This window comes from Salvia hispanica, chromosome 5 (genome assembly GCF_029641045.1).
Source record: "Salvia hispanica isolate PSC_SH4W2 chromosome 5, Shi_PSC_v1, whole genome shotgun sequence".
NCBI classification, from domain to species: Eukaryota; Viridiplantae; Streptophyta; class Magnoliopsida; order Lamiales; family Lamiaceae; genus Salvia; species Salvia hispanica.
The window spans coordinates 42,717,705-42,858,911 of NC_142696.1; the positions used below are offsets into that span (position 1 = coordinate 42,717,705).

The window sequence follows — 141,207 nt, forward strand, 5'->3', positions numbered from 1 at the left end:
TGCCCACTTCCTACCAATTCCAATCACTTATGGATCTGAAAAGCTGTCTCAACTTTATGTGCGAGAAATCGTACGCTTACATGGTATCCCAGCCTCAATCACATCAGATCGAGATGCAAAATTCACTTCAAATTTCTGGAGGAGCCTGCAAGAAGAACTGGGTACGAAGTTAAATTTCAGTACCGCGTTCCACCCACAGTCTGATGGGCAATCGGAAAGAACGATCCAAACGCTGGAAGATATGCTCCGAGCCGTCATACTTGACAGGGGAGGAAGTTGGGAGACAATTCTGCCCATGATAGAATTTGCCTACAACAACAGCTATCAGGCAACCATTAATATGGCACCTTACGAGGCGCTATATGGGAGGAAGTGCAGATCGCCCCTATACTGGGATGAGGTCGGTGAAAGAAAGATGTTGGGCCCCGAAGTAGTCAACGAAATGGTTGAAATCGTGCGGCAGATCAAAGGAAGAATCAAGGAAGCACAAGACAGACAAAAGTCCTATGCAGATGCTCGATGGACCGACCTGCAGTTCAAGGTAGGAGACAAGGTCTTCTTGAAGGTGTCCCCTTCTAAAGGGATAATACGTTTTGGGGTAAAGGGGAAGCTTAGGCCTCGTTTCATTGGCCCCTACGAAATCCTGGAGGAAATTGGACCCGTTGCATATCGTTTGGCGCTGCCACCAAGTTTCGGAAACGTGCACAACGTCTTCCATGTTTCGCAGCTGCGGAAATATGTGTACGACCCGAAACATGTGATCCACCATGAAGAAATGATGTTAAACCCGGACTTGAGTTACGAAGAGAAGCCAGAAGCAATCTTAGACCGGAAGGTGCAACAACTAAGGACAAAATCCATCACTTAGGTGAAGGTCTTGTGGAAGCATCATGGATACAAAGAAGCTACATGGGAGCTAGAAGACGAGATGAAAGAAAAATACCCGGAACTGTTTGAATAGACCCTTACAAATTTCGGGACGAAATTTTTGTAAGGGGGAAAGAATGTAACATCCCGACTTTTTACCCTAAGGCTTAGAACATCGATCTATATATATATATATATATAAGTTTCGCGTCTAAAATTTTCTTATTATTACTTCTTGTTATGATTAATCGTTGTGAAGTATATTTTGAGTAGTGAACAAAAATAGTAATAGTCAAAATAGATGTTTGCTCTAATAAAAGTCCGTACACGAGTTCAACGTTAAGTAAATATTAATTAAAAATAAAGTACTCTCCATGCCCTCCGGATCTTGCGCAATAGCCACGTCTTGAACCCCGATACCTACATGAACGGATAAGAAGCACGTTAAATCAAGACGAGACAATCGACGAAATCAAATCACATCAAACACGCAAACCAAACGGCGGCTCACGTTTTCCAATTGACGGCTCACGCCTTTTTAAGTGCCGAGACATAATATTCTTGCCATTTTTGGCATGACAAATGATTGAAGAGACAACTTGCCTCATTTGGCAAAAAGTCCCTACCCATTGGACATTTCACCTCCACATGAGAATCAAGCTTTAAACCATTTAAACTCATGCATCTTTCTTCCTTATAAATATCCCACCATATCATCCTCTACCTTTTGGCTCCTCCACAAATCTTTCCCTAAGCAAATTCTATCAAAATGTCAATGCACATAAGTGTTTGAAGAAGAGGGGTCAAATTCCTACACACTACCATTCTTCTTCTTCTCCTTTTCTCAAGGTAAATTCTCCTAACAATTATTCTTCTTACTACATTGTCAATTTCATATTACAATTAGTAAAGCATGAATTTTTGAAGCCTCCCATGTCAAATACCACTTCTTACACCCTCTTTAACATTCTAGAACTTAAAACCACAACTAGAGCTTGATCATTGAGGAATAAAGTGCTTAACACTCAAACCATATTATTATGCCTCTTCCCTAATTGATTTCTTATCAAATATGCATATGACTTTCTAGAATGGATTTTTGCCTTAACCATAGAAAGCTTAGACAAAGAAAACAATTAAGCAATGCCTAAACTACTAGAAATCTTCATCGTACAATAATGACGATCTTGGAAAAGCTTACCTCGTGAGCGAAGGGACTGCCAGACCGGCGGCGGCGGCAGACCAGCGGTGGCAGCGGCAGTTTTCCGGCGATTCGTGACGAAATTAACCTCTTTCGACCCCATTTTTCACGATCTATCCAAATCTTCACATTTCAAGACTTAATTGTTAGTCCTAGGCCTTCAAGTTGAGAAAATAAAGAAGAAGAGAAAGAAGGGGAAGTGGGGGAAGACCCTACCTCTCGGTCAACGGCGGTGAAACCGCCGTGTAACCACCGGCGACGGCAGCAGCGGCCCGGCAGCGGCGGCAGAGGCGGTGGTTCGTCGTGGCGGAGAGAGAGGCCGAGAGAGAGAGAGAGAGGCCGAGAGAGAGAGAGGGGCCGAGAAAGAGAGAGAGGGGAGAGGAGAGAGATGACCGGCGGCCGGCGTCGCTCGCCGGTGACGCCAAGACCGCCGGCGGAGGGAGTGGCGAGAGAGTGAGAAGTTGGGAGAGGGGAGAAATGTTTTTTTTTTTGAAATGGAGGAGAACATGGGAGGCTAATTTCTTTTAGTGAAATTAGGGCAACACTCTTGGCCCCCCCCCCCTTTGGGCCAAGTAATTTATTTATTTAGTAAGATGGTCTCTTATTATTTCTTTTGGGGCGAGAATTTAAAGGAAATGAGAATTTTGGGCTTTGAAGCATAAGAAATGAAATGAACCTTACCTCTTAGTTTTGGATTAATATTTCTTAAAAGTTTTGAAGCTTTCAAAAAATTAATCTTATGATAAATTAATGTCTTGCCCTCCTTAATTAATTAGTTAATTAAATTTCTTGAAGATAAGAATGTATGGATTTAATGAACCCTCTCCCAAATACTTATTTAATTACTTTAAGGTGTCTTATAAAATAGAGATCCACTTTTCTTGAGTGGAATGAAGTGATCTTGATCGCACCACGATCATATGACGCATACTCCATGTAGGAGCATTTCATGTCATGCACCTTATGAATGTTCATAAAACTAATTTAAATCATTATACTCTTTCAAGAAGGGCGTGTTCGCGGAGTTTGATTACCCAAGGTTGAGCTTTTGTAGAGTTTTACTTGGAAGCTTTGAGGTGGGCTTTATATACAACACATTAAGTGTGGATAAAATTATTAAATATATGAAATGATTTTTGTTTGATAAAATCGCACTTACTTTTTTTAAAATGTTATCGTGCCATAAATTATTTGTTTTATGATGCCTATCTGCTTGGCGATGCCAAATGAATGAATGAATGAAACGAATTCGGCTCCAATAGGACCAAGATCCTATTCGAGTTAGTGTGCACAAAGGAATGGACCGTGAGTCATCGTAAGGGTTGGCCGGTCAATGTGATCGTGGAAGGTGGCCACCTTCCCGACATAGAATGAACCATTAGATATGGCGGATTGCTGGAATGAACTTAGCCTGATCAGGCGAATTTTATGAAAATGAACTTAGTAAGCTCGGGCCTTTAAGAAAAACCCCCGTGTGTTACTGTGATGGCATGATAATAACTTTTTCTTATATGTGTATCTTTCGGCAATGTGTTCACTGAGTACCCCGTACTCAGCCCTGCATGTATTTCTAAATGTGCAGGTTGAGCAAGTGATGAAATGGTGGCTGAGTGGAGTTGGAGGCCGTCTCATCTCTTTTGTAGAATTTTCGTGGCTTGTGTCTTCATACACATGACCATGTGGTTACAACTCCTTCCGCTGTGCTTTTGTCGTAGTATTTTGTAGTAGATGGGTCATAGGAAAAACGATCAGTAACGAGTGATCTGTGATAAACACTCTTCCAAATTCTCATGATCTTTGTTGTTTTGTGAACACCTCTCATCTTATGAAGAAATATTTGTCTTATCATTAATTCTTTCATCCCCTTTCTACCCCCTCTTCTTAATTCCCTCCCCTGGTCATGATTTACCGAGCAATGCTATACTTAGCAAAGCGCGGTCGTGACATAATAAATGCGGCGATCGTTAACTAAGCGGACTTAACTGTATCAAGATCATAGGCTAGGGTTCCATTTAAAAAGGGATTTAACCAAGGCATTTAATGAACCATTAAATAGGAAAAGAATAATGCCTTAGCAAAGAAATCCAACAAATGGCTATCCCAATAAAACACATGCAGGGCTGAGTACTTATAATCATACTCAGTGGGCTCATTGCCGAAAACAGTTTTATCAACAGTAGTAATTATCATGCCATTTTCAAGTGTCCATCGGGGTTTTAACTTTAGAAAGATCCGAGGCACCAAAATATATTCTTTCTCAAATATCACGGTCGCGCAACCATTTTTCTCATCGACGTTTACCATATCCTCATTCTACATGACAAGGAATGCGGCCGCAATCCAGGTCACTAGACCGGCCGACCCGTACGCCAGCACTCGGTCTAACATTGGTAACCCAAGTAGGGTTTGCGGCTCTACAAGGATCCGAATTCGATTAAATCAATAGTGCCATAGCCACAAGGGATAGGCACGACAAAACAAATCAAGGCATGATAACACATATCTCATTCTCATCAATATCAGTTTAGGACAAAGTCCTTATTTTAAAAGAAAGCCCACCTCGTCGGCTTAGCTCGAAAGTATTCTCTTCTCCTCGTTTATCACGCTGAGAGCGCGAAGTATCACCTTTAAATTAGGCGTATCACAAATCAGTTTCAATCATTGATTTCAAAATCATGCATGTTCCCATGTTTCCCTTTTTTTCCCATCGATAAATCTTTAATATCATCATCCAAAATCAAGGTATGATTAGCATATCGTTTTTATTCAAATAACAACTCCAAATTCACCATTAAATCGTGCCACGCGTGAGTGTTCCACACACACAACACACGCACACACCGCACACATGCACGCACGCCGAGGCGTGCACGCACACGCATACACGGCCACACACACACACACATCCATGCATCCCAAAATTCATCAATTTATTTCCCCTTCACTCAATCTAAGTGCATGTGGACTCAAGAACACCGATTAATCGGTAGAAGAAGAGGAGATCAAAATTAAAGTACCTTTTCCAAAAGAACAATCGGTAGAAACAAATTATAGCTTTGGTTCTTCAATAAAATCTTGAACTTCAACTTGGATTCTTCTCAATTGATGAAGAATTCTTGAAGAAAAGTAGAAGAAATCTTGGAGAAAAGATGAAGAAAATTTGGAGAGAGTGGGGAGAGAGTGAGAGACGGTTTTTGATAGTGGGAGGACGCGTGATTTATGATCTAGGGTTTTGGTCTTCTCTCTTATTTATAGAGTGCCAAAATAATATCCAATAATTAAATAAATCAAGATTTGGAAGATTTGTTGGTTGGATGTTGGCGTGAAGTAGAGAGAAATAAGGGGGATTCGAAAATTATAGGCTATTTAATTAGCCTATAATTAAATTCAAATATTTCACGGAGTAGAATATTATATCACAGAGCAAGAATATATAATTAAATCTCCCCAAATAATAGGAAAAGTGGCGTGACTTTTGATTCCTTAGAAGGAATTTAATATAAATCCTAATTAAATTAGGATATGGCAATATCTTCTTAGATATGGCAAGATATGGTAGGATATTCTAGCATATTTATATTTATTCATGGAATAGAATAAATAAGAGATCAAATAATATAATAAATAATTTCTCCCTCCCTTCTAGATGAGATTTTCGAAAATCTCATGGATATCAAAGGTGGTGTTTTCGAAAATCCCATGATGGAATTAACGTATAATTGGACTTTGGATTTAATTTGGATAATCATCCCAAACAAATAATTAAATCCAAGAAAAATAGGATTTCTTCTCCAAATAAAAAATAGGAGAGACCGAAAATTCCACATGCTTAAATAATGCTCCTATTTAATTCTCACTCATCCCTTAATAAAATAATCCACCACAATTATATTACTCCGCATCAAATATTCACACCAAATCAATCATTTCTTTACTTCCTCTTCTTTTTCTCAACGCATTGACCTTTCAACGGCCACGTCATATTTTCCACATCTTTGACTATTCAATAGCCACGTCATAATTTCAACATGTTGACTATTCAACTCAATCTCAATTCTCATACGCAATTAGGTCACAAAGACACCATGTAATTAATCACTCATCAATTAATTCGCATATCCTAGCATTTAAGGCATTTAATGCAAAAATTTTATAACCCGAAAATTAGGGTTTGAAAAAGCGGGGCGTTACAATATTACTTCATTCCGGTAGGTTTTTACTTCATTCTAATAGGATTATTACTTCATTCTAGTACGTAAATGCAGTTTCGTCGTCGCGTGCCGTTCTTTCTCTCTACAATATCTATCACCACCGCTACGACACTGATATGATGTAATAAACACATGGAATAATATAATAAATTATATGAATGAAGTATGTATAGAAGCATTTGAAGTCCTACTGGAATAAAGTAAAAAACTTATCCAATGAAGTAATAACGTTTCAGAATGAAGTAATAAATTCACTTGAATAAATTGCATTTTTTAATGTGAATAAAGTAAAAACTCATGTCAATGAATTCGAACGAAGCATATGTTGAATCATTTCAAAACCTACTTGAAGCAAGTAAAAACATGTTGTAGTTTCAATGTATTACGTACAGAATGAAGTAATAAACCTATACAATGAAGTAAAATTGGCTTGTAATGAAGAGCGAAAAAAATTTACACAGCAACATATCTCATAAAAAACTAGATCTTATGGCCCAGATTTGTTCTCTAGTTCGGTCTTTAAGAAAGGGTTCGACATTGATTACAACTCTACCTTCACATCCTCATAATTCTCAATTTCTCTAACATCCTACAAAGTTTAAATAGAGAATAATTAGTAACGGTCAATGTAAAATCATTTTCGTGTTTTTAAATCAGTTTTAATTTCTTGATAATATTATGTGAAATTTGTGAGAGAGATACCTGAACGTGAAACTTGTCGAGTAACACTTGATTCTTATCTGGATTAGGGAGTCCTGTTGGACAAAACAGTCGATATTTAACTGATCATAAAAACTATACTAAATTTTAATACTATTTATTTCAGATTAACATTACTATCAAATAAAGTCAAAGATAAGATAGCCGAAAACTCTTACTTGACACTGGAACTGCAGTGGAAAACACCATCAAGAAGTAAAGAAGGAGAAGCAATGCCACCTGCCTCCGTCCAAACGCCATGAGCCACCGCCGGCCGTTTCTATATTTCTTGTCAAACAGGTGGGGGTTTTGATCAAAATTATGGTTGCTATTTAAAGTAGAGAAAGAGTTGAACCAAATAAAATACTTATTAAAACAAACATAATATTAGTATTATGTTTATATTGTACTTGCATTGGAACTACACAGCTATGCATTATTCCTTTCAAACATTATACACATTAAAATATTTTGATACCACCTTTTCAAAATAGTCTAACTAATTTTTAAGAATTAGGAAAAATATTCCCACTTGCGTAAAGTTTATTATTGTTGTCATGTTACTTTGAAAGAGAAACTAATTTCTTTCATGTGAATAGTAATTTGATAAATATATAGTGTTAAAATTACATGATTAGACAAAGAAGGTATTGGGTAGTGTTGCTGGTGAGTTGGCGGGATTAGTGATGGTGATCGTCATGCCACGACTTACCCACCTGCAACACGTACCCAGTATCATCCATATCCGTGTTCTTAGTTAAAAGCACGGAAGTGGGCCTGGATCCACTTTTATAACTCCTTGTCCTTAGACAAGAGCACAACACCCACATCCGTACTCTTCCGCAAGGACAAGCTCAAGGGTCCCACCATTCTATTATTCAATTTAAATACTTTAATTACTAAAAATATTTCTACATTATAAAAATACATTAAAAATAAAAATTACATAATTGAAATCGTAAAAAAAAAAATTACATAATTAAAATCCTAAAAAATAAAAATACACAATTAGAATCCTAGAAAATAAAAAATACATAATTAAAATCCTACAAATTAAAAATTACATAATTAAAGACTAAAAAATACCCCCGTGGAAGACTAGTCCTCTATCCCCAATGTTCTCTTGAGACCCCGTATCATTCCCACATGTGTTGCAAGTTGGTCGGGAGTCATGTTAGACGTATCGGTCGTATTGAGTTGGCCCAAGAGGGCCCACAACGAGTTGGTCGTGGGTTGAGGTGGCACAAAGGGAGCGGGAGCGGGAGCGGGGGCGGATGGAGTCGGGGTGCGACGGCGGTTGGCCGTCGCCTTCTTCATTCCTTGCGGCCGGCGGGAACTGCTCGGGCCAGCGTCGGGGATACCCAAGTTAGTCTGCTCAGACCTCGACCGTTTGCTGGAGGAGCTGGAGGAGGATGCTACTACGCCACCCCTATACTTCGGATGTTGGTGCCCCTCCTGCCAACAACTGAGGTACTTGAACGGTTTCAACTCCAAGCTTTGGTAGGTCGCCAAGGCGGCACTGATGATGTCGAGCTCGCTCTTGCCGCTCCCCGCCACCCGCTCTTCCTGTTGGTAATACCCCTAGAACTTACCGATTGCCTCGTTGGCTCTGAAAATGCAATTGCGCACCATACTATCATTGCGATAGATGGTTCCCCCAGGCCAGGTTTCATTGTAAAGACGAGTGATGCGCCACCAATATGTTTCCCCGATTTGGTTCGTGCCAACATCCGGGTCTTCGGAGACTGCCAAGTAGGCTTTGAACATCTGCATCATCTCATCTGGAGTGTACGGGGTGCGGGTACCACGAGTAGGAGGAGTAGGAGTAGGAGTAGGAGTAGAAGTACGAGCAGAGCTGCCGCTCCCTCCCGATTCGAGTTCGGGTGCCCACCCGAACCCGGGGGCATCTTGGTCGTCCACCGGATAAGGCCGGTAGCCACCCGGAACTTGAGAACCTTGGGTTTGAGGAGGGGCCGAAAATTGTGTTTCCGGACTAGAGAATGGCTCGGAGCCGAACCATTCGTGGTTCCAACCGCGGGAGCCGGAGGGTGATCGCCGGAGCTGAACATTGTGTAGTGTGGTGGGAATTTAGATGAGAGAATATGAGAAAAAAGATGAAAGAATAGATAAGAATTGATGAGAAATAGATGAGAGAATTTAGATGATAGAAGATGAGAATTGTGTAGTGTTATGAGATTTTTTTGTGTTGAAGTGAGGGTATTTATAGATGAAAATGTGAATTTTGGGGAAAAGAAAATTGAAAAATAAATTAAAAATGTGTATAAAACGGTTATAATTTATTGGGAAGTGGGAAAATATTTTTTTTTATTTAAAACGTTTTTTTAATTAATTTTGATTTTTTGTTATAAAAAATATCAAAAATCAAATTGCCAACGGCTATGCCGTTGGCCAATCAGGAGCTGCCACGTATGGTTGCTCGGCGGCACGGACGAACGGCATGCATCGGCGGACGAGCGGTGTCCCCGCCGCTGGCACGGACGGACGGGGCACCGCTGTGGATGCTCTTACTCCAATGACGTGTGCATGACCAAGCATATTTGCTCATTTTCATTTTTTTTTTCAAATTTAATTTAGTTAGTTTCTTAAAAATAAGTTAATACTAAAATTTTAAAGTTAGATTCGTGAATCGGTAACGAGTAAATACAGTGTTATATTTTTAAGTAAATCTATATGCTAGAGAAGTTTCTGTAAACTATTTTTTCCCATTATTACTTGTATATTTGATGAAGTACATGATATAGTTAAGTAAATACTACACATTTTTTAAAAACTCTTTTGTTACCTGATTTGCCATAATGATTAATTTTTATATAACGAAAATGTAACCCTTGGATTTAAATAAGGCCCAATTCAGTTGTTAACTTTTATCACATGCAATGTTATGAAAAAGGTTTATGAATTTATCACTATAAATTTATAATATTATTCAACAGTTGATTATATCCAAAACAATAATACTCCAATTGTTGCATTAATCACATATCCAAAAGAAAATAGCTATCTTATTAACAAAAATACATTGCTACTTATGCCTAATAAACGTTAGACTGGACCAGTGGAACTTGTGCCTAAGGCCCATAACGAGTAATGGGCTTAATTTTAGCCCAAGTTATATCATAACTTGAATATGTTGTCATGTCGAAATAGGTGTAATTTTTAAAACTGTTAACTAAACAAAGGACCTGATTTTGATAATTTTGAGTATCTGTTTTGTAAATTGGGAAATAGTTCGATTCTTTAGGTTTCGTGCCTCTTGATTCAAAAGCAAAAATTTTCTTAGTTTTCTTGGAAGCAAACTTTAACTAATTTTATGCAATTCTGATAATTTGTTATCAATAGGGAAAGATTGATATTTATAAAGGAATATTATCAAGATCTTACACTACCATATATACACACACGAATATTGACAAACTCAAATACGCAATTCCAAAAATCCAAAAACCATATAATAGCTTCACAATTACAGAGGCGAAGTTAAAACATGGTTTAAGACTAGGCAGCGGATATGAATAAGTAAAATCAATAAACTAGACAAGATGAGAGTGTCTCAACATTTGTGCTCGAAATATTAGTACTAGTACTAATTTTTATAGATTGTTCAATAATCAGAGATACATGTTAATTATGTATAGGAGGACTTTTTGGTCTTTTTGGAAGAGCATAATCATTAAGTTTAATGTTTAATCTTCTCTCCAACAATTTCACCTTTACCCTCTTATCATTCTTGATTTCTCTAAAATCCTGCAAAGTTTAAATATATATAAAAAAAGAATGAGTTAAGATCGATGTAGAATCATTTTTTTTTCCAAATCGGTTTTGTTTAGTGAAATCAGTTTTTAATATCATATGAAATTGTGTGTTAGTGAAAGAGATACCTGACCTGAGCATGAAACTTGCCGAGCAACACTTGATTTTTGACTGTATTAAGAAGTCCTGTTGGACAAAATAGTCGATATATACATACAAAAACGATCATGAAAACTATACTAGATCAATTTGATCAATATATATTTCAGATAGCATGCCTATTAAATAAACTTGGTTTCAAATTGAAATTGGAGTAGTATATATAACTCCTCACGCATTCGTTTGCTAATGGTCCCATCCCATAAAAATAGATTATTCGGAGACAGGCATAATTTTTTTAAAATGTAGTAGTTGATAAAATAGGTGATTAGAAAGAATGAAAGAAAAGTGATTGAAGTATTATTATTGAAAATAGGACCTACATTAATAGATTTTTTTTTATAAATGGTTGTGGACTATTTTTATGAGAGGGCGAAAATAGAAATAGTGTCAATTTCTTGGACAGAAGGAATACGTGAGCTGAAAACCCTTACTTGAAACGGAACCGCAGTGGAAGACACTACTAAGAGGTAAAGAAGGAGAAGCACCGCTACTTGCCGTCGTCCAAACGCCATGAGCCACCGCCGGCCGTTTCTATATTTTTGGCAAGGAGTGTGGGGGTTGTTTCAGAATTCACTGAAATTATGATCCTTAGTTCCAAAATAAGTTGCAAATTCCAGATTAAATTGTTATTTAAGGGGCAGAGAGAGATGAACCAAACAAAATATTAGTCAAACAAATATATTTATATGTATGTATTGTGAACTAAACAGCTAGGTATTATTCCTTTCAATCATTATACGCATTTAAATAACTTCATAATTAATAGTCAACTTCTTTGGGTGAGTTGATATCACAATGATTTAATTTGATATAAATTTGTTTTTTTTTTGTTTTATTATATGTAATTCAAACTGGTAGTAATTTTTAAGAATTAGGAAAAGTATTCCTACTTGCATACAGTTTTATAACTATTTATGTCATGTTACTCAGAAAGATACGGTGTCCTCTAGATGCACTCACGGTTTCAATTCCATAAACTATTGCAAAAAATCTGACTAAGTCTAACATACAAGTCTCTCTCATAAGTTGGAATGTGGAGTATACTATAAACTTCTAGAGGAAAAATAGTTTAAGGTCAACTCATTCATTATAAATCATCTAAAACTAATCGTTACCTCTCATCAAGTTACTCAAATACTAGTAGTAATAAATAGATATGTGAATATATATATATTTTTAAATTAAAGAAACTAAAGTTCCAACTTTCCTAATACACCCATTACTACATTAATATAAAATCACAATATATCACACATGAGGACACTCTTCAAAGAAAAGAAGAAAAAAGATTAAAAATTATTCCGTCTATCACTTGCCATTTCATTTGTCATTTTCATATGGTTTTTTCATCAAAGATCTCTAGAATCAAATTAACAAGAGACCATTCCATGAACTCTTAAGAAGATAATTTTGAAAGACAGATGCAAAAATATACTTCCTCCGTTTCATAGTAGATGTCACACTTTCTTTTTTAATTTGTCCTACAAAAGATGTCACATTTCCTCTTTTGTAAAAAGTTCCTTCTCACATTAATTATAAAATTATATTTTCTTTCACCACTTAACACACAAAATAACATCTACCATCTCCCAAGTGTGACATCTACTATGGAACAGGGGAGTACTACTAGTTGTCTTTTGCTAAGGTTACGGTTTTCTAAAAGCATCTCTAACTCCAAGGAAAGAGTTAGATTGAAAAAGTATATTTTTTATATATTTTTACAAACTATAAATACATTTTCTTAAAAATAGTGAATTCTTATTTACCTTAAGGTAAACATTAATGAATTTCAATGAAAAAACGGTAAATTAGAAAAAAAGTATACAAAAATAACTACCGTGTTTATCTTTTCTAGGAAAAAGATCTTAAGATACCTTTTTAAAATTCTAAAAAGAAGAATGTATGTTTGAAAATATGCTTGGTCATTGACTTTTGTATATTACTAGTATTAAGTAAATTCAACACTTTTTTTTTTATAAATTGTTTTGTTATCAGAGATGTTAATGTAGTCCGACTAGGGGTGGTTCGGTACGGTATACCATACCGGGAGTGCCATACCGTATACCGTACCGAAAGTTACGGTATGACAAAAATCATACCGATACCGTACCGTAAGTTTCGGTATACCGGAGTTCGGTATACCGGAAATTCGGTATGGCAGTTTTCCATACCGTTACCATACCATGTTATCGGTATACCGTACCGCATTTCGGTATACCGTACTTTTGCGGTATACCGAACTGCGATATGGCATTCCGATATACCGTTGTACCGTGTTTTGCGGTACGGCATACCGTTATACCATTATACCGTGAAAAAATCTATTATATCCAAAATATTAAAATAAAATCTAGTTTTCAACTACTTCAAAAAATAGGGTTCCCAATTTTGATTCTTTTATTTTTTGTATAATAAAAATTCTTATTTTTTAAAATTTAGTTTAAATATAACATATATAAATATATATTTATATTATATATATATCAATCGGTATACCGGTATACCACGGTATACCGAAGCATCGGTATATACCGAATCTTCGGTATACCGGTATATACCGGCATACCGAATCTTCGGTATACCGCGGTATGAGAAATCTTATACCGTTACCGTACCGATCTCTATCGGTAAGGTATCATACCGTACCGAAAACTACGGTATTCCGAAAAAACGGTATTTTTTCGGTACGATAAGTCCGGTATTCCGGTATAATTCCCCAGCCCTAAGTCCAACTGCCTGAAATAGTTTGTTAATTTTAGAGGCTTAGGTTTGAAATTTTTAGCCCAATAAGATTCCATCGCAATTAGAATTAGTTACATGCACCCGATTAACCCTTGGATTAAAAAAGGACCAAATCAATCTGTCGTCTCTCATCTAACCTTGAATATACAAAATTGGTTAATTAATGTAGACTTTTTTCACAATGTTAGGAAAAATATTCATGCATGTATTATAAATTTATCATTGAAGACACAAAACTGCATGTACAAGAAAAATAATGCATGATGGGTTCTACCTAAATTAGTTTTTTAATTCGAATTATGCCAGATGAGCAACATTCCACTATTTTGCATGTGGATGCAATCCAACAAATTTAACCCAAAAAAAAAAAACAAGTAGTGGTTAAGATAATATGTCTCGTTTAGCCCATAACAAACAACCGGAGATACAATTGACCCCTATATTCTATCAAAATCAATAATAATGGTTACATTTACTACATGTCCTAATTTACTAAACTCTTAAAAGAAATTTAATTACAGCTAATGTCTAATTAAATTTATACTGGCCCGATGAAACTAGTGCCTGCAGAAGCCCATTACTCAGGCTAACAATCTGGACCAGTTATGGGCTGATTCAAAGATTTTTTTTTTTTTTAACTTGAAAATAATAATGTCCCCACCTCTGTTTTCCATGTCGAAATATATATATTTTCAAAATTGTCTATTAAACAAAGAACCTGAATTTGTTAATGGTATTGAATATCAGTTTTGTAATTTCGGAAACAATTGGAATCTATAGGTTCACTTAGTGAACCCTTTTGATTCAAAAGCGTAGATTTTTCTAGTCTTTTTATAATAAAACTTTAATAATCTTATTAATAGGTAATCTTATCGTCATAAAAAAAGAGATTAAGTTAACAATGAAATAACGAGTACCGATATTTCAATCACTTTATACTTTTATCTCTCTTTTCTAATTTTGCCAATGTGTATTAAAATTCGTATTATTCCAAGATGTGAACTTTTTACAGGGCGCAGGCAATATTAATGAAATTTGACAAACTCAAATCCATAGATCCAAAAATCATGATAAAACTCACAATTACAGTCTTTTCAAAGACAAAATTGAAATTGAGTTGAAACTAGGAAGCAAATGAGACCAAGCCAAAGACAAACCATACAAGATGATGATATACTCATCATGTACGCTTGAAATATTATAATTTAATTGATTATTCAATAATTATCACAAACTGATAAGTGGTCATTAGCTAAGATCTTCTCGGAGGTCGAGGCCTTGGAGGAAGATAATCTGTGAATACAGTGTTCATTCTTCTCTCCAACAAGCTCACCATCACCCCCTCGTCATTCTCAATTTCTCTAACATCCTGCAAAATTTAAATAGAAAAAGATTTATTCTAGGTTGAGTAGAATTATTTTCATGTTTTTTATAGGTATAATGATGTCATATTATTCACATAGCTTCTCCAAGGCTTTGGTAATCATTTAAGAAGTTTCACTTGAATATCACAAAAATTGCATTCATGACAGTAAAACTTATGATGCCCCAAAACTATGTCAAAAATTTTGCAATTATGGCATGTGAAAAAAGAAATTCAACTCAATTAATAAAATTATAGTTAGAAAAAATTGAAAAAAAATAAATACAAGTAGAGAGAGACCTGAGCATGAAACTGGTTGAGTGAAACTTGATTCTTGACTGTCTTAGGGAGTCCTATAGAACAAAACAATATATATTCAAATAATCATGAATAGTATTTAACATAATAGGTGAATTAAAATACTGACTTGACAGTGGAACCGCCGTGGAAGACACCAAGAAGTAAAGAAGGAGAAGCACCGCTAGCTGCTGCCGTCCAAACGCCATGAGCTACCTCCGGCCGTTTCTACGTTTGAGGGGGTTTCCAGAATTCACTCGATCTATTTAAAGGGAAGAGAGAGATGAACCAAACAAAAATATTATAATTGTAACATTGTAAGTTGGAATTGTATATAGAGCTTTCAATCTTGATCAATATATTAAATTCCTGACTCAACATATCAAATTAATTATATAGTCAACTCTTTTGGGCGAGTTGATATCACAATTTTAAAATTTTGTGTTTTATTATACTTATAACTCTAACTAACTTAATTAGGAAAATATTCCCACTTGGATGATTTATAGAGTAGTTAGTTTGAAAAACACGGTATTATGATATTATCCAATCCACCCCAGCTGGCTTCTTCCATGTGAATGTGAATAGCAATTTGTATTTGCGGATGGGTTGGCCGTTGGCGGGACTAGCGGCACGTGACAGAGGGGAAGAGGGAGGGTCATCAGTTACGGTCTCATATTTTGGGATGAGTTCTCATATTTGGTCTGTATCAATTGGTACTTTCATTTAAAGCCCAAACCACTCGGAGTGGTGCCCGGGCAATGAACTCGCCGTGACCAACGAGTACGTTTGGGGGCGACTCGGAGTGATGGCTGGGCAAAGATTCCGCCGTGACCAACGCGTGTGTTCTCAACAAGAGCACCAATTGATACAGTTATTTTCACAACCGATGTGAGAATTGATTGTTGGGAAAAGAAGAAATATTGATGAAGAGTTAAGTCCCAAGATTAGATAATTAATCATGCCTTGTTCCAATAATTGTCTTGTTCCAAGAATACATTTATTGTAGTATCTCAAGAGTCCCCAACATCCCTATAAATACATGGATGTTGGGTACTATTTCATCATCAAATACAATACATACAATACAATCAATAGCTTTCCAATACTCTCTTCTTCTCAAATATGCCGACTGATCCATTTAACATGGTATCAGAGCGGGTTAGGACTCAGATAAGGTATCATCATCGTCCTTGATACCTTTCTCGGCCCTTCCCGTTTCTTTCCTGTTCTTTTATTACCTTTGTTTTGAACCCACCGTAAACCTGCGCAAGTTGCCAGGATGTCAGAAAACAACCAAATCTTAAATAACACCAACCCATCTATGCCGGAAGATTTTTTCCGGCAGTTTGCTGAATTTATGCGCATGGTTTTGCTCATAATAACCCTCCAGAACCACCACAAAAACCTTACCGGATTGATAACCAACCCCTCCAGATCTCCACCAAACTGAATGGAGAAAATTACCCCTTATGGGCTGTTCTCATCAAGAAAGAAATCGTAGGTCGGGGGATGGCCTCTCACATTACCGGAGTTCCACCCCCTCCACCACAAACTGATCCAACATACCCACAATGGCAGCAGGCAGACCATTGTGTGTTCACATGGCTGGTGAACAGCCTTGAGCATCGGCTAGTTAGCCGAGTTTCCCAACAACCGACAGCCAAACATGTGTGGGATGCACTAGCCGTCACCTACACCAGTGGGGGCGACAAGATCCAGATGTACGACCTCCACCTGAAAGCGAGTAACCTGAGGCAGGGAAACAATTCATTAGAGGATATTTGGAGCACCCTTCAAGAAATCTGGATAGCAATAGACTAGAGGAGAACAAATCCGATGAAGTATCCCGAGGATGTCGAAATCCACGATCAATTAATACAAGAACAGAGAGTATTTCAACTCTTGACTGCAATCGACAACAAGTACGAAACGACAAAGAGGGAAATACTCAAATTGGATCCACTTCCCTCCGTTGAACAAGCCTACGGGATGATTCGACGAGATGAAACTCAGATACAAGTGCTACAACCAGGAAGCATCAGTGGAACCGCCGCTGACGGAATAGGAGCAGGCCTCATCGCACGAGGCCGACAGAACCCCACCGGTGGACAGTCCGGCGGCTCGCGAGGCGGCAATCGGAGTGGAGGAAACTGGAATAGGAGGTCCGACGATGAGGACAAATCAAAATTGGTGTGTTCACATTGCAAACGAAAGAGACACACCAAAGATTCTTGCTTTGAGTTAATCGGATACCCCGACTGGTGGGAGGAGAAACACGGCAAACCACCTTCTCGCGCACCTTGGAACCGCGCCGGACATGCTGCTATGATCGTCGGAGATCCAACACCAGGCGGCCAGAACCTCGCCACCACCGGGGGCAACCAGCCGGTCGCACAAGCCCGGGGCGGCGATAAAGAGACGAAACCAGGGGCTGTTCCGTCAGCAACACCAGCGGTCAGAACCGGGGCGGCTAATTTTGTCGCCGGAGGAAGTGGGAGTGTAATTGGAGATTGGAGTGATGAGTTAGGAAATGAGGCAGAAGCGGCGCCCAATTTGGGTTCAGGTATTCTAGGTTTTGGGGGCTCTTTTATTAGAGACCCCCAAACCTTTCAAAAATTACAAAAATTACCCCACCCATCTCCAATTTCTCAAAATAACCCCCACCAACATCACCAACCTCATTTCAGCCCCACAAATTTCGAAAATCCCACAAATACCCCAATTTTGTGTCATAATCAATTTCAGCCTCTTGAAAAACACGGATTTGCGTGCATAGTGTCTAGTGATCAAGAAAAAAATGACCGATGGATATTTGACTGTGGGGCAACCGATACAATAACATATGATGCCGCAGATCTCATCGAACTTCATAAACCTCATAAATCCCATATTCAGACTGCGAATGGGGAATTTACTGTTGTTGAGGGGGCCGGGACTGTAAACATATCACCTACCCTGCAATTGTCAAATTGTCTCTATATTCCTTCGATGTCTCATAAGTTATTGTCCATTAGTCACGTCACAAAGGAGTTAAATTGTACGTTACTAATGCAGCCACAATTTTGTCTGTTGCAGGATATCCGAACCGGGGAGATAATTGGGCGTGGCACTGAACGTGATGGACTTTACTATGTGGATGAGATAGCTCAAAAAGGAACTGCCATGCTAACTCACGGGTCGGCAGATCGGAAAGCTTGGCTTTGGCATCGACGCTTGGGTCATCCCTCTATCGGTTACTTAAAACTGTTATTTCCTAGTATTATTCCCAAGCATGATATGTACTGTGAAACTTGTTTTCTATCCAAAAGTCACCGAAACTCTTATCCTTTAAACAGTACTCGTGTTGAAACCTTATTCTCTTTAGTACATTCTGATGTTTGGGGTCCCGCACCAGTAATTGGGGGACAAGGTTTTCGATACTGTTTAGTTTTTGTTGATGATTGTACTCGCATGACCTGGGTATATTTTATGAAGCATAAATCTGAAGTTTTCTCACACTTTACTCATTTTTACCACCTTATCCAAACTCAGTTCCAAAAAACTATTCAGATACTTCGGTCAGATAACGGGGGGGAATTCGTTAATTCTAGTATGAAGCAATTCTTTCAAGAAAAAGGTCTTATACACCAAACCACTTGTGCTCATACTCCTGAACAAAACGGCGTTGCCGAAAGGAAAAACCGATCTCTCCTCGAAATGACCCGTTCGATGCTCATAGAATCCCAAGCCCCAAACCATTTCTGGCCAGAAGCCATTGCCACCTCAGCCTACCTTTTGAACCGACTACCTACAAGTATTCTCAAACACAAAACCCCACTGCAAATCTTTTCCACCCTCACAAAAATTCCCCCACCCTTGACACTTGAACCTCGCGTCTTCGGGTGCTCTGTTTTTGTCCATATCCCTAAACACGAAAGAACTAAGTTATCTCCATGTGCTATTAAATGCGTTTTTGTAGGATATGGGGTAAATCAAAAGGGATATAGGTGTTTTGATCCAAAGTCGAACCGTATGTTTGTTACTATGAACTGCAACTTCCTTGAAACAGAGTATTTTTTCACCCACCTTAGCGGTCAGGGGGAGAGTAATATTAGAAATAACAATGTTATAGACCCGCTAAGTTGGATGACAATGCCAATGCCAACGCCAAGCAATCCTGAGCCAGACCTAACAGAGAAAGCAGCAAGCAATTCCGCTGAGCAAGTCACTGATGTGGTAGAGTCTATCGCAGAAGGTGACATCGTTCCAACTATCTCTCCATTGAGGTTATCCAATGTAAGTACTCTTGTGGATACAGATAATTGTTTGGCTAACACTGTGAATACAGAAGAGATTGAAAATTCAACCGAGTCAACAGATGGTGGAAATGAGGGAAACGAGGTCGAAGGAATTGATCATGACAATGGGAGATACATACTCCCACCAAGGCCTAACAGAGGAGTTCCGCCCAAAAGATACACACCAGAAAAAGTTGACAGGAAAAAGCGCTACTCTATTGTTAACCTAGCGAAAGGCCATCTATCAGAAATGGCTCGGGCTTTCGAGAATGCACTATATGAGGAAGAAGAAATACCACAGACATGGGAAGAAGCTATGAAACACAAAAATTGGAGGGAAGCAATGAAGAAAGAAATTGATGCACTGATTCGAAACTGTACTTGGGAAAAATGTGTTTTGCCAGGAGGAAAACGACCAGTAGGCTGTCGATGGGTTTTCACTATCAAGAGAAGACCTGATGGCTCAATAGAAAGGTACAAGGCACGGCTGGTTGCGAAAGGCTACACTCAGACGTATGGAGTGGACTACTCGGAGACCTTCTCTCCAGTTGCCAAGATGGACACTGTTCGGGTATTACTCTCCATTGCTGCTAATAAGGATTGGCCATTGCATCAGTTCGATGTAACGAATGCATTCCTTCATGGTGAATTGAAGAAGGAAGAGGAAGTTTATATGGAGGCACCTCCAGGCTTTGCAGCAAATTTCAAGGTTGGAGAAGGGTGTCGATTGAGAAAGACCTTGTATGGATTGAAGCAATCCCCAAGGGTGTGGTTTGGAAAGTTTGCCGGGGCAATGATGAAATATGGATATACACAGAGTAATTCAGACCATACTCTATTTTTCAAGAAGCGAGGTGACAAGATCACGTGTCTAATCATATACGTTGATGATATGATTATTTCAGGAGACGATCTAGAAGAGATTGAGAACTTAAAGAAAAATCTATTTCATGAATTTGAGATGAAGAACTTGGGTGATCTCAAGTATTTTCTTGGAATTGAAGTGCTGAGGTCAACTAAAGGAATTTTTCTGCGACAAAGAAAGTACATTTTGGATATTCTAGCAGAAACTGGCCTACTGGAATGTAAACCAGCAAGCACTCCTATGGCAGTCAACCATGGATTGCAAATCAAAGAAAAAGCGGAGTTAACCGATCGTAGTCGGTATCAGCGACTAGTCGGAAAACTTATATATCTTTCGCACACTAGGCCAGATATTGCCTATGCCGTGGGAATTGTCAGTCAATTCATGCATAAGCCGCAGACGGACCACATGGAGGCAGCACTTAGGATCTGTCGGTATTTGAAAGGAACTTTGGGGCATGGAGTGTTGTTCTCGAAGAATGGACATCTTGAAATTCATGGATACACAGATGCTGACTGGGCAGGAAATCCAAATGATAGAAAATCCACAGCAGGCTACTTTACCTTTGTTGGAGGTAACCTGGTAACATGGAAGAGCAAGAAACAAAAGGTGGTGGCTCTTTCGAGTGCTGAAGCAGAATTTTGTGGGATCAAGAGTGGGTTGACCGAGATATTATGGCTAAGAAGGTTGATGACAGAAATCAATTTCTCACCGAGCAAATGCCAGTTGTATTGCGATAACAAAGCAGCTATAAGCATCTCACAAAACCCAGTTCAATATGATCGAACTAAGCATGTGGAGGTGGACAGACACTTCATCAAAGAAAATATTGAGAATGGTATTGTTGAGCTTCCCTATGTTCGTTCAGAAGATCAGCTTGCCGACATTTTGACTAAGGCAGTTGACTCAAGAAGTTTTGAAGAAGTTCTTTCCAAATTGAGCATTGGAGATCCCACTACTCAATTTGAGGGGGAGTGTTGGGAAAAGAAGAAATATTGATGAAGAGTTAAGTCCCAAGATTAGATAATTAATCATGCCTTGTTCCAATAATTGTCTTGTTCCAAGAATACATTTATTGTAGTATCTCAAGAGTCCCCAACATCCCTATAAATACATGGATGTTGGGTACTATTTCATCATCAAATACAATACATACAATACAATCAATAGCTTTCCAATACTCTCTTCTTCTCAAATATGCCGACTGATCCATTTAACATTGATAACATCCTCCAATGACGAGCAACGGTGATGGTCAAAAATTCCATAATTACTCATATTTAAAGCCTGAATTTATAAATTGATATAAAAAGCAACAAAGCATATTGATTTGAAGCATGGGCAATTAAACCTATCTTTAAATTCGAAAGCTTATTTAGATTGTTCCAACTTGAATATGAGAAAACAAAATATTTGAACCTCGGTTCTGTATCGAAGGTTAACGTACCGATGGTCACTAAATCGAGCCCCACTAATCCTACAAGATATTTGATACGTACTACTATATTTAATATGTTAGGGTACGTATATTTTACTTTGATATCATGTTATGCATATAACATGATAAAGGTACGTACGTATATATGATGAGATATACTCCTATCATGCATAGTTTAGATAAGAATAAATAGTAGTAGTAGAGTATTGGAAAATAAATATTATGTACAGATAATTTCTTCCAGAAAATAAGATTTAATTTATGAGAATATTACGTACAGATATGTTCTTCAGTTAAATAAGATTTGTTTTATGAGAATATTACGTACGGATAATTATTCCCAGAAATTAAATAAGATTTGCTTTTATCCTCATAAATTACTTTTTGTGTAGCGGATGATATAAAATATTTGGTACCGAATCATTTTTACAAATATACAAAAAATAAGCCTCTCAAATTGACTATATATGTAGAATATAGGTGTTGAAAAATGAATAAGAATGGCGACAGTGCAACGGAGGCGACTCGAAGTTGACGATGACTGATAAGGCTAATTTCATGCATCGGTATGTGCAAAGTAATGTTATAATTTGCTGGGTCTAACACGTTTCCTAAGCCAGGTGTGTGAAGAAAATGGCTAGATCGAGGAAGTTATGGAGGAGATGGTCTAGCAGGAGAATGGAATGAAATGAGCAGGAATTACGAGGAAATTGGCGTGATAAAGGGAGTCTACAGCTGAGGGCAACAAAGTCATTATCAATACCTCGCTGGACCCACTAAAACGCCTATAAATAGAGAGGAGCATGCAGCGCAAATGGATATAGTTTTTACTCTTCTTAGCTCATACATTTACACACACACTTGGGAAAAATTCTGGGGATAATCGTGATAGGGGGGTACTTTCTAAAGATCTCGAGTTTGGTAACACCGTCCTAGTGAGGGCGATGATACAATTGTTTTAATTTCAGCTGTTTTTGCTAGTTTCCACCGTCGAACTTCACTTTTGGGAGTCGACTTTGATGTTGATGATGTTTAACTGCTTATCGCTCATGGATCTGAGTTTAGCTGTTTAATTTCAAGTTATTTTGCTTAGATCTCTCTGCTGTTAGCGTAATTCTTAAATTGCTATGTCGATCTCTGCTTATTTCGTTATTGAGGTGTTTGATGTGGAATTTGGTGACAGATCTGTGGTTGATTGAGTGTTCGGAGCTTAAATTTGTAAATCTGACGTGATGGAGAATTTCTTCTGTTTGGAGTCCGTGTCGGACGCTTGGATCCGGAGTGGATTTAGCGTCTGAAGTTGGTTTTGGCGTGTGAAAGAAACAGTAGTTGATAGACTTGTTTTATTTCCTTTGTTTTCTATATCACTTCGTCTAGGTATGCAGATCTGTTAAGTTCTTCATTATTTATGCATAGATTTGATTTCAAGTTAGTAGCCCTGTTTTTGATTTGCTTATGTGTTTTCTCAAGAAGTTTTATGCGAATTTGGTTGTAGAAGACGATGTCACTGTCAGTTAGTACGAGAGTTAGTTATTCTGCCACTTTCCAGTCGTACTCTGCTTTTTCTTAGATGTGGTCCCACCGTAGAATTATCTCCTAGGTCTAGCTGTTAGGTTAAGTTTCTTTCTAATATTCCCAAGTCAAGTTAATTTTAATTTTCCTCAACCCAAGAAAATGCGTGGCAGCAGCCAACACCAAAAATACTCCCAAATCCTTGATTACGAGTCTTACGCATCCTTCTCTGTGGGATCGATCCCTACTTCCCTATACTAGGTTTAGTAAAGTGGTTGAGGGTTTTTGAAGCGGGGAAGTACTTGTGTCGTCGTTACGACCGGGATTCCGCACAACCTACGAGTTCCTAGACCAAGTGATCTAGTGGACTTGCTGGATCTGGGGAACCTGCCTTATTTGAATATCGCAACACTGCACACACACTACACTTGTACTGTCACATCCCAAGTAGCTTCAATGACTTCACGGTTATATTCTTTCTTTCATATTAATATATTGATTGCATTCTGTTATGTTTCTTAAATTTATATATTGATTATTGTTTATATTAGGGAGATCGAATTAGTATACTTCCAGATGAAATATTAGGCTTAATATTGTCTTTGTTGAGCTTGAAAGAAGCTATGTCAACTAGCATACTTTGTTCTCGATGGAGATACTTGTGGACCTTCAGACCCAAACTAGATCTACATGTCGATTGGTTGGAAACTTTACACAAACACAGAAATGTTAATCGCAACAAGTTAATGGGCATGTATGTTAGATGGGTTGATCGCCTGCTAAACACATTGAATTCCTCTAACAATCTTGTCAAATTCAGAGTGGCTTTCTCTTTATCATCTGCTTTCACATTATGGATTGATGATCCTTTTGTAAATTTTACTTCCATCATAAGCATTTTAGACATGTTTGATTATGTGATTCCACAACTACACATGCTCAAGATATACGCTACGCTCAGACTTCAAGACGAGGTACACTAGTAATTGATTTTCAATAACCTAGTTACTTTTATGGTTTTATTAAAATATACATGCATTGTATAGGACATTTTGAAGAAGTTGATGCCTAAGCTCAAGGAATTAGTGGTGGTATTCGATAGTAATTACTGTGACAAGTGGTCTCTTATGCCAGTAATAAGTTGGTTTAGAATGGCACCTTGCTTGCAGAGATTTGTGGTAGAGGTAACTATCTGTTTATTTTTTATTTTTTTATGAATTACTCTAACTTTGTCAATTAATAGGCACCACACCAAGAGAATAACACAAAATGTCTTAATAGTTTAAAGTGCTTTGATTGTTGGAATGGGTGGATTAAACGAGAGTACAATTACAATTTCTGGAAGGTTAATTCTCTGATCAAGGAAATAGAGTTCGTTGGTTATCGTGGTGTGTTTAATCATCTTCAAATGATTACAGAATTTGTGAAACTCAATGCGGCTGTAGACAAGATAATTGTCGATCCACGACCTTTCAAGTTTCGTAATTATATGCCATGGGACCGCATTTCTCAAAATGATACGAAGGATGAAATATTTGCTAGAAATTGTGCGAAGTACCAACTTAAACATTATCCGCCTGTCAACATTCTTTAGAGTGAACATACATCAAATTTATTTCTGTATTTAGACACTTTATTATTATTAAATTATTAGAAAGGTTGCATTTCAATTGCTTTTAAAGTTAATTTACTTTATTATAGACAATGGACTTTTTAATGCCCAAGAGGCGACATCCACAAAGGTATTGGTATTCATGGTCTCCATTATAATCAATCTATCTACTCTCTTTTCTACTACCATCAATTTAGGATAGTTAAATTAAAATAAGAGTAACGAAATCATCTCTCGTCATCTCTTACTTCTCAGATTTCAAAAGGTTGAAACTTGAAAGTGCAAACGATGATGTTTTAGTCTGTCACCACTCATACACACACCAGAAAGCAGCTAGCCTGGGTCTTGAGCTTGGGCCTTGGAGTGGCCGCTGGAACAATCACACGAAGCCCCCATTTAAAGCGGACAATAACCAAAAAACGGACAAAAATGGCCAACAAAAATAGGGGAGGAGGGAGTAGGTAAAAGAGAAGAAACCAATATTTTAAAAACCGGACCGGTGAGTGAACCGGTGAAAACTGGTTCATGGTTCATGATTTCAACCGATCCAACCGGGTGAACTACTGATCGAACCCTTTTATTGTTACAAATTATATACTATATAATATGGATGTAATCAATTGCTAACTAATTATCAATCCCAAATTGAGACCAATTTTCAACCATTAGATTAGAAGATCTTGTGGTTAATATGATGCCAAGTGTAATATATTTTAAATTTAAATAATTATTAATTAAATTAAAAGGGTATTAATGTCAAATCCTATATTTAGTAATTATAACTAACTACTTTCTCTCTCCTTAAAATCATCTCAAATCTTTAAATTTACGTAACTCTCTCAATTTAAATTATTTTTTCGAAAAAATATATCAAATTAAAGATAATTTAATAAGGATTCCAACGAGATCTCAATTACATATGTTCCGACGATGTTCGGGTGATGAAATTTGATAAATTATATTTCATTTTTCGTACATGTTGATAAGCAGCTTTTATCAACAAATGCAACAAAAGATCTCAATATATTGCAGGCAAAATCTCAATATTATGCATGTTCAATCTCAATAAAAATGTGTTGATATTTTCTTGTCCTTGTATTGATATTCTAATGTCATATTGTTGATATTTGTAATACACAATGTTGATATAAAAAAACACCCACGAAAATTATCATATGATAACATAATGATGATATTACCCTTTTGTTGATATTTTGTCTACTATTTATTGAGATTTGTGAGCTTTAATCTCATCCACTCATTTTAAAATCCAAGGGTGGAGATTTAATCTTGATTTTAGATTAGGGTGCTATAAGTATTAGAATAGGACCCCTATATAATATATAAAATGTGGGGAATGATCAATTGCTAACTAATTAGCAATCCCAAATTAAGACTAAATCTTAGCCATTAGATTAAAAGATCTAGTGATTGAAATAATACCATATGAATTATATTTTTAATTAAGAAAATTAATAAATAAAATTAGAGGGTATTAATGTCAATTCTCTCTCATTAAAATCATATTAAAACTTTAAATTTATGTAACTCTCTCGATTTAAATTATTTTTTCGCAAAAAATATATCAAATTAAAGATAATTTTATAAGGATTCCAACGAGATCTCAATTGCATATGTTCCGACGACGTTCGGATGATGAAATTTGATATTTTTTATTTTAGTTTTCGTAAATGTTGATAACCAGATTTTTATCAACAAATACATCAAAAAATCTCAATAAAACCATGTAAAAATCTCAATAAATATGCGTTGATATTTTCTTGTACTAGTGTTGATATATTTATTTCATATTGTTGATATTTGTATTACACTATGCTGATATAAAAAAACATTCACGAAAATTATCATATGATAACATAATGACGATATTACCCTTTTGTTAATATTTTGTCTACTATTTATTGAGATTCGTAAGATTTAATCTCATCCACTCATTTTAAAATCTAAGGGTGGAGATTTAGTCTTGATTTTGGATTAGGGTGCTATAAGCATTAGAATATGATATATTATTTTAATGAATGATAAAATAAACTCAACCGGGTGTATTACTTTTTATATATAAATATAGGGGAGCACTAGGGTGCCCTCTTATTTAGAGTCACAACGTACATCCAATCTGGTGCTGCCATGTGGCACAAAACATGCAATATTTTAAACACAAAAATGCAATCTAGTTAAACATGCATTTTCACAGATTAAATTTTAATTATAGGAAAATTACATTTTATATTGTTAAGTTTTGCATTTTCACATAAATTGCATTTTATAATGTTAAGTTTTGCATTTTCACATATATAAATGCAATCCGTCTAGATATAAAATGCAAAGTAAACAGTCAATATCTAAAATGCAAAACTCAACAATAAAAAATGCAATCTGCATATAACAAAAATGCAATCTGCCGAAATTCATTTATAGCTTCTACAAATATATATTGCATTTTAGTGTTTACAATATTGCATTTTTTGTGCCACATGGCAGCACCAGATTGAATGTACGTTGTAACTTTAAAATTAGTTGTTGTATTAGTACATCCCTATAAATATATAAAGTATTCAAAATTAGTAAACCTAATATACATAGCATATATTCACTTAGTAATTGACATAATAACGTCTCTATAATTATGTAACAGGAGTAAGCATTGTTAAAAAAAAGTACGTGAAAGAAAATTTGTGGAATAATAAGTCTCATTTGTATATATTCCTATTAGTTTTAAATGATATGTGAACGGATTGAGTTAGTGGAATGTTTGACCTCTTTACAATATATAGGAACAATGAACCGGGACGTAACATGAGTAAGCATTGTTAAAAAAGTGTATGTGAAAGAAAATTTGTGGAATAATACGTCTCACTTGTATATAATCCTATTAGTTTTAAATGATATGTGAACGGAGTGAGTTAGTGGAATTTGAGACCTCTATATAATTTATAGGAATAATGAACCGGGACTCCTATTCGTTGACGGACCAAAATGAAAAAACAAGACTCCTATTCACAGACCGTAGGAGTAACTTTTACTCTCTCCGTCCCAAAATAAGTCACATTTTGCCATTTCGGTCTCACAATAAGAATCACATTTCACTTTTACTATCTTACATTCCTTTAACTCAATTCACTCATATTCTATTAAAATTCAATATAAAAAAATGGACCTTGATAAACTCATGTTTTAGTCGGTTTAATTGGTCTGTTGAGGTGCTTAATGTCAAGTTTGGTGCTTGAATTGTCTATTTCCCGCCAATTATTCTATATTTTCGAGTTTTATGTGCTTGTTGAGTGTTTTAGGAAAAATTGACGGAAAAGGAGTAAAATTGCGACAGAAGTGTAGAAAACAGCTTCACCCGGCCGGGTGAGTTTCATGCACATAAACTACACCCGGCCAGGTATGAGGAAAGCAGCGTGAGAGAGTCAGAAAGTGGCTGAAAAAGGTCACCCGGCCGGGTGGATTTACAGCACTAAAATCCCACCCGGCCGGGTTCTTCAACCTGACGCGCCTTTCATCTGAAAACGCGATTTTGACGAGGAAATCAGCAGAAAAAGGCTAGGGTTGCAAGATACGAGATTCATTCTACACCTACCGCCTCCATCACTCACACACACCTCCAAGAACACTTAGAGAGAGAGAATTGAAGATTGAAGACTCAAGATCGGAAGATTGAAAACTTCATTCCTAGATTCGTGCCACAGGAGTTCTTAGTATCCATCTCTTATGTCTTTCATTGAATTCTTTGTTTCAAACATGGTTTTTGTGAAGAACATGAGTAGCTAAACATTTCTTTTAGAATTCTTGGTGATGATGCACTAATTTCATAGTTTTTATCTGATTAATTTTGTTATTACCTTGCTCTTGTAGTTATTTGATTATTCTTGGGTTTATTCCTTTCAATTGCTTGATCACCATTTGATTGTGTAGGATTAATTAGATTAATCGGGAGATGAAATAATTAATCAGAAAATAAGAATAGTTCACACCTTAATGCAATAAAACTCGGGAGAGTTGAGGTTTTGAGTGAGGTCTTTGACCTAATCGAGCTTTTAGTAGTGTTAGAAAAAAAACCAAACATTTCCCGATTCTCTAGATAGTAGTCAACGTTTTTTCGTGGTAGTTAAGTTGATACAAATTTGTCTCTATGAGATACGATACTCTTGCTTAATAATTGATACACTAGCCTCGTACACTTGCGGGTATTTCTCGTGTTAAAATAAGTCGAGTCATACCTCATATTCTACTAATTTTTTCAATCCACTATTTTTACATTTCTTAAATTTCGTGTCCACATTAAATGTAGCTCTTATTATGGGAAGAATGGAGTGATAAATCACTTTACAGTCTAATCGTGTCTGTACATATATGAGTTATAGTATTGAAAATCAATATTGAAAGCCGAATAAATACATGTAATGTCTGGCTCTCTTAAGTAATTTTGAATTTATTCGGTTCTAATCTTATAGGCTGTGTTTGGGATATGGAATTGGAGGTGTAGAATTAGAATTGGAGCCTTCAATTCCAAATCTAGTGTTTGGTATCATAAATTTTTTTGGATTTGGAATTGATTACAATTCCAAATCCTCCAATTCCACAATTTGAATTCCATATCAAAAATAGTGGAATACCAAATATTTATCAAATTACACACACAATGCGTACTTCTTACACATATTGTACACACACAACACACACATTCACACACACACACACACACACACCCATACACACAGCAAACACACACACACACACACAACAACACGTAGCAAACACACACACACAACACGATTCAAACACACACAGTACACATTCACACGCAGACACACTGCACACGCACACATACACAGCACACAAATTCACACACACTCACAACACGCACTCTCTCTCTCTCTCTCTCTCACACACACACTGAACACGCACACAACACACACATTCACTGATGCATTTTTTTATTAGCACTAAAAATACTTTTAAGTATACAAGGTAGATCTAGTATAGCTAAAGGTCAGTAACAAAATATCGAACACAAGGAATAAGATTGCAACTGTCTATTATATACTAAGCGTCATATACTATTTAGAGACACAAGATTTTTGGATTGATTTTATAACTAGGCAGAAATAACTAAACAAATAACAAAAAAACATAAAAACAAATAATATACAAAACAAGCTAAAGAATGTAGAGTTTTAGGAACCACAATCAAAAGCTAATATCCAAAAGACTTTCTTGAATTACGGTCTCTAGAGTTACTAAGCTATCACATATGTAAAACTATATCTTCTCTCGAAGCATACAATTTGTAGATTGCTACCTAGAACCAAAGTCTTCTTCCTAGAACTAAGGCAACAACGCCTAAAAGCTCCTAAGATAAATTTTTGCTTCATTCAAAGGCTCAAATCTCTCGATTTTATTGGCAAAGGCGTCAACTTCTCCTCTTTCAAATTAGACTACTCACTTCTCAGTTCTTGTAGTAAAATCCACATGCATTTATAAGATGGTCAATCAAACAAATGTATAAGCACAAGAGAAATTGAAATAACTACAAGAGCTAACAAGTAAAAACAATTGAATAAATAACTTATAATCATAGCATGTTACCAAAAATTCTACAAAATATGTTAATACTCATAGACAAGTAAAAACAACAAAAAAGTACTAGACATGAAGAAAACAAAACAAAACCCAAGGTTGAATGATGTAATCTTCTGTCTTCTCTTGTCTGGATCTACAAAGCTCCGCTCCAATGGAAGATGAAAGAATAATATATGGAATATGGGATGGAAGAAGTATAGGAATGGAGAGGATTGGAGGCTCTGAGATGAATATTATGAATTAGGTTATGTGGTATATAGGCTAGAAAAGGATTTATAATTGGTAAAAAGTACCCTCCAAGTAATGGAAAAGATGGGCTCGAACAGAGGCTGCTGAACCTCGACACTTTTGCACATTTTTTCTATCTTTTTCTATCATTTATCAACAAACACGTCAAAATATCAAATATATAATATATGCAATTTAAGAACATAATTTGCAAGATTGACATTTAAAACGACCAAATCTATGCATTAAAAACATGCAAATCCCGTGTTTATCATTCACACACACACAACTCACAAACATTCAAATTTTTAAATTTAATTCCATATCAATTATTTCATTTTTTCAAACAAAGGATTTGGAATTGAATTAGAATTCAATTCCTTCCAATTCAATTCCATAGAATTCTAATTCCAATTCAATTCTAATTCCAATTCCAATTCCAATTCCGTGTTCCAAACGGACCCATAATGATTTGTTGTGAAAATATTACCATAATTAACAATAATAATTTGGTAGTGGATTGAATTTGTTGCTAACTTTTTTTGCGGCGATAAAATTAATAACCGCATCGAATTAATTCACAACTAATTTATACTACATGACATAATTTAGGGTTGTAGATGAAAGTCGTACATTAATGAATTATACTGAATATCAAATATTGAAAGTCCAATAATTATATAGGTTGTTTGACTCTCTTGAACGAAGTAATTTTGAATTTATTTGGTATGAATCCTATTATTTGCTCTGTATATATTACCATAAATAACAATAACAATTTTAGTAGATAACTATTTTAGTAGTGGATGTAATTCGCAACGAACCATTTTTACCAACAAAATTATGACATTTGGCGGTTGAATTATAGGCTAATAAAGAGCGATTTTTTTAGTGAACTACAAACATTTACATATGATTGAATTCACATTTTAATATGAAAGGAATAGTTAATCATTCTCAAACTTGATTGTAAATGAATATATGATGATTGATGACATAGCAAAATTCTTGTAGATTGTAATCATAAAAGCCCTTCATATTGAGTGATAAATATGGATAAGTTGTTTGGGTACAAGAAAATAGCCATGACGATTAAGCAAATGATAACTAAGTTTCCAAACATCTGCTGCTTCAAGCAACGATAACTAAGACTCTTAACGATCAAAAAATACACAAACACACACTATAAAACACAGAAATAACTGAGGAAACAGTTATAACAGAAATGATATTTCATTTTTGATACAGTTTCTACTCCATAAACAGAACCCACAAATCAAGATTTAATTTTTCTGAATGATCAGGTAATTTGGAGTGATCACATTTTATGAAGCAAAAAAATCTGATGTTTTTCTTATCATGGGCCTTTTCTGCTCAGATTCTTGATTCTTGATTTCCTCTCTGTTGTTACACATTTTTCACACAGAAAAAGTCAACGCTCATTTGCCTACCACTATAAAAAACACGTTAATTACCAACGGCAAAATTCGTGGGTAAAATCAAATTATCCGTTGAAAAACTGTGATACTAATGGATTACCAAGGGACACCAGACGTGAGGAAAAGGCACGTCGCAAATTTTTTTTACCAAGGGATATTTGCCGTTGGAAAAATTCCCAACGGCAAATCCCTTGGTAAATCTTGGGTTATGGTTTAGGGAATTTCCAACGGCAGTTGTCCATTGGTAATTGATGATTATGGTTTAGAGAATTACCAACGACAATTGACCGTTGGTAATAATGCAGAAATTTTATGTAGCACCATTTCACTTTTCATCATGCCTGTACACAATAACATGTTTCTAGATATATAATTAAATCTATAATTAACAAATAATGACCAACAAAATAAGAATCACAATATATAAACTTCAGAATTCTTCACCAAAACATAACCAATATTGTACGAATCTAAAAGAAGCAAAGAGTATCAAGTTTAGAAGTTAGTTTGTGAGACATCAATTCTAATAACTAATAGCAACAACAACATCATCATCAATTCTAGCTAGTATCATCATCGTCATCATCAACAACAGGAGTGTGACTTGATTGTTGGGGTAGCTTGGACACAAACCGCTTCATCATCTCTTCCATCTCCAGTTTTCGCTCGCGTCTTTCCTTAAGCAATTCTAGCTCCATTTTAGCAATAATTTCCTGTTGCACACGCTGTGACTTTTATATTCAAACCTCCATCCCTCTCTCACTCTCTCACACTCTTATGTGACTTTTATATGTGTAACTCCCGTCCTTGTAAGTGTGTAGTGCATGGAACGAGTCATAAGTAAAAAAAAAGTAAGTCCAAAGGGAAATAGTAAACATATGCTAGCAGGTAGAAACACATGCTGCCATGTAATATTGAAAAATATAGGACATATTTTCATTGAAGTTCCAGAAAAAATAAATGAGCTTCCACGAGCAGTAGGAAGCAGAAAATTGGTCCTTCTAGCTAAAAGTTTTGGTTACTCAGTTACTCTGCTCAAATTGCAAAGAAGTAAACAACACAGTGGATGATTGAGAAAGTTTTCCAAATACTCAAACATCTGGTCCTCTGTAATTGTGATTTCTATCCACCTTATATATGTATCTGACAGTGGATTGGATCAACCCTGAAGCTTACCAACTGTTAACAAAATATTATCATAAGAAAATTACTATTCAGATGGAGCACACAAGTTGTGTACTAGCTTTTGCATTTGACTTGGCAATTTCAAATGTCAAAATTTGTTAACTTTGGGATGCCAATAGCAATCTTACTGACACATTATTGAAATATTTTTTCTATCGATGCATCATAGTTCTGCTAACAGTTTCAAAAGTTTGAAGGCAGATTCAAGACCTCATCCTTCTTTCACTTTCTCACACACTGTGACTTTGTCAATAAATCAATTTTTTTCACTGTTTTCCTAAGTCCAATGGCAATTAATTCTTGATTTCTCACAACAACAATGTCAATCTGCCACATATCTCAACTATGACCTACTATATTTCTCTTTCAAAATAAGCCAACCAATGAATTTTAAATCAATATAAATGTAACTAAATAATTAAGTATCTACTACGCAACCATCAATTCTATTCATAACTTACATCTATATCAGCAACCCTTTTATATGTGTAACTCATGTCCTTGTAAGTGTGTAGTGCGTGGAACAAGTCATACATACAATCCCTCGTAAGTGTGTAGTCACTTAATGCCCATGTAAAACCAGTAATGTTAGGAATGAGATGGAATGAACTAGTGATCACCCTTGCTATCTTGCTGAATACGATGATCTTCCTATAAAAGCACGAAAGATGAATGAAAATACGGAATCAACTGTAAAATAGAAGATAGAAATGAAGAATTTTTACCCGGTATAGGGGTTCCTTTGAAGTGGAATCCTGCAGCAAAGCAAAGCAAAACCGATGATAAAATACGAAATACAGGATTTGCAATAAAATGATTGGATCCTTCATTCATCCAATAAGCAATAAAAAAATCATACCTTATCCAGAAAATCAGGCAGGAATCCGGTAAGCACTCAGTGATCAAATAAATACTAAGTAGGATTTATCGGATCCTTGGTTCATCAATAAGATTCAATATCAGCAAACCTGAGGTAAACCAGAACAACAGAAAATCATCAATGTCAGTTAATTCCTCACCATTGAAAGAAGAAGAAAAGGATTGGAAATCAGAGGTAAACCAAGATCTAATGAGAGGAATACACATAAATGAAAACAGAAGGTATGCTCATCCTCTCACTTTCCTTCTCTCTCTCAAAGGTCCTTCTCTTCCTTTCTTTTTCCTTGGTTATCCCACTGCTTTTAAACAAAATTCAGAAGAAATGGAATTTCTTTGCTTTGTTGTGATGAGAAGAAATGGAAGCAGATTAGTGGCATGGCTATTCTACCTTATTATATATAATGGTGTTATAAGTTGCATGTCAAAAGACAAATGCAGCTGGAAATAAAAAAGAAGCGGCCTGAAATATTCTGATGATTGTTGCTTTAACTACAAGAATTATACTAGTACTTCGTATGAGTATCATAAATCTCTCTTTCAAGGGAAATGGAATGTCATCTCAAATATTAGTTAACAATCGCTAGAACGTAATAAAAGTCAGTATTTTGCAATAGTGTTCCTCACCGTGGAAGTTGCATAAGTAGGCCCCGATCCTTCTGTCAGAATTAAGCCTTGCTCTGAAGCCTGGTCCATTGCCTATAGAGCATAAGCAAGTAGCAGATGAGCACAAAATAAAATGGTACTACATCTGTTCTTCATTGTCCATTTATTTTGACATGTAACTTATAACACCAAAACCAAAAGAAATCATAGAATGAACCATCTATATTTGATCAAGCAGCTGGCATTTTCTCCTCATTCATTCTTCGCTGCATCAAAGAGTTCAAATAAAAGCAAGCAAAAGCAAGAATATCTGCCAACATAATTACAGTTAATGATTAGCAGCAACAAATAATCAATAGTACAAAAAGAGTTTATTTATCAAAGCATGAAACTAGAAAACACCAACTCGGCTATCAAGTTTATTTAGTATACACGGAAATGATGGTCTGTTAAACCCATATTTCTGCGTGATATCTTTGTGAATACTACATTTGTCTTTTGAAATGAATTTGGGAGAAGCAAATGTTTTTCTTCCGTGAAATATGTATATTCCATATTTCATCTAATAGACTGTACTAATGCATTTTGCAGCTATTAGTCCATAACTTCTTATCATTACCGATGTCCTTTCCTCCTCAGTGGCAGCCTTCCGAATGTATTTGGACAGAAAAAGGGTTACACATGAGAAGTATAAAGAAGCTCTACTAAACAATGAGTATAACTTATACAGTAGTATAAAGAAGCTCTTAGCAGTAATAACTCTCAATAAGAATGAATGCAAACACCACTATCTTTAACTCCCGGCCAAAGCAATGCTACATACAGAGATCGCTAGAACATGAAGGTCATACAAATATGCTCTTTTACTTCCCACTGAGAAGTTTCTCCGCTATCCACAAATCAAAGTATCAAACGCAGAGATATAGCATATGAGAGTCACATCAATGTGAAATCATTTCCATAGCCTTGATGGATTCTACTAGTTTGAGAGTTTTTCATAAACTAACGCAATGAAAAAAGGGCATTCTACTGTCAACTGAGAAATATGTTTGTGAACACCACAACCTTCTAATGCAATGTATACTAGTAGTTCATAGTTTAACCCAAAATCAACTCTGAACTAAAAATCAAATGCATCAAACTATAGTTGAATGACAGAGTTGAATATAGAGAATGAGAAAATGCACACCAACACTCATGGACGAAAATTGACAGAGTTGGAGAGATAGAAAGAAATGCACAAATAAAGCAAAAAAATGTGGAGATTTTCTAAAGTAAACCACAGAAAAGAAGAGAGAAATCACCGAATCAGTGTGGGAAAAAACGACAGCTCTCTCTCTTCTTCTCTCTCTTTCCTCGCAGTTAAAATGCACAAGCTTCAGAGCAAATTTCACAGATTGGAGATAGAGAACCGAGCAATATTCACAGATTGGAGGTAGAGAACCGAGCAATTTTCACAGATTGGAGATATCAATCTTCGCAGATTGGAGGAGAACCGAGCAATTTTTGATTTCACGGAGCCGAGGAAGTAGAACGGTCGAAACGGTAGAAAGAGCTAGGGTTAAAGTAAAAAAGCGGAATACTGCATTTTAATTTCCCACGGATAATGGCCCTCGGAAATTAAATTCATTAATTAATGATTAAAAATGAAATATAGCATTTTAATTTTCCCACGGATGTTTCCCCTCGGAAATTAATTCCTAAATTAATGATTATTAAAATAATAGCTTTACCAACAGAAATCGTTTGTTGGTAAAATAAACTGACAAAGTCCGTGACAAAGACGTTGGAAATAACGTCGGGAAAGTTACCAGTGGCAAATCCCTTGGTAATCCTGGGTAAATTCCGATGGATATTTTGTTGTCAGTAAATCCCTTGGTAATTAGCGTTTTTTTTGTAGTGTACGTTCTTGTTATGAACATGCATGATCTCTTTACAAGATAATATGGTTATTGAAATGATAGTTTTTCTATTGAAATCAATTACTCCCTCCCTCCGTCCCAGATAATTTGGGACACTTTGACCCAGCACAAGTTTTAAGAAATCTAATGGAAAGTGAGTTGAAAAATTTGGTGGGATGTGGGTCATACTTTTAAAATATTAGTTTTATAATAAAATGTGAGTAAGAATGAGTTAGTGGAATATGAGGTCCACTACTAAAAATGGTAAAAGTGAAGTAGGACATATTATGTGGGAAGGCCCGAAATGGAATATTGGGTCGAATTATCTGGGACGGAGGGAGTATTACTATAACCGTTTTAGACTCTATAGTCTCAGTGTGAATATGGAATGCTGCCTTAGATTTTTTTGTTTTTTGTTGATAAATGTCTCAAGTTTTGCTTTCCGTCTATTCACGATTAAGTGATTTATTTACTTTTTACTATATTTGGTAATACTACTTAATACTACATTTTAGATTCAAGTAACTAACTTAAACTTCCTTCGTTCCATAGTAATAGAGTCATTTTGCCATTTTCGTACGTTCCATAGTAATAGAGTCATTCCCTTTTTAGTAAAAGTCAACACATTTTTCCATACCTACTTTACCCTCTTTTACTTTTTTCTCTCTTCATCTCTCTACCTTTTTCATTTTTCACTTATTCTCCCTTTACTTAACTCATCTAACACAATTTTTCTTAGTGCCGAAAAGAAACGCCTCCATTACTATGGAACGAAGGGAGTATTACTCAGTATTTTATTAGAAAACCAATACTCTACTTTTTTATAATAACTAGTGTTAGCACCCGCGCTACGCACTGACTACAGAATTTTCAGCTAATGAATACAAATTGTACATAAGCCGGAAAAATAATTATCATTATATATACTTTATAAAAAGAAGAAGAATGATTCTCTAGTCCTAATCCAAAAAAATATCATATTCGAAACAAAATTTAAGTACATTTGTAATTTGTGAGAAGAATAAAAAATTACTCACAACATAGATATAAATTTAAGACCACAATATGGAAAACTTCGTTTATTAAAAAGCCGAAAAGATACAATACGCAATATTAAAAAAATACAATTTCAATGGTTACATGACAAAATTTCTTCGATAGGAAGTGAGTTGGGGAAAGAGATTGGAAGGCGTGAGAAATGAAGATAAAAATATGGTGTATTTATAGAATGGAAAACATGGATAAAAACAAAAAAAATAGAAAAATAGAAAACCATAGGCCATGCAGTACTATATTTTTAGTAATTTAAGTGTAAATATATTTATAAATTGTATCTCTGGACTATAAATATATACTACTCTTTATAAGTAATGTCAACATATTTACTTAAATTAATATATTTAAATATAAATATATACTTACTATATTATTATGCCTTGCAACGATCAAATGAAATTATGTACAGTAGTATATTAATAAAAGACCATATATTAGTATAATTAAAAGCCCAAAATAAAAGTCCAAAATTAAAATTATGTATCAAAATAAAAGCCCATATAAAACAAATTAACCTAATACACTAAACCACGCCTCCACATCTCCTCTCCCACTTGCCGTCACCCGCTCACCGCCACTGCACCCACCAACTTGCCGGCGACACCGCGCTGCTGCGCTCACCAAATCATCTTCTCCCCCTTACCATCGTGCTGAACACCAGCTTCATCATTTCCCGACGTCGGCGCTTTTCTCTTTTCCCTCACTTGTCCTCTCTCGCCGCCTCGCCATCTCATGTCGAGCATCACCGGCGTCAACTTCTCTCTTTCTCTTTCCTTTCCTTTTTCTTGAGTAGCTAAAAATCGGATCTTTGAATTAATCTGAAGAAGAAAATGGAGGGTATATGTGAATTTTATTGTGATATGTACTCTATGAAGAAGCGGATATATTTTTGATTCTCTCACTGTAATAGGCCTGCAGCTGAGGTGTGTTTTATCGGAAAGTGGTGTTAAAAATATTAAAGTATAGGCTGTTGCACTTCCCCGCATTTCTCATCATGATGATGAATATTTTACTCCTAATTAATAGACTTTGTTTTCCCGCCCAAACTACTTTCAGTGGCATTTTTGTTAATATCTCCACAACTGCCACTTTAGATAGTTATAGATACATCTCGCACAAATGACCTTTTTCACACACTTTTCATTATATAGTATTTCTTCAACCAGCTGAGTAAAATAGGCTTATAATAGCTCGGGTCCTTCAGCATATTGACAAAAACAAATAATCTGAGGAGTACTACGATATAAGGTGTGTTTGGTTGGTCATTTAGGCACCTTAACTAGGCCTTATCTTTATCTATAACATGTTTGGTTCATCTCTTTTCATTTCTATAAGGCCCAAGTATTGGGCCAAGGCCGGCGAATTGAGGCCATTTCTTTAGTTTAGCAATCTCTCCATATTGTACAGTTTACGTATCTTAAGGGCTCGTTTGGTAGCTATGTCATGTTTCGACTAGACATGATACCATTATGATAGTAATCATAATTTCAATTAGTTAATTGACATATATTGGGTGTTTAATAGATTAAGATATATATGAGTTATCTTATTGTAGTGTTTGGTAAAAAAAGTCACAATCAAGGATTAAATGATGATTGCCAAAGTTATCCTAAATAATTTAAGTTAATTACTAAACTATCCTCATTTTGCCCAAATATGGATTGAGAAGTGGAAATTTTATCTCTGTAAATGGCGTGCAGATTTCACATGAAAATAAGAATGATTAGAAGTCCCTAAATTAATGCCTATTTTAAAGATCCATGTCTTACTAAAAATTTGGTCAAAATTATTTAATTACTCGTCTATTTTACTATGATTGAGGTAGTGGACAACATTTTAGGTAACTACATTCATACAAATATTCCTGCCGTCGGGAGCTTGTAGTCGCCGGAAGCTTTGGAGGGGGTTTCCAAGGTATTTCAGCCGTTTCAATCAAGAAGAATAATTGCCAAAAATCCGAACCTTAATTCAGAAATTCCTGCCATCGAGAGCTTGTAGTCGCCGGAAGCTTTCGAGTCGCCGGAAGCTTTCGGGTCGCCGGAAGAAATGGAGGGGAGACAGATTGAGAGAATTTAGGAAGAGCTCTCTATCGCTATTTTTGTGAAGAAGAGAATGGTGTCTGCATTCTTTTTTATTTAGGGGTTATACATTTTGACGGGTATAATTGTATTTTGCTAAATTAACTAGGCTTCCATGATAAATAACATGGAATTTTGGGTAGTTACAAATATGACTAAAACATAGGATTTTGGTTGGGTTTTGTGCGAGCCGGATACAAAACACGGGCTACAATGTTTGGTAACAAAACTACCAAACACACAAATAAACCAGGATTAATCTCTTTTCTAGGCGAAACATAGCTACCAAACGTAGCCTAAATGGTGAGGTAAGAAATTCACTCCTACAAAATTACCCAAATAACCTCATTGTTGTCTAATTTCCAATCAATTCAAAAAAGTAAATGGGTTAAAAAGCATTTGACTCTCTCATTTAGTTTGGAGTAACCATACAATACCGATCCATACACCAACCAAGAGGTTGATGGGCTACGAAATACAAAACGATACCAAAATGAAACACAACATAACTGAAGGCAAGCACAAAAAGCAAATGTCCGATACGAAGACTATAGTCGATTACAAACAAAACAACATGAAGGTACTCATCTCTCTTCCTCCAGTACAACAAGGAGATAGCCCAGCCGGTCAGGCCCAGTCATCCCCATAAAAACCTCAAGACGTTGCGTCTTATCACCCAAGATATTGCAAAATCGGTATTTTGGGCGAGTTGTGAGTCCTTCAACTTCATTCAACTTCTGAAAGACAATTTGTCGAGCCTGGTCTAGATCGAAGTCGTAACCAATTTTGGATGACAGAACTTCCAACCTTGAGTTAGTCTCAGCATGTAAATTTGACAAGAAGTCCATAAGAAGTTCGTACGAATGAGGTACCTTTCTTTTTTCACCCCCTGTTTTGGGAACCCCGGTTTGCTTGTCACTGGCACCGGAACTAACGTGATCGCCAATAAGTTCATCCGGCGGTGGGTCATGTTCAACAAAGGGGGCTGACACGTTGGGGGTCTGGGAGTTACTCTCGTCACACTGACTATCACCCCCGTCAGAATCGCGCAGGCGCACTGCTGCAACAAATATATTCTCTGCCCCTCCGCCAGTGGCACGGTCTTTCCCAAAAATTACCTTCCAAGTTTCCCACAGAGGCCATGACTTATGGCGCATGAATTTCGCTTTCGAATCTAACTGTTAAAGTTCGCATGAAACTATAATAAGACATAAGCTCTGTATTAAACATAAAGCACACACATATATGCAATGTTTCTACCTTAACGACGTGCTCCCACTGCTCGTTGTCGATGTCTATTTTGTAATCACCGTTTGAACGGAACCCTACTCCGGTCCTTTCAAGGATATTGCGCAGGCTTGTGTAGCTTGCTTTCCATGCTGTGGACACAACATGCGGTGAACCTTTGATGTCGGAGGTAGGAAATTCTTGCCTGATACTATCCTCACATCTTTGAAGGTATCCAGTTCGAAAGCCGTTGTCTGATTTCCACCCCAGCGCAACAAGCTCGACCAAAGTAGCTGCTAAAATTTCTTCTTCGCGATGAGACCACAGACGGCGTGTGTTATCCCCTTTTTTATACTTCCGAGTTCGTTTTTGTGGAACCACGCCTGCATAACACACCCGTAATCAAAATATGGACAACAATATCTGATTAGCCGACAAATTATTTCAACTAAAATAGATATACCAGAAGGATCACTTCCACCGGCCGTCGTGACGCCGAAGCTCCCACTGCAGACGACATAGCACACTGAGAACACAACCAGAAAGCAAGAATGAAAATCATAAGAAGTGAATACATATGATACGAATTTCATCTCGCGGGATACATACCAAAACCAAGACCGTCAAAGCATGAATCTGTTGGCAAGGACGAACAGTATTTATAGACACCCATTTGCCGCCATACTGAAAATTTCATTTTTGAGGGCATTTCAATATTTTCGTTTTGATTTTGCCGCTTATGGGATGAGGGTATATTAGGTACACCGCTACGTTATGGAGGACAAAGTAGTCAAAGTCATCGCATGTCTTCCAAAACTGGGAGCTCAATTGTGTATAACCGAACGCCTACAATTATTTCGCAGGTGGTGGGGCCATGAAGATTTAATTACAGCCGGATTTGTTTCATGCATTTCGAAATATGAGCAAGCGAACGGGCCCTAAACCTAATTTACTCTCTCTCTCTCTCTCCCAGCGCCGTATCTTCTTCTTCCTCTTCTCTCCCCTTCTCTGATTTTTCGTTCTCTTTTATGCATCTCAAATTCCCCCCACAACCTACAACTCTCCAAAATCGCTGCTTCCATTCAAAGATTCAAAGGATGAGGGGGCCAATTGCAATTTCCAGGAACTTCAAAAAGTGAAATGCAGTAGCTACAGTGCTACTGCATCTTTGTCGTAGTACAGTTCCAAAAACGCAAAAAAGGACAATTTGGGATGCGTTTTTGAGAACGATTGGAGGTGTTTTCTACTGCAAATTTCCGTTTTTCAGCATCATTAGGCCATCTCCAACCCATTTACACCAAACCCAAACCCATTTTGTCAGTTCTGTCACATCAAACAGTAATTCTACTCCAACCCATTTACACCAAACCCAAAAGAATATTCCATATTCACCTATTTTTTTTACTTTTTCAATCTTACCTATTTATTTAAATTACACATTAACCCCATAACACTTGATCAATAATTTCCCAAATATAATTAAATAATTTATTACTAAATATTGTTTTATTATTAAATTTATTGTATTATAATATTAAATATTATATTAAATATAATACCACAAATCATACAAAATAAATAATTAGTACTACTAATACTCAATAAATTATGTTAAATATAATTTCACAAATCACACAAAATAAATAATTAATACTAATAATTTATATAAAATAAACTAAATATCAATTAAATTTTTAAACTAATTATTTGATAAAACTATGCATCATTACATTTATACATATAATAATTAATTATACCATAAATTTTTATTTAGTTTACTTAGCCCATCCCATTAATTAGTCCATGCCATTAAATATATTTTAAACCTAATTTACTCTCTCTCTCCGAACGCCGTATCTTCTTCTTCCCCTTCTATTTTTCGTTCTCTGCTCTGCATCTCAAATTTCCTACACAACTTCTTCAACCATCTACAGCTCTCCAAAATCGCTGCTTCCATTCCAAAATACAAAGGATGAGGGGGCCAATTGAAATTTCCAGGAACTTAAAAAAGTGAAATGCAGTAGCTCTTTGCCGTAACAATGTTCCAAAAACGCAAAAAAGGACAATTTGCATGCGTCTTGGTGCTTGGTTGGAGGTGATTCTTCCCTCAAATTTTCGTTTTGCAGTATGGGCTGGAGATGCCCTTAAAACCCTTGCCTTTCCCTCTCCTCTCTCCCTCCTCTGAAGCTCACACAGATTCCATCGCAATCGGCGTCGCTGCCTCTGGTCGCTGCTAGTCGGCGATCCTAGTCTTCCACTGGGAATTGCACAATCATATGTCTTGTTCTTTTTTTCAATCTTTAGCAATATTGTTGCAACTTGTTCTTGACATCTTCTGTTTATACAATGCAATAATGTTTTATGTTCAAATGTTTAGCATCTTTGCTAATATCTTTTGGATATATAGGGAGCTCATATATTGTTGAGTTTCAGCTCGATGTGCATTACCCTTTAATTCTAGTATTGGCTTGAACCCGAGTCCTCAACTGGAGGTTTCTGCAGCAATAGGTTCCAAAGATATTGCTATTGGTGGTGAAGTTGGATTTGATACCTCTTCGTCATCTTTTACCAAATACAATGCTGGAATAAGCTTCAACAAACAAGACTTTTCTGCTGCTGTTTTACTGTATGCAACAGTTCTACGAAAGTCTACAATTCATATTTTGAATCCCTTTGTATTTATTCTACAAAAATATTACTAGTTGTTACTGATTTCTCTATGTACCTTTTCTTGTTTACAAGGATTGACAAGGGACAAACTGTGAAGGCTTCTTATGGACACGTGGTTAACCCTTTGATGGGAACAGAAGTTACTGCTGAGATGACACACAGATTATCCAATTTTCAGAATAGCTTCAGCCTGGGAAGCGTCCATAAGATTGATAGTCTCACATCAATGAAGACAAGATTCTCCGATGATGGTAAGATTGCTATATCTAGCCAACGGGAATGGAGGCCTAAGTCACTTGTAACGTTTTCAGCAGAGTATGATACCAAGGCCATCAACACAGCTCTGCTCTCAAGCCCTGATTTTTAACATTATGAGGTTTGATTTTTGAACAAATAGTCATTGAGCTTGAGGCGCTTAACGATTTTTATTGACCGGGAAACAATACCCGTTTTTTACAAACATTGAAATGATGGTGATAATTTTGGATGAATTCGTTTCCAGAAATTGGATATTTGTTGTATAATGGTACTCATTTTCCCAACTGGGATTTTAAGTGTTGTTTCTTTCCATTGGTACTCATTTTTTTTTTTTCTCAACTGAAGGAATTGCTTGAAGGAAAGATAATCATGGCGTTGGACCATCCAGCAGATTTGTATGATTAAAAAGTCAATCACTGTAATGAAAACCTTTATACATAATCTGATCCTTTTTTTGAGACACACACAATGTGAGAGTGATTTCACAAGTAATTCAAAATGATATAAAAATCAAGAGACATGACTTTCGAATCAGATTTTTATATAAGAAGCCCACGAAAGCTGAACCAGTAGCAACTGAAAAAACCCAGAGACATAGTATTCAACAAGAATGTAATCATTGGTTGCGAGGTGCTGCTTGGTTGACAGGTACTATTACAGCAATATCAGCAGCTTCTTCGACAAGCGTTCTGCTGGTAAGGCCCTTTTCTGTCGCGTATACCTTCAGAGCTTCCGAGTTGCAGACGACAGTGCATCCCATGCCATGGTCTCTAATACTTATGAAGACCTCATCAACCTCCTCCCGACTGGTAACCGCCACCCTACCTACTTCAGTGATTTGCCTCCTCTTTTTAGCGAGGTTTCTAATTGCAACCTTCTGAGCCGTTGCTGATAACTGTTGATTAATTTTCGCCTCAGCTAGCCGCTTTTCACAGTCAGCGACAATTGTGTTATAGTTATTTACTTGTTCTTCGGCTTGTCTACACTTGCGAGCCAGTTGAAGAAGGTCATGGTTTCAACCTATTCAAGAAAAAAAAGATAAAATCATGATCTAAACATGTAAATAACAATGCGAAGTACAGAAAACTGAAAATGAAGATCCCAACAGTAAATAACAATGCTAAGTTGTAAACTCCATTGTAAACTCCGGTAACACAGAAAAAAAGAAAATGAAAAAATCCCAAACATGAAAAGATAAAATTAATGAAAAGCATGTAAATCCAATTTATGAAGGCAAAAATCATGTCAAGGATTGTTGAAAACTGTTGGAATAAATAATTAAACTTGATTTTGTAGTAGAATTATTTAGATATTAATAGGTATTAAAATATCTAGATATTTTAAGAGAATTCTTTAGATTATAGATATTTTGTAGAATTCTCTAGAATTAGGATGTATTGAAATATTTAGATATTTTAGTAGAATTTCCTAGAATGTTAGGAAAATATCTAGATTTTTATGGAGAAAAATCTAGATATAAAAATATTATAGAGAATTCTAGAATGTGAAGTGAATCCCTATAAATAAGGGAGAGTTGTAACATTTTGTAGAAGTTGAGAAGTTGAGAAAGTTTGAAGAAATTGAGTGTTCCTTTCTTCCCCACATCCAAACATCTCCTAAACCATTTCTACATATTCCATTCATTCTCCTCTCAAATATTTCCTCCAAACTTAATTACTTCTCCAACATAGATCCTATATATTTCCAACAAAGTGGTATCAGAGCCATAAGTTCCTACCTGTAGTATGGCTAACTTGCCGTCGTTCCAAGTCCCCATGCTCAATAAGAGAAGTTCGATAATTGGAGTATCAAGATGAAAGCGTTATTGGGAGCCCACGACCTTTGGGAGATCGTGGAGAATGGCTACGAGGAGCCACAAGACGAGACCGATCTATCCCAACAACAAAGGGATAGATTGCGAGATGCGAGAAAGAGAGACAAGAAGGCTCTCTATCTCATCTACCAAGCTTTAGGGGACGACGATTTCGAGAAGATCTCGAGTGCAAGCACCGCCAAAGAAGCGTGGAAGAAACTCCAAATCTCATGTGTTGGTGCGGAGCGAGTAAAGAAGGTACGCCTCCAAACTTTAAGAGGGGAATTTGAATCTTTACATATGAAAGAGTCCGAATCAATTTCAGATTATTTTTCAAGAGTCTTGGCGGTGTCAAATCAAATGAAAAGAAATGGTGAAAAATTGGAGGATGTTAGAATCATGGAGAAAATATTGCGCTCTCTAACCCCTAATTTTGAGCACATAGTAGTTACAATAGAAGAAACAAAAGATTTGGAGGAAATGACCATCGATCACTTATTGGGTTCGCTACAAGCATATGAGGAGAAACAAAAGAAGAAACAAGAAAATGTGGAGCAACTTTTGAAGCTGCAAGTAAGCCCAAAGGAGAAAGAAGAAAGCTCGAGCAATGGTGGTGGCCCACAAGGAAGAGGTCACAGACAACGACAAGATCGTGGTCGTGGTCGTGGTCGAGGATATGCTCGTGGACGTGGACGTGGACGAGGATATTTCTCCAACAATGAAGAAAGAAAGGAGTTCCCAAATATGGGACGAGGAAGGAGCAATCCACAGTCGAGGTACGATAAATCTTCAATAGAGTGTTATAATTGTCATAGATATGGGCACTATGCTTCCGAGTGCAGAGAGAAAAAATCAAAAGTTGAAGAGAATGCCAATTATGTGGAGAATACGAATGAAGAAAATGGATGTGTTCTTCTAGCCTATAAAGGAGAAGCTGGAAGAAAAGATGATATGTGGTACCTCGACACAGGAGCGAGCAACCATATGTGCGGGAACAGGAGCATGTTCGTGGAGCTTGATGAATCAGTAAGTGACAACGTCTCCTTTGGTGATGAATCTAAAATTCCAGTTAAAGGAAAAGGCAAGATTCTAATTCGTTTGAAGAATGGAGCTCATGATTTTATTTCTAACGTATATTATGTGCCCAATATGAGAAATAATATATTGAGTCTTTGACAACTCTTAGAGAAAGGTTATAACATTCACATGAAAGATTATAGCCTTTCAATAAGAGATGGCAAAAATAATTTAATTGTCAAAGTGCCAATGTCCAAGAATAGGATGTTTCTATTAAATGTTCAAAATGATGTGGTGAAGTGCCTTCAAGCATGTTATAAAGATAAGTCTTGGCTATGGCATCTTCGATTTGGGCACCTGAATTTTGGTAGCTTGAAATTGCTATCAAATAAAGAAATGGTACGAGGATTACCACCCATCGAGCACCCCGATCAACTCTGTGAGGGATGCCTAGTTGGGAAGCAATTCAGAAAGCCATTCCCAAAGGAGTCAAGTTCGAGAGCTCAGAAGCCACTGGAGTTAATCCATGCAGACGTGTGTGGACCAATCAAGCCAACCTCCCTCGGTAAAAATAACTATTTCCTACTTTTCATTAATGATTTTTCAAGAAAAATGTGGGTATACTTCTTGAAGCAGAAATCAGAAGCATTTGACGCATTCAAGAAGTTCAAGGCGGCCGTCGAGAAAGAAAGCGGTCTACAAATCAAAGCAATGAGGACCGATCGAGGTGGAGAATTCACATCTAGGGAGTTTCTGGAATTTTGCAAAGAAAGCGGAATTCGACGGCTGCTAACAGTTCCGAGATCCCCCCCAGCAGAATGGAGTGGTTGAACGAAAGAACAGGACCATCGTTGAGATGACACGAAGCATGCTAAAGACGAAGAATTTTCCGAAAGAGCTTTGGGCAGAAGCAGCGGCATGCGCCGTGTACCTGTTAGTCTAACAGGTCCCCAACAAAAAGTGTACGGGGAATGACTCCTCAAGAAGCTTGGAGCGGAAGAAAGCCAGGGATCGCTCACTTAAGAGTGTTCGGGAACAAAGCCTATGTACCAGATCAGACGAGGAGCAAACTCGATGACAAAAGCAAACCATACATCTTCATCAGGTACGACTCTAACACTAAAGGCTATAAGTTATATGATCCAACTTCGCAGAAAACCATGATTAGCCGAGATGTGGAGTTCGATGAAGAAGGAGTATGGGATTTCGGCTCGGACAATGGCTCCACCTTCATAACTCCGTTTGGAGAACAAAGAACAAGCGAGCAGACGGGAGAGGAGCAACAAGAACAAACAACTCCACCTATATCTCCTACATCGGTTGTCAGAAGCTCACCACCATCTTTCTTGAATGAAAGAGCCATAGAGCGCACACGAAGTTTGGATGGGGTGTATGAAGACACCGAAAGGTTAGAAGATTTCACCTTACTTTGCCTATTTGCTGATTGTGAACCAATTAGCTTTGAAGAAGCTACAACAAGTGCAAATTGGCGAGTCGCGATGGATGAAGAGATCAAAGCCATCGAGAAGAATGACACGTGAGAGATGGTGACACTACCAAAAGGACACAAGGCCATTGGAGTCAAGTGGGTGTATAAAATCAAGAAGAATTCCAACGGTGAAGTTGAAAGATATAAAGCTAGACTCGTCGCAAAAGGATATAGCCAAAGAGCTGGAATCGATTATGACGAGGTATTTGCTCCTGTTGCTCGCTTAGAAACTCTTAGACTAATACTATCTCTTGCAGCCCAGAATAGATTGAAGATTTATCAAATGGATGTAAAGTCGGCTTTCTTGAATGGATTTCTTGATAAAGAAGTCTACATCAAGCAACCTGATGGTTATGTGGTGAAAGGCCAAGAAGACAAAGTGTTGAAGTTGAAGAAAGCCTTGTACGGGCTAAAGCAAGCACCGAGAGCGTGGAATACCAGGATCGACAAATATCTTGAAGATAACGGCTTCACCAAATGCCCACATGAGCACGCACTCTATGTGAAAAGTAAAGGAAATGATATCTTAATAGTGTGCTTACATCGGGCTGATGGCATACTACCTCGGAGTGGAGGTAAAGCAACAAGAAGAAGGAATATTCATCACACAAGAACACTACGCAAAGGAGATCCCGAAGAAGTTCAAAATGGAGGACTGCAAACCAATCAGTACACCGGTGGAATGCGGGATCAAGCTATCAAAAAACGATAAAGAAGAAAAGGTGGATCCGACGCTATACAAGAGCTTGGTTGGAAGCCTACGGTACTTAACTTGCACAAGGCCAGATATATTGTACGCTACAGGACTCATAAGTCGCTATATGGAGAATCCAACCACTACCCACTTCAAGGCAGCAAAGAGAATACTCTGATATTTCAAAGGTATGATCGACTATGGCCTATTATATTCAGTTGCTAACGATTATAGACTTGTTGGCTACAGTGATAGTGATTGGGCTGGAAACAACGACGACCGAAAGAGTACAAGTGGATATGTGTTTTACATGGGAGACACAGCCTTCACTTGGATGTCTAAGAAGCAGCCCATTGTCACATTATCAACATGCGAAGCCGAATATGTGGCAGCCACCTTCAGTGTTTGTCATGCAGTATGGCTCAGAAGTTTATTATCGGAGCTCGGGTGGCCACAAAAGGAGCCAACAACTATTTGTGTGGATAACAAGTCGGCGATTGCGCTATCCAAAAATCCAGTGTTCCACAACCGAAGCAAGCACATCGACACCCGCTACCACTACATCAGAGACTGCGTTGCAAATCAGGAGATCCTAGTCGAGTATGTGAAATCGCAAGATCAAGTTGCCGATATTTTCACAAAGCCCCTCAAGTACGAAGACTTTATCAAGATCAGGACGTTGCTCGGAATGACAAATCAAGTTTAAGGGGGGGGGGGGTTGTTGGAATAAATAGTTAAACTTGATTTTGTAATAGAATTATCTAGATATTAATAGGTATTAAAATATCTAGATATTTTAAGAGAATTCTCTAGATTATAGATATTTTGTAGAATTCTCTAGAATTAGGATGTATTAAAATATTTAGATATTTTAGTAGAATTTCCTAGAATGTTAGGAAAATATCTAGATTTTTATGGAGAAAAAATCTAGATATAAAAATATTATAGAGAATTCTAGAATGTGAAGTGAATCCCTATAAATAGGGGAGAGTTGTAACATTTTGTAGAAGTTGAGAAGTTGAGAAAGTTTGAAGAAATTGAGTGTTCCTTTCTTCCCCACATCAAAACATCTCCTAAACCATTTCTACATATTCCATCCATTCTCCTCTCAAATATTTCCTCCAAACTTAATTACTCCTCCAACATAGATCCTATATATTTCCCAAAAAAACATGTATCTAAATCATTATGAGCAATTTATGAAGGCACTTACCACAGAAAAGATTTTAAATCATTTTTAGCGTCTAACGATTAATGAAAGCTATGATTAAAGAGCATGTAACTAGAAAAATGAAAATGAAAAAAGAAAGCTCGATTTGATTCTTACCTCGCCGAGCGGCCGCGGTAACGCTCCGGTAACGATTAAGTGATAACTGCATTAAAAATCAGAAAAAAGAAAATCAGAAAAAAGAAAAAACATGCTATATCCATAGAGACCCCCGGCGGCTCCCGTCTTCAATCCCTCCGCCGCCCTGCCGCCGTCACCTCAGAGATGGGCGCTCAAGAAAATGGCTGCGCCGCCCAAGGCGTTGGGCCGCCGTCGACGCGGCGGCGCGGATTGGGAATGGTGCTCTAACCGGGACCACATGGAGTGAAATGGAGAAACGAGAAGGGAAACACGAAAGAAAAAGAAAAATGAACTAGTAAAGCATCTAGATCATAAAGGCTGCGCCGCCGTAACTAAACAAAAAGAAAAAACAAAAAGAAATGAGGGCGCCTACATCGCCAATGCTGCGCCGCCGTAACCGCTCCGGTATCGGTCGATGTCCTCCTCAGGCCTCAGCTGATTAATTACGGATTCGCGATTTTGGTAGTTTCAAATTTGGGGCGCTATATGATCCGCCTTTAATTTATACTAACAAGAATACTTAAACTTTCTAATTTTTAAAATTCTTTTATCTTTTTATTGAGTTTTAATGAATTTTAAGTACTTAGCATTGTTATTTTATTTTATAAAAATTAAAACTTCACTTCTTTTTTGTGAGTGATTAATTGGTAAAAAATCAATCAAATCGCCTATTATGACTCAAATTTAACTCAGAGTAGCTACTAGGAGGAGTACTTGATAAAAAAAAAAAAGCTTATTACTCCGTATAGCTTAAGTTCAACTCAACTTGACTTGACTAGTGTGTATTGGTATCCCTTTCTAGAATGAAAAACACAGAAAATCAAGACTCGCACTTTAGACCAATTAAACTTGAAAATGCAAAAGGTGAATGCCGAAACACAAAGACATTTGGTAAATTATTAAACATAACATACAACATTATAGAACGAATGAGTTTTCTAAATGATACTAGTAGCTTTGAATTCAAGTCACAATTTTTTTTTGGGGGGTTCATTTTCGTCCATGGCAATGTCTCTCTCTCTTTCAAATCATATGGAGTCGTTTATAGTTACCTATCACTTTTAATTATTTAAAATGTTGCATCCAAATTACTCAAAAAGCTTCAAATTTTCCATGTGATAAAAAGATATTCCTATGCTATAGATACAGATCGGTGCTAACAACCTTCAAAATATTCTACTACTCCTATTTTACTGCCCAAGGTCACAATCTACACCTAATATTCCTCTCGTTTGGCGTTAAATGTTTCATTTTACTTTTTCGCCGTTCTGCAATAAATGTACGTTTTATTTCACTTTTACTATTTTAGCAACGGGTCATACATAATATATTCTATTAACTCATTTCACTCACATTATCAATATGTAGAAGTAGCACCTACATTCCACTAATTAACTTTTTCTTCCACTTTCTTTTACAAATTCAAACAATTTCTTATAACCCGAGCCCAAGACATTTATTTTGCAAGACGGGGGGGGGGGGGGGGTTAGTAAATTAGTAGTACTACTACTACTAGTAGTAATTCAAATAATGAATTTTTGTATTCCGTTGAGTTTCACAAGATTTAAAAATGGGATATTTATATTATATTTTTTAATTCTCTTGTTCATGTATAAACGATGTCTTTTAATAACGGCTCAAAAGGACGTCATTTTACTAAAAGAAGAAAAGAAAAAAGTTACTACTGTATTACGGAGTATTAACCTTAATGAAACAAAATCATTTTAAGCATCACTATAGATAATTAATTGTTTTATACGTGCACGGATGATAGGACAGTTGTAAAAAATTAAAACTTCCTAGTTCAATAATTATGTTTTCGAATTACATGGACTTGGACAAAATTCGTAATTTAATGGACTATTTCCCTTAATTGTACTACTTAATAAGAGGCATTCGTATCTTGAATGGCTTTCTTCATTAAATTTTTTATTCATAAAGTTTTTGCTGAAACTATAGATGCAATGCCCCGCTGCAAAACATATTAGTATAAAAAATAATATGTATTTATAATTATTAAATTATTTGTTGCGTCTACTCTTGTTGTTTCGAAACTCAGTTATGGAAGAAAACTTGTGACTGCAAATCATGCATGTATTTGACTGCCAAATTTCACCTGTCTCGTAGGAGAGATGAAATGAATCTTGATGCTTGATTAACTGAAAAAATTTACTCCACTTCATTTAACAAAATCTCCACCTTCTTAATTACATCTCAAGCTTTGTTTGGTTCACATCTATAACTCAAACTCGAAAAATTAATTAAAGTTCATGATAGTCTAATTTTTATAACAAATTAAATTTCATAGTATATACTTTTTAATTGGAAGAATTAAGATAATTAGTTTGGAAAAATTAATTACCTAAATATTTATTAATTAACTTGTTATTTTTGGAAAAGGGGGTCGATTGGGACAGGACACACTGCTGGCTAGCTAGATCATTTGAAAGAACGTTTTAGTATAAATAATTTTAGTTTCCAAATAAAAGAGAGATGGGGGAAGGGATACAAAGTAGTTTTAAATTTTAATCATGTATCATAAGGAAAATGTCACGAATTATTAAATAAATTTGATATCGTGTTGATTTAGGTCAATCATAGTATTTCTTAATCGATTTCCCCTCCTTTGCTTCTATAAATGGCATCCTTAGATTCACATTTTTTTTTCTTGCTTCTCACAAGGCCTCAACCAAGAAGGTTCTTTCGCATTTTGGCGTTCCATATAATTTAATCCTACTTTTGTTTTCCTTCATTTTTTATATACTCCCCAAAATAAAAACCTAGTACCAATTTATTATGAGTACATATTTCGTTTAATGGTATATAGTCAATATTGATAGGCGCACGATAGGATTTGTATTTTTCTAACAATAACTAATGTTAATTTTTCATAACTATATATGAATGTTGATTATCTTAAGGAGAAATCAAACATGGCATACGCATTATCATAACATAGACACAACAAAACTTATAGTATCAAAATCAGAAATTAATAGTAATATGTATACAACTAAATTCGATCACACTCCATGCAACAACACGCCTTCACCACCATTTCCGCGCCAACTCTTCTCTCCCACACTTATAAACCCATTCCCCCATAATCACCAATCTCACTTTTCTCATTTAATCCCCAAATAACCAAACAAATCTTCATTTTCATAAACACCACAAAAAATTCTACCTCCTTCATCTTCAAAAAAAAAATGAAGGTGATCAAAGTGACATTCGTCCTCGTCGCCTTTGCCATGGCCGTAACCCTAATCCTCACGGCCAAAACCACCGACCCACGCCTCCCTCTCGGGCCCCACCTTCCAAACCGGCTGCCACAGCTCGTGTCAGCCGGTTCCTCCAAGCAAAGGAGAAAAACCATAGAGCCGCTGACCACTGCAAGAAGGACAACGACGTGTGCAACAACACCTTGGAAGGCGGCCGCAACACCACATGTTGTAATAACAAGTGCATTGACTTGCAGTACGACGACAAAAACTGCGGCACGTGTAAGAAGAAGTGCGCCTTCACGGAGAAGTGCTGCAGAGGAGAGTGCGTGCAACTCGTCTCCGACAAGAGACATTGCGGCGCGTGCGACAAGAAGTGCAAGTTATGTTTGTACGGCACGTGCGAATATGCCTTGATCAAGGTGTTGGAGGAAGTCGGACATGGAAACGGAAGAATTCAAGGGTTGGTACACTCATGTATATATGCTTTCATCTCCTGTTCATTTTTTCTCTGATATGAGATATGGTTTGCTTCCCCACAATTGACTATCCATTTAACTCAATATTCTTAATCTCTGTATTAGAAGAAAAGCTTCTATTAACAATGAATCAAGGAAGTACTTAATTAGGAAAAATACTCCCACGGTATCCAATCTACCCCTGGGGCTGGCTTCTTCCATGTGAATAGTAATTTGTATTTGCGGATGGGTTGTCGGGACTAGTGGCACACTGGCACGTGACATGCCCTCCACGCGCCTTCCCCTTATCTTCCAGTGACGAGCTACGGTGATGGTCACTTCTATACTAAAATTGCATGATACTCCCACAATTCACCTCATAATTGAATCATTTTTTTCATTTCGAAAAGTTCTTTCATAGTTAAGTCATTTTCATATATAGTACTCCCTCCGTTCCATAGTAATGGAGGCATTTCTTTTCAACACGAATATTAAGAAAATTGTGTTAGGTGAGTTAACTAAAGGGGGAATAAAGTGAAAAATGAAAAAGGTAGAGAGATGAAGAGAGAATAAAGTAGGAGAGAGTAAAGTAGGTGTGGAGAAATGTGTTGACTTTTACTAAAAAAGGAAATGACTCTATTACTATGAAACGTACCGAAATGGTAAAATGACTCTATTACTATGGAACGGAGGGAGTACTTTTTTTCTCTTCCTTGCTTTACTATTTCTTACTTTATTCTCTCAACTCTATTCACTTTTTAATTTATTCTCTCTACCTTTTTTCTCTTTCTTACTTTTTTTATCTATTTATTTGACACACTCAACATTCCTTTTTTAAACTCCGCGCCAAAAAGTTCCGTCTCAACTATGAGGGAGGGAACGGAGAGAGTATTAATAACTCATATTTAAAGTCGAGTTAAAAAGCAACAAAATAAAACCATAAGCGCTAATTAAACCTATCTTTAAATTAGAAAGCTTATTTAAATTGTTCCACGTCGAAAATGTGAAAACAAAATATGATCGGTCTCATTGCAAAAAACTTATCTTTTAGGGACACAAAAATTAAAACGCAATTACTTGAATAGGAATGTTTTTTAAAAATAACAACAATTAGGATGGTAAAGGAAAGCGTTCCTAAATTAGAAATAAATTAACTTAATCTTTCATTTTTAGAAAATATACAATTCCTAATTATATATAATGATACCATATTAATGTCCACGCAGCTTCTCCAAAGGATAGGTAAGTAATTAAGGAAGCTTCATTTGAATAATAAAAAAAACTGCCAAACTCAAATATGCAATTCCATAAATCTGAAAATCATATAATAAACCACAATTACAAAGGGATAAAAATCTATAGATTTCATCCTAAAACCAATTGGTGATAGGAGGAGGGGGCTTATGAAACTTATAAAGTGGATTAAGCTCTTTGTGTACAAAGATGTGGGATATTATTACATTCATTTTATGTTTCAATTGCCAACACCCTCCCTCAAACCCTTTAAAGTGAACCTTGGAGGGGTTGGACTTGTTTTTATCATCAGTTGGACAACTAGCCCAATTTTTTTCCTATCGGTTGGACCACTGGCACAAATTTTAAGCCTAGATATACTTCTGGGTCTAGAGGTGCCCACAGTTCAGGAACCGACGGTTATGGTTCGAAACCGCCGGTTTCGGTTTTGGAAATTGTTGAACCGAAAACGAACCGCGAGGGTTCCGGTTCCAAAACCGCCGGTTTCGATTTCGGTTCTGAACCGGCGGTTTTTCGGCGGTTTTTTTACGGTTTTTCACGGTTCCAAACCGCCGGTTTTTGCGGTTCGGACTTGATTTCACGGTTTTCCAATGGTTTTTCACGGTTCCGGTTTGAAACCGCGAGGAACTGCCGGTTCCGGCACGGTTTCGGTTCGAAAATTTTTGAACCTTTACCGAACCACGGTTCAAAAATCGACGGTTTTGGTTAGGATAAATTCTTACGGGTTCGGTTCGGAACCGTAACCGACGGTTACGGTTTCGGTTTTAACCGCCGTTCGATAAACCTTGGGCAGGTCTAGCTGGGTCAGTCATTTTTTTCGGTTTCAGCCCAGATATACTGCTGGGTCAATTAAATTTGGCTCACAATTGGCGACCTGCTCTGATACCATGATAGAAATCTATGGATTCCATCCTAAAACCAATTGGTGATAGGAGGAGGGACCCATGAGACTTATAAAATGGATTAAGCTCTTTATGTACACTGATGTGGGATATTATTACATTCATTTTATGTTTTAATCGCCGGACACAAAGTTGAAACAAGGCCGTAGATATGAACAGGCAAAATCCATTAACCAGACAAGATGTCTCATCATGTGTGCTTGAAATATTATTATTTTCATGATTTTCAATAATCAGAAACATGTAGTGGTGATTAATTATGTTTAGGAGGATATCTTGGTCCACGATAATCATTAAGTTCAATGGTTTGTCTTCTATCCAATAACTTCACCTTCACCCCTTCATCATTCTCAATTTCTCTAACATCCTGCAATGTTTGAATTAAAAAAAAAAATTAGTTAAGGTCGATTTAGAATCATTTTCGTGTCTTTAAATCGGTGTTCTTTAAAATATCATATGAAATTGTGTGTTTGCGAGAGAGATACATGAACATGAAATGATGTGAATCCGGGTATTCACAATCATAGGAGGCAATGACATCGAGGGCCATGGGTAGATTGGGATCCGAGAAAAGAGTGGAGACATGACAAGGAGTCAATCCGAATTTGGAGGTCTGATTCAAACTGGAATTTCCCTATGAGATAAAGTCCAAATTCTCTCCTCAGACCACCATTGTCTTCATCGTCGAAAGAGCTTCGCGTGAGTACCTTGCACGCTTCAATCGGAGCCCGGGTGAGGAAGTTATGAGCGTTTTACATAAGGCGCGTAGTTCACAAGCAAAATGCCCGACCCGGACGTTTGCAAGAGAAAAACGCCCAGTTCCAGTGGGTTTGCCCTATTGAAGAGGAAAAATGCCCGACCCGGGCAGTTTTGTGCGACTTGCGATTTTTGCTCCTTTTTCCTCTTTTGTTTTGCACTTTTAACCTCTAGTATAAATAACCATGTCTAGGGTTTTTGTCATGAGCTTTTGAATATTTGTAAGAGACCAATTCTCCATATTTGAGAGCTCACCTTCTTCATCTTTTGAAGACTTATTAAATTCCTTCGGGTTGCATTCGATTTTTTGTCTGACTAAGGTTGATTGTAAAGGTATGCTTGCTAGTTCTTGTATTGCTAGTTTGTGGAGCCATTATGTGTTTGTATGTGAAAGTATCTTTGGGATTTCTTTCTTGTTCTTCACCTAAATCATAACATTAATCCATCCTCTATCCTTTTATCCATTTTTCTTATTTCATTTCTTAGTTTATCTTATTTATTTGTTGGATTTATTTACAAGAATAAATCCAGAGCAAATTCATGAGTCTTCAATATATAAGATTCACATTATGAAACTTAGTAACACTTGATTCTTGATTGTATTAAAGAGTCATGTTGGACAAAAGTCGATATATATAATATAAATATACATATTTAAGTGATCATGAAAACTATATTATATTTTAATGCTTCTATTAATTTTATAGAAATAGACCAAGTTTTCTTTTTCTTCCGTTCCATAAAAATCATTCATATCTATTTATAGAAACTATTTCTCTTTTTGTACTGCATCATGGCTACACTATCTTTTCATATTCTCTCTTACTTTATCTATTAAAATCTGTATCAAGTCCAAATGTCTATTTCTATGCAAGAGAGAGAGAGTATAGTTCAGATTAACACTGACTAATGACTATCATATAAACTTTGATTTTCAAATTGAAATTAGTTTATATAGCTCTCACTCAATCCTAAACTAATATAATACGTCACGAACAAATAAGATAAAATAACTGAAAACCCTTACTTGAAACTGGGACTGCGGTGGAAGACACCACCAAGAAGTAAAGAAGGAGAAGCACCGCTACCTGCCGCCATCCAAACGCCATGAGCCACCGCCGACCGTTTCTATATTTCTGTCTTTTCAGAATTTATGATCCTAAATTCCTAATTAGGTTTCTATTTAAGGGCCCGAAAGAGATGAACCAATCAAAATAAATATAATAATTTATGAGTATGTATTGTGACATTGGAACTACACAGCTATGTATTATTCCTTTTAATCATTATAAACATTAATAATTTCATAGCAGCTATTCAAAATAGTACTTAGTCAACTTCTTTTGGCGAGTTGATACCACAATTACTTTGACATACTTCCTCCGTTTCAGATAATTCGTCCCAGTTTTCCAATTCGATCCGTCCCACATAATTTGTCTCATTTCACTTTTATTATTTTTGGTAGTGGACTTCATATTCCACTAACTCATTCCTACTCACATATTATTATAAAACTACTAATATAATATATAAAGGTAGGACTCATAGTCCACTAATTTTTTCAACTCACTTTTCATTACAATTCTTAAAACCCGTGCCCAGTCAAAATGACCCGAATTATCTGGGACGGCAGGAGTAAAATTTATTTCTGTGTTTATAATTCTAACTGACTAACAAGTATTTTTGGATGATTAGGAAAAATCGTTCCACTTGCGTAAAGTTTATTATTTATATCATGTTACTTTGAAATTCAACTATGGCAGCTGAGCAACATTCGATCCACGATTGTGCATGTCGATGCAATCCTTCAAATTTATCTAACAATTTAGATAACATGTCTAATAATCCTTCAAAACGAAAAATCAAGTAATCAAGGTAAAAAATTGACCCCAATTAAACATTAATTATCAACAGCAATAATAATCTCTACATTTTACCACATATCCAAAAGTTAATAATTTGCTATTCTTAAATAATATTCAGCTAATCATGCCTAATTAAAGTTATACTAGCCCGATGGACTAGTAACGTTAAACCCATAACTCCGACCAACTTAGCAGACTAACAATCTGGACCCTTTATGGGCTGAATCAAAGCCCAAGTTAGTTCAAAACTTGAAATTTTTAAGATTGTGTACAAACAAAGCCTAAGTCAATATCAGTTTTGTAAAATTTAATGCTTCACAATTACAAAGGCGAAGTTAAAATTGAGATGAAACAATATAACTAAGCAAAAGAAATAAAGCAATCAAGATAGAATGTACTCTTCAATATGTATGCTTGAAATATTACAATTTGATTGATTATTCAATAAACATAAAACATATACAGGGGATTAAGATTTTACATGATATATACTGATGATTAATTTTTTACAGGATGCCATTGCGGAAGTTGATAATCGTCAAGTTCAATGTTAGATCTTCTCTCCATCGAATTCACCATCACCCCTTCATCATTCTCAAATTCTCTAACATCCTGCAAAATTTATATAAAAATAAATTATTTTAGATCGGTTTAGAATCATTTTCATGTTTTTTTATATGTATAATGATGTCATATTGGGCCTAGGTAAGCCATTACGAAGCTTCCCTTTAATATCACAAAAAGTTGTATTCATGGCATAGTAAAATTTATGGTACTAATAAGAAGAAATTTAAAAGTATGAGCCTAAATTCCCAATTAAGTTGATATTTAACGGGCAGAGAGAGCTGAACCAAACAAATTAATTAAATTACATACATTTGTATGTATATATTGTGACATTATAACTACTATGTTAAAAAAAAAAGGTCAGCTTGTAGTTGAGTTCCCATGAAATAAACTTACATTTGATTTATTCCTTTGAATCATTATTCAAATATCAGCTCCCCAGATTAAACTTACAACAGTACTCTGGCAGATATGAATAAGCTAAAGCCATAAACCAAACAAGATGAGAGAGTCTATTATGTGTACGTGTTTGAAATATTACAATTTGATTAATTGTTCAATAAAAGAAAATTATAGTGCTGATTAAGAATGTTTAGGAGGCTTTCTTCTTGAAAGACCACGATAATCATTAAGTTCAAGTTCAATGTCCATTCTTCTCTCCAACAACTTCACCTTCACCCACTCATCATTCTCAATTTTTCTAACATCCTGCAAAGTTTAAATAGAAAAAAATTAGTTAAGGTCGATTTAGGATCATTTTCGTATTTTTAAATCAATTTCCTTTATACTTCTTCATGGGCTAGGTAAGTAGTACTAGTAATTAAGAAGCTTCACTTAAATATCACAAAAAACTGCATTCCATAGTATATATATATAGTGTGCAATATATCTGTTTTTAAAAGAGTACGTAGTAGTAGTAGTAGTAGTACTTTGAATAAGAAGCAGCAAAATGAAAGATTTGAGTATTGTGTGCCAACTAAATAAAAGTAGATTTCCAATGTAAACATAGGATAACATTATTATTTTCCAATGAAAAAAAAAATGGACGAACTAAATAAGAATAGGATAGGATTTAGCATCCAGCCTCATAATCTCAGATGGTTAAGCTTCTAAACAACGGTTTGAGAATTAAATATGATATGCATGTGAAATTATGTGTTTGTGAGAGAGATACCTGAATCTTGCCGAATAACATTTGATTCTTGATTGTCTTAAGGCTTCCTGTCGAGCAAAACAATCAATATACATACATTCAAATGATCATGAAAATTGCACCAGATTTTAACATATAGTATTTAGATTAACATGACTATCAAATAAACTTGGTTTTAAAATTAATATTAGTATGTATGTATATAAGTATAACTCAAATGTCACACGCAAATAAAGACAAAGCTATGATAGCTGAAATTAAACCCTTACTTGACACTGGAATCGCCGTGGAAGACACAACCAAGAAGTAAAGAAGGAGAAGCACTGCTATCTGCCGCCGTCCAAACGCCATGAGCCACCGCCGGCCGTTTCTATATTTCTGGGGGTTTTTTATTTCAGAATTCGCTCATAATTATGGTTACTATTTAAAGGCCTGAAACAGCTGATAAAAAATATTTAAAAAAATAAACATAATAGTTATATGTATATATTGCTACATTGGAACTACACAGCTATGTATTATTCCTTTCAATTATTACACATTAAAATATTCCATACCAACTATCCGAAATAGTCAACTTCTTTTTGGCGAGTTGATATCACAATTATTTCACACGTGTTTTATTATGTACTCCTATAATTATAATTAACTAACTAACTAATTTTTAAAAAATAGGAAAAATATTTCCACTTGGGTAAAGTTTATTATTTCAGTCATGTTACTTGAAAAGACATAGTACCCTCCCATGATTTCTTTCATGTGATAGTAATTTAATAGCTTCTTGAAAAATTAGTACTACTACATTGCCACTTACGCCGAATTTAAATTATATTGGCTCAATAGATCTGGTGGCTGAAGCCCATATTAACTTAGCTGGCTAACAATCTGGACCTGTTATGGGCTGAATCAAACTTGTAATAATAGTGTCCCAGCACTTATGTTTTCATGTCTAAATATATAAATAAATATTTTAAGATTGTCTATTTGAAAAACTAACAAAGAATATCAATTCTGTAAATATGGAAATTATTCGAATCTGTAGGTTCAAAAGTCGTGCTCCCACTTGATTCAAAAGCTTAAAAATTTTCTACTAGGAGTTGTTTTCGAGAAGAGTCGAGTTCTCAATTAGGGAGATATCAGAAAAAGAGATTCAATACGTAGACCTTTTAAAATTTGGGATTGAATTCGTTGACTTTTCGGAATATGAGATCATGGCATACGAATCTTTTGAAATAAGGGATTTTTTAAACTTTTATCTATTTTCTCTTTTTTTTATTATTACTACTACTTTTGCAATATTTACAAATTGAACAAATTATTTCCTAATATTTCCACCACAATTTGATTTTTTATTTTTTTGGTTCCTTTTTGTCCATGGAAATTTCTCTCTTTCTTCCTTCATATCAAAGGGGGCTGATATTTTATCAACTTTTTAACTATTTAAAATATATTGCATCCAAATTACTCAAAAGCTTCAAATTTTCCATGTGGTAAAAAGATATTCCATCCGATACAGAAGTTAGGGAATCCGAACACACACTTTCACGCTTCGATTCAGCCGACGTAATCTGGGGTAGTAAAAAATTAGTTGACTTCAAATATCCTGTGAATGTGGTGTCCAAATGAGGAGAATGCACTTAATCGGTGATGCCAACCTTCATAAATATTCTATTTTACTGCCTAAGGTCAAAACCTACACCTAATATAGTAATTTAAATATGAATTTTGGTAAATTCTAGTCAATTTAAGATTTGAAAACAGTGTTTTAAATCATACTAATATTTACTTTCAATTTTGTATTATTTGTATATAAACGATGTCTGTTGATTATGCTAAAAAATTGTCGTTTAACTAAAATAAGAAGAGAGTAAAGCAAAAATTAAAAAACTTATTTCAATGAAACAATATCATTTTCAACATATATCACCAAAAGAGATTGTTTTGTACATGAACAAATGCAAAAATTAAAATTTCGTAATTTAATATTCCAGTTTCTAACATTATAAATCTCACCAAAATTCATAATTTAAATGGATATTATCCCTTAATATTATACTAGTGCATACTATATTCTATTGAAAAAGGTGGCATTCATAATCGTATCTTTTATGGCTTTCTTCATTAAACTTTATGTTCAGAAAAGTTTTTGCTAAAACTATAGATGTAATACCACCCCGTTATAAAACATTTTATAAAAAATACTCCCTGAATATGTAGAATATTATTATTGTGACTAAAATGTACTCCAAATAATATGTACTCCGTATTTATTAGTACATTATTTGTTGCGTCAACTTTTATTAACTCCGAGCCAAGTTATTAAAGAAAACTTGTGACTGACATAGGATGCAAATCATGTATCTGACTTCAAACATTTTATAAAAATACTCCTGAATATGTTGAATTGAGTCCCGATGCTTGATTAACTGAACAAATTTACTTCATTTACACAAAATCTCCACCTTCTTACATCTCAAGCTTTGTCTCAACCTCGATAATTTAATTAAAGTTCATGATAGTTAGTTAATAAATAATTAAAGTTCATAAATATTCAATTAGAGCAGATAACTAGTTTGGATATATTTATTTAATTACAGATTAATTAACTTGTCATTTTTGGAAAAATGAAAGGGTCGGGTGCACATGAGTACATGACACTGCCTCGTACGTATATCCAATTTGGAAGAGCGTTATATTTAGTTTCCAAAGAAAGAGAGTTTGGAAAGGATAAAAAAAATATAGTTTGAATGATTATATCATATGGAAAATGTCACTAATTATTAAATAAAATCGATTTCCGTGTTGATTTAGGTCAATCATATTTCTTAATCGATTCCCCTCCTTTGCTTCTATAGATGGCATCCTTATATTTTTGAGGTTGCAATTCATACATTTTTTTTTCTTGCTTCTCACAAGGTCAACCAAGAAGGTTCTTTCGCATCTTGGCGTTCCATATAATATAATCCTACTTTTGTTTTCCTTTCATTTTATGAAGTAAAAAAAAAACTACTAATTTATTATTAGTACACAAGTATTAATTTTGTTTAATGGTATATAGTCAATATTGATAGGCGCACGAAAGGATTTGTATTTTTCCAACAATAATAATATTTTTTTCATAAATATTTATATGAATGTTGATTATCTTAAGGAAAAATCAAACATGGCATACACATTACCATAACATAGACACAACAAAACTTATAGTATCAAAATCATAAATTAAAGTACTATGTATACACCTAAATTCGAACACACTCCATGCAACAACACGCCTTCACCACCATTTCCGCGTCAACTCTCCTCTCCCACACTTATAAACTCATTCCCCCATAATCACCAATCTCACTTTTCTCAATTAATCCCCTAATAACCAAAAAAAAAAAAATCTTCATTTTCATAAACACCACAAAAAATTCTACCTCCTTCACCTTCAAAAAAAATGAAGGTGATCAAAGTGACATTCGCCCTCTTCGCCTTTGCCATGGCCGTAACCCTAATCCTCACGGCCAAAACACCCGACCCCACGCCTCCCTCTCGGGCCCCACACTCCAAACCGGCTGCCACAGGTCGTGTCAGCCGGTTCCTCCAGGAGAAGGAGAAAAACCCTAGAGCCGCCGACCACTGCAAGAAGGACAACGACGTGTGCTTGGAAGGTGGGCGCAACGCCACATGTTGCAACAACAAGTGCCTTGACTTGCAGTACGACGACAAAAACTGCGGCTTGTGTAAGAAGAAGTGCGCCTTCACGGAGAAGTGCTGCAGAGGAGAGTGCGTGCAACTCGTCTCCGACAAGAGACACTGCGGCGCGTGCGACAACAAGTGCAATATATGTTTGTACGGCACGTGCGAATATGCCTAGATCAAGGTGTTGGAGGAATTCGGACATGGAAACGGAAGAATTCAAGGGTTGGTATATATATATACTACTATTTTTTTTTTCTGAAAATTGAATTGCAATAATAAATGAAAACCGCATTCGAATTGGTGGTTTTTATATTTATGTGGGGTGTTTAGTATTGTTGTGTCACGTATTATTCCTCGGGTTTAAGGAGTATATACATTGATTGATAAATGTGTACGTATTTATGATTGAGACATAAAAGATCAAGAAATTGATCATATATATATAAGAGTGTGTATTAAAATAGTTTGTCGTTTGTTTTGATCCATTACCTACATGAAATTTTGGCCGGTATAAGTGGATTTGTAAGGCTACATACATTATTGTTTCAATGCAAATATTATCGAGTAATTAATCATCGCTTCTTTCGTTTGTTTGTTGATATTTAATCATTGCGAGTTTATAATATTGATTGTCATCTACATGTATCTTTCGTAAGATAAAGAATGCATCATTTGATATTTGCAACTTAGAATCAATACTCAATCTCGTGATTTCGAGTAAAAACAATTTTTCTCCAATTAATATTTCGCGCAGAAACAAAATTAAATAAATCCCATGTACTATATACAATTATACATAGTGCTCCCTACGTCCACGATTAGGAATTCCCTTTATTAACACGAATTTTAAAATATGTGGAGAAATATGAGATGAAAATTTAGTTAAAATGTGTACTATAATTTTTATATATTAATTTTATAATAAATATAAGTAAATTAAATTTAAAATAAATATGAGACCTATATAAAAATAAGTATGATTTTTATTGGTGAATGTACCAAAATGATAAAAATTACTCTTTTTACCGGACAGGGTGTTTTCTAATTCCTTAGACAATTTATTTACACAATGTTGCAACGAATATAAAATTTATAAGTACGATTTTTATTGGTGGAGTTAGAGTATAAGGTTTCTTTAATCGAACGACGGACCGTAGATTTTCGGAATGGACAAAAAAAATTGATTGTAGCAATATAACAATATCATTAATGATGTGATCTTTAATGAAAGAAATTCTCAAATACTAATTAATATCACAACCAATCAAAATAATTTTAGCCGTGTATGAACTTCATAACTACTATGTTTTTAAGGAAACCTCGAACGAATTAGCGATAATATTAATACTTTTTGGGTTCATTTTCCTAAGAAATAATTGAAATAAAAAATTATTCTATTTTAAATGTTACTATCTAGTATACTACTAATTCAGAATGAATTAAGAAGAAAGACTTTTTGCAAGGACCACTTGGTTTAGTCGTTCAAGAGGCACATGCAAATTTGTAGCTAATAACTTCAAATTGAAATTCAAGTAAAGTGAACTTTTGTGAATATTAGTTACTTAGTTTTCACTAAAATGGTTGCTTTACAAATTAAGTGAGAAGCTAAAACAAACATTAGTATTGAGTTCAAATCAGGAAAAGGCCTTAGATTATTACCGCCAAAATGGGCCTACACATGGTATATGGCGTTAGGATCACATGAATATTAATGAGATGTGGAAATATTGTCTAATTTTCATTGCTAGTTGATCTCTATTAAATTAGTAAGGTGGCATATATTCTCTAATATTTTACAGAGTGAGCTATATTTTTTGTATTGAAACTTTGTAATTATATCAAGCATAATACTCAAATTTTAAAATTATCTCCACCCATCTCTAAATTTTAATGTAATATTACTGGAAGAACTTTTGCATTTATTTAGATTTTTTTGTATCTAAAATACCTTCTAGCTCTTAAGGGGCAATTTAGTCTATTTGTGATGAAAAGAGACTACCATCATTTCCTAATTCCTATTCCGAATTTGCAGAAACGTCCCCACTATCCATATTTGTATAAAATTTGTATTCAATGAATCTATGAAAATAAAATAGGAAAATTTGCAAAAAAAAGTTGAAGTGTGTCAATTGTCATTTCTCTTTCATCACACATGGACTAAAATGTCCCTTGAGGGTTAAAGGGTTTTTGAATCGAAAAAAGACTAAAAACTGTAAAAGTTCATCCAACCATATTACATCAAAGCCAGTCCAGAGATATGTAAGATACGTTTTAAATTTAAGCGTTTGATCTAATTTTAAAGTTCAGGTATAAAAATGTACTTAGTATTTCACTAATTTCTTGTGTAATGAGATGTGAGAATATTTATTTATATCTCTTTTATATTTGGATAAACTCTTACGTCAAACTGATAAGATCAATTACTAGTAGTTGATAAAAATATTCTTTGTACAAAGATAATATTAATATAATCGTACCTTATTTAGTTTCAAAATAATTAACAAAACTCCATTATTGAATTCTCCAACGGTAACTGTTCACATATATATAAATATTCAATATTCAATAATTCGAATTTAATAGGCACATCATTCAAATTAAAAAGTTTCACCTATACAAAAATCATTAATAGGTTACACTCACAAAATAAGGCATCAGATACCGAAATATATCTTGTAGAAAGATCACAATTGACTTTTAGCATCATTCTAATCATCATTCATATGGAGCTTGAAAAACTATTATAAGCGAGCATAGCTTTTAAGCATATTTCTTAACTGAAAAGATACATCTAATTTTAGAGCATCAGACTTATAATGTTAATTCATTTACCCTTTTTTCATTGAATGTAAGAAAAATACGAAAATATTTCTTGTATTTATTTCATTTTTGCTTTGCTAGATAGTTAATAATCGAACAGCCGTGTGACAGGATCAAGAAAATATCAACAAAAAAATCCTTTACAGTATGATAGGAAGTGTAACAATATGCAGAAAAAAGTTAAAAATTAATCAAACAGGAAAAGGGAAGGAAAGGAAGAGCTTGCGCGCCGCCTCAATTTGCAACGGTCACTAAATTTAAGTCCACCAAAGCTTAATTAAAAGAAAGGGACATTACCAACCAATCCCCAATCTCAACTCACTTTTTAGGCCAAAACAAGAAACACGGTCAGCATCATTATTATACTCGAATGCAATAAAGAGTAGTACTACTAGATTATGTTGATATGTTTCAACTTTCAATGCATATTTTATTGCAGTTTAACACAAAATAAATAAATTCGGGTGAATTCACCATCTCCAGGTTTACAAAATAAAAAAACACCAATCTCTAGGACACTGGGAAAGTGCATCAGTTTAACAATAGTAGGACTAATAAAATTAAACAATATAGCCTACATAATCCGATCCGACTGCGGCGGCAGGCGCCGGAAGAAGTTAAGCGGCAGCGACGGCATGTCATGGCGGAACCTCGGGTGTCGGAGGTAGTAGAACCCAAAGGCCAGCACAAACGCCTTAAACGGCACAACGTAAAACATCAACGAAGCCAGCAAGCACACCACCACAAATATGCCAGTCGCCCTCGGATCCCTCCAATTGAACAGCGCCTCTAATCTCTCCCCTTGCGCGCCTATGTCCCCTAGCAGCGTCTGCGCCCGCCCCGCCACGGCCCTCAGCCGGTCGTACCGCACGCGCACCTGCTCCTCCGACCGCGCGCTCGGGAATCCATCGAACTCCTCGTCCAGCTCGTCAGGCCCCACGGCATCCAAGTAGGACAATCTCGGGTCCATTGCAAAGGATGTGCGCTGACGGTATCTGAACCTGAGCGATATGATCATGAACGCGTACATACAAATTGTGGACAGTATCAAATGTGGGCATAGCACTATGGCTACTAGTAGGATATGGACCAGCACCGTCGTCGGCGGGTGCGTCCAGGTCTGAATTCCATCGATCCAACGAGCGATTGAGGCCGCCCTTGAGAGGCACCCGACCACACGGAACCAGTTGGCCTTACTCCGCCTCATGCTCCACATGTGCATATCTGTATCCAACATGAATTGAACCACTTCTTGACTCAATGCCGGTTCGGACCGGGCTAGTCGCGCCGTGACAATCCTCATCGCGCAGTGCCTCAAGATGTCTTGCTGAGCTGAACCCAAGGGCTTAACATAGTGCATTCTGGGCAGCATTGGGTTAGCATATGCCTGAATGAGACTAATCCAAGATGAGCAAGAAAACCTCAATGCAATCTCGATTTCCCCCATTTTCTTAGCCCCGGTCGGGAGCAACACCATAAGCGAATACGTGCCTACGTACACCCGGTTGGTGTCGAGCGTCGAGAGCCGTACCCTTAGCTTCCCGAGGCGTACATCCTTCTTGCCTTCTGCTTCGTCGTGCTTGTACCTCGCGTTATCAAACACCCCTATAGTCAGCACGGTGCAAGGGTCGTACACGTCCCACGTGTACTGCTCATTCCACCTTGGATTGAATCGGTCAAGGATTGTGCGTGTCCGGACCCACTTCGGCCCGTACTTTGCAACCACATAGGCGTCAGTGGTGCCACACGTACCGTCCTTGGTCTTGACCGGGAGTAGGTTTGTGGCCCCTCTGATGCCTACTTCGAGCAGCCCGATGGGTGGCTTGGCAAGTTGGTTGGCTGTGGCTCGGACGTCGCTGGTCACATGAGCCGCCTCGTCCAGCACGTGGTAACCGCCCTCCAAACAAACCCGCACGTGTATCCTGCCAGCATAGGCTTTATTAACCTCGTCAGCAATCAGATTGAACCACCTGGACCGCGGCTCTGACTTGTCGTCCGTGCGCTTGTCCACGGTGGCAACCTGCACCTTAGCGTGCCCAATAGGCTGCCCATTTGTCACATCCTCAACCGTCAATGTCAAAAACGGCTCAAACGGCTCGGCAGCTACAAATACAAGATCCTCATTCCACGTAGGATTGATCGAGCCAATGGTCGTTCGGCTTGTCTTGAACAGCTGCGCGCCGAGCTGCGCTTTAACGTAGAGCTCCGGACTCCGAAGCTTAGGCTCGGGACCAGGTGTACCCGGACTAAGCTGCAAGTCTTGGGTTTGGATGACCGTTAGTCTCAAATACCAAAGCTTCGGAGACAAGTAAACAGAGGCTCGGGTGTCCTGTATCAAGCCCCCTGAATCTGATTGCCAAGCCTCCTGAAACGCCTCGTCGGCCTGAGTCCCCACCCACACTGAAAGCATGATGTCATTTCCCGTCGAGCCCTCTCCTTCCAGGCTGTACCACTGCGGCGCTAAGGGGCTATCCGGTGGGACGCGCTTCGGCACCTCCTGGAGATCGAAGCACACCGTTCCGGCGGAGGTCTCCTCCGTCGTGTCCTTCTCTGCAACCTTCTTCTCTGCGCGAATCGAAACTTCTACAGAAGTCGAATTCAGTCCTTCCTTGTCGAAGGCGAAGACCTGATCCCATTCGTTGTTGGCGGAGAGCGATTTTGTTTTGACACTGTGAGTTCCGATCACGATCTTCGCGCAGAAGGAGGAATCGCCAGCCGGATTCGAGATCTTCGCCTTCACGACGCGAATATAGAGGAACGGCATCGGATCGACGAGATCGAACGCGACCCGTCGATCGGAGCTGCCGCTGGAGATTTTTCGGAAGAGTTTTGATTCAATTTCCATGTTTTTCGAGTGATCTGAAGCAACGGATTTCTCTTGCACGAGTTTCTGTTGAGCAATTGGCGGATGCGGTACTTCAGTCGAGGGCGGTGGTGTTGGTGGCGGCGTAGCCGACGCCGCCTCAGCATTTTTCTCCGCTGGTTTCTCTTCCTTCTTCTCCACCTCCGCCGGCGAGGCTTTTTTCTCCTCTTCCTTCTTTTCCTCCTCCGCCGGCTTGTCCTCCTTCTTCTCCTCCTCCTTCGGTTTCTCCTCCGCCGCAGCAGCAGGCGGAGCATCACTCTTCTCCGGTGCCGGAGCCGGAGGCGGCTCATCGTCGACGTACGAGACCTTCAAACTGATCTCGCCTTTAATCTGCGAGAAAACGCTTCTCTTCTCCAACGGATAGTAAACCAACGGCACATCGTCGCCGGATTTGACGAAAGTGCTTCCCGAGATCCTGACTTTTCCGAGAAAAGTGCTCCTCTTTCCGGCTTTCTTGTCGTTGTAGACGTTGAGCTCAAGCGTCTCTGCCGCCATGGCATCGACGTCGTGCACCAGGAACTCGAGCTTCTCGTCCCACTGTGGGTTTAGATCTCGGAAAATAGTGTTGGTGCGGCGGCGCTGGCCGTCGAAATCGACGATGACGTAGGCGCTGGCCGTGCCCTGGCCGTCCTTCGGCATCAGGTTCTTCGCGTTGCATATCTCCACCGTCAATTTCCTGGTGCAATTCGCTGCCATTGACGGTGAATTGAACTCTCTCTGAGAATTTGCTATTCAAGTGTTGCAGCAGTGAAATGTGAATAGTGTGTTTTTTTTTTCAAATTGGAGAGATGGAGATTAAAATATGGAGAGAAAAAATGATGTTTCGGTTTATTGTGGGGACTGTTGTGGAAATTTATAGAAGTCGAAAAGTTGAGAGGAGCGTTTGAGGAGACGATGTAATTTTGAAAATTAGGACTTTAATTTAGATGTATAACGAATTCATGAAATTAAATTTGAATTGGTTTAATTATAAATTCAACGAATTTGAAAAAAAGGATTTATGCAACGAGCTTTTCAAGTTCAATTAAGTAATACGGTAAAAACAGCTTATCTGGCTTTAATGCAAATTTTATTTCCTGTTTTTTTGGGTTTTACACGAATAATTTGTGTATTTACTTTTCTAACTAAAATTTCAACCTATTTAAAACTTGTTCCTTTTCGAAATTACGGTTAAACAATATTTTTAAGGTTTAATTTTTTAAAATTTTAGACAAATCTAATTTATGTGTCTGGCTAAATCATAGTTGCAGTAGCATAGGTTATAATTTTCATTATTTTGAAACTTGGCACTGTTTATTTTTTTTCAATCTTTTTATTAGAATTGTGAAATAAATGTGGAAAGCGATTCGTAAAATTGTAGTGAATCACAAAATATGTAACGGCACATGAAGTATTGATTGCCATTTGCTATTTAGGAGCACAAGTTTTAATCCAAATTAAATGCAATACTCGATTTAATACAAGTGATATGCTATGCCAACTAGCAAATGAAGTTACCGTTGAAGGAGTATTATACTTGAAGCCAGTACAATTGTCGCAGAAATGCCAAGTCAGCTCACGTGAGGTATTTCATTACATTTATTTCATGTTAGTGGAGTAGTTATAATATACTCACTCCATTCATCGAAAAGTAAGAGAAAATGACAAAAAGTTAGAGAAAAGTAGTATCAGTGAAATGTGGAGTCCATATTTTATAGTATTAGTAAAAGAGAATGAAAAAAAATAAGAGAAGTTATTGAAAACTTTCTGTTTTTGAATCTACCCTATTTTCTCTATGGATAATAAAAAATGACAAATGTGTCCTATTTTTCGTGCACAAGGGGTTAAAAACTAAAAATAGTATTCGTCCCCACCCTCGTCTCTTAAATACAATCCTCATATGAAATACTTCACCCTTCCACATAGAGTCATTCCATTTTTCATACTCATTTTCGAAAAATGATACTAATAAATACTCCCTCCGTCCCGCTTTAGAAGTCTCGGTTGAGTCGGGCACATGTTTTAAGAAAAAAGTATTTAGTGTGTAATAAATAAATATTTTAGTGGATGTTGGGACCCACTTTTAGTTGAGTGTCCAATAAATAAATGTTTTAGTGGATGTTGGGACCAATTTTTAACATTTTTTTATTAGTTGTAGTGGATGTTGGGACTCACTTTTAACACTTTGTAGGCATTTTTTATTAATTTATCTCAACCGGGACTCCTAAAGCGGGACGCCCAAAATTGATCAACTCGGACTCCTAAAGCGGGACAGAGAGAGTAGTTAAAATGGATAGAGGGCATCTTCTCTACACATATTATTCTCTCTCTTACTTTATCTTTCTCCACTATAACTATTTATAATTCTTTTTTCAAAACAAGTGCAAAAAATAAAATAACTCTACCACTGTGGAACGGAGGGAATATTCGGTTTGCAAAATTATATCTCGAAATTAAATACATATGTGTATTTGGTTCATGGAATTGAATCTCACAACTCAGTCATAGATAGATAATCTCATAATCATGTGATAGTTAGTTATAGTCAACCCCCTTCAATTAAAATAATCTCACAACTAAATTATATCTTGATACTATTTTATCTAGTAACCGAACACCACCATAGTAAACCATTCGAATTTTAATTTTAACTTGGTAAAATTACGATATGGAGTATGCCAAAAAATTAAGTTTTATGATTTTATAATTGATTTTACAGTTATTTATAATTAACAATTCCAATTTTAATATAAATTGATGATAAAATTATGGTATACTAGATCATAATTTAAGATTGACTTTCAAAACTATGGAATGTACCAAAATTTGATCAAATTTGATAATTTTTCGTCAATTTGCCTAATTCATAGGTAGACGATGATGCTTTTCAGTAACAACATTTTCTTAGTACTAGTACTAGTATTAGTATTTTATACTACTACATAGTAATAATTAGTCCATAATATAGGTGGTTTGTTAGTTTATCGAACTCGTATCCCATCTATTGATGAAGCATATACTTATGATATATTTGTAATTTTACTTGCAAAAGTGATAAGAAATCTATAATTTCTATAAATATTTATATGATCAATTTAGTCGGTATTGTCAAAATTAAAATTTGAAACCATATTGTGAACTACGGTATAAATCAATACAATTTTATTATTTTCGATTTGCAACTAAATTGTACAGTACTTTCACATGTAACAAAAAAATAATTGCTATATTTCTCATACGAATTGCATGGTCAAAAAGGAAATCATTCATACGTACAGGAATTGAACTTTTTGATTGGTCAAATTCTCATGATCAATGCTAGTTACTTTGTCATTGGTGAAAAGTTTTGGCATGAAATCTTTGTTGTTTTAACATGCTATTTGAGATTTGATGTTTCATCTTATTGCTGTAATAATTAGTTCACTGACTATCAAACCGACACTAATTAACAAAAAGAGGAGAACGGCACGACACGTTCAAATGTTAATAAACCATTTAAACTGGATAATTGAATTTGAGTTATTAAAAACAAGTCATGAAATTATTTAGTACTCCATATAAGTATGCGCTACTACATAGTATAACATAGCTTACTTGCATAGTTGCATTGATTAAATAATTAATTTAGCCGTTTAATGAAAAATGTTCATCATATTCATTGGTAGTAGCTAGCTAGGTTACATTTTACCTTGTCGCATAAACAAAGAAACAACATCCCCAATACCATTTTCCACCTTAACTGCAAAGAGATTAATGAAAATGACAATCTAGGCTCTAAAATTTATGGAACTTAATTATAAATTTGATGATTTTGATTATACTTTACTAAATATAATTGAAATGGAAAAAAAGAGTGTATGCTTATTGCAATGAATATATTTAGTGCATATACAGTGAAAACCTTTAAATTTGGCTTTGCATGAAGAGCCGAAAGTTGGTTGGCCACTATCTCTGCAAATATGAACGTTGTTTTGTTCTTGTGCTCCAAAATCCACAGTAAAATACAATTCACTAAATTACATATAGGTGTATTGAATTACTCAGATTAATTTAATCATAAATAGCGATTATGTGAACTAAAAACAAAATACTACTGCATTGTACTTTTATTCTCATGGCTGGAATATTACAGGGTTTAATTATATGTTTTTTTTTTCTTTCTCGTAACAACGGAAAACGAATCCTCCACTTTTTTTATTCATGTGTGTTGAGTCTTTTATTTAAATATTAAGGGAATATTTGAGTTTAAGTAAAATTAAATCGAAAGTGGCAATAGAATGATGTAAAGTTTGGTGAACAGAAACTGCAAGCAGATTGCAATGTTCAATCGATTTGTATGATCTGTTGCAACTTGTTAGCTATATTAATTTCTAGTTTACATTTAATATTAATACTACTATAATTTCATATATTCTCTTACAAATTTCGTATATAGAGCAATGATCTTGAACTCAACTGGAAGTAGTACATGAAAAAAGTTAAAACAACAAACATTTTTTACTACTAAAGGTTGAATTAATGAACAAACTGATCAACTGTGTAAGCTTACAGCTGATCTCCAGAATTCGGACCATTGATTTCTCCGGCCACTGGCTTCCTCCTCGTTCCGTTTGTTCAAACCAGTCAATCTCCGGCAGACAAGTGGACCAGATCAACCGTAGCTTCCACAGATTTTCAAGACAACAAGATTGATCAACCAAAATTCCTCGGTATAGAACTGGAACTAACAGCTTGTCTTCTGTGGGCGATCGTTCGAGAAAATCGCCTGTTCCGGTGAATCCTCCATCTGATGCCGGAAACCTTGCGGGAGACGGCCTGCCATATCATCTGAACAGCATCTTTCTCTTTGGACGGATACTGATACTCGTACATGTGTTCGATTTCTCGCAGCCGCTTCCACATCCTAGTCCACTCCTCTCTGCCAATATTCCTGGTAAGATTTAAGAGAAAGCCTTGTTTTGGAGCATCCGATGTGCTGACGAATACGCAGAACTTGGAGTAGTCAAGAACATCTTCATTGGGAAGCTCGATCTCATCGCTGATGATGACAGGCACACAGTGGCTAGCGATGGCATCAAAGAGGCGGTTTGATGAGGGCGTGTCACCAGCTATGTTGAGGCAGAACTTGGATGCGCGCATGCCCTTCGAAGTCTGCCTAGCGCCGCCCTTTTGGTAAGTTCCAAAAGTGAAGTGCACATCTGTTTCATTTTTCAGCATGTAGTATAGCTCTTGCCGAATTGTTCCACCCTGAAATTGAGGAGAAAATCTTAAAGCGCATTGCATCCAAAAACAACATGAAACCGACTAGTAGACCACAATGAGCTAGATGAAGCAGTTAAACAAAACATAACTCGATCATGCATCTGCCATCAATTAACCGGGATAGGTGGTGCAAGAAAACCAATGCTAGCTAAGGTAACACAGGTTTTTGCAGAAAGGAGTGTCGTATAGAATCAATGTTTTGCTCGATTCTCAATCATTTGTGTTGGATAATCACTCTCTTATTTGAAAAATACATCATGCACCTTGTTCATAAGACAGATACCAAAGAGGGTAGCAGCCATTCTTTTTTTCTTGAAAGCATTTCTTTGCAATGCAGATTACAGTAGCAGCTTAAAATAGCTTCTCTATAGGCAAGAGCAAACACATACACAAACACACACAGAGAAACGAGCACCATACCAATAAAAATCAATTGACTTTCAAAAAGGCCAGAAATCCTAGTTTATGTTCTACTTCACTAACTCTATTCAGAAATAACTCCTAGATTAAACAGAAGACTGGGGCTCTAACACGGCGTGTAGTTCTCAACAATTTTGTTGCAAAAGCATAGAACGTGTTTTAATTAGAAAATGAGAAGCAAACGGGCATAGTAGATATATACAAGTATAAAAGGTAAGGAAACAAAGCCAATTTACATCTTTTCTGTAGATGGCACCCTGAAAATAGAGCAAGGTGGGACGACTATCGAAATCAGACGAGTCATCCACGTAACTCTCAGTGACGTGCCTGTAAGGCGCAATCACATCCTTCTCAGCATTAGCAATGGTTGGAGGATACCTCCCGAAATCTGATAGAATGAATATTGCAGGCCAAAGTTTCATCCTTGCGTCTAACAAACTATTCGGATGGTGAGCAACAATGATGTGATCTTTCCCACCAGACCTCTTCCATTCATCCTGAGCTACCAAGAACTTAACCAACTTCTCCTGCAATACGACATTTGTGCTCCTCTTCTGGCCCAGCCTCACCTTTGAGAACCGGTTATAGCACAAAGACGCGAAAAAGGGTACAAACACAACATCTGCTTCGCTTGAATTATGCACTCGTACAGCACTACGACCTATCAAATTCTCTGCAAATTCAGAGCTCAAGAGATCCAAAGTCAGCCAGTATTCTATGCTATGCTGCAGATTCAACCCACCAGGGTAGTCGGGAACCTTTTCCCGAATATCGGGCCACACATCCTTCTCCCCAACACCCTTCCACCCCAACAAATCAAAATGAAACTCTGATGGCAAATCATACATGAAAACCCTGAGCATTGGCACATTTGCACCACATTTCACTGAATTCTTATCCCAGTTTGCTCTCTCACTGACTGATTCATCAAGATTCCAATTTTCAGGGAATCGAAAAAGCTTCGAACTTGGCAGTATACCAAATACAACAGAATGAGAGTGCCCAGTTGATCTTAGCAATGACAACCAAGATAATATGAACAATGATGATGTCAACAAGAACCAACAGAATAGGGATTTGTAAGCAACGGATACCATTTTTGATATACTTCACTTCACTAACACCCAAAACTCAGAGCCTTTTGTATCAGCAGTTTCATTCAAGCACTGAAAGGTCGAATTATCATTACTATTTCAATTTCTTTGTCAAGATTCGAACTTGAAATAGAACCCTAAATTTAAATCACATTTTCTACATTTCTAAGCTAAAAAAATACTAACTAGCATGCATCAAGGTAAGGTGCCCCAACAGAATATAAAATGTAAAGCAAGCAAACTCTTGAAGCTGGGAAGGGTCGGTGTCAATTGAATGAAAGGGTTTGTCTATTACCGAAATAGAGATGCGAAAGAAATTAGATTTAGATGGATTGCTATTGAAAACAAGGAAGAAGCAAGGGAATAAAAGGGAGTATCTGTTTGAGAGAGTGATATAGTGAGAGAGGGTATTGAAAGAGGAAGCAATTCGAAAGAAATAAAATCCCAGATAGATTATGGTATCAGATTCTCAACCCAATTTAGAATTCAGAAAAAGAACGAGGTATGCTCTGTGTGTGAGAGAGAGAAGGGAGAGATTACATTGTCATTTACAGTGTGTGATGAGGGAGAAAGGGGCAAGAGAGACGTGAAAGCTCAAGTAAAAGCAAACAAACCTCGGAGAAAAGGGACGTTTGTCAATTGTCAATCCTTTCTTTTTATTCAGGAAAACTGATTTTTAGGAAAAGGATTTAGTATTTTATGAAGAATCGATCAAATAATTCAGATTTTTATTACTAACCTTATTCTAGTACTACATAATTGGATAATCAATCTTCATGATCACTAGTTATTGCCGCTATCTTTTTCAAAATCACAAGTACGACAGACCTCATATAATTACTAATGATAGAAATAGAATACAATTACAAGCAATAATCTTTCGGAGACATGCCCACGGTTCGTAAATTGCTGGTTCCGGTTTCCGGAAATGTGGAACCGAAACCGAACCGTTAGGCTATTTCACGGTTCCGGTTCGGTTTGGCAATTTTGGCAGTTTTTCATTTTTTTATTTTATATGTAATTTGAAATTTTGGACTTATACAATACACTGGAATAACACAATGGATAATTTAAATTGAAATAAGACGAATAAGGTGAAAATCATATCAATTTTATTGAATCTGAGTTATAACGGACAACAATACATTACAATTTTCTATACATATAGAACAATGTGATATAATTTACAAGTGTCGTCGGAATATTAATAAATAAACATGAAATGGGGTGAATGTAAGTGAGGATAAGAGGGGGTATTTATAGATAAAAATGGATGGAGAAATGGATCAATTTGAATTCAAAATAAGGAATTAAAAAATAAATAAATAAAATAAAAAAATTTGAATTTCAGACAAAACCGGCGGAACCGCCGGTTCCGATCAAAAAACCGTCTGAAAAGCTCCTCCTTGGCTGCCCACGGCTGATGCCTCGAATACCTCGCCGGAACCGTGAAACAGCCGATTAACCGGCGGTTCAGTGACGGTTTCGGTTCGTAAAATCTTGAACCGGAATCGGCCCGTGGTTCCAAATATGGCGGTTCCGATTCGTAAAAAATGTCGCGGTTCTGGTTCGGAACCGGAATCGTCGGTTACGATTCCGCGGTGAATCGCCGGAACCAAAACCTTGGGCATCTATAATCTTTCCTAATTTATTTGACATTTTAGTAGGTGGCATTGCAGCTATATGCTATGTTTCCAGCATTTTGCCTTAAGTAGAACTGTTGTCAAAGCAAAAATGCTTTGGTACAACCCGCCCTGAAATTTGAACCGATATTCTGCCATCAACTCGGACCAAAAATTCTATCTTTCAGACAAAAATGGTACCTTGAACGTGTTGGAATTTTAAAAATATAAACTTAATTTTATAAATATCTAGATATTAGTATAATATCTAGTATTATCTAGAATTTGGGGTGTGAAAATATGATATTTTGGTAGAATTAATTAGAGATAGAATTCTCTAGAATATAGATATTTAGAATATAAAAGAATTAAGTAGGAGACTATCTAGATATTTTAATAGAAATATCTAAATATTAGTAGAGTTCCCTATAATGTAATAAAAATCTAAATATAAAATATTAAAGAATCTAGTAGACAATTCTAGAATAGGAAATGAATGCCTACAAATATGGCATAGCTGTACCATTTTTCACAACTTTTTGAGAATAAAGTATTTCTTTTGTTTATCCACGTCACCAACCTCTCCTAAAACATTTTTCATATATTCCATCCATTCTCCTCTCAAATATATTCTCCAAACTAAATTAGTACTCCAACATACTCCCTCCGTCCCGCTTTAGCAGTCTCATTAACTTTTCTGCCCTCTTTTTGTAAAAATGATAAAAAATAGTTAAAGTCGAGAAATGGTAAAGTAAAAGAGACAATAATGTAGATAAAACTCTTCTCTATATTATTGTCTCTCTTACTTTACCATTTCTCGACTTTAACTATTTTTTATCATTTTTACAAAAAGATGGCAGAAAAGTCAATGGGACTGCTAAAACGGGACGGAGGGAGTATAATATATATTCCAACAGACCGAACTAGACCGACCTAAACTTATGACAACGCATTCACAATCACCATATGAACATGTCCAAATAAAAATTCATTTAATAACTTATATCTTGGCCCATTTAATGAATAAGCACCGAATCATGTAAAGCTTATAGCTCGTCAATTATAACAAGTTTTGGAAGAAAACACTATTGCCCTTATGCTGTTGAAAACAATATGTCAATGAAGATTGCTAAAAATGAAGGCCAAAGTTGTTGAACAGAGTTAGAACTGGAACTGGGTCTCGGAGGCATAGCCAAGAGCATCAAGATGGGCAGCCATGGCCTTGTTCATGGGAGGTGGACCACATCTCAGCATCTGCAGAGACAAAGGACAAAGTTAGTGCTCGAGAGGCTGCAATTGTAACGTAACGTTGGTTAGATTTCACAAACCTGGATGTCAGAAGCTGGTGGTGGGAGGTAAGCTTGAATCATCTCTTTTGACACGAATCCAACGCCTCCCTCCCATATCTCAGGAGGCTGAAAAAGTTCAAACAAGAATCAGGAAGCGTGAGTGCCGGTTTTGTACTACTCAACTTTTCTTTCTGAGAAAATTATAAGAATTTTCAGTATCGAATCATCTCAATTCAAAGTTAGTTAATATTTTCCAACAGGCTAAAAGTGAGAGACGTCTATTGAGTATCACTGGCTCGACACATACTCATGCAAGCTCAGTTAACATTAAGAGGATATGATGATAAGTTAGCATTTTATAAGCTCCTATGGGAATAAATATCCAATTTCAAAGATTTTAACAAACCATTTGATTATTAATCACATCGACATAACAGTCAACATGTTTTCGTGTAAAACTGTAATACACAATGCAATATAACTAGACATATTTACAGCAATTCAAGTGACAAGGATAATAATGACTAGGAGAATTTACAACAAATCCAGCAAATTAATGAGTGGTAAACTTACTTGATTGAGCACGTAGTAGATTTTGAATGAATCAGGGTATGTTCTTGCAAGATTATCCAATTCATCCTGAAACCAACAAATAAAACCACTTGAGAGTTGAGACCAGACACAACTTGAATCATCTCTATGTACTCGATCGGAATAAATACAAGTTATTGTAGTGATATGACCAATATATTGTTATTAAGCAATAATATGATGTAGATCATATATGATATAGATATCACCTTCAAGAGAATGTCCTCAAGCATAACATTAGCATAAATCAGGTGAACCTTTGTTTTGTCACTGGGATTTTCAAGAACTGCCCTAGCAACCTGCACACAAAAACAAGAAATATGAAGATATTGTTCATTGTGATTCCATTTGATTCATCATCAATCACCCCCCCCCCCCCCCCCCTCTTTGTTATACAGAGAGAGAGGGGGGGAGAAATAATGTTAAATATAGACCTGAAACATTGGGGTAATTCCAGAACCTCCAGCAATCATTCCAAATGCTCTCACTTGATTTGGTTGATACTTGAAACGGCCCTAGCGACAATGGAATATAGCAAAAAGTTTCAAATATGGTCTCAACCATCCACAAAAGCAATATGAGAGATTCTTCAAATGAGCATTAAAGATTACATGTAGGCTCTTAGGTGATTGTCATTTTAACATCAACAAGGTTTTAAAACAGTATAAGTATGCTTGATAGATTTGTGCATATTTACTTAGTGACAGGATTGCATATGGTCTACCATGATTAGCCTAGACATCTCCCACCTACTGAAATGGAAGTGTGTAACAATCTCAACAAGGTATACACTAAGTGTTAGAGGATCTTATGAGGGTACATGGTCATGATACGCCAAATGCAGTGGCCATGTGAATCTTTAAGCCAAACAAGCTTTTATATCTCCAAACGGAACATAAAAGTACCATGAGATTGACTTGATGAGCTCAGAATCCCTTCTAACTAAAAGAGATTCTTACTTCACGCATTAGTTAGAGTGAAGAAGCAAAGACTACATTAATTCAGAGTGAAAAGGTAAGCAATTCAAAAAGTGCATTGGGATCATTCCATCTAAACCCCCACCCCATTTTTCTCCTATACTTTGGCTTTCACTGCCTGAGGGAAGCAATGGAGGGACTTTCTGAATACAATTAAGTTGTATCTCTTCATGAATGCTTAAAAAGAGACCATAGTAGGACAGAAAGATACCTTTGGTCCTTTTATAGCCAGATAGTCTCCTTCGTGCATTTCTCTAAAATGGTGGGACATTCTTCCTTGTGGATACATCTGGCATAATGTAAAATATACATAAAAGGTCAACAAACACAGACAACAAACCCAAAAAAAGTGTCAATGAATACATATAAAGATACATAACAAAACAAAAGGGATGCCCCACAGAAAGAAGATGCACCTTGATAACTAGCTCAAAATATCCAACATCAGAATCCAAAGTAGTCGGAGTGTAAGGTTTGATGACATCTTCACCTTGACTATCCTTACCCCTTCAAGTATAAGACAACAAAGAATTAAGTAGTACTAGTAAGTAAAAACCATGGCTAGTAATCAACGAAAGAATTTAGTAGAGAGAAATCATGAGCACAAAACTAAGATTGAAACTGACTTGCAGCTTATGTGTTGGCCTATAGGTAGTCCCAATACCGAGGTTGGTGTAGGTAGAGCAAATCTGAACTTAGCCACATTATGACTAAGTTGTGTTTTCTTGACCAGCTTGAACTCCTTGAAATTGTCGGCATCCAAGCACACTGTCCACCACACAAGATACTAAATCAAGTAGAGAATACGAATTCTACTGTATCTTATGTATCATTATGTACTATTTCCAAGCATTTAAAGACAAACTAGTGGATACATCACATGAATTTGCTCTCCAAAGGCTTGCTTTATAGAGATCCGATAAATATTTCAAACATGCTCCAACATATATTCACTTATATCATCAATTTTCATATCAAGCTCGATGCTCCATAAATAAATTTAAATGAACATACACTTACAAAAGCCAGGCCATAATAGTCATGTCCGGTTCTCACTAGAGCTTCAATAATCTCAAGTTCGACACCAACTCAAACAAGCATAACCACTAGTAGAAAAAACCCATAACAATAAGTAGAAAAAAACACAATCTTGAAGCCCAATTAAGAAACACTATTTAGAGCTATCACAGAAAACAAAAGGTTGAGCTGCAAAATACATCAACAATATAAAATGAAAACCTTTGGACTTCTTCGATGATAACAAGAAATAAGCAGCACCAACACCAACGAGACCAACTGCAACGGCTATAAACAGTTGACCTTCAGGTGTTCCCAAGAATTCCATCGCGCCCATAATGCTAAAACAACACCTAAAATTAAAGGGAAAGGAGTTGGATCAGTTAATAATCACACTAATGAGAGAGATGCTAAATCCCGATGCATATCGTAAATACGGATGTAAGATTGACATAACAAGGAAATGGGTGCGTGATTAAATAAATCATTGAAGATGTCACTAAAAGATTTTTACTGATAAATTAAAACACAAACACACGGACGCATTCTAGGCTAGAAAAAAGAGAGTCTTGATTGTCGACTAGATTACCGAATTAAACCGGTGATGAGAGGAGAAGTGGTTGAGAAAATCGGGAATATGAAAAGGGATCTATTGTTTTATAGGTGAAAATCGGCTTCTAAATTGTCACCTACCAATTCCGCTGTATCTGAGTAGAAGGCTAGTCAGAAATTTGGGCTGAGCATATGCTATGCTGCCACGTGCGTTCAAAAGTCATACTGATTTTTCTAGTATATAATAAAAAAATCACATTAGTAATAAATCCGTTGTAGTCTAGTTGGTTAGGATACTCGGCTCTCACCCGAGAGACCCGGGTTCAAGTCCCGGCAACGGAATTTTTTTTATTTTTTTGCTTACGCATTGTGGCTTTGATAAATCGCCACATTTACATGAAAAATGTAATAGGAGTAGTAGATTGAGATAGAGTAATTTAATGTTGTTAGTCAGTTTGTATTAGATTGTGACTTCACTAATTTAGTGGGTTGAATTAATTTACCCACGAAATTTGAAATTATTTTGGGTCATTTTGTGACAAGGAACTAACACGTTCATGCAGATAATTAACTTATTAAAATAACAAGTAAAGTTCAAGTGAAATATGGCTAAATTTTTCTGATATGTACTAACAATTAGTTATTTTATTTCGAACACATCAATTCAACATATTTTCATTTTTTTTTTCAATTCTTCTAATACTGATAAGATACTACTCATGTGTCTTTTGCTTGTCATCAAACAAGCAAAAATACTCCCTTCGAGTAATGTATAATGATCAAATGAAAATGTATAATGATCTAATTTGTACATGTACTAAAAAAAAAGTTTCTTTGGTCAGTTTAAATTATTGGAAATGGATAGTTATTTAACCGAGTAATTTTGGTCGATTCAAAATTGTTCAAGAAGTCTATATATTAAATTACTCTAGTTTCCAATTGATTAATCATGAAAATGAAAATATTTTGCATTATTCTCCAAATGATCAAATGTTAGAGTTACAGCTGCAGTTTGGAAACTGCTACACATAAAATCAAAATGGGAAAAATTCACTTTCTATGTTGTTGTAATTCATATCCCAACACTAAATTACAGCAGTTTAATTCTGGCTCAAGCTCAGAGGTGAGCAAATTCTGTCAGTTCTTCAGTGGCAAAAGAATGAACTAATGGATGATTGAAGAACAATCACTGTTAGTTATCACAATGCCCTTTACATAGTTTCTTAATCCGTTCATATCGCCTCGGACAGCCTCGTACGCATGGCTTCTGGGCTCGAAATCTTCTTGACACTGAAAGAGACAAGATTAGGATGAGATCAAGGTCGAAAATGAATCTGTTCGTTGGAGTACAGAGTGTGGAAATGGTGGTAGAGTGAAGGAAGATGAATGTCGTACCAGAAGAGGAGATCACCACTCACTGCAAGCTTCTCGTAAATCCACTCCGGAGCTAGTTCTTGCAGCAATCTGAGCTGCTCTTCCACCTCCTCTGTTGTAACAAATTTGTTTAGTGGAAGTTTTACATAAAAGAATGACAGAGCTTTCGATTTGGTTAAAATGATCTTACTTTTTTCCACAATATCTAGCTGGCTTATGAGTGTCTGAATCAGCTCCTCTTTTGTGACTACTGAGCGTCTGATTGATTGGAAGAAGAAATAAATCTTGTCAAAGAGCTTCGGAAGGCCAGCGATCATTTTCCGGCGCCTCATTGCTTGAGAGATTGCTGGCTCCTGCTCCATTGCTGTCAATCTCTCCTTTTCTTGAATCTGTAGATGCGAACAAACAGTTCATCAGAAAAGGGAAAAATCTTACTACTATTTAAGTTTCACAACTACTATGAAGTGAGATTAGTTAGGCTTACAGATTGTATAACAGACTCTGGGAGAATGTCGAAGATGTCACCACGAGCTGCTGAGCTCCCTCTCCGGACATCCTCATTACCATCATTCTTCACACTCTTCTCCGGAGTATCAAACATCAGAGGTCTCTTTGGGGGCTGCCGTCTAACAAGTTTGCTTGGTGGTCTGTATGAATCATTCTCCGGACTCATGTAGCATCTTTTAGTCGGCTGAGGCGCAGGCGTAGCACTCTTTGGAGTCGATGTCATGCCCACTGGCGTTTTAAGTACTGAAGCCATCTCATCCTCCTTTACAGAATTGATGCATTTCACCGGGGTTTCAGGTAAAGTAGACAATGTTTTATTTGAAGAATCTTCATATGAAAAGCATGTTTCCACAACTGAAACTCTGCCAATTGCACTGATATCTTTGTGGGAGCTACCTCCAGCAGATTCATCTTCACTAATATCTTGGTGAGAGCTACATCCAGCAGATTTATCTTCAGAATTAACAGACGGAAGAGCAGCAACAGTAAATGAAGACAGTTCTTTCCGTAACTTTTCCACTTGATGACCAGAATTCCGCATTGAAAAACTCCTTTTAAATGATGGAGGCAGAAGTGAGGCTTTAACTGATGATCCTGAGAATGCCACACCCTGACTCTGACCAGTCAAAGATGTGCCAGAAGTTTGAGCTGAATTTGTACTTAGACCCTCCTTCGGTCGATTAAATGGCTCCGGTAGCACTTCCTCTGGAACTTCATCGCCCTGAATTCAGAATGTGGAAATTTGTAACTAATTAATAGAGTACTAATCGAGAAGAATGGTAGCGCCACAAAGTCAATGACAGTGATCAAGCCAAGCACACATATTAAAAGATGCTCCATATGAGCGACAACAATGGTCCAAGCACATCATTGAGCAGATTTGCAATTTTATGAATATGTATGTTCATACAGTTCTATGGCAATAGGTAAACTAGATGAACTAGAGCGCGGTGAGTGTCTAATACCGAATAATTTGTAATAGTTTTGTTCTGCAATGCATTGCACAAAACTTGTGTGATTCATCAATGTGACAAGTTTTTTCAACCAAATTTTCATAATTGACATATGCTCAATGAAACAAACACTTGTAAATCCGAATAAGAATGTTTGAAGTACAAATATTTACCTCTGGATGTGATTTGATGAAATCCAGAAGCCGGCTGTGGAATACTTTTCGCAGCTGTAAATTTCCAGATTTCGATTTTCCTTTGGTCTTGATTGCTTCAACATCCAATGTGATGCGGAGATCAGGTTTCATACAGCATGTACGCTCATCGTGTTGAAGGGTTTTTTCCAACACAATGGCCTCAGGCAAGATGAACTTCAGTTGAGCTAAATGACTGTATGTAAATCTCCTGAAATTTTAAGCCGACTAACAAATCAAAACTTGAAGATGCTTGACAGCAATAATAAAAATGTAATCTGAACTCAGATTCTGCATACCGGTCGGTCAAAGTTCCTATTTGGGGGCTTATATTGCTGAATGTTGTTGCAGATCCCTTCAACTTGAGCAACCTGATTGAAGAATCCAAGCTGTTGAAGAATTTTTCCAACAACTCGTATCTGAAAATTAAACATCAAACATACAATTAGAAACGAAAAACGAAATTTTGAAAAGGAAACAAAAACCGCCAATGAACTTCATAAATTGTTTGAGCAAACAGCAGTAAAATTGATTCACAAAATAGATTGGAAACTTGCAGATCTGAAAAAAAAATCATAAATCCGAATAAACACTCACTTTGGGGGAAGCTCTATCTCAGCTGAAGCCGGCTTCTTCACCTTTGCAATCTCCATTTCCTCTGAAATTGAAATCTCGTCGGTTCTCGGAGGCGGATCGGATCTCCTTTCCCGGAGCTTCATCGCTGCTTTCCTGATATCCGAAATCGACAGAGCGACGGTGTGGTTGCGCTGCCTCCGCGGCTGGGACGCCGGCTTCCCGGGGGTCTGCACGCTGAGCGGGTCAGAGACCTTCCGATCCGACGGCGCCGGCGAACTCAGAAGCTTTTTCGATTTAAAGGAACGCATCGGAGATTGTTGACTGGCATCCATGGCTGCTCAATTACACACGGTGGAGGTGAAGGTGTGGACCCAGCGAGGTATATATAGGGAGCTGCGCCATCTATAGCAGTAAATAAGGGTTCCTTTTTTGGCGCGCAGTTTGATGTTGTGGAGAGCCACGTCATTTTTGGCGCCATTTTCGCCAACGGGAAGAAAATGAGGGCGTTTGTGTCATTTCTGTCAGCGGGCTTGAAGGCTTATTTGTTGGGCTTAAGGCCCAATTATTGTTGGATTGGAATTTGCCAAAATTATCCACCACACAGTTCTTTGCAAGGAAAAAAATCCAAAACATAGCAAGTACAAGTAATGAAATTCACAATAATAATATCTGTATAGTTTTTGGAAATTCTGTTTTAATTAGTGTGTTGAAAATTTGAACGTTAGAGTCCTCAAGGTTGAAGATGGAAATGCAATTTAGGAAAGCTACATTAATGTATTACTACTACATTTGAATTGTATCAGAATAAATACTTTTTTCAATTTGAATGCAATTAGATCACACTATTATGCATTACACTTTCTGGAGATTATCCAATAACAATGCAACATTGATTTAGAGTCAAGGCTTCAAGATTCTTAGAAGTCTGAATTAAAGCATAAATTATATTATTCGTATCAGATCAAAATTTCATCCAGATTGTAATGAAAACATTAATGGCCCGAGTAAGGATTGAGAGATCCCCTAAAAAAGTTTTTTAAGTCCTTAATGTGAATATGGGGTTGCCAACAATATAAAAATAATATTATTATGGCTCAAAAAATATTTTTATCCTAATTTTCGTCTACTTAGTTTTTATCATGAATCCATGATTAATTGGGCTGCTGAACACACACCCCTTTAGAGAATTTGGTTCGACGAATGAATAAAGCCGTTGCGCTTTCTATGTTATACGTACCATTAATTTGTTCCATAAATATAGAAAATTAATGACATGTTCAAAAGTACAGGGAATTCAGTTTTAGTATGAAAATTAATGTTTATATCTGAGGACTGAGATTATCATCTTTTACACCGAATACATAGTGACCATGCTCTAGACGATTTTGTTCGAAATAGGTAGTAATAGTATTATATGCATATCGGTCCAGCAATTACAACCTTCATTCCAACAATCGATCAAATTAAATTAATTCACTGGGTCAAAATTCCAATAGTTAGTAACACAATATGAAATCAAAATTGTTGACTGATTTTCAATTTCCTTTTCTTATTTTCAATTGATGACTTAAACCTACGCCAATTTGATAGGATAAATAACTCATTTATTTTGGAGTTATATTAACCTAAAATGTAATAGTCCCTTTGTCCCAACTATTGAGTCAAAACTCTTGGTCACGGAGATTAATTAGTTATAGTATTGAAAAGTATGAGATAGGAATAAAGTACTAGTAATAAAGTAAGAAAAAGAAAGAGAAAGTAAAATAGGTGATGGAATAAAATATGAGTCATTAGATGTTTTATTTTTTTGGTCGAAAATGAGTGATTAGATGTTTTGTTTTACTGTAAGAAAAAAAAAACTCTACTTAGTTTGGACATCCCGAAAAGGAATACCGACTCAATTTAGTTGAGACGAAGAGAGTACGTTCTTATCAATGTTTTGTTAGTTTATTGATTCAAAGGGGTCGTGAGGAGGGCCATGGTCCTCGTGGCACCGCTCATGCCGGATGTGGGGATGGCTACATTTTTTATGATTGGAATAAAAGGATTAAAACAAAAATGAGATTGATTTAGTTATGGTCCCTAGTAATACCATGTGGATTGTGGAGTAATAAATGTGTATGTCTAATTATGTATTTATTTTATTTAATTATATAATTTTTTTAATTACATATTTTGAAAAAAAAAAATCAATTGGTAATTCATTATTTTAATGAAAATTTAGTACTTTTGAATATTTGTAAAATTTGTTTAATAAAAAATATAAATAAGAAAAAAAAAATTAAAAATAATGAACTACTAGTAAATGTGAAATTATGGTGCTTATAAGTAGTTGTGAGACTTAAAAATAGTGCGAGTGAAGTAGGAGTATTTCCTCATGCTCAACGTTATGAATACACTTATGCCTCTTCTTTTGTCTCAAAAGAATTGCACTTGCATCGCCTCACAATTTGGATTTCACGTGTTCTGAGTTGAGGCTCATTTACTTTATGTGAATTTAGTTTAAAGAAAAATGAAAGTCGACGACTGAAAAGGCGAAAAACACATGAAATAAAAAGCTTCCAAGGACTTTATGTCTCTATGTGTGGCTAAAAAAGCCTCTGATGAGATGTAATCGATGTTATTTCCTAAACCCTAAATTTAACAAATACAACTATATATCAAATGTATAAAAAGAATTACTAACGACTAGATATTACTCATTTATTTAATCGATTAGATTGTTAAAGGAGTAAAGAAAGTAGAACAATGTTAAAGATGTTTAGTATAGATGTATCAATGCAATGACAAATGTAGCATTTTCGATTTGGAGATGCAACAAATAATTATTGACTTGTCAACTCGTCGAAAATAATGTGCAAGAACATTAGGCAATAATTTACTCTGCATAATGTCAACTCGTAGAAAATTTCAGATAAAGTTTATGAAATGCACCGTAGAGAGTACTATTATTCATAATGAATATAGGTTGCGTATTACGTTACAAAAAATGAAGATATGTACAATTTCTAAATTCAATTAATACAACAGTGCTTTCAATCGTGAGGGCAACAACACTCGTTAAGTGTATATCACTATCAATCTATATATCATCAATGCACATTCAAATTGTGGCCTGCCTGGGCTGATGCCTCATAGATTTCATCCACATCAGCCGCGGGAACGTAATATGCGTGCTTCAACGGGCTTCGCCTGCAGCTATAGCACACGTAGACGAGCAGCGCCAACGCCAGCCATATCGAGACCAGGGTCCAAGTCGCCGCACTACAAGACATAAACTCCAAACTCTTAGTAGGGGAATCTTGTGTCGGATTCTCAAACAGGTCAAGATCCCGATCCAAACACTACCGAATACACGCCGTATGGATTTCAATTTCATCAACTTTTAAGATCAGCATCAAACTACTCACCTGAGGTTGACTAACAAGTACATGTTGATGAGAATGCAAGTTACCGGAAGCAGTGGGACGAGCGGACAGATGAAACCTGAACGTGACACAACAGCTCATGAGAAGATACCGCTCAGGGTAACGAATTTAGATGTGTTTCAAAAGAATCAAAGCCATGACTAACTAACAGGCTACCTCCTTCCTGCCCAAAATTATGTCTCGCGACATCTTGATCTATGAAAGTGAGCATTATGAGACCCGAGAGAAGGAGAAGCAGACCAATGCCACAAAATGTAGTTCGGAGAATGCTGGCATATGTAGAGAAACAGCAGTACACGGGTCAAAACGACTACAAGAAGCGCACTCTCAAGTTAAAAGTTGACAACTGTGACAGAAACCACGCACCTTGAGAGGCTCGAGAATGAAGTAGCACAAGTGAATATAAGTATGCCAATGCACGTGATCATAATAGCCCAACCAGCAGTATTCCGCCGATTCTTTTTGTTCACGAGGACTGCAACACGCAGAAGAAACATAAGCATCACCTAATATGATCATTAGAAATAAAGAACATGCTAGAAGCAGTCGAACGAACTTACAGTTCCAATCCCTATTTATAGAAGGGCATCTAATAGATGTTGTTTCTTTCCGGACTAAAAATGGATTATTCAAGGAGTAAACTTTCGGGTGCTCCACGCAGATGTCGGCAGGGCTATTGCTGATGGCACGTCGCGAAGAAACTGAATCGATTGCTTCCTTATAAGATAATGGAAATGGCACCTCATCCGGTGGAACATATCTCAGTATCAGCACACAAATTGCTACAGTCGTGTATGCAAGAAGCGTTCCCAAACTAACCTGAAAACTCGAACAATTTGAGTGGAAAGGTCATGCTAACAACACCATTGTGATCGAAGGTTTGTTTTCTTATATTTCCAAAACGTAGCTTTCTTTTTCTTGATAAAAATCAACTTATGTTACACATAACAACTATTAACATAATATAACTCGTAATTAAATGGACTAGAATTGGCAAAAGTGGTAGCAGCATACCATTCCTGACAATTGTTCTACATCCATGACGAAGGCCAAGATTGTGGCAAGGAATCCGGTCACAATCGTGCTTTTAATAGGAACTTGTGTGCTTCTGTTGATATCTGAGAAAAACGATGGCAGCAGTCCGTCTCTGGCCATTGCCATTAATATCCGCGGCTGCATAGTAAGAATGCAAAGAGTAGAACATTTACTTGGGAAAAAAAGATATAATCATCTAGTATTTGTTTGCATTGTCCCAATTCTCAACCTAAAACAATGTGAAAATGAAACCTGCGGAAGCAAAGACCCTGTCAACGACGCACAAAGAGCAGTACAAGATCCAATAGTAATGATATACCTGCGCAAAGATAAAATAAAAACAATGCTGTAAAGAGGAGCTCGGTAAATATAAACCTTTCCCCACGATGAGTATGTACGTACGCTGCCCATTGCATTCCATGGCTAGCAAATGCAGAGGAAATCGGGGTGTCAGGATCCATTGCATAGTAGGGTACCAAACCAACGATGACTGCAGAAACCAACATGTAAAGGGTGCAGCATATGGATAGAGCAGACCCAATGCCGATTGGCAGATCCTTTTGAGGGTTTTTCACCTGTGTATAGAGAAAAAGTTACTATCGAGTTCCCATTAGTCGTGGCAAAGTTATAAACACCATTACCTCTTCTGCTGTGCTTGTGATGGAGTCGAACCCTGTATATGCAAAAAAGACGGTTGAAGCACCAGCAAGCATCCCTTTAGCCCCAAAGGGAAAGTATCTTTTGGAGATGTAAAATAGATCAGCAACCTTGTATCACCTTACAAGAAACACAAATCATGTCAAATGAGATGGAAAGTGACTTACCCGGCAGGGAGTTCGTACCCATGCCATCCGGTCTTGAAGCCTAAATATCCACCGGCCACGATGATAAAGACCAAGGCGCATACATTCACAGAAGTAACGATCCCTTGGGCTAATGCACTCTGGAGAGATAATAATAGAAAAGTTCAGAAAATGGGAATATTCGTGTACTTATGTGAAGATAATTCGAGAGAGACCTCCTTAATTCCCAGGCACAAAAGCGCAGTGACCAAAACGACTATGATGGCTGCACATGGGTCGACAACAATATCAAATCCGGGGATTGTCTGGCGAGCCAGAAAAGAAGGTAGACTATCTGGACCTCCAAAAAGCAAGGCCTAATGTAGAAAAGACCGAAATTTTATCACTGCTATAAATATCATAATAGTAGCAGAACTTCAGTGAAAACTGATTATCAATGGATAAAAGACATCTAACTCTCATGATTTGAGGGAATGAAGGACCATTTGATGAATGTGACATTTGTGTTGTAAGATATGAATCCACAAAACTTAATAGAGAATCAAGAGATAGAAGAGAAGCATACCAGATTTGGGGATATACCACGAGCCACTGCTGAACCTCCTATGGTGTATTCCAGCATCAACGCCCAACCAATCAACCAAGCAACGCTGCAAAAATTGAACAAGGTTTACGCAGAGATATTAGACACCATAACTCCCACTTTGACCGAGTATTTGTGATGTTGATCATATGAAATGAAAAATAATTACTGTTGACATTAGTAATAAAGGATTTAAAAGCAGAAAATGGACATTATGAAACAATGATGAAATGGTAATTACACTTCTCCGATGCATATGTAAGAATAGTGATAGGCACTTCCAGCAGAAGGGCAACGACTAGCAAGCTCGGCGTAGCAGAAAGCAGAAAGGCCAGCAGCTATTCCAGCTATGAGAAATGAAAGTGTAAGAGCTGGCCCTGAATGCTCTCTAGCAACTGTGCCAACCAGAATATAAACACCAGAACCAATTGTTGCACCAACTCCTACAAACAGCAACACAAAATCCATTCTCATAGGCATAATGAAAGGGATTATAAACACAAAAGAAAGAGTACGATGATCAAGGACATATTTCCATTTTCAGTCTAATTTATAACTCAACGTTTTTAATAGAATCAAAGCAAACTTCACTCAAGCCAAGGCAACAACAAATTATATCAATTAGCTAAACTCAAATGGTTAAGCAGCAAACAGAGAGAGAACACAAAGTACTAATTCTTGAATCAGAGATTACCTATGGCAATGAGATGAGGTGCAGTGAGAGCCCTGGCCAACTGATTTTGGCGACTCCCAGAAGAGTACACATGCTTAGAATCAACCTGTTTCCTCCTGACGAGTGTGTTCAATCTCCCACCTCCGCCGCCATTTTTCTGTACATCAGAAGGGAATCCCATGCCAACAAAGAGAGAGAAACAGAATTCCCAACTTTACGAATATTCCTAACCAATTACAATCATCAAAGAATGCTCAGGGCCCAGAAAATGAATCTTGGAAAAGGTTCATTCTTTGGGATGGTGAGACAACTTTACACAAAAAAAAAAAAGGAAAAAAGAGACCACCCTTGTGTAAATCTTGGAGGTTAGTGAAAGACAAATTCTTGAAATGATGGAAAGAAGATTGGGTGATCACCACGTGGATTGGACGTTGCAGAGATTTAGCTGAGGTGAGAGTGAGAGAGGGGGGGATAAGGTGAGAGGGAGAGAATATGATAGTAGCAATCTTAGCACTGTTTCCAATCAATGGATTGGTGGAATTTGTTTTTATTAATAATTCAGTAATGAAGCATGTAGATCCATAGGTGTGAACCTGGTCAGTTTTCGGTTCATTGTTCTTGTTTTTTGCTGCTATTTAGGAGGAGGAATCTCCAGCTAAATTTTGTCTAATTGTATAACACTCCTTCACGACACGTAACAATCAAATTGCATCTACTATACTACTCATTATAAACACAAACACATGCCATTTCAGTTTATGTACGATAAGAAATTTAGAAGATTGATTAATGGTAAAAAAATATAACAACAATTCCGCAACGCTTTTAATAGAAGTTGCAAATGTATGTAGTATATAGGACTTTTTTAAATTACAAAGAGGATATCCAAATTCTTGGATCTCAGGTGGAATATTACTATCATGCCCACATCAAATATGGAGTACATGCAACTCAAAAACTTAAAATTTACTACTGCTATGATTTTCCCAAGAAATGATCTTGGCTAGCAGCATCTGCTTCCAACATCCAATTAATACTAGTAAACCTTATCACCCAGTCAATCAGAATTTTAGTATTCTTTAGAATCAATAATGTATTCCTTCAAGAAAAAGAAATAATGGTACCTTATTCCCTATTTTACCCTTTCCACGCAATAACAAAGAATAAAAGATTTAAGTTTTTGTTTATCCCACTTTCCTGGTGTACAAATTTTGGTAACAGACATATACTCAGAGCCTCAGATACAAAACAGTAGTATTTCATTTCAAAAGTAAACACACAAAGGTAATACTACATTTGTGCTGATAGTAATTTTCTGCTATGTTATATTACCAGTAATATGACAATCTCTACCATATACATAAACTTGATGCTAAGTAAGATTGAAAAATAATGAGATAAAAAAGGCGCAGGTACATTATATGATGCTCTATCTACCATGGGCGTCGCCACGATAGACCGCTTCTGCCACTACTGCTTGCTGCAATATTGTCCTCATTCGAATCTGACCCACTTCCAACAGATTCACTGAAGCTTCTCTCTGTTGACTGGAGCTGTATTCTATCTGCATTTTTCACGACCCAATCAGTGAATTGGGGAGAGGATGCCAACTCTGCAACAGCCTGGCGCGTACTTCGCTCTGTGAAATCCTTCCATTCTTCCTGGGAATATTTCTTTTTGTTGGGCGTTTTGTGGAAAGTCGAGTAGTAGTCAACTGAACTCTCCACACCTGCAACAAATGACAAAATAAATCGTTATGTTATGGCAAAGGCAGTTGGGAAGTGGCAGGGAATTGAGACTTGCGCTATAGGGCACAGAACTAGTAAGATAGGTGAACCATTAAGAATGATCAAATTTCCATTAAGATATATGACAGTTTTAACTTCATTTTAATTTCATTCTTAATGGATCAGAATTCCCTGCCCCATTTATTTAATCAGTTCCTCAGTTAATTTTCCTCAATATCTGTTACTTGTTTTAAATCATTTGAACTGACATTGACGTATAATTAATGGTCTAAAAAGATCACATCTGTCTTAGAAATAAATTGTTGTTAACAGCATAATACTCAAGCTGAACAAAGTAATAACAGCAAATCAAGCTCGAATATGTCCATTTCTGATAAATAATGAACTGGATGTGATAATATGATGCAGATAATTCACCTACACCCATACAAAGCCAACTTCCAACTTGAACAAACTATCATATCAACAACGTGCACCTTTTTTCAGGAAATTTTCAATCATCAAAACACGTGGTATATTTTAATTTACCTATAACTCAGCATTATTGAATAGAGTTCAATTGTTCCCTTCTATTTCTACATCCATCCATCCATCCATTAACACATGGACACAAAAATGTTAGCACGCAATCCTTTGGAAGGATAGTCAGAAAAAACAAAGAAAAAGACGAGAACGCAGAGACTAAGCTCCATCAACGGGTACCTTTCCCAGGAGAATTTGTATATGTAGGTGAACCCTTATAACTTTTCTGCAGACTTCCTCGGGGGGCCGTGGTTTCAGACCTTCTGAGGAATTCAGCGCGCTTAGTCTTACTTACTCTTACACTTCTTCTTCTTGGAGGACTCAAGTCTGGTGAAAATGTTGAATCACTGTACCACAAGTGCATGTTAAGAATATGTTCTGGCGGATAGAAATAGAAGCATTTTAACCTAACAATTTTTACATATTTTTCTTCTCTGCAATTAATGACGGTCACTCATTTCTAATATAACAATTATATTCGAAACCAAATATTAGAATCAAAGCCATATGATCAAAAGATTGTGTAACAATATCAATTACTAAATTAATACACGTATTGTCAGGAGGGTGGGGTGCACCGGGCTATACATGTTTAGGGTAAGATTATCAAGACTTAGTCTTATAGGCTATCAATTACAGTACTTCTTTTGAGAATGTCAGAAGACACATATATCGACATTTCATCTCTCCTACTCTTCACAACAGCAGAAACATCTATTAACTAGTTTCGAACTTTCTTTTGAGAATGTCAAAAGACACACTAACTAAAGGTAAGTGACGATAAATATAGACCTTTATCTTTCCTTCTACTCTATAGTCTCTATATAAAAAAATTGTACTTTCCCAGCGACCCCTGAATATCGCTTGCCCCAGCCACCTGGGGGCAGTGCCAGTCAAGACCCAGGTGCATGTACACTTTTGGATTACAAAGCTTTTATCATGAACACTTACTAAGAACAATAATCAGTAATTACATTCATCAAGAAGAAAGGAAGTAAATAACTAACTAACAGAAACCATGCTGTGTTTACCTGAAGCCAAGCCAGTTAAAAGAAGTGAGAGAAAAGTATAATCCAGAAAATAATATCAGCAGTCCCATTGCCATTGGAATATCAAGTGTGCTCTGAATATTTGAACAAAGAAAATAGTTAAATGCTGAATCATCCTCCAAAAAAAGCAGAAGGTAAACAACACCAATAAAATTTTCAAGCTCAAATGGAAAACTAAAAATATGAGGCTCGGAGTAATAAGCTGGCAACAATCAGAAAGCTGCGAAAACTTTAAAAGGAAAGACAACATCACGATGTTTTAGGAGAAAAGGGATTGATATTCTAGCATAATGAAAAGATTGTATTGAAAAATCTTGATCTAAAAAGCTAATTAAATGAACTAAATATACAAAAAAAGGTGTCAACTCATTGGCAAAACTCATAGTTATAGAAAGAAGCGAATAGATGGTGGGCCAGTTATAACATTACAGCTGGTTTTGTTGAAAATATAAAGTTATACAGTGATAGTTACTTATCTCATCGGGGCTCTGTTGCAAAAAGGAGCAAATGCAAGCAACTACTGTAGCACATGCATGATTAAAACTTATAAGAGTATAAAATAACCTGGAAAATGAAAGTCACAGCTACTACACGTAAAGCCCATTTCACAAATTGGGCTACTCCAACATCCACACTTCCATCATCAGCAACAACAAATTTCCGTACAAGCCAATAGCCAAAAGCAGCCCCAGCCAGTACAACTCCAACTAGCAAAAATGCAAGCACCTGTAGACAGCAATTTTCCTATCAAATACATGCAATATATAATCTGGACACCCCAAAAAAGTGGTTTCAGCTACGTCAATATCAAAAAGAAATAACATGACATGATCTATATAGAAAAACTTACAGGGTTGTGCATCTCTTGATTGATGCCAAAGTTGATAAGAACAGAATTGACAAATACAGACAATCTGTTCAGTAAAAAGGACCCTGCTCCAAGCTGAAATACATTTCCTTAGTATCAGTGCATCAGAACATCTATTTCAAAAGAGAATGAAAACAAAGAGAGAAGGGGCATCTTTAAAATCATACTACAAGATAATCATGTAGTAATCAGACATAGTGAAATACTTACTGCCAAACCGCAAATGGTACTATAGAGAGCACTTTTCCTGCCAGTTGGCAACAGTTTCATTCCCTGCACAGGAATGCACAGAGAGAGAGGACTGGAACCTTAGAAATATTTAAAAATTCTCTGAAATTCGGTTACTGATAAAAACGATAATTCAGGCACCAAATGCATCCTTTAAGAAGGTTCAACTAAAGAAGGTACCTGGAAGAGAACAATTATGACAACAAGACAAACTCCAATGGCCATTGAACTGCTGTAGTAAAATGGAACCCAGCTACTAACAATTGGTGCCAGAAGCAATAAAACGAAACCAATGGCTAAACAAATTAACCTCCAGCTATGGAACTCTGCCCATAGGAAACATCAAGAAAATGAGTATAGTGGTATGTGACAGAGTCACACCCACACACATGGATGCTGATGAAGATAGAAATAGTGCTACGATATGCAGAAGCAAGTCTGACCTAATTTGGTGCTGACGGTCACTGAACCAAACAAGTTGTCAACAAACTTCACATCAATGAATCCATCTTCATATGGGGATATTGTAGTGCTCCATATTCCACCATGGATACCATCCCAGTAACCATTCTCACATTGACACAGTCCAAGTGAGGCATTTCTGCAGAAGATATTACATGCGGGATTAAGTAGGCATCAGACGTAAAAACAAGAGGCTCAGTAGGCATCAAACTAAAAGACGAGATTAAGAAATACCGGTCTCATTTTAAACCTGTGTAAACAAATTTGAATTTTCTTGTGGGATTTCTCATGTATGCTATCTGATGGGACCAAAGTGATCCTGTGGGCACTAGAATAACTCCCGAGTTTCAGTCTTGATAGACCAGAAACATTGACACGTGCACAGCGCACAATATCTTTAGATTGAACAGATTCGATCAGCACTCCAGGAGTGGCATTTATAACTTGACAATTTTCCGCATTACTTCCTGCAAGTATGACAAGAGAATATCAGATAACATTTCACGGCTTACGTGTATATATAACCATAAATCACATGGAACCCTCAAAATTCGTCACTAAATTCTCATCAATAGATAAGTGAAGGCGTAACTAGCCCCTTCAGAGCTATATGCAATCCGGATAGCTTTACAGCATCCAAAGCATTATTCAAAAACTTAGCTAAGGACGTTAGGATTCAAAAACCCTAATTACCAAAACAGTTCGGAAACAAGACCGCATGTCATCTTCCAAAATCATCAACTACAGGATTGGGCCGATGGGATATATGAGTACTGAACTAATTGGAACTGAAGCAAGAAGTAATCCAATTCTAAATCCCATGAAATATTTCCCCCACACCTTAATCTCCTCATGACTATATAAACACACACAAGGACAGTGAACTCCAATCAATAGTGCAAACAAACTTAAGATTATAATCAATAAACCTAATTATCTAAACCAATTTTTTCTATCTTAATTTATCACATACCACAACTTCGCAGCCCAGCACTACCTCTCAGTAAACAAAACCAAATTCCACGAAATTAAAATAAATAAAAGCAAATTCGGTGAGAAATGGTTACCGGTGATTGCTCCCACATCGGCAGCGACTGAAGCAGCAAAGATCAAAGCCAGAAAGAACAGTACGGAAGCGGAAGTCGTAGCGGCGGAGCCACCCATAATTTCTTTTCCCGTTCGCGAGAATGAAAGAAGATCGGAAAACTCGATAATAAACGCGCGCTAAATTACTTGTGTTTAATTGAATTTTTTTTATAAAGAGATTATTTATGTTATTTATAGTTATTTGAAGAATGATGTATCATCCCACAAGAACATATTTAGTTGAGCAAGAGATTTAATACACAATTAATAAAATAGGAGAAATATAAAAAAATATATAATTAAAATATTATTGATGAAATATTATATTTTACAAATGATTTATTCAAAACTATGGGAAACGCAGGAAGGGATCACCTCATACATTTGCATACTATATTTTATAATACACCATTAAATAGTTTACAAGTGGATCTTATTTTATGATACATACCATATTTAATTAAAATAATTTTGTTAACTCTTGTTAAAATAATATCATAGGTTAAATTTTACTTTTAAAAAAGATTTATATAAAGTCAACGCCTCTCTTATATAAGATAAACTAAAGCTTTGACCAAATTTTATGTTTTATGTAGCTATTATTTCAATATAAATAAATAAAATTTTATTATATATATTCTATAAAAATAATTATAAAATTTTATTAAGTTAAAAAAGTTGGCATAATTAGTTGACTATATTTTTTTAAAACCCGGTCTCATTATAATAGAATTAACTAATTACGTCAAACTTTTTTTTAATTAAATTAAAATTTTGCAATTATTTTTATAGAGTACTATGTTTTGTATATTATTTTGTTTATTGATAATAGCTATATAAAACATGAAATTTGGTCAACTTCTAGTTAAGTACATTTTTATATAAGATCGACATCTTTTACAGATACTCCCTTCGTCCCACTTAAGGAGTCCCGGTTTACTATTTTTGGATGTCCCACTTTAAGAGTCCCGGTTGGAATATTCTATAATTGGTAATAGGCCTCACATTCCACTAACCTTTTTCCACTCACCTTTTATTATAAAACTAATATAAAAAGGTAGGACCCACATTCCACTATATTTTTTCACCAACTTTCCTTTACATTTCTTAATACCCGTGCCGAACTCAACCGGGACTCCTAAAGTTGGACGGAGGGAGTATTAAAAATTAAACAATCTCAATAAAATTAAAAGAAATAAAAAATATTTTTTTTTAAATTTTTAGAATTCATAAAAATTTAATCTTTTTATATAAATATTTTGAAGTAAATAAAATTTGACTTATTAAATATTTTAAACAACAGTTACGTAACTTATTTGATTTAATTTGATTTATTGTAGTAGTGAGAAAGTGAAGGAAAATTTTTAGAAATAACTTTTTTACCATAAAATGGGATCCACTTGTCAAATATTTAGTAGTGTATTATAAAATGTTGTATGCTTTATATGAGGTGATCTCTTCCGGGGAAACACTCACACTTGTTATGTTAAATAGTACTTCCTGCTCCTGCTAATAACGAATCAACATGGTTGGCATGGTGGTTCAACACCTCGTTCTTAAGCATAAGGTTACGGATTCATCCTATCATTTGGTCAGTCTCCTACCGCTTAGTGCGCTAACAGTTGGGCAAAAACTATTGGAGCGAGAGTAGTGACGGCAAAAGGGGTACCTTGAGAAATAAAAAAAAATACTAATAACAAATGTTGGGCATCACCCAACCGGATAGAATATGTTGACAGAGACCTCCCGCCAAATAAAGATTTATAGAAATGTTAGTCTGACCACCTACCTAGATTGAGGTCTTTGGAAAAGTTTGTGTGACTCACTCGACAAGTAAACTAGAGGTCTTTGGAAAAGTCTATATGTATTCACATGACCAAGTATAATATGATGGAAAAGTTCACCCGACATAGTAAAATACAATGACAAAGTCACTTGACGAGATAGAGATCTACAAAAAATTGCGTGGCTCACCCGACCAGGTAGGATAGTGTAACAAAGTCACTAGACCAAGTATATCTGGAAAAGTCCGTGAGACATTTATGACTCACCTGTTTGGACATTTATTTCACGTGGTTGCATGGGCTATGAAGATAAATTCTATCTGATTGCATGAAAACAGTGTTTTAAAAATTGGCCCTGACCGGCCGCGAACAGGTGGCTAGTCTGGTCTAGTTCAGCATATAAAACCACTAGCACATTAAGCTGTTTTAAATCGGGTTAGCCGACCGATTGGACTGGTTTTTTCAATTGTAAGGCTTTTTCACAAAATTGATTCTAAAGGGATTCGAACCCTGTACCTAAATGGATGCAAGGTCAACACTTTTACTATTGTACCCTTCAATTGTTTTGAATCACCTTAATTATAGTACTTATTAGTAAAATTTTGTTTATTTAATATTTAATTATATATTTCGATAATCTATTTAATAATGTTGTTTATTATTATTTTTAAACCAACTAATTTATTCTAATATTATATGTATAAGTAATTTACTAAACTTTAATACTAGTATTTTATCATTCACTCAATCTTAATATCGACGTATGTGTAGACATAATCATTTATAAATTTTACTAATAATTTTAGTATATATTAATAACTTATTAAAATCTCATTATACTTACCATCAACTAAGTTTAATAATTCACTAAATTTAAATGTTATAAATATAGATTTTGATCAAAATTCAACCATATCTTGTTATAAATTTGTAGTATATATTTATAGTGTCATCTTCTATTGCTTATAGCATCCTAATCCAAAATCAAGACTAAATCTCCACCCTTAAATTTTAAAATGAGTGAATGAGATTGAACCTTACGAATTTCAATAAATAGTAGACAAAATATCAACAAAAGGGTAATATCGTCATTATGTTATCATATGATAATTTTCGTGAATGTTTTTTTATATCAACATAGTGTATTACAAATATCAACAATATGACATAAGAATATCAACACTAGTACAAGAAAATATCAACACATATTTATTGAGATTTTTACATGGTTTTATTGAGATTTTATATGCATTATATTGAAATTTTTTGATGTATTTATTGATAAAAATCTAGTTATCAACATTTACAAAAACTAAAAAAAAAAATATCAAATTTCATCATCCGAACGTCGTCAGAACATATGCAATTGAGATCTCGTTGGAATCCTTATAAAATTATATTTAATTTGATATATTTTTTGCGAAAAAATAATTTAAATCGAGAGAGTTACGTAAATTTAAAGTTTTAAGATGATTTTAACGAGAGAGAATTGACATTAATACCCTCTAATTTTATTTATTAATTTTCTTAATTAAAAATGTAATCCATGACATTATTTTAATCACTAGATCTTCTAATCTAATGGCTAAGATTTGGTCTTAATTTGAAATTGCTAATTAGTTAGCAATTGATCAATCCCCTATATTTATATAATATATATTTAATTATATATGCTACTAATAAAACAGTCCGATTAGTAGTTGAATCGACTAGTTAAACGGTGAACCAATAGCTTTACCGATTCACTTACCGGTCCGATTTTTAAAACATTGCATGAAGCTCATTCTATACCACAAATTCTTATATTTCTTGCTCAAATTTTGTCCTAGTTCTTTTTCCATTTCGACCCCTAACCTATAAAAACTAAATACGCTTGAAAAGTTTACATATGAAAAAAAATGTCTGAATGTTCTGAAAAAATGGAATCTTTGATTTATATGAGATAGAATGATATTTTAGAATTTGTATCAGGGACAAAATAATCTTTTTTGGTTGTTATCCTTTCTTTGTAGTGTTCTATTGCGGATTGCATTACCCAACGAGTTTATTGTTTACAAATTTTATCTAATCTTACCTTTTTCCCATACCACAAAGTCTGAAACTCGTAACATGAACAAGTTACAACCTCATAAAATGCACAATTCATTTGTGTAGTAGATACTACTAGTAGTAGGAGATAGTTATATTGTTAACTCAATATTAATTGCTAACTACATCTAAATAATAGTCATTAGATATTTAAATTAAAGGCCTAGATCATCAACTCTTAAATGTTAATACGATAACAAAAAAGTCAATAAGGCCATAGAATTAATTCCAAAAAATATCAATAGGGGTATTAATGTCAATTAACTACAAATTTAATAATAACTAACTTTTAAAAGAAATCTCAAACTGTAAATTTATATAACATATATCAAACTAAAGATAATTTTATAAGGATTCCAACGATATCCTACATGCATATGTTCCGACGTCAAAATTTGAAAAAAAATTCAATTTTTTTTAATTTTTTCGCACAGCAGAAATGTCAACATACTATATAAAATATGTCAATATAATACATGTAGAATGTCAATATAAGCAATGAGTTATCATTTTCAAAGCATTGTGTTGATATTTTCGGAACACTATATTGACATGTTCATCCGAAACCCTAATTTGGAGTTTTTTTTTATATTTTTTTATTTAATTAATAAAAATGAAAATTACACGTGGCAAATTGTAGACCACACATTTTTTAAAATTCTATGACCTTAAATTAATTGTAGTTAGTAATTAAATAATGAGTTAGCAATTGATGGAGTATTATAAAACTTGGGTATAAGGATTCAATCAAAACAATGAAAACAAATTAACCCCATATTCCGCTTGTATGGATCATATATATTTTTAATAATCAAGTAATTAAAAATAAACTTGATCATTAAAGAAGGAAACCATATTCAAACCATGCTTAAAATCAATTAAAAATGGAACTCAAATCTTCAACCATTTGAATTGGCACAAAGGAACAATCAACCATTTGAATTCGCACAAAATTCAAAAAATACCAAGACGAAAATGAAACAAATGTAGCCACTAAAAAAGAAAAAATGGACAAAAATATTACTCCAATTATATCGCTAGTTTAGAAATTCAACTATAATTACGTAAAGAATAATATTATAAGATTGATAGTATGATAATAAAGTGGTACAAATGGGTCCCATATTAAGAGACAGTGAGGCAAGAGCATCTTTGCTTTGGCTAATCCTATAAGAAAAATGCGATTATTTCCCCCTTTGTGGACTACCATTAGTCATGGCCGGTCGCCACCCCCTATATTATCATTTTTTTTATCCAATTAAATCAATTTAATCAAGTCCAACTTATTATTTCGAATACACATTTTTGTGCATTTGGAATCTTGGATTATGAATTAATAGTCTTCAAATTGAAAAATAAAATTAACTCATAATAGTAATATTAGTTGTGTGACACAAGTTTTTCAATAATATCTAAATTAATAGAAATTGTTAATATTAGGACATATATTCGTTCTTTGAATTTAGTTTCAAGTTTATTAATTAATACGATTGATAAATTAGGAACCAACGTAAATAGTTTTTCAAACCTCTGAATTCGGTTAGAAACGTTTATTACGAGCTATATTAATTAAACTATGATAACTTTATTTTTAAATAAATATTATTAAAATGGCGAATTTGATAATATGATGTTGAGTTAAAATATGATGCGATACATTCGTTGAACCAAGCTTATGAATTTATCATCCCAAAATCATGCAAATAAATTAACTATTTTATTTGTTTTAGTTACATAACATGATAACAACTTACATTTGCAATACATTCCCAGGTATTAAAAATCAGAATTACTATAATTTTCGGACTAGTTAGTATTAGGTGTGGGAATACGGATATCGGGTATTGGATTTACCCGTACCCGACCCGATATCCGCCGGATTTTGGATACCCAATATCCAATTTTATGGGATTGAGTTTGGGATTGTGTATTGAAATATAAGATAAATCAGGTATTGGATAACCCGAATGGATATTGGGTATTACCCGAATATCCAATTTATTATTTTAAGCATATTTTAAATTAGGTTTAGTCATTTTGCATTAAATAATCATATACTTTAAAATAAAAGTGATCCATTATTTTTTTATTTTATACTACAAAATAAATAAAACATTAAAGACATTAGTCAATTAAGATATTTTTATATTTTCATTAATATATAATATTCAATTTTATTATATTAGTTATTAACATATGTAAAGAGTCGGGTATTTGGGTACCCGATACGTCGGGAATGGATACCCGAGGCGGATATTGGAGTACCCAAAAATATATCGGGGCGGGTTTTGGATAAACATTTTAGTGATTTTCGGGTTTGGATATCCGATTTTTTTGGATCGGATATCTATGGATACTCGTATTTCCACCCCTAGTTAGTATACTTACTAAATATTGACAAGTTTTATATAAAAAACAATAATTTTTTATTTAAATATACGAATACTAGTTTTAGATTTGCATGAAATATTTCAAGAATAATCAACATAATTTCCATGAAATATTTCAAAAATATCAACGTAATTTGCATGAAATATTTTAAGAATAATCAATATAATTTGTATACAATATTTTAAGAATAAAGATTATATCAAAAATAAAAATAACAACTTTTTAGGAGGCAAAATGGATTGCCATACAAGAGTTTTGTTTCATTTAGAAAAATTCACAAAACATCATTTTCCCTTTATAAACACTCTTATAAAACGAGTTAAAACTTAAACATCGAGTAATTTGAACAGCCTAAACATTCCGTCCCTCCAAATTAAGAAGGCCACATTTTCATGTCTTTTCCTCGTCGTCAATTTTACGGAATTCTTGTGTAATAAAATTTGTTGTAAAAAAGAAACAGGTAAAAGTAAGAAGGGATTAATTCTTTAATCTCTTTAGTCATAGATTCAATAATGGATTAGATGATTCTTTACAGTTCATATGTTACTGTATTGCGAAAGGGGTTTCTTTTTTAGCTGATGTTAGTGATAGGCACGCCTGTCAGGCAACTCATCATCATTCCCTCCACTTCTCTCTCTCTCTCTCTCTCTCTCAAATCACATAATTCGGAATTCTTTGTTTTTTTTTTCAGGACCCGTCGTTTTTTTGGGGTTTCTTGCTTTGATTGAGCTTTTTGTTGACTTGTTAGATTGGATCTGTTTGTGTTCGTTTCAAGTGGGCCGAGGAATTCAAACACCAGGAGATTAAGAAGGTAATTAATTAGCTTAATTGAATCTATTTCTCTGCTTCTATCAACTTCATTTGACTGTTTCAGTGAGTCTTAATGAATGTTGGCGTTTTGACTGATGATAAAAATTGAGTCTTGGTGATCGGGGAAGCTGCTGCTTGATATAAATATACTAGTAATGATGCATTGGAGACTGTGATATTCGAGGCTTTGTTATGTCTAGGTGTTTGAATGTTAGCTGTCTTGTTTGCTGAATCGATACGATATAAAAAGGTTTGTCTTTACTCGATGTGACGAGGCATAAATTCAAGATTCAGTGAGTCCGAGAAATTGGAGAATCGAGACACTGGTGGAAAGAATTAGTCTGTTTTGTCTTTTTTTTAATGTGAGTGAAGGAATTTTGATTTGTTTAGTTTGAAATTTTGCATCCTCTGTTTATTTTATTTGGAGTGATGAATGATTTATAGTAGACCTTTCGATCGATATGGATCAAATTGGATTGGGATGTATGAGTATGTTCTAGCTTCAAATTATGCTGTAAGGAATTTATCCAGAAGGTTATTGGCATAGATGGTTCGAAAGCACAGAGACAGATGTCAAGTTTAGTTGCAGAATGGATTATGGATTTGTGCAGCATACCTGCAAGTGAAAGCACATGAAGCAGAACATTAGGCTGAAGATAGAAACTGTCATTTCAGCATTGGATGCAACTTCTGGGTTGAGTTTCGTTGCCATTTTATGGTGTTGATGGTGTATTGTAAACTTATTGAACAACACAACATTAGCTGATTTCAGATGCTGCATAGCTGATGAATGTGCATTGAGGAGAGTAGCTATTCCAAGCGGATGCAAGAAGGGTTTGGAGCTTGGAGAAAGTGTTGGTTTTAAATAGATTTGGATTGAAACCCACAATCTTTAAGATGCTTTCAAAGTAGTCAATTGATTGATTTCACATTTTACATTTGGGCGAGCTCTTTGAACTTGTTTTCATGATTCGACAGAGGAGGCTCAGCAGTTAGTAGTAGGAGTTATTTGGACTATAATTGTATTGGGTAACTCCTCTAATAAGGGTCTTGCCATATTTTTTGCAAGTTTTAGGGGGTCTTAGCCTGTTCCGTATAATTATTGTGAATTTGCGATCATTGCTTATTATTAGCAAGTTAAATTGAGAATCATCAACTGCTATGTCTGTTTGCTAGTTTCTGCACTTTTCAAGTACTTGTTTTGATCATGCTTCTTCGTATTCATTTCTCTATTATCTAAGCAAAATCGTGCTTTTAGAAGGCTCTGTCATGTTTTCTGCCACCTTGGCTTTTCTTTTACATACGTGTTATTTATGAATTGACAATAAACAGTTTCTTTATAGTTTTTTTTTCAGGTCGAGTTTGTGAATCTACAACGTTGTACGAGTTGCAGGAACAAATATGGCTGTTTCAATGAAAAACTTAGATCCTGCTTTCCAGGGTGCAGGACAAAAGGCGTATCCTCATGCTAATGTGGCATTTTCCCTTTAAATACGTTTATTGATTGTGCTATTTTCTGCAACATTAACAGTATATCCTAGTTCCATTTCCTGTTTCCTTTGCTTCTGTTAAAAATCAACATCAAGGCTCTGTACTTGTTTCTCACCTTAACTTAGTCTAGTGGTACTGAGATATGGCGAATTGAAAATTTTTGTCCCGTTCCAGTCCCAAAATCTTCACATGGAAAGTTTTGCACTGGAGATTCCTATGTGATTTTAAAGGTTGGTTAAGTCTCTTCATGTTGTTAAGATGCTAGATGCTCAATTTCTTTAATTCTACGTTTTGCAATAGCTCTTGTATTTGCTTCCATGAAATCTAACGTTATATGTTCTCAAGTTCCCCTTTTATAGTCAACCATACACCTCAAGCATTCAAGGGGCATTTACTTTTCATTATTGATAAGATACATGACAAAATATTTTTTTTATCTTCGTTAGTAAAATTTTCCCGGTCCTCCCCTTTCAATGGGACATGAATCAAGCAAATTAGCTCAAGTGATAGAAATTGTCAAGGGCAAGAAACCCCAAACTTCCGATCCATCTTGGTAAACCACGAATTATTATGCGTGATAGGATGGATGAATAGATAAAATGAATATAGGCTATGCCACCATTTATTTTGTTGGATTGACTAAATTTGAATTTGTTTGACCATGTTATCCTTCAAATACATAATCATATGTTTTATCAATCTATCCTATCAATCAAAGTAAACACCCCCAAAGTAAACAAGCCCTCAAAGGATGGCATACGCTGACATTGGCTGCAAGAAAACTTCTTTATTAGATGGCATGCTACTCTAGTTTCTATCGAGTTCAATTTTTATGCTCTTTTATTGTGACTATGCTTGACATATCTATTTCATTCTGACCTATATTTCCATTTCTGCAGACCACAGCCTTAAAAACCGGTGCTCTACACCACGATATTCATTATTGGCTCGGGAAAGACACCAGTCAGGTAAAGTCTTTATATGATCCTCCTTCACGGCTTTACCCTCTGTTACTGTATTTCCTGATTCTGTGAGTATTTTCTCCTGCAGGATGAAGCTGGTACTGCAGCGCTCAAAACTATTGAGTTGGATGCAGCGCTGGGTGGGCGTGCTGTTCAATACCGAGAAGTGCAAGGTCACGAAACAGAGAAGTTCCTTTCTCATTTCAAGCCATGTATAATACCCGTAGAAGGTGGAGTTGCCTCAGGTTTCAAGCACGCTGAAGCTGAGGAGCACCAGACTCGTTTGTTTGTATGTAAAGGGAAGCATGTTGTTCATGTGAAAGAGGTAGCTTGTCATCCCTCGTTAACATATAGCGATTAACGACTTATCTTCCCAGTACGTGTATTTGTATAACTCTTTTCGTTGTGATTGAACAGGTGCCTTTTGCTCGATCCTCACTCAATCATGAAGATATTTTCATTCTTGATACAAAGTCCAAAATCTATCAATTTAATGGCTCCAACTCTTGCATTCAAGAGAGGGCTAAAGCTCTGGAAGTCGTTCAGTACATTAAAGATACTTATCATGATGGAAAATGTGAAATCGCAGCTATTGGTAACTATGCCACTAATCGGGTGTTTTAGGTTTTCATTATTGAGTCGTAGACGAATGCTTGAAGGTTGTTTCCTTTTGACTGCAGACGACGGGAAAATGATGGCTGATGCTGATACAGGAGAATTTTGGGGGTTCTTTGGTGGCTTTGCTCCACTTCCAAAGAAATCTGCTTCTGATGAACTCAAGAGAAAGGATGCAGCTCCACCTAAGCTTTTCCGGTATTTAATTTCCTCTACTAGCTGCATTCATTTTGATTCACCTAGTGGTTTTTTTTTTTTTGAAATTTGTCCCTTTATTTATTGAAAATTTATAAACAATAAGCAATCTTCCTTTCACAACCACAATTTTTTTTTGTGTTATGTCTAGGGTTGATAAAGGAGAGAGAACAATTATCGAGGCTGATACCTGGACGAGGGATTTACTGGACACATACTATTGCTATATCCTTGACTGTGGTAGCGAAGTCTTTGTTTGGATGGGGAGAAATACTTCTCTTGATCAAAGGAAAGCTGCAAGTAGTGCTGTTGATGTAAGTCCAGCTGCTTGAGTTAGTTAACATATTTCATCTGGACTTGTTGTCCTACTCTTGTCAATTATATTTGCACATCTGCTTATAGGAATTACTGAATAGCGAAGATAGACCAAGAACTCACGTGATTCGTGTGATTGAGGGGTTTGAGACAGTGGCATTTCGCTCTAAGTTTAACTCATGGCCCCAGTCGAACAACAACGTGGCTGTAACTGAAGATGGTAGAGGGAAAGTTGCAGGTTAGTAATATGTACACATTATCTCCTGTCACATTTTGTTTGGTAGCTTGATATTATTGAGATTTGCCAGATTATATAACTTAATTATCTGTTGAGTTCTTATCTTTGGTTCCAATTTGATATGTCTAGCACTCCTGAAGAGGCAAGGGCTTAACGTGAAGGGTCTTCTCAAGGCAGAAACACCCAAGGAGGAACCTCAACCTCATATAGACTGCACTGGGAATTTACAGGTGATTTGCAAACAGACAAGGCGGGTATATTCCGTCTACATTATCTGTATATCATGCTTCACTGCTTTAAATAGTTTGTTAATTTACTGCTTCCGGCTCCCAGGTTTGGCGTGTCGAAGGTCAAGAAAAGATTCTTCTCTCATCTTCTGATCTATCCAAGTTCTACAGTGGAGACTGCTATATTTTCCAATATTCTTATGCCGGTGATGAGAAAGAAGAACAACTAATTGGCACGTGGATCGGGAAGCTCAGTGTTGAGGTGAAGCACTCATATTGGCAAAAACATCTCAGTTTCCCCTTTATTTTATTTAGAAATTTCAACCTGTTGAGTTTTCCAGTGGTCAGATATCTACTAATGGACTTACTGATAGTGCGAATCACTCTCTGTAGGAAGATAGGATATCGGCAGTTTCTCAGGCAACCAAGATGGTCGAGTCTCTCAAGTTCCTACCTACTCAGGCATATTATCTTCCTTTATTCATTTATATATGACGCTTTCTCTTTCCAACACCTGTATTAATTGTTCAATTTCATGTCTCACTAGGCTCGCTTCTATGAAGGAAGTGAACCGATCCAGTTCTTTGCGATATTTCAGATCTTCATCGTCTTCAAGGTCTGAGAATTCACTAACATAAACAGAGAGACCTCAGCTCATATTTTTTCATAAAGGCCATGAAATGATTTCGTCTGCATTTTACCAGGGTGGTCTTAGTAGCTCCTACAAGAATTACCTTGCCGAGAAGGAACTTCCTGATGATACATATAATGATGAAGCACTCGCATTATTTCGGGTTCAGGGAAGCGGACCAGAAAATATGCAATCAATTCAAGTCGAACCGGTAAGCCCTGTACTACATTTACTTTCACCTCCTCCTTTCCCTATCAAGTGCGACGTAAATTCATTTCTTAACGGATTCAGGTCGCTTCGTCGTTGAATTCCTCCTATTGCTACATACTGCTTAGCGGGCCCACTGTGTTTACATGGTCGGGGAATCTCACGACACCTGAAGCCCAAGAACTCGTCGAGAGGCAGCTTGATCTTATAAAAGTTCGAAACTTTTGTTAGAATGTTTTTGTGGTTGCATACAAATTTATGTTTGGTTTGTCTCACATGCCGCAAACTTCTTGCAGCCAAATGCACAGTCTAAACTGCTCAAGGAAGGTGCCGAGTACGAGCAGTTTTGGGACTTGTTAGGAGGAAAGTCTGAATACCCAAGCCAGAAACTTACTAGAGAAGCCGAGAGCGATCCTCATCTATTTTCATGCACCTTGACAAAGGGTATGCCGCCTGCATACTGATTTACACCTTTTTTGTCTTCTTCTTTTGTTTTGTCCTCGTTAATCCATCTAACTTAGTTTGTTTGCTCTTATAACGATCTCGCCTACTGGTTTCAGGAGATCTCAAGGTACACTATCTATATATTACCTCGGAGGAAACAAAATGCAGTTTGATTAGTATTCTGATGTTTTTAACTTTTAATTCAAAACCACTGGATATATGAGAGTTGGTCACAAACTTTGTTGCAGGTGACGGAGGTGTATAACTTCGACCAGGATGATCTAATGACAGAAGATATATTCATTCTCGACTGCCACGCTGACGTTTACGTTTGGGTTGGGCAACAAGTGGACACTAAGAATAAGTTGAATGCTTTAAGTATTGCGGAGGTAAGATTTAACTCGATTTTCTGCTTATTTAAGCTAGCATAGATAATTTATAAAGTACGGATTTTTTTTCTCTTGGCCATCAGAGATAGTGTTGATACGTAGTTTATGTTGTTACAACTCAACAGAAATTTCTGGAGCGCGATTATCTTCATGAGAAATTATCACTTCAAGCACCGGTGTATATTGTTATGGAAGGAGGTGAACCACCGTTTTTCACTCGTTTTTTCTCCTGGGACTCCTCAAAATCTGCAGTAAGTCATACCGCTTTATGCCTTAGCTTAGTTCAATTTCAGATCTTCGCCGTACACTCACTTGACTGGTATATGGTTACAGATGCACGGCAATTCTTTCCAGAGAAAGTTTACTATTCTTAAGAATGGAGGCGCTCCAGTGTTGGATGTAAGCCGTTCTTTTCTCTTGTTCGTTCTCTTTTGGATAATGAAGTCGGTTTATGCTGGAATTTAAGAGACAAATTTTCCCATCATAGAAACCCAAAAGGAGAACGCCTGTCTCATATGGAGGGAGGTCTGCTGCACCCGAGAAATCACAGCGTCCAAGAAGCATGTCATCTAGCCCGGACAGAGCTCGTGTGCGAGGCAGATCTCCGGCGTTCAATGCTCTGGCTGCGACTTTTGAGAATGCCAATGCAAGAAATATGTCAACTCCTCCTCCACTGGTAAGAAAGGTTTATCCCAAGTCTGTGACACCGGATTCCGGAAAAAACGGCCCGAGATCTTCGTCTATAGCTGCCCTGAGTTCGAGTTTCGAAAAAGTGCCACCAGCTCGGCAATTCGTCTTACCTCGTTCGAATAAAGGTATGTTTTATCGAGTTTTTAAGGATGAATGTTGTTTTCTTTGTCTGGAGATGTTCGTTGAAATGTTTTTTCCTCTACGTTGAAGCGAGTCCCGAGGCACCCAAACCGAAACCCGAGCCACTATCCAGGCAGAACTCCGTAGATCCGAGCCACAAGACCAAGCCAGAGCCCATACAGGAAGATGCAAAGGAGAATGAAGCTGAGGACGAGGAGGGACTCACTTTATATCCATATGAGCGTCTCAAGACGACATCGACTGATCCAGTCAGCGACATTGATGTGACAAAACGAGAGGTAAATTGGATATAAAAATAACACATGCTAATCCACTACATACCTCGTGAGTTAAACAATCTTGAGCTCGTTCAGTTATGTACTTACTTGTCTCTCCTTCTACAGACGTATCTGTCCTCGGGTGAGTTCAGGGAGAAGTTCGGGATGTCTAAGGCCACCTTCTACAAGCTGCCTAAATGGAAACAGAACAAGCTCAAGATGTCGCTCCATCTATTCTGAACACATTCCCCTGACGACTGACGTAGATCATCAGCAACGGTTGCAAATTCGTATGGTATCATTTTATCTCTCCGTATACTTGCCCGATGCGGTCTTCATTTCAGGCGTCGCTGCACACGGGATGCATTATTTATACAAAAGAAGCAAGTTCCCGAGTTTCTAGGGGGGCGACGCAACTGCGATTCTTCCATACTTGAGATGAGTATTGGACTTTATTTTTTCGTGTTTGTGAATTATTAGCTTTGATATTCTTTCTGGTCTCAGGTTTGTTGTGAGCTTGCAATTTCATTTTATTTTTCTTTCTATTTTTGGGGGTTTCTTATTCTTGATTTTGTGTTTTCATTGTTTTCGGCTATCTATTTTTAGGAGAGTGGTTAGAAACATTGCAAATGCAGAAATTTTACATTTTAGGATGCGTAGTGAGCAATTTACTTCAAGTGTATACAGTTTTTATGTAAACCATTTCACTTTTACTATTTGACTACCCAATAAAAATGTGTGTTTTTTTCGTCATTGCTCAATGCTCCACATCGGTTGTGAGAGCAACTAGTGTGAGGTTTATAAACTAAATAAGCTCTATCTCTTAGCTATTCTTTTAGGATGAATTTTCGTGTTTGGTCTATAACAATTGGTGTTTTCTTAAGAGCCCAAACGACTTGTAGTGGTGGCCTGTAGAAGACAACTGTGACCAATGAGTATGTTTGGGGCCGACTTGGAGTGGTAGTTGGACCATCGAGAACTCAAGTGTTGTGAGAGCAAATGATGTGGGGTGAGGTTTTTGGGATGAATTCTGATGTTTGGTTTGTAAATTTTTTTTTTATGAAAGTGAAGTTTATGTTATATAGTATGTATGAGGGAGAAAATTGAAAAAAATGAAGCTTAACATCATTTATAGGTAGAATTCCAACCGTTGTTTTACAACACCGGAGAAAACGGTATATATCTCTCTAAACTGTGCCAGAAGTAGAAGCACCTGTTGATTTTGCAGGCGCTTTCTGCTGCTGTTGAAACTGCGGAATCCATTCCTTCAATCTCTTCACTATTCCTTCTTCCTCTTTCTCTTTCCCCTTCCCCTCTCCAAGGTCACTCCTACTTTTCCTCATTCCTCCCGCCGCCTCCTCCTCGTCTTCGTCATGGTTGTCGTCCGCCTCCCCATCGGCCATCAGCATTTCCGACCTCAGATACAACTCCTCCTGCGTCGGTACCTCACTACGCCCCTCCTCCCCATCGTCTGACACCATAATCTTGTGCTCCAGCCGATGTTTATCCTTATCCCCGTGCGCCCCTAATGGCTCGCTTCTCCTGCTTATATTCCTCGACAAATTCCCGCTCCTCCGCCTCCTCGAACTCCACCCATCGAACGACGACCGCCTCCTCAACTCGTTCCCCGACGCGGATGCGGTGGAGTGCCGGACCTGACCGGCGGGGAGGCGGTAGTTGTGGAGAGCTTTGTGGCGGCTACCGTAGCGGTCTACGAGGAGCACGTCCTCGGAGCGGACGCGGTAGCGACAGAGCGGGCACGTGGAGTGCTGGTCGAGCCACGTGTCAACACACTCCACGTGGAAGGCGTGTTTGCACTTGGGCAGGAGGCGGAGGACCTCCTCTGCCTCGAACCGGGTCAGGCAGACCGCGCACTCGAGGCCGTCTTTCTGGCCGCGGAGGGAGGCGAACCGGAAGAGTGGTAGCTGCTGGATCACCTTTCGGTTCACCCCCGAGTCCACCCTAGCCAGAGGAATGGCCGCTTGAGAGACGGATGCGGTCCTGCAGCGCTGCACGTAGAGGAGGAGTACGAAGATGATTGTGAACACGGCGCTGATTGAAGCCACGATCACCGTCGTGCCTGGCTTGAAGACCTCCGAGGGCGGCGTGGGAAGATTCGGTGATGGCGGCGGCGGAGGAAACTGGTAGTAATATTCGTCTTCCTGCGCGAGTCTCCTGGCTGAGGATGCTGTTTGGATTAAGGAAATGAGGAGGACGAATTTGGACATCCCCATTTTCCGGCATGAAATTAACAAGGATTTTAGGATTTGCAACAAAACAATGCATTTGTTGAATCTTGAAATTTTGAAGGAAATAGATGATCAGGCTGCATATCTCTTCTCTCTCTATAATTTGATAATATTGGCAATAATTTCATTATGCAACATGCAAAATTGTGAAAATGAACATGGGGTGGGGGAGGTAAAAGAATGAGTGACAAATGGTTGGTGTTACAAGTTGTACCATTAATTATTTTACCTTGTATAGTAGTGATTTCTTGACAAACATTTTTCATGCTGCACTTGGATATTTCTTACACAATAATTCCTAAATTAAGTTTAAGGAAGATTTGATGCTGAGATACGAAGAAGTGGTTATTTCGGCGTGTTTTTTGGTTTGGTCGTACGCCACTAGTTATAACCTATATGTATATATGTTGCTATATTTTTGCATACCTTATGTGGCCAAATATATAGGTAGAACCATCTTTGTGGTTTTATACATCATTTTTTCTACCCCAACCTCTAAAGGGGTGAGAATACAGGTATCCGTGGATACTCAACCCAAAAAAACCGGGTACCCAAAAATCTTCTAAATGTCTATCCAAAATCCGACCCGATATATTTTCGGATACTCCAATATCTGCCCTGGGTATCCATATCCGACGTATCGGGTACCCAAATATCCGACTCTTTTTACATGTGTTAATAACTAATAAAAAATTTAAAGTTTTGTATATTAATATAAATGTAGAAATATTTTAATTGATTAATATCTTTAATGTTGCATTTATTTTGTAGTATAAAACTATAAACAAATGGGCCACTTTTAATTTAAATTACTAGTATATGATTATATTTATGGGGATTGGTTATGCAATATGTAAGTACTTACACATTTAATTAAATTGCAGAAACAACCAATCATATATTTTAAAAGTCAAAAAAATTAATTAAAATATAAAAACCACATGAGTTGGTTATGAAATAAGTAAAACTTAAGAGTTTGGAGAAGCCGAGACCTAGAGTAAGAGAAATTGACTTATTTATATAAGTTTAAAGAAAGTTAACCTAATAAGTTGTAATAAGTAAATAAATTAGCCCAGCTCTTGAAGTCCAAAAGGGCTAAACCTAATTTTAAAAAATGCTTTAAATAATAAATTGGATATTCGGGTAATATCTGATACCCATTCGGATTATCCAATACCCGATTTATCTTAAATTTCAATATCCAATCCCATACCCAATCCTATAAAATTGGATATTGGGTATCCAATACTCGACGGATATAGGGTCGGGCAGGGGCGAATTTACATGAGCTCTAGGTGGGGCATTTGCCCCTCCTCATTCCTTATAGTACTACATGTATATTTTTATCATTATAAATTTTATTTCTTTTAATCTCTCACTAAATGCCCCTCCTCAAGTTCTTAAAATTCTTTCGTATATAAATTTGCACCCTTCCCTACAAATTCTTAGCTCCGCCCCTGGGGTCGGGTACGGGTAAACCTAATACTCGATATTCGTATTCCCATGGTATTATGTTTTTGTATTGATAATTTTAATATACAAGTGTTGCGTTTTAGATTAGAAATTGATTTTATTATAACGGTAGTAGTACTTGTATATGTAGGTATTATTTGTTTTTTTTGTTATCCAATGAATGTGATGCAAATTCTAAATATCGTACAAACTCTAATCTATAATCTGGACCATTATAAAATGTCAACAGATGACAAAATAACAACAATGAAAAATATCAACACAGTGTCAACGGTTGACACCATATTGACATTGTGTTGACATCAAAATCTTGAAATTTTATATTGTGTTGATTCTATGTTAAAAAATTTAAAGTTTGTACAATATATGAGTATGTATTTTATCTCTTTATCTCTTCCATATTATTCAAAGGGTTAATTTCTAATGAGCATCCCAAAAATAATTGAGGTTTATGGGCCGGGTCTAAATAACTACGGCCCACTACAGGTTCGTGACCGAACTAGTACTCCCTCCGTCTCATAAAAGTTGAGTCGTATTCCTTTTTAGTCCGTCCCAATAAAGTTGAGTTATTTCCTTTTTTAACAAAAAACAAAACATCTAATCACTTTTATTTTATTCCATTATTTACTTAACTCTCTCTTATCTTTCCTACTTTTTTCATTTCTCCTATTTATTTAATATAAATTTTTAATTTCCATGTCCAAAAGTTTTGTCTCAACTTTTATGGGACGGAGGGGGTAGTACTCCTATTTTGTATGCCCAAAAATTTTATCTCAACTTTTATGGGACGGAGGGGTGCTATTTTTTAATGTACTCCTATTTTGTACGCCCAAAAGTTTTGTCTCAACTTTTATAGGACGAAGGGGGGTACTATTTTTTAATTTACTCCTATTTTGTACTTTTGCAAAGAGCTCGTCGTTTCGTTATATGGAATGCAGAGAAACTTGGAATCATACGTTTGACAATGGAAGAACAGCAGAAGACAAAGACGAAGGCGAAGAGAAAAAGAAGAATCGCGATGAAGAAGAAGAAGGATATGAGGAATGATGAAATTGTTTTTCCTTTGCTGTTAGCATCTTGTTGTTCGAAACCTCACGTGAAAAAAGCCCTAATTAAGAAATGTTTGAACAAGATACTACTCTCTCTCCCCCAATTGCATTTGCCGCCATTCCTCGCATTGCTTCCTTCGCTTCTGAAATCCGAGTAATGATAAAATTATAAGTTCGTTGAGAATCTACCACTACTTTTTTACTGTTTGAATTCCGTGTGATGTTTATGTGTATTGATTTCTGCGTCTGGTTGTTTTTTGCGGCAGCTGTGCTGAAATCGTGTGTAAAAGTTTGGACATCGTAGGCGCTGCGTCGCTAGCAATGCTCGAGATGAGTGAGCAGATTGCCTCGGAGGATGAGATAGTAAAGAGATTGATCGCACTGGTGAGAAATTCAAAAAGGGAAATTGCGATTGCTGCTTGCAATGCTGTATTGGATTTATCTGCGGCGTCAGCGGGAAGACAGCGGCTGCTTGATTTCCGTGCAATTGAGAATTTTATGTGAGTATTTTTTTTTATTAATGAGAAATTATGATTTTCTGGGTAAAATGTGAAGTTAACTACTGGTTAGGGGTGGTTTTGGTGTGTAAGATATGCTTTCAGTTCATGGACTTTTATACTTCCAAGTTGGTTGATGGTGGAGATGATATGAGTATATCATGAATGAAATAGTATTGGTTTCCTAGTTTGGGCTCTCATGTATAATTTGATGGCTTTTCGGGGTTTTAGTTTCTATAGTTCGTTTCCTTGGCTTAAAAACTATGTTTTGCTATTTATGAAATTTATTTCTGGTAAGGAGAGATGCAACACTAACAGAAAATTGCTGTTGGGATGCATATAGTGCGAGCTAGTTAGTTTGATGATTTATCTTAAAACAAACGGCCTAAATGATAAAATGCTGGATGAAGTAGTGATTCACCTAAGCTGGCTAAGCATCACTTGCCAGGTTTTATTTGAAGAGATAGCTGCTTATATGACTTAACATCTATTAGTCTATGCTTGACACAGGGAACCAAATCTCGAGGAGATACAGTTGGTATTCGCAAAGATGATCTTTCAATATTACTTCTTCAGGGAGCAACTGACCTTATTACCTCTTCATCAATTGAGCAGCTGCAGCTAATACCAACAGACATTTGTGAAACCTTTTTAGAGCATTTAAGAGGATTGTTGGGAGCAGTGCATGAACAGAGGTTGCATGGTACTTCTTCAACATGTGATAAGAGAAATGATTTTTTCGTAGGTAACATCAGAGTATGTAATTTGGTTCAAAGTGTTTTCTTGCTATCAATCAATCGTGGTCTGCTCCCAGAGTCCATAAACCTCGAATATGTAAAGAGAGGTATTTTCGGTGCGGGGGAAGCTAGTATTGAGTCATTTTTATCCGAGGTCTGGGAGGTGTCTCCGAAGCTTTTAAGGAATGCATCAAATGATTTATTGAGCAAGGATAGTATTTTCAATCCATTTCTGCAGTATCATCGTCTGAAAGATGCAATACCTTCTAGTCTCCCTTCCATGCTAAAATGCTTTACTTCCTGCCCTGCCATTGTAGCAGATGAGCTCGATATACTTCATGTCATCGAGGAGATAAAGAGTCATCTTGGTTACCCAATTATATACAACCAGGATATCCGTGTTGTGAAAACACAGTCCGGAGAACAAGAGCTGCACTATTTTCAAAAGCAGCCAGAGTCTCGCTGCTCCATTTCTCCTCACATTTTCAGTATTAATGATATTTTGGAATGTGAAGAAGCATTTAAGAAGGGCTACTCAATTGCTCTTCGTGGTATGGAATTTCGCTGTCAAACCATTTCTGTAATTGCAGATGAGTTAGCATCTCTCTTTGGGCAGCCTTCAGCTGGTGTTAATATGTACTTAACTCCATCTGATTCACAAGGCTTGGCTCGACACAGTGATGATCACTGTGTCTTTGTATGCCAACTCATCGGTACGAAAAGATGGAAAGTATATCCTCGGCCAGATTCCAAGTTACCTCGCTTATATGAAGCTTGCTATAGCCTGCATGGTTTGGAGGATGAAGGCCATGAGGGTCATGAACACCAGCAGTTTGTGCTGAATGAAGGCGACATTTTATATATTCCAAGAGGTTTTCCACATGAGGCAATAACTGATGTGGACGATGACAATGTGGCCACCGTCAAATTCTCCTTGCATATGACACTAGCCATTGAAATAGAGCCTCCATTTGAGTGAGTCCTTCAATTTCATGCATTAATATTCTACTCTCTCCATCTGCTATTAAATGTCCTATTTTTTTCCGTCTGTCCGTGTTTTATTTTACTTTTACTATTTTTGATAAGTGGACCCCACATTCCACTCACATTCTATTATGAAACTAATAGGAGCATATAAAAGTAGGACTATATACCACCAACTTTTTCTATCTACATTCCATCATAAAGTCAAACAATTTTTTAAAATCCGAGCCGGTCAACTATGAGACATTTATTGGTGGACGGAGGGAGAGTATTATCAAAATTTCAACATTTTGACTACTTAGTATTATATGGTGCTTCAGATTAACTATGGTTGTTGCCATTACAGGTGGGAAGGTTTTATGCATGCTGCCCTCTTTAGCTGGGATAATAAACAGAGATTGCAGTACAAGTCCGAGGATTCTGTTCAACGGAGTCTACACTTGTTATCTATGATGCTGTTGCATATTGCAATAAAATTAATCGGAAATCTTGATCCAGCATTTCAGAAAGCGTGCTTGGTTGACGCAATGCCATTTTCTTGCGATACTACTAGAGAGTGGCTTCAACAAAATCAGAGAAAAACCTTTGGCTACTTGATCAACAGGATCATGGGTGAATCAAAGTTTTCAGATGCAGTTTCACATCTAGAAGCAACTCTACTGAAGAATGAAGACCCTCTCGAACATTTAAGATGGATGAAGTACCTCACTCTCGAAGCGGAGGAAATAGAGAGTTTGTCTAATTTGTGTATACCATTGGCAGACAGCAGGTACCTTTTTGATCTACTGATTCATCACAAGGATATAGCAGAGGCTCCTTTCATTCAGGTCAGGTCGAGATTTTGTCACGAAGTAGAGTTTCGGGATGTAGAACTACATTTCAGAATGCTGCTTGAGAAGTACAGGAAGGTGAGAAAGCAATACGCTAATGGTATGCTCTCACTCCATTCTGCTCTAAGCAATGAACCTTAATTTCTTTTGTCATCATAATATATGACTCAATTTTCACTCCCACCCACTCTTACACCTTGCTACTTTTATGTATATATATTTATGCGTTTGTGTTTGCTTTTGTCTTTGCCTGTAATCTGTGTCATTGTGAAAAGTTAAAATATACAGGTTATACAGTAATGTCCTAAAACGAAGATTACATATTCGATTTTGTATTGATTGTTTTAGCGTCTCTATAATTTCCCCTTTGCTGTTGTCAGGCTTTTCTACTTGTATAATTTGAAATAGACAAAACAATTAAAATTCTTGGTGATATCGCTCCACAGTTCACACTAATAAATTGCAATTAATCTCTCCAGTTTAATCTAAATCTTTTAGTGGTTTGTTTTTATGCCACGTGTATCATCACACTATCATGTTCCGGGAGCATTGTTTGTTGCTATCATTAAGAAAATAGCACTAGATCACGTTAAAGTTTTGACTTTCGGCACATTGCATAAAATTTTGATAAATTAATGCAAAAACGGAACTATTGACGTGGCATTTTCTCGCATCTCATTAAATTATTACTCATTCGCTCCCATAAGTAAGTGATACAGTACTTTTTTTTTTTATTATTGAAACGTCCCAAGCTATTTCTCTACATCTTCCATGGATTATGTAAACCCTATATTACTCCAGTAATTACTAGTTTTGAACCTATATTGATTAATTTAAATTATTTTTTATCAATACATAAAAAAGCTCTAACTATTTCAATGAGTAATGGTAAAAAATTGCACCAAACTCCAACCTTAAACAAGGTGGAACAAAAGTAGAACTAAACAACTAAGACAACACATGATAGAGATATCCTAGACAAACAAAAACCAAAAAATTAATAACACAACAAGCACTAAGGGCATTAGCAATGGGGGCCGATAGCAAGAGCCGATCTATTGGCCCCCCCATCGGCTCGCATAGGTCTTCATTGCGGAGGGAGGGCCGATTCTCCCTCCCCCTCGCCTCCGCGCCGATAAATCGCCCCAGCCGATAGGCATGGGCTCCGCATCGGCCCTATGATGGGCCTCCATTGCGGAGGCAGGGCCGATGTCGGAGCCGATTTTGCATTTTTTAAAAAAATTTATTACTTTCTATATATACCACCTTCCTCCATTTCACACATTCACTCTCATCATTTTAATCCATTTCATTTCACACCTTCATCTCTCTATATATACCACCTGATGATCGATGTGTGTTTGTGTTTTTATCTATCTATTTTTTTACGTAGTATGTTTTTTTAATGAAGTATGTTTATCTTTTAATGTAGTAGTATGTTTTTTTTAATGAAGTATTTTTAAAAAATGAAATGAAATGAGATAGGCTCTGAGATAGGCTCTCTATTGCAGGGAGATAGGCTCTAGGATGGGCCTGCTGACGTGGCAGGAAAAAATGGATATAAGCTCTGAGATGGGCTCCGGAGAAGGGCTCTCTATTGCTAATGCCCTAAAAGACCAATAGAGCAGGACCTCTAACAACATAGATCAACAAGAATCCAAAGAAGTAGCAAGAAATAGAGACAACGGATCAGCAAAATACCTCATCAATGGTCTTCGGCTCTATGCTTTGTTTTGCGACTCCTTCTCGACCACCTTCACACTTCAGCCAAATTCTCACTCATTTGGTAAATAAGAAATTTCGGCACCACCCTTTAGTCCACGACCCCTTTTTCTATAGAATTAGCTCTTTCTCCATATTCCATTTAGGTTCCATCTTTTCAAAAATTACTTTGTGTTCTCAACCATCAAATAGACCACAAGATCACATAGAAGAGAGTATTGCATATATTCTTGTCAAACTTTTGAAACAGTATGCTCATCCACGGTAATAAACAGGACATCGGATCCCTGGAGATACAGAAGATGACATTCCAATGATTGCATGCAAAATACCATAGAGGATTGGAAAACTTGCATCCAAACATATGCGATGGATTGTTTTTAGGTTCTCTTTGCAGAAGATACAAATGTTATCTTTCCAAATCCGAGAATCCAAATATGTAGTCACTACTTAATATTTAACCTCCCCTCAAAACAAACCAAACAAAGAGTTGGGGAAGTGGTGGGACCACTTTTGTCCATGTCATCTTTTATGAATGAACTGGTTGCTATCATCCGAGCTACGAGTCACCTGCAAATGAAAGCAAGAGATAGAGCAATCCTTTGATTCGTTAAGAGTCCAAATCCTAACATCAGTCACACTATCGCTCAATGAACTTTGATCTAGTACCAGATAAAGTACTACATATATTAATATTTATCTTGTTAACAATTCAGCCTCATCATTCGATTTTCCACATTTGAGGATTCCAATTTTAAATGAGAAAACTTGTCTAACTAAAATAAGTGTTGGAAAGATTGTTTTACTTATTAGTATTATTTATCTTGACAACATGACATGTGAGACTTGTTGCCATTACACGTAGGTGTTAGAAAAATTGACAAATTGTTAAAAATGACCATTATAAAAATAATTGTTGTTATAAATAAGAATAACATATTTTGTGTAAAAATAATAAAATTCCAAACAAGAAGAGATATTTATCATAATTAAAAATCACCGTAAAAGTGATAATGTTGATAGATGAAGTGATTGTTTTAAAACAATGGATCGGGTCGCGGCAGTGTGAGAACATAATTAACATTGTTGAAAGGAAAAGTGAAAATTAAGTACTATAACAATATCATACATTTAAAAAAAAAAACAGTTGATCGGAATCAAATTTTATAATCAAAGTGCATCTAAATATTAATATTATCCTAAATTTAGAAAAACAACATGTCGCATATTGAATAGGATTTTGGACTATAGTATTAAATTAGTATAATTTTATAGTCAAGGAAGTCCAATCGCAGATATTACAAAATCCCTCTTTATTTTCTCGTATACTTTATCGCTATCTACTTGATCAACTCTTCTTCTTCCCTTGTCCGTCTCCCTATTCCCACCAAATCTCCTGCTCCTCATCGAAATTCTCGACGAAAAATCGAATCGGAATCTGCTGAGAGAAGCAATGGCGTATGTGGATCACGCGTTTTCTATCTCCTACGACGACGACCTGATGGAAACTTCCTACGCCGTCAACAACAGGCCGCCAATTAAGGAGATAGCTCTCGCCATCGCTCTCTTTGTTTTCGGCGCGCTAGGGATCGTCGTCGGTATCTTCATGGCGGTCAATCAAATCGGGGGTGACCGCGCCCATGGTATTTACTCTTTTTTGGGTTGCTTCAGTTCTGATTTATGGATTTTGGGGGTTTTGAGCTGTTTTGGTGGTTGCTGCTTTGTTCGTGCTTCTAGATTCATGAAGATTAGTTTCATTGCTTAGGGCATTGAGATCTGTGTCGATAAATAAATAATACTACTTCTAGTAAAATTTCAGGAGAAAATAGGCTTTTAACTGCTAATATGCCTTTGCCATTATAAAATTTGGTGTCAGATTATTTAAAATTGTGTGGGGATTTAGGTCAGACTTTTTAAAATTGCTCAATGCTGAAGTATGTTAGGAGTAGATTGGTGCTGAATTGTGAGATTCGAAAGTCAGTAAAAGAGTGATTAGGATTTAGGAAGGAGAGGGTTAGTTCCATGAATTCAAATGGAGCTTCAACGGAGATGCTAAGCGATAATGTTGTGTCAGTTGTTTTAGTATTAATATAACATCTCCAGTTATTTGGCATAAACTTCATATGCTTCCATTATCAACATCAATGGATGGTATGTGTTCCATAGTCCATACTGAGGGAATGACTTCCCTGTTTTCTTCATTTCCACTGATATGTGCAACTTCCTTCACATTGTCTACTGCAGTAACATTCATAATTTTCCCTTCCTTTATTGACCTTGGCTCTGATTCGTCCATTAACAAATTTTCGTTTGCAGCATATTAGTTATGGCACACAGGTTTCCCAGTTAACCTTTTCTACTTAGTTTTCAAATATTGGATCTCAGCAGTCACATATCTCTCTCTGCTAAGTGGAGTAACAATCACATATTCTTCACTATTCATCTTGGATGCTGTAATGCAGGGCTATTTTTCTCCGTATTGGGTGGGATTCTGTTCATTCCTGGATTCTACTACACTCGGATTGCCTATTATGCTTACAAGGGATATAAAGGTTTCTCCTTTTCAAATATACCTCAAGTCTAGAGATGTTTGGAAGCTCAACTACTGTATACTGTATATATATATACACATGCATTTTTGCTATTACCTTAATACTGTCTCTATCATAACTCTTTCAATGACAATACAATTTAAACTTATCAACTAATGTATATACATGTTTGAGTATAGTATTGCTATCAAGACAATCTTGTGTCATTTGGGTTGAATGTTGTTCCTCTTTACTTGAATATGAAAGCAAATCTCCAAGACTGCTTTGTTGTGGTCTGTCACCGGATATTGGCTTGCTTGTCATTGGATGTTCATGTTGAGTGGGAATTTTTTGTCTATATTGCATAAGTTGGCGACACTCATTTAGGGACACACACTAAGCAGTAAGACCTTTCCCGATTCCTGATTGAGCTGTTATGAGACATGACTGGTTCCCCATATGAGTGCATATTGTAAATAAGACGGGATTATTAAGCTTAGGTAGATTTCTTATTTGCAATAGAGTTTCTTGTTGCCACAAAATGTGAGATCAAGATGCTTGCCAAATATCACATCTGATGAATTCACTTGCACCTGAACATAGTTATATTTTTATGTTTCATACATTCTAAGAATTACGTATTGCAAGACATGAAATTCTAAATCAGAATTTCTACCACTACTATAACTTTATTATTGCACAATGCACTCAACATAGTATCGATTTTCTTCTAATAACAGCTAAAGAATCAGACCAGTGAAGTGAAAAATCCTCTTCAGACTCTAGAAAATTCCTGTATTTTGGTTTCCTTGCACCCAAACTGTGTCCGACTTCCACCAAAGTCGTAGTAACTTGAGTTCGAAGAAGGATTCTAGTGAAATCATCTCTCCCCTGCACCCTAACTATGGGTTTGCTCTGATTCTGCATGCTAAGATGTTAAGATGATAATTGACATTATCTTGCGTATAAAGAGGATCATTTGTATTAATATTGTGAAACAGAGTCTGTAGTGATTATCTCAAAAATGATAGATACAAACCAATTGTCAATTGGTTGCGATATTTCAAGATTGTTTTTTTTTTTTTTTTAATTTAGGTATTGCATATCGTATGCGCACAATGATACCATACTTATAATTGTAGCATGCGGCTCAAGTTGATGGAATATTCGATACTTTGTATGTATAGTGATGGTAGTAATACTATTATAGAGAGAGCATAGAAGAAGGTGACACACTTGGTATTTTATGAAACGATGAAAGGGACAAATATTTGGCAGAGTGGAAGAGATTGGTGAGGGTTGTGTTTGGGAATTCAGGAGGAAATAACACGACATTCGTTGTGGCGTTTGGCCGTCTTTTTCATCTTATTTCGTTCAAGTTCGCTTTAAAGTGTAATCAATTTCAAGAATTTAGTTTCACTTCTCTAAATTTAAGAAGTATATGAAGATTTATCATGTGGACGCCTTTCAATATACTACTACTACTGACAAAAATCAAATGCTCCCTCCATGCTATTTTTCTATCTCAGCTCGTTCATAAATAGGAGTTTCAGTTCATTTTTATGATAAATTATAATAAGCCTCACATTCAACTAACTCATTTCACTCACATTTTATTTAAAACTATATAAAAGTGGTATTTATGAACCATTTACTTTTTTTCAATATTTATTTGAACATTTCTTAAAACCTGTGCTGAAAAGAAATGAAACTCATATTCGTAGACGAAAGGATTACTACATAAAAAAAAATTTCCCCCAACCTTAAACAATGTTTATTTTATTTTTTCTTTCCCGAATGACTTTCAATATTACTATTCAACATGAATCATAAATTCAGGTTTGATCATATTCATGTTTAATTAAATGTGGGTTTGGCATAATTTTTGTGGTCAAAACAAAGAGTTACAAGATTATAAATAAAATACCAAGGGTAAGATATTTTAGAAGAGTCTTGGCAAAAGAAAAAAAATGCTCCCTTTTATCCGAAAAAAATAGTTTTGAATGTGGACTTCATGAATTTTATTAATATAAAATTAATAAAGTTGAGACATAAAAAGAAAAATGAGACCAACTTAGAACAGAATTTGTTTACTATGATTAGATAGAAATTGATTATGATGGACAATCTAAAATTAAATTGTTTTTTTTATTGTTTTTGGTTGTTATACTTAAATTGACATATTTTGGTTGGTAAAAAAGAAATGATAAAGAGTATTGGTTTAGAGGAATAGAGCGTGCAGATGCACAATAAATTTTAGCCGTAATTAAAATCGGATATTTTGGGGCAGAGTGAGTAAGTATTAGCACTGCCTTATCTTCAACTTCAATCTGCCATCATTATATATTTCTCCAAACCCCCAAACCGGAATTACTTCATCTAAATAGTAAATATCCCTGCTTTTCTCGTTCAAGTGGAAAGGCGGTCTCTCTCTGCGTGTGTGTATTGCTATTGGTCCCTCTTTCTCTCTCTACACCCCGGCTTCTCATCCACTCATTTCCACACAATCCCCGTCCCGCAAAACCCCCCAATTTTAATCCCGATTAATCACCGCCCGAATTTCTGCTGATTCTGCTATGGGGTGAGGATTGGGCCTTTCTGAGGTATGATGGAGTGGGATAGCAACTCGGAGTCTGATCTAAGCGGCGGGGAAGAGGACGACAACGAAATTGATGGCGGATTAGGGTTTTTACTCAGGAAGGGAGGCGGCGGCCAGCTGCCCTTCCCCGTCGATACGCTTCTGCAACCGGCTCCCTGTGGCTTCGTTGTCACCGATGCTTTGGAGCCCGACCATCCCGTTATTTACGTCAATTCCGTCTTCGAGATGGTTACCGGCTTTAGGGCGGAGGAAGTTCTCGGACGTAACTGGTTAGTAATTTTCCTGGATTGGGAATTTCATATGTTAACCTACTTTCTATTCATTTTTTTTGTTGTTTCTAGATTATGGTAGATTTTTCTTGTGTTTATAGATGTCAACAGCTGAGGTCTTGATTTTTGTTGAATTTGTTTCTTTGGGATAAGAAAAATAAGAGATCGCAGAAGCAAGCTAGGTGGAATTAGAGTAACCTGCTAGAATTTCGGACCCATTTTCCTTATTACGCCTTTCAATTAGATTGATTTTTTTCAACTATGCGTTTTGTGAGTGTTTTATATTGTGCCGGAAAGGTTGTGTCTAGCTATAAATGTTTAATTCCCTTGTTATCCAGTTCTGTTTTTTCCTAAATTGATTATATCTGATTCTGATAGAGAATGGTTGGTGGAGTCGGAGGTTGCAATTCTATTCCCTCATCATCTGGGGCACTATATGAACTCTTAAATTGTTTGGAAACTAGGCCTCCTTCTTGGAATGCTGACTTCATAAATTGTAGAAGCTCCTATGTGCTCAGCTTCTCACCTCTTTTTTTGGTGGGGGAGGTGTGGGCCTTTATGTGGGAATATACTTGATTCAACTGCAATTTCAAATGGTTGAAAGATGTGTTCATAGGATGTATTTTATTTGTTTGCACAAACTCCTGAAGCTATAAAGAACTGCTGTTATTGTTTCACTTTGTTCAAGAATTGACTATCACATTAAATGGATCCTCTATTGTATATGTGACATGACATCAACCCTTATGGGGGCAATTATTGCATAGGATCAGTGCTTATGTTAAATTAATTTGCAAGATAGTATTAGAAAAAAAAGGAAATTTTATTTTGTTGGCAACTTCTGACTGAGAAGGGGAGAAGAAAAAAGAGAATCTGGTAGGTATTGTATTAATATGCCTGTTTCCCCTTATTTTCAAACTATTTATTTGTTATTAGGAACTGTCTTGTATTGCCTTCTTTATGGTGATTATTGTGCCGTCATAGTTTGTAGAGGGGACTCATGCATAAACATTGGTAGCATGATACATCTATTGATTATAGATATCTTAGTTATGAGAATGCATGATAAATGTTTGAATTACTTTAAGCCGGATACAAAAATAGGTGTATTTATTATACTTGGATGTGTTCCAGATGAGAGAATTGAATCAGTGACTTGATGGAGATGTTGGTGGCAGGTTAGTGTCTGATATGTCATATGTATGAGAGTCGATGAAATGATTCAAAATAACGATGTTTTCATGTAAAAAGTAGCTGAACTTGAATGTTATTTTTGTCTCTTACCTTCTTCTCTTCAATGTTTAAATGTTTTAATACCAAATATTGACAGTTCTATGAGTGCGTTATTGCTGAAGTTGTCAGAGGAGGATTAACTACACTTTATGTTGGCCATGTATTTTTGATGGTTTACTCATGTCTTGGTTGTTTTGGATTGCTGCAGCCGTTTCTTGCAATGCAGAGGCCCGTTTGCTAAAAGAAGACATCCCCTTGTGAGTTCCACAGTAGTTGCTGAAATAAGAAGATGCCTCGAGAAAGGCGTTGAGTTTCAAGGAGAACTGTTAAATTTCCGGAAAGATGGATCCCCGCTGATGAACCGGTTACGAATGACCCCAATTTACGGTGACGATGATACGATAACACATGTAATTGGCATACAAGTTTTTACAGAAGCAACTCTTGATCTCGGTCCCCTTCCTGGATCTTCAGCCAAGGAATATGCTAGAGCATCTCAAAGGCTAAGATTTAATATTTCATCTTGTGAAGTGGTTTCAGGGGATATCCAGAATGCCAGCCGTGAGTTATGTGGTATATTCCAGTTGAGTGATGAGGTAATTGCTCTCAAGATTCTTTCTCGACTTACTCCTAGGGATATTGCATCAGTTGGCTCTGTTTGCCAACGGTTTTATGAGCTAACAAAGAATGAAGATCTTTGGCGAATGGTCTGTCAAAATGCATGGGGTAGCGAAACCACAAGGGTTCTTGAGATGGTGCCTGGTGCTAAAAGATTAGGCTGGGGTAGGTTGGCTAGGGAACTCACAACTCTCGAAGCTGCAGCATGGAGAAAGCTAACTGTCGGAGGTGCAGTAGAACCCTCACGTTGCAACTTCAGCGCATGTGCAGTTGGGAACCGTGTGGTGCTTTTTGGTGGCGAAGGTGTCAACATGCAACCTATGAACGACACCTTTGTACTGGACCTGAACTCTACTAATCCAGAGTGGCAACATGTGAAAGTGAGCTCTCCACCTCCTGGGCGGTGGGGTCACACACTTTCGTGTGTGAATGGTTCCCATCTTGTCCTGTTTGGTGGCTGTGGGAGACAAGGCCTACTCAATGATGTCTTCTTGTTGGACTTGGATGCGAAAAATCTTACGTGGCGTGAAATCTCAAGCATGGCACCGCCACTCCCGAGATCATGGCATAGCTCTTGCACCCTCGATGGGACCAAGTTAATAGTGTCCGGTGGCTGTGCGGACTCTGGAGTGCTTTTGAGTGATACCTTTCTCCTCGACCTGTCGATAGAGAAACCAGTGTGGCGAGAGATCCCTGTAACGTGGACTCCTCCTTCGCGTTTGGGCCACACACTATCTGTTTATGGTGGAAGGAAAATCTTGATGTTTGGAGGTCTTGCCAAGAGTGGCCCTCTCCGATTTCGATCTAGTGATGTTTACACCATGGATTTGAGTGAGGATGAGCCTTGTTGGAGATTCGTGACAGGGAGTGGGATGCCTGGTGCCGGGAATCCAGGGGGTATGGCGCCCCCTCCTCGACTGGATCACGTGGCAGTGAGTCTCCCAGGTGGTCGAATACTCGTTTTTGGTGGCTCCGTGGCCGGTCTCCACTCTGCTTCACAGCTATACATACTCGATCCCACCGAAGAGAAGCCAACATGGAGGATCCTAAACGTCCCCGGACGACCTCCTAGATTTGCATGGGGACACAGCACGTGCATCGTTGGAGGAACGAGAGCTATAGTTCTCGGAGGGCAGACCGGGGAAGAGTGGATGCTGAGTGACATTCACGAGCTCTCGCTAGCAAGCGCTGTCGTCTAATCCTCCAAAACTCAGATCATGATGAATTCTTTCGTGGCTTTCGCGAACTCAACAACCGTTTCAGGGAGGCCATTCCTTCATTGTGGAACTGCTGTATCTTGAATTTCTGTATTGCGCTCTCTGTCTTTGTTTCTAGGCTGCTAGTCTTGGTAGAAATTTGTAGGGGGTTTCCACTTATATATATATATATAGTTTTGTGGTGTTTGTACGTTTAAGTTGGAGAGACAACCAAACATAGAGAGGAAAAAAATCAAAACAGTACAAAAAAAAAGGTTAGTGTTGGCTTGTGTTTGTGATTTTTTCCCTTGTAATGCTTAATAATTTTACGTTTAGATTATTTTACTTGCGCCTTTACCGGCGGTGTTATGGATCTGAGGAAGGCTAGATTGTTTTTCCTTTTTCTTTTTATATTTGAAATAAATTTTACAGGAAAAAAAAGATGAATGATTTACTAGTACTAATTTTTACTTTTTTTTTGCTATTACAGTAGTTATTTTGATCTGAGTATCCGATCCATTTCTTGGGGCCTAGGATCTGAAATTGTAAATTTGATATTTGGACTAGCTCGAATTTAAATTGGGCCTTTGAAGTTTTATTTCCAAGGGCCTTAAAATTCCCACTTTTTAATTAAAAGACCCGGTATTTACAAATTTTGAATAGATTAATTATGAACTTGCCTTTGTGTTGGGATGTGTCAAAATTATAAGGTGAATTATTGACATGTCAAAATTTAAATGTCATTCTGGTTTAGAATATTTATTTTGCATGACATTAAACTTATACGTGCAACTGCACAATGTGATTGATTTTTTAACTGCTACTACTAGTTAATTTTATAAATTAAAATGGAGTAACAAATTTTGATTAAAAATAATAATCAAGAGTAACAGTTAGTTATTTTTAATCACAAAAAGCATCACTTTATTTAAGACACAATTTCATTTATATTCATAAAAATATTAAATGGAGTCTTAACCAAACAGGAATAAGAGTGAAAACACGAAACTTGAGCGGCCAATGCGGGATTCGGCGGCAGCAACAGGAAGCTCTCTGCTGCGCGATTTGCGTTCTTCTCTGGATAGCGGTCCTCTTTTTTCTTGGCACGACGGCTGCCTCTTGTAGCTGGATTGCGCCTTCTCGAGGATGCTGCCTTTTGTTGTAATTAGTAAGTCTTCCATATCTTTCAATGTTAAATCCCTGAACCCCATGATTTAGGGTTTTGGAGCAGGGATTGGAAATTGATTTGTATGTTACTTATCTGTATTTATATATGTGGAAATATGAGAAGACTCAGATTGTACTTCTCATTCACAACTCTTTTATTTTTTTATGTTTAGTAGTGATGCATGAATGCTCTGAAGTACGAATAGTGATAAAGATGATGATGATGATGATGATCAACAATATTAATTTTGTTAAGCGAAATAAGATTATTCATAATTAAAACAATTTTGTACCAAATTGTGGTTAAATGTCTTAACCAAATGTGATTATCAACTCAATCTACAAATGTGAGATTGAATAAAAATGGAAATGTCAATAAAGCTTATAACAATTAGTACTATTAATTTGAAATATGAACAACTATGAAAATTGATTTGAAGATAGTCATCGAATTAGCAGCTAGCGTTTTCTCTCTATTCGCAACTTCTGAATCTTGCCTTGGATTCATTGTTGTGGATGCCCCTCGGTTTGATTCACTTTGTGGAGACTGTTCTCTTGTTTCATTTTTTGTGATTGCTTGTTTGTTGCTCTGTCAAAACTATGATCGCCACATTTGATGATTTTGAGCTACCACTTTTACTTCATCTAAAATGGAATTTGACTAAACATAGTAAGTGGAGTATATCCTAAATACGTCAACAATTCATAAATTATGAGTGTATCTAATTGTATCATCATAAACTGGAACACTTATCCTTTGATGGCATGAAGCTCCAACATTTTCGGTCTGTCAGTCATTAGTCAATTAATCGGTTTTTATTTTATTTACTACTCCACTATTTAGGTCCTATTTATTTATTTTGATTAAACTTGCTTCCACCAGTCACCAATTTTCCACCTCTTCAACAGAAACCATATCATCCCTTCTCCATCCCATGCATTCTCGGTCCATTGAAAAGAATGCTGCAGTGATAAAAACTTTTTATGAAGATTGAAGAGTAAATAGTAGTAATGACATACGAGTAATTAACGAGCGGCCCAGCAATTGCTTTAGGCCCAATCCCAAAGATATATGGAGCAATTTAGAGTATTCCATAGATTTTTTTTATCAATTAAATTCACAATCAAACCATAAAGTTATCATATAAATATTTGCTACTAATTCGGCATTGGTTGCTTTGCTAGTGGGAATAATGACAATTTTATTTCTTATTCTGTACTTATGAAAGTGGGGTAGTATTCATTTAAAGAGACTATATATGTACTAGTATTTCTAAATAAAGGAGGGAGGGAGGAAGAGCCAAAACGATCTGCATCTACAACTCAATGATCCCTCGGTCAATGTAGTGACCACAAAATTAATAGACACACCCGACCCACCATTTTCTCAAACAACAATTATTTTCTTTTAAATTTTGTAATATTATGGATAGAATCCCCCTTTATAATCAAGCCACAATTCAATATGAGCCATAAAATTAAACTAATGGTTACAAAAATGCAAAAACTTAAATTTTGCAGGTTCCGTTTATCCCAATCACGGACATGTGACTATGTTACATTGGATATCTTATGGACATGATGTGACTAGTCACATTCAATACTTTAGGTACGATAATGACTAACATGTATACTTAATCCCTATGTCGCACAATAAGACTCTTTAGTTTGGGCACAAGTTTTAATACTCCTTCCGTTTTGTCATAGTTGAGTCATTTTTTTTATTTTGGGAAGTTTCTTCATAGTTGAGTCATTTCTATATATGGTAACTTTTTTCTCTTTCTTACTTTTCCCTCTTACTTTATTCTCTCTACTTTATTCACTTTATACTTTATTCTCTATACATTTTTCTCTCTCTTACTTTTTTATCTACTTCCTCCGTCCTAAGAAAGATGACCCCTTCCTTGGGCGGCACGGGATTTTATGCAATTTTATTTTGTGTGTTGAGAGGAGAGAGTAAAGTAAGAGAGAGGGAATAAAGTGAAGATAAAAGTGTTTCTATTTTAAGTAATGAGTCATTTTGGTTGGGACAAACTAAAAGGAAAGTGGGTCATCTTCAATGGGACGGAGGGAGTATTTATTTAACACACTCAATATTCATTTCTAAAACTCCGTGTCGAAAAGTTTCGCCTCAACTATGGCGAAACGGAGGGAGTACATGTAAAAAAAAATAGGTGGAATAAATAGGTGGGTCTCACTTCTGTATAATAGTTTTATAATAAAATATGAGTTGAATAATTTGATTGAATGTGAGACCTACTTACCATTTATATTAAAAGTAAAATACGATTCTTATTGTGAGACAGATGAAAATGGCAAAATAGTATTCTTATTGTGGGGCGGATAGAGTATTTTCCTCACCACCAATTACTAGTACTCCTTCGGGGTCTCATTAGACACATTTTTTTTGGCCACATGTTTTTAGGAGTGATATTTAGTGATTAAGTAAAGAGAGATAAAATAAGGGTGGAAAAAAAAGTAGAGAGAAAGAATATGGGGGAGATAAAGTAAAAGAGAGATAGAATGTGAGTACTTTTTTTTGCTATAAAAGAAAATGTCTTATTTATAGTGGAATGATCCAAAAAAAAAATATGTCTCACTTATGTTGGGCGGATGGAGCAGTAGTAGTAGAAGTAGATTTTTTCATGTTATATCATATAGTCAATAGACAATAATTACTCATTTCTTTAAGCAATATTTCATAAAACGATTGCCCTCACCACAAAATATTTTTGCCGACATTTTTTAGTGTCATAAAATGATGATTTTCTAGTAGTGTAGGAGTATATTTTAAAATTACAGAAACAGTGTCAGTGATGAAAGAGTTATTCACCATTAAAATTAACTTTACTAATTATAAAAATAAATCGTTATTAACTTCTAAATTAATAACTGTTTTTTTTAATTACAAAGTCATATCATCTAATGCCTACTAGAAATTTCTACGCAAAATACTAGTACTAACTTTTTACTAAAATTTAAGCTCTAGAGCTAAGATTAGCATATACGCCAAGGACAAAATTAGGAGGGTGATCTTTTATTACTAAAATTTAGTAATATTATTAAAAATTTACGATTTTAACTTATTTGGAGAGTGTTATATTGCTAATTTAGTACTTAATTGTTAACTACAACTAAATAATAGCCATTAGATATTCAAATTAAAAGCCTAGATCATCAATCCCGAAATGTCAATACGATCAACAAAAAACGTCAATAAGGTCATAGGATTAATTCCAAAAAATATCAATATGGGTATTAATGTCAATTAACTACAACATTAGTTATAACTAACTTTTAAAAGAAATCCCAAAGCTTTAAATTCATATAACATATATCAAATTAAAGATAATTTTATAAGGATTTCAACGATATACTACATGCATATGTTTCGACGTCAAAATTTGAAAAAAAAATTTAAAAATTTTAAATTTTTTCGTACAGCAGAAATGTCAACATACTATATAAAATATGTCAATATAATATATGTAGAATGTCAATATAAACAATGGGTTAACATTCTTAAAAGCATTGTGTTGACATTCTCAAGGCATTGTGTTGATATTTTCGAAACACTATATTGACATTTTGCATCAAAAATCCTAATTTGAAGTTTTTTTTTTATCTTTTTCGATTTAATTAATAAAAACGAAAATTACACGTGGCAAATTGTGGACCACGCGTTTTCTAAAATCCTATGGCCTTAAATTAGTTGTAGTTAGCAATAAAATGATGAGTTAGCAATTGATCACTCCCTGTCAGTATTAATGTGGTGTTTGGTTTTGTAGATAAAATAGGTACCAAGATATAATCTAAGTTAAATTGTGAGATTATTTTAGTTGGAGGGAGTTGACTATATGACTAATTAGTAATTATTATATGATTATTCATCTAGAATTGAGTTGAGAGATTCAATCCCATAAACCAAATACACTACATATTTAATCCCGATAAACAATCTTGCAAACCGAACAGTCCCATAAGCTACCGAGTTTGGAACTTGGGAAATTATTTACCTAAGTCCCTCCTACCAAATGAAACATTACTCTCTCCGTCCCAAGCTTGAAGATGACCCATTTCTTAAGCAACACAAAATTTTATGCAATTTTATTTTATGTGTTAAGAGGAGAGAATAAACTAAGATATACGGAATAAAATAAAATTACAAAATATTTCTATTTTTAATAATAAATCATTTTAATTAAGACAAGAAAAAGAAAATTGACCCTCTTTCAATAAGATGGAGGTATATAGGAGTAGTCCACTATTAATGGACCCAACTTAACAGACCTATTGAACGCGTGTGATAATATTTTATGGAATTCGGAAATATAATTCTATACAAATATATATATTCTGATCTAAGGGGTTTTGATCTATGAAAACTAGATTTAAATACAGAAATGTAGAACAAAATCATACGTAGGGCGTTTTTAGATCATAGCTAGTTTATTTTTATGACATAAACCCAAACCTTATAATATGACCTAAAACTACTTAATTATGACATTCCGTATTTTTGATTAATTATTGATCATTAGATCATCTAAGCACAGGGCCAAAATTTAGGCTACATTTTTTAATTTAAATGCATTCTTATTTTGACCATCTCCCTAGATCTATGTACTTAAATATCAACCTAGCTAGAGACTGGAGAATCATTCCCCATGGCTTGCTTAGTCATCCAAAAGTTTTTAATTTGGGAGCAAAATAATTACTCCTCTCTGTGCTAGGTATCCTGTTTTTCATTTCGATCCGCCTATACATAACAATTCTAATTTATTTTTATTATAAATGGTAATAAGTCATACATTTCATTAACTTATTTCATTAATATCTTATTTAAAACTAAAACTACAAAATGGTCCTTAAGTTATGAGTTCATCTTGCCAATAGTACATGAACTTTAAACATATTACAATAGTCCCTGGACTATATTATTTCAAAATTACTTCTTCTTCCTTTTGAAATAATATCAGATTGAAAAATAATATTAGATTTAGTACAATATTGAAATAATATCAGACTGAAAAAGTGAAAATTATCTAAAGACGAAATTACCCAACTCCCAAAAAGGCATTTTCAGGTGAGAAAATGCAAAATGACCGATTTTGAAATAAAACCTTAGTCCATGGAATACTGTAGATATTTTTAAAGTCCAAGGACTATTGGCGAGATAAACCCATAGTTAGGGACCATTTTTGTAGTTCACTCTAAAAACTAATGTAAGAGTGTCATTAACACCGGCCCGGATCCGGCCCCAAGTCCCCCCACGTCATATTCCCTTAATTTTCAGGGCCAAACTACAACTCTCATAACAATGCAGGCCCCATCCGGACCTCAACTATTAACTTGCATTATTTACAACTACAAATTACTTTACTCGTAAAAATAGAAAATATTGAGCAATTATATCACAGGAAGTTCATAATTCATTTGAAAATTGAAAATTATAAACATAGAAATTCAAAATTAAAAAAAATACATTAAAAATGTCAGCCCATTAAAATTAAACAAATACTTAAATACATAATATTATTGAAATAAAACTCAGCCCATTAAATATATTAAACTTAAAATTTTCTCCTTCCCATCCTCTCTTTTTCATTTTCTTTCCATTTCCATCAATTACTCCTCTCCTCAATACGAAAATACAACAAATATGAAGGCTTAAACACAAAAACTCGAAAAAATTGGATTAAAAAAAATGTTTGAATTGCGGTCCGTCCGGGAGAATATAATGTCGGGTCGGACCGCAACCAGCCCGGCCTCAAGCACAACCCAAACCCGTCCCCAGCCCCCTCCAATGCACCAGGTTGCGGGCCAGGACCCAGATGTGGTCCAGCCTATAACACTAATGATGCTCTGAGTATATAGAAATGAGATCATATTGCACTAATTATTTTTTATTATTTTTTGAAATATTTTTTGAAAATAAATGAGATTCCTAATAATGGATGGATGGACAAGAGTAAATGACACATCAGTTATCAGTTTTCAATTTTTCATTTTTCATTCTCTACAAGAATGAGTCAATAATAGTGAATAGTGAATAGAATAAACTAAGTTTTTGAATTAAAAAAAACATAGTACTCCTGTAAAAATAATATGGTGGTACAGAATAGAAGCAGGCTTTGGTGAATAAATAATTTAGCTTCACAGTGTTGAACAAGCAATGCAACAAATCAGGCTCTGTCACTCTTCTGTCTTCTCCTAGAGAGAGAAAGAGAGGAGAGAGAGATACTCCTGTTTTACACAGTTTCAAAGTTAAGCCGTTGGTGAGCTCTACTGATTCTTTAAATATGGAATCCATGCTAATTGGATCTCTCCACAGACCTTTTCCCTTCGCAGCTGAGTTATGCTCGCTTCATAGTGGTACGTGCCAATTTCCTCCATTTTTCAAATAAATAATTTTTCGGATGGCGGCGGCGGAAGAGGGATTGCTTTGGTGAATTCAACTTCTCAGTTTTTTCCCCTTTTGCTCAATGTCACGTGCTCGAATTTGGCATTCCCATTGTGAACTGGTTTCCATTACAATTTCAAATAAAAAAAAGAATTAATTGCTTTTTCTTTGGAATTTGTTGGATGTTGTAGCCAGAAGCAGAGTGCTAATCTTGCTCATGTAATTAGATGCTGTGATGGATTTGCATTCATAATCAGATGCCATTTCCACTACATTGTTTTTTGTTCTTTTTTATGCAGTCATCTCACTAGACTAGACTGATTTAAATTCTTGAATTTCTTTGACCACCTTGTCCATGTTTCCCTTTTCGACCTATTTTTGCAGTATGCTTGTATGTTTTCACAATATCCATCTTCACAATTGAGCATGGATGGGGCAACGATACTTGAAATTAGGATAGATTCAATAATTGGCATTTCAAACATGGATTTTGAGCCTACAATTACCTTGTGAAGTTATTCTGTTCCCTTGTAGCAGGGAATGATTTAAAATGCAAAGCTTTCAGCAGTGTAGGAAGGCTCTACGCCCTACCGGAGAGATTATGTGTCCGGAGGCGAAATTTGATGCACCAGCCTGTCAAAAATATCATCCAAAGAAGAATTACATTAAATCCAAAGCATGACTCAAAGTATGTAGTAAACTCAGCTTCAGGACATCCACTTGAGTCTGAACCTTCCAAGAACCCTTTGGATCAAGTGAAACAAGCATTTGATGCTTTCTACAGGTTTTCACGGCCTCATACGGTTATAGGAACAGTTATGTTACATGTTTTTTGTTTTCTCTTCAGCATACACGGTGTCATCCTTCAAGCTGGTTTTTCTAATTTAAGTTTCTCATAGTCACTTCCCATGAGCAGGCACTGAGTATCGTTTCAGTTTCTCTCCTTGCGGTTGAGAAACTATCAGATTTTTCTCCATTATTTTTTGCTGGCTTGCTGGAGGTATGGTGCAGTCTTTGTTGTTACTTATCTGTATAGTAACTCTATCGAATCTTACCCATGCACTGTGTTGTAATTTGCAGGCTATTGTTGCTGCTCTGTTGATGAATATTTATATTGTTGGATTAAATCAAATATCTGATATAGAAATCGACAAGGTTGGCTTCCAGATGTACATGAAACCATGTCTGCTTTATGTAAAATATTTTTTCTTCCTCTCTCTTAAATTGCCAATCCTGAAATTTGATTTAACAAAAGAAAATGAAAGAATAAGGGGATACCTAGGTTCTAGAGTGTTCACTGTTTAACGCTGTGGAATAAAGCCTTTGTGTTGTTTTGATTGGTAATATGGAGCGATGGTAAGATTTAAAGCAGCCTTGATTAAATCACAATCATGAAAGCTATATTTTCTTGGATAATTTTGATGTCCCTGCTGTCCTCTTAGCTCCATAAGCTTCTTCTCTAAACCAGGACTAGCAGCTCTAGTTTAACGGGGGGATCATTCTCTATCAAGATTATTCAAACCCAACAAGGCTCTGGTACTTATACTTTTAGAGGTTGAAATTTCGTAATGCTAACATCTCAATACAATTCCTTCATATTTTATGTCTTGTGGTTGTTGAGCTCACTTGACGATGATATAAAAGGTATACTCTCTAGCTTCATCATGTATGTGATGTCTTTTCAGCTCCGAGTATAAGCTTCTTCTTTAAAAGAGGACTGGCAGTTATAGTAAATGGGTGGATTGTTATCTGTCTAGATTGTCAAAATCCCGTTGACCACTACGTGACGCCCATGTGCTTGTAGATGGTAGGCTAAAACTTCATATTCAACTCAAATCTCCAAGCAACATATTTCTATTTTCTTTCTTCTTGTTTTTGAGCTCACTGTGCGATTATATTAGATACAAACATAGGTTTTTTTTTTTTTTTTACAAACATAGGTTGCGCTAGAAGAGTCACTGCTTTATGGATGCAGAAGCTTTTAATGTTCAGTTCTTCTGTTAACTGCGTGTGTTGCATGTGCTTTTGCTAATGGTGAAAGTTCTATTAATTCGTTATGCTCTCCATCTTATATAATGTTCTATGTTAGATGAAAATTTGACACAAAACCCATGTCAGGTAAACAAACCATACCTTCCATTGGCATCTGGAGAATATTCGGTCAAAACTGGTTTAATGATTGTATCATCCTTTGGTATCTTGGTGCGTATATAGATCCTATAGTTTGATTTAAATTTGGATTGTTTATGCTTCCAACATCTTGACGGACTAAAGGTTGCTGCTTCCCATTCTCAGAGCTTTTGGCTTGGATGGGTTGTTGGTTCGTGGCCTTTATTTTGGGCCCTCTTCATCAGTTTCATACTCGGAACTGCGTATTCTATTGATGTAAGTTGGTTTTTGATGTACATTTGTCACTCAAATCCTTTATGTATTATGCATATAAGCATATACTTATTTCTTTGCAGGTACCACTTTTGAGATGGAAAAGATTCGCTGTAGTTGCAGCTATGTGCATCTTTGCTGTGCGAGCAGTGATCGTGCAAATAGCTTTCTATTTGCACATCCAGGTGATGATTTTGTGTGTTGCAGTTTTCTTTCCACTATGTGATTCTTGATTTGAAATAGTCTTCCACTGAGTAATTAGTTTGTCTACTTTTGATATCATAAAAGGCGGACCCCTGCTTGTTTCGTCATGTATCTACGTTATCTGAAGTTACTTTTAATGTGCTTTCGATTTCCAGACTTATGTGTTTGGACGACCAGGCATCCTCACAAAGCCTGTGATTTTTGCTACTGCATTCATGAGCTTCTTTTCTGTCGTCATTGCG

The 141,207-nt window shown here is 36.2% G+C and overlaps 15 protein-coding genes, 5 long non-coding RNA genes, 1 other non-coding gene and 2 pseudogenes across 28 annotated transcripts in view; 11 read left to right on the plus strand and 12 right to left on the minus strand.

The window, feature by feature from the left end:
* Positions 1-1,150: 1,150 nt before the first annotated feature.
* On the minus strand, positions 1,151-2,541 carry LOC125216039 (uncharacterized). The gene is made up of 3 exons (XR_016130354.1): positions 2,285-2,541; positions 2,069-2,191; positions 1,151-1,287 (listed from the first exon to the last, which is right to left on the minus strand). It is a non-coding gene; the product is annotated as an uncharacterized LOC125216039 (long non-coding RNA).
* Positions 2,542-6,586: 4,045 nt separating this feature from the next.
* On the minus strand, positions 6,587-7,278 carry LOC125187282 (uncharacterized). Its single transcript, XR_007170589.2, has 3 exons — positions 7,158-7,278; positions 6,982-7,034; positions 6,587-6,868 (listed from the first exon to the last, which is right to left on the minus strand). It is a non-coding gene; the product is annotated as an uncharacterized LOC125187282 (long non-coding RNA).
* A 7,400-nt stretch (positions 7,279-14,678) lies between these two features.
* On the minus strand, positions 14,679-15,600 carry LOC148926883 (uncharacterized). Its single transcript, XR_016130147.1, has 3 exons — positions 15,444-15,600; positions 15,317-15,369; positions 14,679-15,022 (listed from the first exon to the last, which is right to left on the minus strand). It is a non-coding gene; the product is annotated as an uncharacterized LOC148926883 (long non-coding RNA).
* A 1,705-nt stretch (positions 15,601-17,305) lies between these two features.
* On the plus strand, positions 17,306-18,766 carry LOC125190976 (uncharacterized). The gene is made up of 2 exons (XM_048088419.2): positions 17,306-17,879; positions 18,392-18,766. Exons 1-2 carry the CDS (start codon positions 17,306-17,308, stop codon positions 18,427-18,429), a joined length of 612 nt encoding a protein of 203 aa, XP_047944376.1. The 3' UTR covers positions 18,430-18,766.
* A 5,202-nt stretch (positions 18,767-23,968) lies between these two features.
* On the plus strand, positions 23,969-25,002 carry LOC148926884 (uncharacterized). The gene is made up of 3 exons (XM_089059279.1): positions 23,969-24,382; positions 24,455-24,592; positions 24,652-25,002. Exons 1-3 carry the CDS (start codon positions 24,032-24,034, stop codon positions 25,000-25,002), a joined length of 840 nt encoding a protein of 279 aa, XP_088915405.1. The 5' UTR covers positions 23,969-24,031.
* Positions 25,003-43,361: 18,359 nt separating this feature from the next.
* On the plus strand, positions 43,362-44,461 carry LOC125189299 (mitochondrial outer membrane protein porin 4 pseudogene; annotated as a pseudogene). The gene is made up of 3 exons (XR_016130786.1): positions 43,362-43,449; positions 43,651-43,849; positions 43,966-44,461. The product of XR_016130786.1 is annotated as a mitochondrial outer membrane protein porin 4 pseudogene (transcript).
* Positions 44,462-53,721: 9,260 nt separating this feature from the next.
* LOC125186541 (uncharacterized) lies at positions 53,722-54,267 on the plus strand (annotated as a pseudogene).
* A 2,228-nt stretch (positions 54,268-56,495) lies between these two features.
* On the minus strand, positions 56,496-58,242 carry LOC125191379 (uncharacterized). Its single transcript, XR_007171093.2, has 2 exons — positions 58,131-58,242; positions 56,496-56,714 (listed from the first exon to the last, which is right to left on the minus strand). It is a non-coding gene; the product is annotated as an uncharacterized LOC125191379 (long non-coding RNA).
* Positions 58,243-59,917: 1,675 nt separating this feature from the next.
* LOC148926885 (uncharacterized) lies at positions 59,918-61,087 on the minus strand. Its single transcript, XR_016130947.1, has 3 exons — positions 60,958-61,087; positions 60,710-60,756; positions 59,918-60,243 (listed from the first exon to the last, which is right to left on the minus strand). It is a non-coding gene; the product is annotated as an uncharacterized LOC148926885 (long non-coding RNA).
* A 2,973-nt stretch (positions 61,088-64,060) lies between these two features.
* Positions 64,061-64,947, plus strand: LOC125190975 (uncharacterized). Its single transcript, XM_048088418.2, has one exon. The coding sequence runs from the start codon at positions 64,131-64,133 to the stop codon at positions 64,548-64,550; it is 420 nt and encodes a 139-aa protein (XP_047944375.1). The 5' UTR covers positions 64,061-64,130; the 3' UTR covers positions 64,551-64,947.
* A 2,655-nt stretch (positions 64,948-67,602) lies between these two features.
* On the minus strand, positions 67,603-70,874 carry LOC125191007 (C2 calcium/lipid-binding plant phosphoribosyltransferase family protein). The gene has a single exon (XM_048088463.2). The coding sequence runs from the start codon at positions 70,752-70,754 to the stop codon at positions 67,770-67,772; it is 2,985 nt and encodes a 994-aa protein (XP_047944420.1). The 5' UTR covers positions 70,755-70,874; the 3' UTR covers positions 67,603-67,769.
* Positions 70,875-74,396: 3,522 nt separating this feature from the next.
* Positions 74,397-77,473, minus strand: LOC125186019 (putative arabinosyltransferase ARAD1). The gene is made up of 2 exons (XM_089058578.1): positions 75,956-77,473; positions 74,397-75,284 (listed from the first exon to the last, which is right to left on the minus strand). The coding sequence occupies exons 1-2, from the start codon at positions 76,814-76,816 to the stop codon at positions 74,730-74,732; spliced, it is 1,416 nt and encodes a 471-aa protein (XP_088914704.1). The 5' UTR covers positions 76,817-77,473; the 3' UTR covers positions 74,397-74,729.
* A 1,935-nt stretch (positions 77,474-79,408) lies between these two features.
* LOC125187200 (NADH--cytochrome b5 reductase 1-like) lies at positions 79,409-83,015 on the minus strand. 2 transcript variants are annotated; one of them, XM_048083744.2, is made up of 10 exons: positions 82,899-83,015; positions 82,532-82,662; positions 81,919-82,060; positions 81,709-81,799; positions 81,504-81,581; positions 80,750-80,830; positions 80,525-80,614; positions 80,298-80,363; positions 79,764-79,850; positions 79,409-79,689 (listed from the first exon to the last, which is right to left on the minus strand). In XM_048083744.2, exons 2-10 carry the CDS (start codon positions 82,644-82,646, stop codon positions 79,597-79,599), a joined length of 843 nt encoding a protein of 280 aa, XP_047939701.1. In that variant the 5' UTR covers positions 82,647-82,662; positions 82,899-83,015; the 3' UTR covers positions 79,409-79,596. The 2 variants fall into 2 exon arrangements, with proteins under 2 accessions (XP_047939701.1, XP_088914705.1); XM_089058579.1 differs by having other exon boundaries at positions 79,764-79,915.
* Positions 83,016-83,130: 115 nt separating this feature from the next.
* Positions 83,131-83,203, plus strand: TRNAE-CUC (transfer RNA glutamic acid (anticodon CUC)). The gene has a single exon. It is a non-coding gene; the product is annotated as a tRNA-Glu (tRNA).
* Positions 83,204-83,811: 608 nt separating this feature from the next.
* On the minus strand, positions 83,812-86,825 carry LOC125187692 (CDT1-like protein a, chloroplastic). The gene is made up of 7 exons (XM_048084322.2): positions 86,484-86,825; positions 86,186-86,305; positions 85,869-86,097; positions 84,720-85,463; positions 84,426-84,624; positions 84,257-84,347; positions 83,812-84,151 (listed from the first exon to the last, which is right to left on the minus strand). Exons 1-7 carry the CDS (start codon positions 86,792-86,794, stop codon positions 84,094-84,096), a joined length of 1,752 nt encoding a protein of 583 aa, XP_047940279.1. The 5' UTR covers positions 86,795-86,825; the 3' UTR covers positions 83,812-84,093.
* Positions 86,826-89,382: 2,557 nt separating this feature from the next.
* LOC125188506 (cationic amino acid transporter 2, vacuolar-like) lies at positions 89,383-93,501 on the minus strand. Of its 2 annotated transcripts, XM_048085375.2 has the most exons (15): positions 93,331-93,501; positions 93,006-93,210; positions 92,553-92,754; positions 92,294-92,378; positions 91,944-92,084; positions 91,750-91,868; positions 91,567-91,663; positions 91,328-91,500; positions 91,178-91,244; positions 90,905-91,063; positions 90,451-90,709; positions 90,257-90,365; positions 90,047-90,159; positions 89,873-89,948; positions 89,383-89,726 (listed from the first exon to the last, which is right to left on the minus strand). In XM_048085375.2, the coding sequence occupies exons 2-15, from the start codon at positions 93,163-93,165 to the stop codon at positions 89,555-89,557; spliced, it is 1,932 nt and encodes a 643-aa protein (XP_047941332.2). In that variant the 5' UTR covers positions 93,166-93,210; positions 93,331-93,501; the 3' UTR covers positions 89,383-89,554. The 2 variants fall into 2 exon arrangements, with proteins under 2 accessions (XP_047941332.2, XP_047941331.2); XM_048085374.2 differs by having other exon boundaries at positions 93,006-93,500.
* Positions 93,502-94,226: 725 nt separating this feature from the next.
* Positions 94,227-99,094, minus strand: LOC125188507 (uncharacterized). The gene is made up of 10 exons (XM_048085376.2): positions 98,929-99,094; positions 98,112-98,328; positions 97,843-98,000; positions 97,580-97,725; positions 97,382-97,444; positions 97,154-97,246; positions 96,868-97,029; positions 96,286-96,377; positions 95,435-95,601; positions 94,227-94,713 (listed from the first exon to the last, which is right to left on the minus strand). Exons 1-10 carry the CDS (start codon positions 99,023-99,025, stop codon positions 94,418-94,420), a joined length of 1,491 nt encoding a protein of 496 aa, XP_047941333.1. The 5' UTR covers positions 99,026-99,094; the 3' UTR covers positions 94,227-94,417.
* A 6,730-nt stretch (positions 99,095-105,824) lies between these two features.
* On the plus strand, positions 105,825-113,575 carry LOC125188673 (villin-4-like). Of its 2 annotated transcripts, none has more exons than XM_089058833.1 (23): positions 105,825-106,021; positions 107,376-107,477; positions 107,642-107,741; positions 108,411-108,479; positions 108,562-108,798; positions 108,891-109,068; positions 109,154-109,286; positions 109,435-109,597; positions 109,686-109,836; positions 109,966-110,066; positions 110,170-110,325; positions 110,457-110,525; positions 110,611-110,679; positions 110,768-110,905; positions 110,986-111,114; positions 111,198-111,345; positions 111,462-111,472; positions 111,594-111,734; positions 111,860-111,985; positions 112,068-112,133; positions 112,222-112,549; positions 112,635-112,843; positions 112,949-113,575. In XM_089058833.1, the coding sequence occupies exons 2-23, from the start codon at positions 107,422-107,424 to the stop codon at positions 113,060-113,062; spliced, it is 2,892 nt and encodes a 963-aa protein (XP_088914959.1). In that variant the 5' UTR covers positions 105,825-106,021; positions 107,376-107,421; the 3' UTR covers positions 113,063-113,575. The 2 variants fall into 2 exon arrangements, with proteins under 2 accessions (XP_088914959.1, XP_047941625.1); XM_048085668.2 differs by having other exon boundaries at positions 105,826-106,021; positions 107,364-107,477.
* A 428-nt stretch (positions 113,576-114,003) lies between these two features.
* Positions 114,004-115,151, minus strand: LOC125189297 (RING-H2 finger protein ATL43-like). The gene has a single exon (XM_048086588.2). It carries the CDS (start codon positions 115,054-115,056, stop codon positions 114,010-114,012), a length of 1,047 nt encoding a protein of 348 aa, XP_047942545.1. The 5' UTR covers positions 115,057-115,151; the 3' UTR covers positions 114,004-114,009.
* Positions 115,152-117,463: 2,312 nt separating this feature from the next.
* LOC125187565 (uncharacterized) lies at positions 117,464-120,988 on the plus strand. Of its 2 annotated transcripts, none has more exons than XM_048084180.2 (4): positions 117,464-117,747; positions 117,860-118,093; positions 118,585-119,802; positions 120,158-120,988. In XM_048084180.2, the coding sequence occupies exons 1-4, from the start codon at positions 117,509-117,511 to the stop codon at positions 120,780-120,782; spliced, it is 2,316 nt and encodes a 771-aa protein (XP_047940137.1). In that variant the 5' UTR covers positions 117,464-117,508; the 3' UTR covers positions 120,783-120,988. The 2 variants fall into 2 exon arrangements, with proteins under 2 accessions (XP_047940137.1, XP_047940138.1); XM_048084181.2 differs by having other exon boundaries at positions 117,636-117,765.
* Positions 120,989-123,660: 2,672 nt separating this feature from the next.
* LOC125187103 (uncharacterized) lies at positions 123,661-125,111 on the plus strand. The gene is made up of 2 exons (XM_048083627.2): positions 123,661-124,006; positions 124,826-125,111. The coding sequence occupies exons 1-2, from the start codon at positions 123,817-123,819 to the stop codon at positions 124,945-124,947; spliced, it is 312 nt and encodes a 103-aa protein (XP_047939584.1). The 5' UTR covers positions 123,661-123,816; the 3' UTR covers positions 124,948-125,111.
* Positions 125,112-127,226: 2,115 nt separating this feature from the next.
* Positions 127,227-131,184, plus strand: LOC125187493 (adagio protein 1-like). The gene is made up of 2 exons (XM_048084089.2): positions 127,227-127,762; positions 129,204-131,184. The coding sequence occupies exons 1-2, from the start codon at positions 127,500-127,502 to the stop codon at positions 130,810-130,812; spliced, it is 1,872 nt and encodes a 623-aa protein (XP_047940046.1). The 5' UTR covers positions 127,227-127,499; the 3' UTR covers positions 130,813-131,184.
* Positions 131,185-138,123: 6,939 nt separating this feature from the next.
* The window catches only part of LOC125197871 (homogentisate phytyltransferase 1, chloroplastic-like), a 4,502-nt gene continuing 1,418 nt past the window's right edge, over positions 138,124-141,207 (plus strand). The window contains exons 1-8 of one of the 3 annotated variants that reach the window (XM_048096389.2): positions 138,124-138,351; positions 138,914-139,194; positions 139,296-139,379; positions 139,460-139,534; positions 140,498-140,581; positions 140,675-140,764; positions 140,845-140,946; positions 141,121-141,207. The exon at positions 141,121-141,207 is cut by the window's right edge and continues 9 nt beyond it. In XM_048096389.2, the coding sequence (XP_047952346.1) occupies positions 138,279-138,351; positions 138,914-139,194; positions 139,296-139,379; positions 139,460-139,534; positions 140,498-140,581; positions 140,675-140,764; positions 140,845-140,946; positions 141,121-141,207 (876 nt within the window). In that variant the 5' untranslated portion in view covers positions 138,124-138,278. The remainder of the gene's footprint in view (positions 138,352-138,913; positions 139,195-139,295; positions 139,380-139,459; positions 139,535-140,497; positions 140,582-140,674; positions 140,765-140,844; positions 140,947-141,120) is intronic. The other 2 variants (XM_048096390.2, XM_048096391.2) reach the window with 2 other exon arrangements.

Bases quoted from the DNA above. Each gene is read 5' to 3' on its own strand.
- LOC125190976 (XM_048088419.2), top strand. From the start codon at position 17,306: ATGATTCGACGAGATGAAACTCAGATACAAGTGCTACAACCAGGAAGC. The intron at 17,880-18,391 runs GTATTCTAGGTT...TGTCTGTTGCAG, and splicing joins GGCGCCCAATTTGGGTTCAG to GATATCCGAACCGGGGAGAT.
- LOC148926884 (XM_089059279.1), top strand. From the start codon at position 24,032: ATGTCAACTAGCATACTTTGTTCTCGATGGAGATACTTGTGGACCTTC. The intron at 24,383-24,454 runs GTACACTAGTAA...TGCATTGTATAG, and splicing joins CGCTCAGACTTCAAGACGAG to GACATTTTGAAGAAGTTGAT. The intron at 24,593-24,651 runs GTAACTATCTGT...GTCAATTAATAG, and splicing joins TGCAGAGATTTGTGGTAGAG to GCACCACACCAAGAGAATAA.
- LOC125190975 (XM_048088418.2), top strand. From the start codon at position 64,131: ATGAAGGTGATCAAAGTGACATTCGCCCTCTTCGCCTTTGCCATGGCC.
- LOC125191007 (XM_048088463.2), bottom strand. From the start codon at position 70,754: ATGGCAGCGAATTGCACCAGGAAATTGACGGTGGAGATATGCAACGCG.
- LOC125186019 (XM_089058578.1), bottom strand. From the start codon at position 76,816: ATGGTATCCGTTGCTTACAAATCCCTATTCTGTTGGTTCTTGTTGACA. The intron at 75,285-75,955 runs GTAAATTGGCTT...CCTCAATTTCAG, and splicing joins GTGCCATCTACAGAAAAGAT to GGTGGAACAATTCGGCAAGA.
- LOC125187200 (XM_048083744.2), bottom strand. From the start codon at position 82,646: ATGGGCGCGATGGAATTCTTGGGAACACCTGAAGGTCAACTGTTTATA. The intron at 82,061-82,531 runs GTTTTCATTTTA...TGTGGTGGACAG, and splicing joins ATCATCGAAGAAGTCCAAAG to TGTGCTTGGATGCCGACAAT. The intron at 80,615-80,749 runs GTCTATATTTAA...TTTTGTGTGCAG, and splicing joins GAATTACCCCAATGTTTCAG to GTTGCTAGGGCAGTTCTTGA.
- LOC125187692 (XM_048084322.2), bottom strand. From the start codon at position 86,794: ATGGATGCCAGTCAACAATCTCCGATGCGTTCCTTTAAATCGAAAAAG. The intron at 85,464-85,868 runs GTAAATATTTGT...TTCTGAATTCAG, and splicing joins TCATCAAATCACATCCAGAG to GGCGATGAAGTTCCAGAGGA. The intron at 84,348-84,425 runs GTAAGATCATTT...TTGTTACAACAG, and splicing joins GCTAGATATTGTGGAAAAAA to AGGAGGTGGAAGAGCAGCTC.
- LOC125188506 (XM_048085375.2), bottom strand. From the start codon at position 93,165: ATGGGATTCCCTTCTGATGTACAGAAAAATGGCGGCGGAGGTGGGAGA. The intron at 91,869-91,943 runs GTCTCTCTCGAA...TTATCTCTCCAG, and splicing joins TGTGCCTGGGAATTAAGGAG to AGTGCATTAGCCCAAGGGAT. The intron at 91,245-91,327 runs GTACGTACATAC...ATCTTTGCGCAG, and splicing joins CATGGAATGCAATGGGCAGC to GTATATCATTACTATTGGAT.
- LOC125188507 (XM_048085376.2), bottom strand. From the start codon at position 99,025: ATGGGTGGCTCCGCCGCTACGACTTCCGCTTCCGTACTGTTCTTTCTG. The intron at 98,001-98,111 runs GTTTAAAATGAG...TATCTTCTGCAG, and splicing joins ATTCAAATTTGTTTACACAG to AAATGCCTCACTTGGACTGT. The intron at 97,030-97,153 runs GTAAGTTTTTCT...TGCTGTCTACAG, and splicing joins ATCAAGAGATGCACAACCCT to GTGCTTGCATTTTTGCTAGT.
- LOC125188673 (XM_089058833.1), top strand. From the start codon at position 107,422: ATGGCTGTTTCAATGAAAAACTTAGATCCTGCTTTCCAGGGTGCAGGA. The intron at 108,480-108,561 runs GTAAAGTCTTTA...TTTCTCCTGCAG, and splicing joins TCGGGAAAGACACCAGTCAG to GATGAAGCTGGTACTGCAGC. The intron at 111,735-111,859 runs GTAAGATTTAAC...ACAACTCAACAG, and splicing joins ATGCTTTAAGTATTGCGGAG to AAATTTCTGGAGCGCGATTA.
- LOC125189297 (XM_048086588.2), bottom strand. From the start codon at position 115,056: ATGGGGATGTCCAAATTCGTCCTCCTCATTTCCTTAATCCAAACAGCA.
- LOC125187565 (XM_048084180.2), top strand. From the start codon at position 117,509: ATGGAAGAACAGCAGAAGACAAAGACGAAGGCGAAGAGAAAAAGAAGA. The intron at 117,748-117,859 runs GTAATGATAAAA...TTTTTGCGGCAG, and splicing joins CCTTCGCTTCTGAAATCCGA to CTGTGCTGAAATCGTGTGTA. The intron at 119,803-120,157 runs GTGAGTCCTTCA...TTGCCATTACAG, and splicing joins GAAATAGAGCCTCCATTTGA to GTGGGAAGGTTTTATGCATG.
- LOC125187103 (XM_048083627.2), top strand. From the start codon at position 123,817: ATGGCGTATGTGGATCACGCGTTTTCTATCTCCTACGACGACGACCTG. The intron at 124,007-124,825 runs GTATTTACTCTT...GCTGTAATGCAG, and splicing joins CGGGGGTGACCGCGCCCATG to GGCTATTTTTCTCCGTATTG.
- LOC125187493 (XM_048084089.2), top strand. From the start codon at position 127,500: ATGATGGAGTGGGATAGCAACTCGGAGTCTGATCTAAGCGGCGGGGAA. The intron at 127,763-129,203 runs GTTAGTAATTTT...GGATTGCTGCAG, and splicing joins GAAGTTCTCGGACGTAACTG to CCGTTTCTTGCAATGCAGAG.